Below are 144,179 nucleotides of genomic sequence, written 5' to 3'. Positions count from 1 at the left end.
CTGGGGGGGTGCTTATGCGGCTAGCTTGGTATGTAAGCGCTTGTTTCCTTCATATTCACTGGTCACTGTGGCTTCACTCCTGGTAGAAAAACAAATAAAAGGATAAGTCACAGCTCAGCTAACGAATGACTCTTCCAAATGTCTGCTCCTTTGGGGGCGAGCGCTGTAACAAGTCTTTCATTCAGGCCAAAAGGTCAAACATGAAGCTGTGGGAGCCCAGCTTCACGTGGAATGTTGAAGGTAAAATACGTTCCCACCAACAGGGGGCGACATTGAAATTGTCCGTTGATTTCAACTGGAAAATGATGGAATGGAAGAGAGTGTATTTTCTTCACTACACGAGTTGGCTGGAGGAGTACTTTCTTAAAGGGACAGGACTGTGGGGGTCATGATGTCATGATTCTTTTACGTTTTCTCTCTCTTGCTCTGGTAAAATGAATCTAGCAAAAAAATGATGTAGCTTTCATATTTCGTGAGGGGGTAAACTTAGAAAATCAGCAGGGAATCCAAGTGTTATTTTCTGCACTGCAGGTTTGTAATAAATGATTCCAAACAAAGGAATAGTTCCTCTAATGAATAATAACTGGCAGCGTGCATCATTGGAAATAAGATAACTCAAAATGATGAGCAGCGTCACGAGAAAGCACAATAATCACGTGAAGAAATGATGGCAGCACCTTCTTCTCTTTTTATTGTCACTACGTATACGCTGGGCGTGTCACGTGACCAGAAGATGCACACGAACAGGACGAGACAAGATTTGAACATCACTTTTAAGAAAAGTACAATGAAAAAATATATGACAACTGTATTGCAATTTAGTAATTACGTTACACTCTTCTGCACTCTGTGTGCATGCCAGCGGCCCCGCCTCCACCCACAGAGACAAAGAGACTCTATGACCGACAAAAGGGCTCACTCCATTCGTGCCGTTGTTCTATGGAACAAACGAAAGCAATGCACAGAGTGAACTCTCCTTCTTCCTGCACATGGCAATATATTGATTATCCACTTCTTCATTCCTTGATTTATTATCGTCCATGGGACATTTTCTGTCTGAAGGAGAAATCTTGTCACTTTTTATCTTGTGAGATCTTGTGACACCCCTAGTATACGCACGTCCTGTGTAGAGACGGTATGGGGGTTTGGAAAGACACTGGTCACGTTTGAATTGGCTTTGTGGTGACGACCGCGGGGGCGCAGCAAAGAGCAGTTCAATGACTAAAAGCGAGTGCTAAATAGGAGCATAACTAACATTAGAACAAAAAAGCAAAGCCGGGAAACACAGATCGGAAGAGAAACGGAAGTAATACCAAAATAAGGGTGTGAAACAGGAACCAAGACATAAAAAGAGAAAACTGTCACTAACTAACTGACGGAGCGTGACAACGTCAACCGTATACCGTAGTTACCTTGTTGGTGAGCCTCTACTTCAGGGCAACAAGCAGTTAGCTCCCAATGGTGTGTGTGTGCGTGCGTGCGTGTGTGATGAAGTGATGACTGAGATTGCCACCCAGAATGACTTTTTGTAAGCTGCAGGAGGGAGAGGGTGATGAAGACAGTGAGGAAGACTGTGTTTACATGTTTAGATATCCCAGAGGCTCTCCAAAGGTCGGCAGGTTAGCAAACCACCCGGAAAGCTAACTTACATTCCTCATTCTGTGTGTGTGTGTGTGTGTGTGTGTGTGTGTGTGTGTGTGTGTGTGTGTGTGTGTGTGTGTGTGTGCAGGTCAACTAGAGGCCAGCATGCACTGCAGCATGTGAATGCATGAGGCCTGCATGGCTGCCATTGAAATGCAAGGGTTGTGGTTTGGGCCACCAACAGGAAGCATCCATTTCCCTTCTTCATCGTCTTTTTGTGACACTCGATGATGTTCTCCTGTCTACTGAGGATGTGACCAGCAGCATGGATGATGTTCTCCTGTCTACTGAGGATGTGACCAGCAGCATGGATGATGTTCTCCTGTCTACTCAGGATGTGACCAGCAGCATGGATGATGTTCTCCTGTCTACTGAGGATGTGACCAGCAGCATGGATGATGTTCTCCTGTCTACTGAGGATGTGATCAGCATGGACATTCCTGCTTTTATTACTTATGTGATCTTGGATGGAGTACAGTATATACACACGCAATGATTAGGGGGTTTTCTTGCTGTCCTGAAACTATATTATACAATATACACTACTGTACTGTATATTATACATATATAGAAAGTACTGTACTGTATATTTTTATATATATATATATATATACTGTATATAGTACTTGACTGGAGTTACCAAATGTGCTTCTTTGCCCAATAAAAGGCCAACTTTCTCAAAGCCAAACATTGAAAACATTGGGATTGACAGCTCAGTCTTTATTTGAGGTAGCCAGAAGGGAAAAGATGGTGGAGGTACGGTACAGTACAATACGGTACAGCACAGTACGATACGGTGCAGTACAGTACAGTACGATGCGGTACGGTATGGTACGGTATGTCTCCAATCCAAGCCAGCAAAACTGATAAAACTCAGTCAGCGAGCTCATCTTTAAATCTACAGACATCATCATAAATGTACAAAATACACTTCACAGGTGTCGGCATCAATGTTGGCTCTTGGAATGCCTGCTGTTGATGTTTTGCACAAAACAGGATTAGGGATTGGGGATTACTAACCTCTTATACCGAGACACGCTTTGCTAGAAAAAGACTTCACCAAAATAAATATTTTTCTCTGCAAGGGTGATGCTGAAACTAAACTTCCCAGCAAGGAAGTACAAACTTCCTCACAAGCAACAATTGATCAACATCCACACTCACACACACACACACACACACACTTGAAATCCCTGAGTAGAAGGAAGACGGTAAACACGTCGTGTCAATCCATCACAACAAATCATGTAACGTGACGGATAACCCAAAGGATGCCACCATTTTCATATGTTGTCAAATATGCTAAATCGTTATACGGGACAGTAGATTCCCGCTTTTCACAGGGGTTACGACCCAGGACCAACAGCCAACAGCAAAAATGTATTTCCGATACACGGCTCGCTCCTCCCCCTCTAAAACCTCCTACTAGCGTGACGTTGGCATTTCAGATCAACATTTGCAATAAAAGCGAGTGTTGTAGTTATTAGATTAGATTCAGCCCCAGAATCCTCCCCCTTTCTCCTCAATTGCCATTGTTCATTCAGCACACACCCATCCATCTTCTGGGGTTTAAAGAAGCCTCACACCCTGACTCAGCATCTTTACAGTATGAATGGACACGCACCCACCACTGACCAGTCATCTTGGAAGATGATCCATCAGCACATGGAATCAAACGTTTGACAGAAGTTTCACTTTTCACTCTTGCTTGAGGAAAAAACGTGTGTAGCCCAGGTGGTATATATGGTATATACAGTGTACACACATGCTGTACATTGCACCTGGACTAGCATGGGGTGATCCCTTAGTACAGACTGACGGTGAATCGCATGTGATTGATGAGGAAAAACAACAACCTGCCACTGCGGCGCTGTGAATGCTGAATCACAAATGTCAACAATCAAAAACAAACAATCAAAGTGGATTTCAACCTTTTCTACTTTACCTTACTCTACCTCTTTTTACTCAGTTTTACTCATTTTTATTTGGGGGTTTTTGGAATTGCATTTTTCAAATGTGCCACAGGTCAATAAAAAATTAGCTGGTTGTTTGTCTATATGTGCCCTGCCATTGGCCACCAGTCCAGGGTGTACCCCGCCTGTCACCCGAAGTCAGCTGGGATAGGCTCCAGCATGCCCCCGCGACCCTAATGAGGAGAATGGATGGATGGGTGGATGGATGGATGGATGGGTGGATGGATGGATGGATGGATGGATGGGTGGATGGATGGATGGATGGATGGATGGATGGATGGATGGGTGGATGGATGGATGGATGGATGGATGGATGGATGGGTGGATGGATGGATGGATGGATGGATGGGTGGATGGATGGATGGATGGGTGGATGGATGGGTGGATGGATGGATGGATGGATGGATGGGTGGATGGATGGGTGGATGGATGGGTGGATGGATGGATGGGTGGATGGATGGATGGATGGGTGGATGGATGGATGGGTGGATGGATGGATGGATGGATGGATGGGTGGATGGATGGATGGATGGATGGATGGATGGATGGATGGGTGGATGGATGGATGGGTGGATGGATGGATGGATGGATGGGTGGATGGATGGGTGGATGGATGGGTGGATGGATGGATGGATGGTGGATGGGTGGATGGATGGATGGATAGATGGATGGGTGGATGGATGAATGGGTGGATGGATGGATGGATGGATGGATGGATGGATGGATGGATGGATGGGTGGATGGATGGATGGATGGGTGGATGGATGGATGGGTGGATGGATGGATGGGTGGATGGATGGATGGATGGATGGGTGGATGGGTGGATGGATGGGTGTACTTGGCGTAGTGGTTATTACTATGACTTTGGCAAACAATTACAATAACAAATCCACATCAAATCAATTCAGCATCACATACAAAGTTCATTCTATCATTAGACTGGAACATACTGCATCATGTTGTACTTGTACACTAAGTGTGAGTACTGCCAACATACTGCATTACTAAGTGTAAGTAGTACGTCATCCTGAGAGCAGAGATGAGGTGTGGGTCGGTGGTGACGTGACTGCTGGCATCCAATCAAGGCATCGTTGTGTGTCAAAGTGTGTGTTTATTGTGTGTTTGTGACGGTCTACGAGTCTGGAGACGCTTGCGGTGATGCGGACGAAGAGGATTGGTCCGTGTCGTCCTGCTCCTTGTTGGCGGCCCTGCCGTTGCGGTACACACCGGAAGAAGAGGAAGAAGAGGTGCGCGTGGAGGCGGACGTGCCTTCCTTGTCGCGCTTCTTCTGCTTCATGCGTCGGTTCTGGAACCAGATCTTCACCTGCGTCTCGTTCAGCTCCAGCGTGGCGGCGATCTCCACGCGCCGAGCCCGCGTCAAGTACTTGCTGAAGTGGAACTCCTTCTCCAACTCGGTCAGCTGCCGCGTGGTGAAGTTGGTGCGCATCACGTTCACGTTGTTACCCGCCACGCTCAAGTCCGACACTTTCACTGCACACAAACACACAGCATATACTCTATACTGGTACTGCATACCACATAGAAATACATACAACATATGTACTGTATATATACTGGATATAATATACTGTATGGATAAATACAACATATATACTGTATATACTCAATAATGTATATAATACATGGATATATACTGTATATATATTGTATATAATATATGGATATATACTGTGTATATACTGCATATAATACATGGATATATACTGTGTATATATTGTATATAATACATGGATATATACTGTATATATATTGTATATAATACATGGATATATACTGTATATATATTGTATATAATATATGGATATATACTGTATATATATTGTATAATGTATATAATACATGGATATATAATGTATAATGTACATAATATATGGATATATACTGTATACATATTGTATATAATACATGGATATATAATGTCGATATATTGTATATAATACACGGATAAATACTGTATAATGTATATAATACATGGATATATACTGTATATATATATATACAGTATATTGTATATAATACATGGATATATACTGTATATATTGTATATAATACATGGATATACAGTATACTGTATATATATATATATACATATATGGGATATATATATATATATATATATATATATACGTATATATATATATATAGTAATACTAATAATATAATACATATATACCACATATCCTCTTGCAAGCTCTTCGTGTTGTTTGCTCTTTGGATAAGTCGGAAATGACCTCCAATCCTCCCAATGTCGCCACTTCTATAAAAACTATAAACTGCACATCTAAAGTGACTTGAATGTGTTCACAACCTTTCTGATCGTGTTAGCTTTGCTAACATTCTGCTAAGCCTGCTAACTTCCTTGTTATCTGGGTAACTTCCTTCCAACCTGGCTAACTACCTGCTAACTTGGCTAACTTCTGCTTGGTTTCTATGAACTTGCAGCATTTCTGCTCATGCATGTGTTTTGGGGCTTTGTGGGTTTTTCAAATTGGCAGCATTTTTCTTTTGCATTTGTTTCTGATCCTGCAGCGTTTCCTTGATTGCAGCATTTTTAATTTGCAGCATGTTCCCAAGATATGTGTTTGTGTTTGTGGTGTTCTGTGCTTTATGGCCCATTTTTGGAACTTTTCTGTGTTTGGAGCGTTTGGATGTTGCTGACATGATTTTCGGTTGTCTTCTATGTTCATTTTCACCTAAAGGTTGTTTTTGTGTGCTGCACATCGCTGCGTTGCTATATTTATACAAAGTTTATAAAGTGAGGGAATATGAAGGATTGGAATTTGAAGCCTTTTTATTTCATTGACTTTATTTTGGTCAAACCAAAGCAAATACCTCCTTGTCCTCCGGTGTTTTATTCTGATTCTAATCACGATGAGGAATCTAAGGGCATGATGTTGAATGACGAGTGACGTAAGGACCGCATTGGAACTACAAAGTCTTCATGTGATCAACAGAGACGGCGTTTGTTTGTTGTCAGAGAACATTGTGCTCTCTGCATTGAAAAGCCTTACAAGCTTTCTTATCCCTTCGGATCGATAAGCACCAGCGTGTTATTCTGTTCATCCGCAGTGTGAGGCTAGCATTGCAGATCAATGTAATAACATAGAAATGCTAACTCATTCAAGTGCCCATTTATCTACTAAATGAATTCTATTTTATTATTATCATTATATTCTATTATTTAAAAAATATTGAAGTGAAATCCTAATGAATCAAACATATTAAAGGTAATACATTGAATCAATTCAAGAGGACAAGGTGTGTATTTCCATGGTATTCTTTATTTACATCATTTATAAAAGGATGACTTTTAGAATTGTATCATATTTTGCCTGTGATGAGGGACTTGGGGGGGGGGATCCCTTACATTTCTGCTTTGTGTTATCAATCTGTGACAAAACTGTTAGTTACTAATGATCTTAGTGTGATATCATTCACCTTATTTCATTTGATGTTTAGGATGATATTATTAGTGTGATATCATTCACCTTATTTCATTTGATGTTTAGGATGATATTATTAGTGTGATATCATTCACCTTATTTCATTTGATGTTTAGGATGAGGCTGCTGGACAATAAAAACAAGCTGCAGGCCGCAGAAGGCCCACGGGCTGCACTTTGGACACCCCAGATGTACACCGTCTGCCTCCACAAAGGCCCTTGGCTTCCACGGGCAATGATTCCATTTTACTGATCATTTTAAAATATTAGAAAAACAAAAGAGTAGAAATAAAAGACTGGACGTCTGAAATTAATCTGAGGTGGAAATCTTGCATTTCACAGAAAATGTGTTAGTTTATGAGTTATTAGTTAGTTAGTTAGTTATTACTAACTATCTCCTTTCCAGGGCAAATAAATGACAATAAATGATGTTATGCAATACAATACTACTATAATACTTATACTAGTGCAATAAGTTCTTCATTTTCTGGCCCCCATCAGCCCACTGAAAGTATCACCGATTAAAATAAAGCTGCAATCTGAGCCTTTTTATCATAAATCATCGTCATAATAAAAGTCATAATAATCAATAATAATAATAATAATAATAATAATAATAATAATAATACACTACCCATCCCTCACCTGTTTTAGGAGGGTTCCTCTTCACCTTCATCCAGTCAAACGTTTGTCCCTGTCCGGCTTGCAGGCTCTCCTCGTCCCCCCTCTCCCGCTCCTGGGGGACAGGCACCTCTCCGTATCCTCCCGCGGGAGGGACCCCCAGGTAGCCCACCGCATCCAGGCCCGCGCCAGCATGAGGCGGGTAATGGGCGCCCTGAGTCCCGCAGTAGGTCCCCGCCAAGGTCCCGTAGCTTGGCCCGACGGCGGGGGCCGAGGCGGGGAAGGCTGATTGATGATAGTAAGTGGAGGAGGCCTGCATCGACTCCTCCATGAAATACTGAGCATGGATGGCGTTGGGGGGGCCTGCGGTTGTCATGTACTCAGTGTTCGAGGTGCAGGCCTGCTCCGCGTACGCCCCCCCGGTGTTAGCAGTGGTTCCGTTCTGATAGGACGTGAATAATCCACCTTGCAGGCCGTCGTGAAGATGATGCTGGTAGCCATGATGCGCCTGCTGCTGCTGCTGATGATGATGATGATGCGCTGCCCCCGCCGACTCATTCGAGCCCTCGGCGTCACCGCCGCCGTACAAGTCCACGTTGTAGCCCAGCGGCCCGGTGCACAGTGAAGCCCTGGACACGTTAATGTGTGCTTGGGGGGCAGCGTGGAAGCCCTGGTGCTGATCCAGCAGGGCTTGGTGGTGGTACCCGCCTTTAGGAGAGGAGTAGGCGCGATTGCAAACAGAATATTGCACGAATGAGTTCATGTTAGATGAGTCCATGCGGGTTGGGATTCCGACGGAAAAAAGATCGTGTTAACCAAAAGAGTGCTGAGAAAAAGAAAGTGGATGAGACATGAATAATGCTCTCTGCGTGCGTGCGTGCGTGCGTGTTTGTGTAAACGAATGTCGGGTGTCAGTAAATCAATCAGTGCTGTTGGTGGAATCAAAGCTGATGATGCTGGAAGACAAAAAGCGTGGAGTCACCTCTTCACGCACGCGGCTGACCATCCGTCTTCTTCTTCTTAGCTTCTTTTTCTCTCTCACCTCTTTTCTTACCTCTGCCAGGGTCACGTGACTCGCGTCGTCACGTCGCCCTGGGTGACCGAGGGGCCACAGGTTTGCTGGCCGGTGGCCGAGGGATCCTGCGTGTGCGTGCGTGCGTGTGTGTGTGTGTGGAAGTAAGAACAGGGGAAATGGGGAGGAGGACTTTCGCGCGCGCGATTGTACTTGCGCACGCGCCTCATCCATCACTCACTGTGACACGAGCACGACAAAGAGACTTCAATCAAAGCAGCCCATCAATCTGATATCAGCACGAAGGTGTCACAGCAAGAGAAGAAAAGAACAGCCGGGAAAGCCTGCTGCCCCCACCCTGAAAAAATACTCTCTAATACGACACGCACACACACACACACATATCTCTCTCTCTCTCTCTCTCTCTCTCTATATATATACAGTATATATACTATATATATACTTCTTCATGCGCTACTGTATGTCAGAAATATCCATAGATAGATAGATAGCTAGATAGATACATAGATACATAGATAGATAGATAGATAGATAGATAGATAGATAGATAGATAGATAGATACATAGATAGCTAGATAGATAGATAGATAGATACATAGATACATAGATAGATAGATAGATAGATAGATAGATAGATAGATAGATAGATAGATAGATAGATAGATAGATAGATAGATGGATGGATGGATGGATGGATGGATGGATGGATGGATGGATGGATGGATGGATGGATGGATGATGGCTAGATGGATGGGTATGGGGTATAGGATATGGGTTATGGGGTATGAGTTATGGGATATGGGAAATCGGGGTATGTAATATGGGGTATGGGGTATGTAATACGGGATATGAGGTATGTAATATGGGATATGGGGTATGTAATATGGAATATGGGGTATGTAATATGGGATATGGGGTATGTAATATGGAATATGGGGTATGTAATATGGGATATGGGTATGTAATATGGGATATGGGGTATGTAATATGGGATATGGGGTACGTAATACGGGATATGGGGTATGTAATATGGGATATGGGTATGTAATATGGGATATGGGGTACGTAATACGGGATATGGGGTATGTAATATGGGATATGGGGTATGTAATATGGGATATGGGTTATGTAATATGGGATATGGGGTATGTAATATGGGATATGGGTTATGTAATATGGGATATGGGGTATGTAATATGGGGTATGGGGTATGTAATATGGGATATGGGGTATGTAATATGGGATATGGGGTATGTAATATGGGATATGGGATATGGGGTATGTAATATGGGATATGGGTTATGTAATATGGGATATGGGTTATGTAATACGGGATATGGGGTATGTAATATGGGATATGGGTTATGTAATATGGGATATGGGGTATGTAATATGGGATATGGGGTATGTAATATGGGATATGGGTTATGTAATATGGGGTATAAGGTATGTAATATGGGATATGGGTTATGTAATATGGGGTATGGGGTATGTAATATGGGATATGGGTTATGTAATACGGGATATGGGGTATGTAATATGGGATATGGGGTATGTAATATGGGATATGGGGTATGTAATATGGGGTATGGGGTATGTAATATGGGATATGGGTTATGTAATACGGGATATGGGTTATGTAATATGGGATATGGGGTATGTAATATGGGGTATGGGGTATGTAATATGGGGTATGGGGTATGTAATACGGGATATGGGGTATGTAATATGGGATATGGGGTATGTAATATGGGGTATGGGGTATGTAATATGGGATATAGGTATGTAATATGGGATATGGGTTATGTAATATGGGATATGGGGTATGTAATATGGGATATGGGGTATGTAATATGGGATATGGGTTATGTAATATGGGATATGGGGTATGTAATATGGGATATGGGGTATGTAATATGGGATATGGGGTATGTAATACGGGATATGGGGTATGTAATATGGAATATGGGGTATGTAATATGGGATATGGGTTATGTAATATGGGATATGGGGTATGTAATATGGGATATGGGGTATGTAATATGGGATATGGGGTATGTAATATGGGCTATGGGTATGTAATATGGGCTATAGGTTATGTAATGCCGCACTGTGGTCTAGTAGTTAGCACGTTGGCCAACACAGTAACAGCCTGGAGATCGGGAAGACCTGGGTTCTGTGTGCATTTCGGTGTGGAGTTTGCATGTTCTCCCCGTGTGCGCGTGGGTTTTCTCCGGGTACTCCGGCTTCCTCCCACATTCCCAAAAAACATGCAGATGAGGTTAATTGGCGACTCTAAATTGTCCATCGGTATGAATGTGATTGTGAATGGTTGTTTGTCTATATGTGCCCTGTGATTGGCTGGCGATCAGTCCAGGGCGTACCCCGCCTGTCGCCCGAAGTCAGCTGGGATAGGCTCCAGCATGCCCCCGCGACCCTAATGAGGATGAAGCGGTATAGAAAATGGATGGATGGATGGATGGATGGTTATGTAATATGGGATATGGGTATGTAATATGGGGTATGGGTTATGTAATATGGGGTATGGGGTATGTAATATGGGGTATGGGGTATGTAATATGGGATATGGGGTACGTAATACGGGATATGGGGTATGTAATATGGGGTATGGGGTATGTAATATGGGATATAGGTATGTAATATGGGATATGGGGTATGTAATATGGGATATGGGTTATGTAATATGGGATATGGGGTATGTAATATGGGATATGGGGTATGTAATATGGGATATGGGTTATGTAATATGGGATATGGGGTATGTAATATGGGATATGGGTTATGTAATATGGGATATGGGATATGTAATATGGGGTATGGGGTATGTAATATGGGGTATGGGTTATGTAATATGGGGTATGGGGTATGTAATATGGGGTATGGGGTATGTAATATGGGATATGGGGTACGTAATACGGGATATGGGGTATGTAATATGGGATATGGATTATGTAATATGGGATATGGGGTATGTAATATGGGATATGGGTATGTAATATGGGATATGGGGTATGTAATATGGGATATGGGGTATGTAATATGGGATATGAGTATGTAATATGGGATATGGGGTATGTAATATGGGGTATGGGGTATGTAATATGGGATATGGGGTACGTAATACGGGATATGGGGTATGTAATATGGGGTATGGGGTATGTAATATGGGATATAGGTATGTAATATGGGATATGGGGTATGTAATATGGGATATGGGTTATGTAATATGGGATATGGGGTATGTAATATGGGATATGGGGTATGTAATATGGGATATGGGTTATGTAATATGGGATATGGGGTATGTAATATGGGATATGGGTTATGTAATATGGGATATGGGATATGTAATATGGGGTATGGGGTATGTAATATGGGGTATGGGTTATGTAATATGGGGTATGGGGTATGTAATATGGGGTATGGGGTATGTAATATGGGATATGGGGTACGTAATACGGGATATGGGGTATGTAATATGGGATATGGATTATGTAATATGGGATATGGGGTATGTAATATGGGATATGGGTATGTAATATGGGATATGGGGTATGTAATATGGGATATGGGGTATGTAATATGGGATATGAGTATGTAATATGGGATATGGGGTATGTAATATGGGATATGGGTTATGTAATATGGGATATGGGGTATGTAATATGGGCTATGGGTATGTAATATGGGATATGGGGTATGTAATATGGGATATGGGGTATGTAATATGGGATATGGGGTATGTAATATGGGGTATGGGGTATGTAATATGGGATATGGGGTATGTAATATGGGATATGGGGTATGTAATATGGGGTATGGGGTATGTAATATGGGATATGGGGTATGTAATATGGGATATGGGGTATGTAATATGGGATATGGGGTATGTAATATGGGATATGGGGTGTGTAATATGGGATATGGGTATGTAATATGGGGTATGGGTTATGTAATATAGGGTATGGGGTATGTAATATGGGGTATGGGGTATGTAATATGGGATATGGGGTACGTAATACGGGATATGGGGTATGTAATATGGGATATGGATTATGTAATATGGGATATGGGGTATGTAATATGGGATATGGGGTATGTAATATGGGGTATGGGGTATGTAATATGGGATATGGGTTATGTAATATGGGATATGGATTATGTAATATGGGATATGGGGTATGTAATATGGGATATGGGTTATGTAATATGGGATATGGGGTATGTAATATGGGGTATGGGGTATGTAATATGGGGTATGGGGTATGTAATATGGGATATGGGGTATGTAATATGGGGTATGGGGTATGTAATATGGGATATGGGTATGTAATATGGGATATGGGTTATGTAATATGGGATATGGGGTATGTAATATGGGATATGGGGTATGTAATATGGGATATGGGTTATGTAATATGGGATATGGGGTATGTAATATGGGATATGGGGTATGTAATATGGGATATGGGTTAAAAGGTTACTGTAGGAAGCAATGCCAACACCATCACAAAGCTATTAGTTTACTTTTTAATAATTGGAAAAGGGGGATGGGAAGTTTGGGGAGGGGGCATGGATTTCCAATGAAAGGTGAACGTGCACGTGAGAGTCCATGTGTTTTCTAATTGAATAACTAAAGTAATCTATTACAGAAAGCAGATTAAAGCAGACAGGAGGCCTTCTGGCTCTTCTAGTGCAGCAACATTCCATTCTACATCGTGTGTTTCTATCACTTTAGTCTTTAGTTTCTTACATTACTGTGGGCAGCACGTTGCCAAGTGGAAGAGCACGACGTGTGTGGGGGGGGGCTGACAGCCAACATGTCGACGGCAGTGTGAAGTCATGGCGAGCGGCGTGGGAGTATAACGAGCACGGAGGTTAATGATCACACCGGGCCTGAAAGGACGCACTGAAAAAGTAAGTGGGCAGGAAGACTGCAGGAACAGACTGAGACAAGATGAGGAGTAAATGACGCCCACGCGACTCTGGAAGCAGAGGTTAAAAGTCACGGGTGGCCAAACGCTTTCCACTTTGTCTTGCATTTGCTACGCGAAAGATGCTAAAAGTCCTCTGATCAAAACATGCGTTACATTTACAGGATGAAGGATTAAGCCTTCCCCAAACTTCTTTTGTCATTTATTATGCTTAGGAATTGATGTGAACGTGAGGATGTGTTATTATGCTTAGGAATTGGTTTGTCATTTGTCATCCAAGTCATGTGATCAAGTTTCTTCAACTTAATACATGCATTTAAATGATGAACTTCATGCATTATTAAGTGAATACAACTCAGAATAAACATGTGTCAACATAGTGGTTTCATTTCAATCAATGTATGACAATTTGTATTTTATGTAAGGATGTATGTACCAGATACTGATTTATAGATAAACTTCCTTAGTTTTTACAGCGCAGTATATGGTGTCGGGACGTGTTCAGGTCAGAATAAGGTTGGAAAGGAGTGGTAGATTCCGCGCTAAGAAGTGATATATAAGTGTATATATTTCAAGAAAAAAGCCTCTGATTCATATCAACTTCATTCTTTGCTCTTTTCCCCCCATTTTTGCTGCTGTTTTTTCTAAATATTTTCAACCCTCTTCTTAAATCATCTTTGTAAATTGTTTTTGTAATATTATGACTTTAATATTGTAACTTTTTCCCAACCTAATTCCAGTTGAAGAGCTTGCCAGCTGTCACAGCTGCTGCCAATCATGGAACATCATCCTGTTCTAGAAGATGGGTGGCTGGGCGGGTTCCTCTTGTTTGTAGCAAGTTTGTTTGTCTCATGGCACATCCTAGTCGTTCTCATTTTTCATAGCTTTCCTTTTGCCTGCTGCATTTGATACCTTTGCTTTACTGGACTGACACCTTGTGTGCTGACCCCCGCCCTCGTATTAAACACAAACATTACCTCGAGAACTGCCTACCAACACTGCCTTTGAGTTCTACTTGCATTGACAGCAACTTTATTTTCTTTTGTTTGTTTCTCATAATATTATGACTTCAAGAAATAACATTTTTTCTTTCTAATATTTCATTTTTCTGCTACTAAACTGGCCCTGCCATTGGCTGGCGACCAGTCCATGGTGTACCCCGCCTCTCGCCCAAAGTCAGCCGGGATAGGCTCCAGCATACCTGCGACCCCAGTGAGGATAATCAGCATAGAAGATGGATGGATGGATGGATGGATGGATGGATGGATGACTGACATTATTTTTCCTCTCCATATTATTATAGAGTTTATTCTTGTAGATTTGTGAGCTATTTTTCTCGATAGAATCCAACTTTTTTCTCTGAATATTTTGACTTTTTCTTTTAATATTATAACTTTTTCTGCAACCTAATTTTTTTGTTTTGTTTGTTTCTAATATTATGACTTAAAAAAACTGTAATATTTCAACTTTCTGCAATTAAAATGACATTTTTCTTCAGTGTTATAATATTAGACTCATAAAATGATGACTTTTTCTCATTTATCATTTTCTCATTAGTTTTATCTGAATATTTTCACATTATTGCTGTATTTTTGCTGGGTTTATTCCTTGTTAAATTATATTTTTAGAATGTGCTTCTAGCTGCAAATGGCCCCCAGGCCGCACTTTGAACACCCGATCTCATTAGAAAGAACAAGCTGAACAAATGTATTGATGGATAGACCCTTGAGATGAACCACCTTGTTTTCGAGGGGGTCCAACATAAAACATACGAAACAATACAACAGCAGAGTCACAAACACTTTACCACCCCACCCCCACACCATTCCCACAAGCCCACAGTGCCCACACAAAGCACATAGCATAGTGTGGTAGCAGCCCTAGCAATAGCATCAACAAGAATATCAGTATTAACGGAGGTGCTAGAGTAAGTAGTAACCGTTACGTTACTTACTACACGTCCACAGAACAGCAAAGCACGAACGTATGCACTAATATGCCACAACAAATAACATCACAACCATTAAAAGCAATTACATCATGTTTTAAGGAAACAAAATATGGAATTCTTCAAACGATGAAGTGAACTGATTATGTGGAAATTGCGTAAATGTCCCCTGGGCCATACTTTTGACCCCCCAGGTCTGAAAGCATCGTGCCTTTATTGACTGAAGGTTTGTGCAGTGTGTTGCTTTATGGAGCGGGTATCTGCAGTCTGTGTGCTGTAAGGATCCAACTGTATACCTGAAGAATCAATGTGCATTTGTGTGTGGCCACGTGGAGACGCAATCATCTGCAATTTTGTGTCACACACCTTAGCTCTACATTGATTTGTTTCTTGGAGGAGAAGAATTGATTATGTCGTTTTTATTCAAAGTATGAGCACATGGTGATTGTGCTCTTGAGCAAATAAACCATGGGCAACACTATCAACACTGCATCATCGTTGTGGTGTTTTACATAAAAGCCAAACGAGTCAAATACTACATGGAGGTCACACGTTTCTTTAGGTTGCACACATCTCAGGAGAGAAACGTCCCCAAAGCAGAATGTTTCCACCTTCGTGTTTGACACCAGGGTTGCTGTAGCGGGGGGGGGGAGGCTTGCTGGCACTGCAGGATCTCAATCCATGATCGCAAAGTGTCTTACTAATGCTTTTTTTGCTCCCAACTCCCTTGGCATCATCAAGCAGCTCCCCTTTTGTCACCTTTCTCCCCATCATCCTTGACCCACCCGGTGACTGATTTATCTTGGATTTCTTCCATTGATCAATGATCGCACCAGTAGTACTCTCTTTCTCACCAAGCTGCTTCTTCTGGCTCCTCCAGTCTTGTGCAGGTCTACAGCTCTTTGGTCTTGCCCACGGTGGTGGAGAGTGTGAACGGTTATGAATTCATAACCTTTATTTCATGTTTCCAACAGTCACATTTCTGGACTGTTCCTATCAGTTTCCCTTCAAAGACCCCTTGGTTGACTGATAGATGGCTGATTGTTCTCTCCAGTGCTGGCATTACAAATGCTTATAGATAGATAAGAAAATGGCTGATAATAATAATAATAATAATAATAATAATAGATAGATAATTAGGTCAAAAGTCGAGTCCTGTGTGTGTTTTTATGGCTCCCCCTCTGTTGTGTTGAAATGTGGTATGTCATGGGGGGGGGAATGATCTGCTCAGTCTTTTAGTTGAGCAGGAAAGTGATAGTAATCTGCCACTGAAACTGCTCTTCTGTTGGGAGATGATGCTGTTGATGATTCACTCTAAATAGATTCAATTGTTAAACGTGCTATTTGACTCAGATAATCATTTCACAGTTTAGAATTAAATTAAAGAGCCTGGGTGGTCCCTGCCCTGGTAAAAGTGCTGGACCGAACAATTCCCAGGCTGGAATCTGTCTATAGTGTCCCACATCTAAAAGCACCACCATCCACTCCGCAGAGACTGGGTCAGCAAGTTGAGGATGCTCTGTTTGGGCAATGGTATTTTTGAAAAGCGGGTCATGCAAAAACAGAGGTTCCACTGTATATGCATTTCTGCCCATGTGTCCAAACTTAGGGGACACCATACAAAAGCATTTAGGGCGTCCCAGGAGAATAAAGCAGTAAAAAATAAGGTCGATGTTAAGAAAGGTGCTGGTTTCTGAGACAGAGTGGTGCTTTTAGAAGCCAGCTACAGACCAGCATTAATCCAGCTAATCAAGATTGCTCTTCAGCCCCACTAACGTTGATTGGCGTGTTTAATCATGTGATACTGTGGAAATGGGCGCATGCAAGGGCCGTCTGTGTCAGAGAGTCAAAAGTTTCCTCTTGACACCAGCGATGATAAAAATCCATAGCTGACTTATTTTGCCCGTGCCGTTAAGTGGGTGATCTGTCAGACCTGACTTATGCATTATCACACACCCAGGCAGGAATCATAAGACTGACGCTGATACGCCAGATAAAGGACGACTACGCCGGTGACATCCAGGAGAGAGACATTATTGGAACAGCCTGTCCCTCCTTCACGCGCTCGCGTTGGCTTTTGGAAGGAGAAATGAGTATCCTAGCATGGAGGTGTCCGCCTTCGGAATGGCTTTGTCTACAACATGGGTGTCCGGGGGCCATTTGCAGCCCGCAGCTCATTTTTTATTAGCCGTGGCATATTCCACAAATACAAATAAACCCGCATTTTAACCTTGAATTGGCCAAATCTCCTAAAATGATGTCTTACGGTATAGGTCTTTGATCATCTCACCATCACCATCAGTTTCCTTGTTGGAAGGAAAAAACACAAGAATGTACTGGAGAGGAAGGCGGCCGACTTAATGAAGTGGTGCTCTACCAAAAAAAGACATTTCAATGGCTTAGTTGTGTGCTTAAACCCCAGTGTGAAGAGGATTTTTTCATGTGCATTTTGTCCAAACTCATTGAAACATCTACCGAATGTCCATTTTTATCTACTTAGCCACAAAACATACTTCTAACGTCGCACAAAAATTTGACGCCCACATGCGAGACCGTTCCGTAAGTCACTAGTGCTCACTTTATCAGTCATCAAAGGATTAACGGCTTTTTCTTTTGCTTTTTTCATCCTACTTCTGCAACACTTAGTGTAAAGGAGGACCAACTTCAAGAAGTTCAATTTGACTTTTGTTTGTTGCGGTGGATGTTTTTTGCCAGGGTTCCACAACAACAACAATAATAATAACAACAATAATAATGCTACAGTGGTGCCTGGTTAACATCCACCTCGGTTAGTGCGTTTTTTGGTTAAGATCCAAAATTTTCTCTAAAATGACACCCCCTTGTTTAGCTTCCAAAATACCTTCCGGTTTGTTTACACCGCCATCTTGGATCATGCACCCACAGCGAAATCTCACTATACTTGCATGTGATCGCGCAGTGCATTGTGGACCGTGGGCACTGTAGAGAGGTACACCACGTAACAAACACATGCACCGTACCGAGACAAGGGTGCAAAACCTCCCAATTTTACAGTTTAAAGAGAAGAGCGTGGTCATTTCAGAGGTCAGTGAGGCGGGAGTGGCTCCGTCATGGCCCGTCATCCATGCATACGCATCTACTCTGGTTCCCGTGTAACAGTCTATCAACATGGCGCCGCATGGAGGGTGACACTCTGTGTTTCTGCACGTCTCATTTGACATCCACAACACTCATTTCTGCTTCCAACAACAAAACATAAGCAGCCAATCTTAGCTCAGCTTGGCATGTTCACACCATCCACAGTCAAACGTAGCACACGTCACCACACACCTTATAAGGCATCCTCTCCGGCGCACTTCCACCACGTCACTGCCGCCAGTGCTGGGTATTTAATTTCATTTTCTATATTAAACAGCAAGATACATGGTTACTGGTTACAGAACAGTGATCTATTCTTGTCAATTGTGGTTGCAGCAGAATAAGGTGTTTATTTTGTTCATTGATGGTTTTGTGGGGTTTTTTTCCAACAAAACTCAAGTGATGTTAAATGTTCACTTATCCATTCTTTTGTCGTTACTTTTACATCATTTTCTGCATGTAAAACTATCATTCTTGTCTATAAAATGTGTTTTGTGTTAACATTTTTGGGTGTCTGGAACGGATGAATTGGATTTACACTATTTTCTATGGGATAAGTCGCTTTGGTTAGAGTCCGTTTTGGTTTGAGTCTGATCTTCTGGAACAGATTCATGATGTTAACCAAGGCACCACTCTAGTAAAAAAAAATAAGAAGAATGGAACAATTTTGAGAGGATCCCTTTGTCACCTATAGAACAATAAGCTAGGCAATGTTTTTAAATGACTTCCAACCCATAATTATCAGGCCCATATGAGGGGAATTATGATGCAGGGAGTTAAAAAAAACGCTCCAATGAGGCGAGATTCCAGTCTTTCCAGACAAACTACACTTAAATCTAAATCTAAAAAGTAGATATAAAAAAACGTATCCGTATCACATCAGTCTTTAGAAGCAGAATGTTTTTGGTATCGGTTGTTATCGGCATCTCTACTGTACACTGGTCCCTTGTTTATCGTGAGGTTAGGTTGTAAAAATAACCCTCAATCGGCGAAATGCGCCAAGTAGCCAACTTTATTGTTTCCAATGGTTCTATAGGTCAGGGGTCACCAACGTCTTTTCTTGCTACTTTTAGAAAATGAAAATGGCCACGAGCTACTCATTTTTGTAGAAATGATTTTCATTGCTTATTTCAACCCAAACAGATCAAATATGCTTGTTTTACCAAAACATTCACAAAATGCTGGTATCCACAACTCACATTTTATGTTTCACAATACTTTTCTTTCTAGTGTTCCCACATTATTAACTGAACACCTGAATGAAAAGCAGGCTTGCGGGCGCCTCATGTGGTCGTGGGGGCTACCTGGTGCCCGTGGGCACCACGTTGGTGACCCCTGATCTACAGCTTTTAAGGCTGTAAACCCCCTCAGCAGAAACTTGATACACTTTTCTCACACAGACATGAACATTTTTATTACACAATAAAACCAAAGATCAAAACCTGTTTTCAGGCCCAAACATTAGTTGAGAAATAAAAATAGAAAGGTTTCCTTTAAAGAACATTGAGAGCTTTTAGAAATAACACAATGAATGTGAATGATCCACCTCGGAGGTTGGACACGTAAGAAATGATGAATAGTGCCTCAAGCGTGTTTTACACTTCCTTTGACCGTGCCTCTTCGTCCTGCAGTGTTCTTGCTTCCTTGTTAAAAGGTATCGCTGCTGTGGTCCTTGTGCTATTTCCCTCCTCCTTTATGTGACCGAGCCAAGACTCATTCATTCCGTCACGGCGCCATACAGCCGCCGAACGTCTACCTTCCTTCTTGTTGTGCGATGGTTAGCATCTTCCGCTGCCCTTTGGGTGCAGTTTTGTCGGGGAGAAAACTTTTGCAAGCATGCAGACTTCGGTCCCACTGCTAGCCGTTTGCTAGCCACCAAACACAACAGGAGACACGACAGGGAGGAGATTGATTGATTGACAATGGTCTACAGTCCCTTAGCCAATCAGGACACAGAACACAATGCACAGTCATACACTGAAAAAAATCTGGACTAACATTTACTTAAAAACAGCTCAGTAATTTTTGCACGCTGAAAATGTAAGTAAATATTGCAAGGGTCATTCTCATGTCAACTATACATCATTCTCAAGTCAGCTCCACTTGCTTTTTAAGAATGATTAAAAACATCTTAAGTAACATTTATTAGCATATTGCTTTACCGCATAACATTTCACTTAAAAATGCGTAGCTATTTTTACTCAGACTGTCCTTGCAAACGATTTACGTTCTTTCAAGTAATCCCTACTTGCTTATCAAAAACATCCCACGGAAATGTCTTCGTGAATATAAGCTGCGACATCCAGCGTATTTTTTTTAACCCTCAGCCTCGCGGTGCAGCTAATCTATGACCTAATCTCATGACGTGTCCATGCTTCAGAACTACGATAGATACGGGCGCTCACAAGTCGGTAGCTGCTTCGTTAGCAGGAGCCAATCAGGAGTTATAAGGGAGCTCTCCAGAGGCTTGCCAAAACAACGACAAACGCAGGTCTTTAGTCCATACGACAGTCTGACTCACGGTGTCATCTTACAAAGAACGCTAAAATCATCACGCAGCAAATGAACACGCTAATAATAATAATATAGGCAAGTACCAAATAGAAGTTTAAAATAACAAACGGCTAGTTTAGCTTTTTCCCACAATGCATTTCATCCCAGCAGAGCGGGTCATTGGCCAACGGCAGCCACGCCTGGCGGGCCTCCGAGTGCCTCTGACGTCACCATATGAACTTTGTAGTAGATTTTACTTGGTGTTCTCAAAATATGATCTACTGATCCTACTTAATGTGACTATAGTATCATTATTCAAAACAATGTACCACATTTACCACCTACTACTTTCATATGACTGCGGTTTGTCACATGGTTTACGTGTACGACTAAAGTAACATTTACTGTGACAAGAAATCATGTTTTTTTAGTGTAGGATGTAAAAAAAAAAGCATACAAAATTGCACTAAAAAATCTGCAAGGCTGCGAAAGGTGAAGCGTGATGGAGCACCGCACATGAATATTTGATGTGTTGCATTCGTGTGTTTGCAACTTTGTTACCAACTTAGGGAGAATGAGATGTGCTGTGGCCCCTTCCCACCGGAAAAACATCTGAAATTCTTCAAATCAAAGAAAGTTTGTGTTTGTAAAATGTGGAATTGCACTAAAAGTGGGAACTGTTGGAATATGTAAAGTTGCTTTTTCAGTGTTTTCTTGTGTTGGAGTGCTTAGAACGGGTTGAGAGACGCAGAACGTGTCAAAGTTCCTGTAAAAATGTGGAATTATGGACTTTTTGGAATTCTTTAACTTGAAAGAGAAATGCCCAAGATAAGAAATAGAATCATTTCGGTGCAGAATGACATCTTATCCAGCGTTTACAAGCGCTTGTTCTGATGAGTAGTGTTATTTATGACGTCCATGTTTCTCCTCAGCTGTCTGTGAGCACACAGCTTGTCCTGTAATGGCTGCCATCGCTCATTGTTTGCATCCTGCTTTGTCTGCAGCGCCATTTTGCCTCCGGAGGAGGAGGGGCAGCAGGCAGCAAGTTAGCATAACATTTGGACTCTCAAAGGCTCGCAGCTGACCGCGCTGACGCATTCAAGCTACGAGTTCGTCTGGAGAATAGAAACAAGCAGCACAGGCCGAACTATTGCGTCATGTGACTTTGTCTTGCTATCTGCGCGCAAACAGGCACGCATGAAGCACGGCACGCATCACCACTTGAAACGTAACTCTGTTTCGTGGCCCCTGACTCAAACTGCATTTGCTGCAATTCATCCTGAGGTGTCCCTGAAGTCTTTCTTCATTTCACTTATTCATGTTCATATGGTTTATTTCTATTGTCATTTGATATTTCTTACATTATTTTATTTTTGAAATAGAGTATTGACTTAAATGAACCTTGTTTGTATAATATGTGTATAATAAATGTTTATATAATGTATAATAAAGTTTGGTGTCCTGTTGTCTTTAGTGACACGTATCAGTTGTAATGTGTTGTTATTAGATGATTTATTATTATTATTATTATTATTATTATTATGTAACGTATTTGTATGAATTCGTGTACCAATTGTTAATTCCATCAAACTTATCAAATATACATCACATGAAAGTCTAAACTATGCCTAAATAAAATGTGTTGTACAGGGAAAATGTTCAGCACGCGATAAGCAAAATATTGTCCAAAATGATGATTGAGTGTAAAATGTAAATGTAGTATTTAGTATAAAAATAGTATTATTGGTAATGAATGTAGTCTGAAATGTTATTCAATGCAAATGTCCAAATGATTGTCAATATAAATGGAATACTGTGTTTTGCACGTGTGTGACGTTTGGAAAACGGATGAATAAAAGACAAGAATAGATGACAGCTCATTGTTCTTGGAAAAAATAAGACCACCAGAACACTATTTGTATTTTTATTATCATATTAGTATTCCACTATGAAAATATGTATACAATAAATAATTTAGATTTCACTATTAAAGAATCGCAATAAATAAACTAGTGTTTACAATTCCAATCATCAGTAGGACCCCCCCCCGTTTCGATTAAGCAGTCCTGCGGTACCACGCAGTTCCTGAGAAGTGTGGAGCAAATAATAATAATAATAATAATAATAATAAATACATCTACATTTACAAAAAACGATCTAGTATCTAATAATTGTTCAGTGTCTTTGACGTAGAAAAAAAAGAATAAATACCTGGAATGAGAGCACAAAAAAAATCCACGTGTTTATGGTCAAATAAAATGAAAATCCATGTGATATTTTGAAAAAGACTCCTAACCTTAAGGTCACCTCCTGTGTCAAACATAACGATGGAAGTCTTTTTTTCGCTCGTCGTCCAAGTGTCAGAAGTTGAGGTGCTGGAGGTCGATGGTGCACAGTGTGCTGGTGAACAAGTCGAAGTCCTCCTCGGAGAAATTCACCGGGCTGTCCAGGGAGTTCTGCAGGCCGGGCGACAAGCAGGCGTCCTCGGCGAAGAAGGTCAGGTCTGAGATCTTGCCGGAGGCCGCGATGGAGGCATCGGACGTCTGCTCGCTATCGCCGCAGCTTCGGGCGGCGAAGGCCTGCTCGGCAGCGGAGTCCGAGCAGCCAGATGCCGAGGATAGCGGTGTCAGGTCGGGGCGGCTCGATAAGCCTCCCCCCTCCAGCGTGGGATGCGCATTGTCCGCGCTGTCACGAGAGTGGGCGGAAGATGGATTGCCGGTACCCGCCTCGCCGTCCGATGCGTCCCCTGTGCCGGATGCTTCCAGCGGCTGGCTGGAGTACGGCGACGAAGCATCGGCGCCTTCCAGCGGCTCAAAGCAGCTCGACTCGCCGGATTCGTGGCCTCCTCCGTCCCGGTGGTGGACGGTCTGCCGCTTGTGCTTCATCCGTCGGTTCTGGAACCAAACCTTCACCTGCCGCTCCGTCAGATCCAAAAGGGCTGCGATCTCCACTCGTCTCGGCCGGCATAGATATTTGTTGAAGTGGAACTCCTTCTCCAGCTCCAGCAGCTGCGTGTTGGTGTAGGCGGTGCGCAGACGACGCGACCCGGCCCCCCCGACCTCCAAACCGGCCTGGTTGACATCTGAACGGGAGCACACGCCGCAGAAGAAGCAGTCAGGAATGATTAGTGTTATTTTTACATCTCACTACGCCTTTGGTGAAAATATCATGACGTGCACGTGCACTGCCTGCTAAATAAACTCAAGAATGCATCATGAAATGCTTCCTCTCGATATATGAGCAATATATACAGTATATGAGCAATATATACAATATAGGAGCAATATATATAATATAGGAGCAATATATACAATATAGGAGCAATATATACAATATAGGAGCAATATATATAATATATGAGCAATATATATAATATAGGAGCAATATATATAATATAGGAGCAATATATACAATATAGGAGCAATATATACAATATAGGAGCAATATATATAATATATGAGCAATATATACAATATAGGAGCAATATATATAATATATGAGCAATATATATAATATAGGAGCAATATATATAATATATGAGCAATATATACAATATAGGAGCAATATGGACACACACACACACACACACACACACATATATATATGTATATATATAGGCAAAAATGCATTATAAACAATCATATTTGAAAATTTGAATCTGATTAAATATGTATGCAAAATCACTATCCATATTTAAAAAAATATTTGATCTAATATAAATAAATATTTTCAATAATTAAATGTTGTATTTGGCTTATTACTTCCAATATGTATATTATCACGTGGTCTCTAATAGGCTATATATGTGTGTATTGTTGGCAATCGTTGTTTTGATGGATTTATTTTTAATTATTTAATGATTATTTATTTATCATGTTTTATTAATTGAAATACACTCTTTTGGGTATAATGTATGTATAGTATATGTGTCATATATATACAGTATGTGTGTGTGTGTGTGTGTGTGTTATATAGGCTATATGCATATGATATAAATAGGTGTGTGTGTGTGTGTGTGTTATATAGGCTATATGCATATGATATAAATAGGTGTGTGTGTGTGTGTGTGTGTGTTATTTAGCTATGAGGATTTATATACCGTACATACTGTATGTTGTGGGGTTTAATTAGGGAGAAAACGGATAAAGGATATGAGGGTGTCCACTTTGCATAGCATACTTACCCCCCCCCTCGCGTCGCCATGATATGTCCGATATGAGCATCCAATATGGCCACCATGCATCAGCACTGCCTCGTGAGCGTACAATATGGTATCTTATCATCTGCTGCTCTCACATGAGGCCATCCTGTGCTTGACCAGCAATAATCACGTGCGGGGGGGGGGTAATTTACAAAGAAATGCCATGCATTCATAGATGATAATTGAGTCAATGATAAAAATGTGCACGTTTGATGCTCAATGAATGGGTGGGAAAATGTCCACACAATAAAAAGCACATGCATGATGTGCGCCCCCCCCCCGCACTATGAACACACACACACACGCACACGCGCATAGCAAAGAGGGGCTACCGACCTGTGGGGGACTCGATACCCGCCGAAGCGTACCCGGAGGCGGTGGGTGAAGGCGAAGATGATGCGGACGGGACGGCGGGTCCAGCACCGCCGGGGCCGCTCACAGCTTTAGCACATTTTTTGGATGACTTCTTCTCCTTCATCCAGGGGAACTCATGCCCCAGCGGACCCGCCGCGGCAGGGGCCTGCTCTGGCGGGCAGGGCTGCTGGCCGAGTCGATGATGCGTCCGGAGGCCATCGGCGGCGGAGGTTCTCCGGTCGTGCTGGCTCCGTGAAGCTGGTCTCGGCTGGCTGGCCGTGCAGGGACTGAGGCTGGGGATGGTGTGCTCGAAGGGAGGCGGAATTACTGTCGACTCCTTGATTGATGAAGTTTGAAATGACTCCAGGACGGCAGGGAAGGACGTCAGGCACTCTGCGAGGGACGGCTGGCTGTTGATAAAACCGATCTCCCTTTCGAATTCAAAATTCATAGCTCCCTCAGACCTCTCCGCGGCGAGACTGTCGAACAACCCCGTCCCCAAAACAAACACCAACGCACGCACGCACGCACCTGCACCGCCTCGAATCACACGAGCAAAGGTGGACGTGCACGCGCAGTATAGCAGTAATAATTGTGTATATTGGTGATATTACTCGCGTGTGGGGACCAGGGTGGGATAAAACTGAAGAACCGTGGGGCGAAAATGCAGCCAATTCCTGGTCACGTGACCCGAAAGAGCCAATGGGAAGCGCCGGGCCTGGCGGCGGCTTGGACGGTGGGAAGCTGCCTGATTATTTGTCTAAGAAAATGTGGCGAACGGGGGCTATATGGCAAAAATGCCGCCATTGTTTGGTCACGCCGGGAGGTGAATCCGGAGCCGAGAAGAAGCTTAATGGCTGCCGGTTGCCATGTGGACCGAGTGGGCGACCTGTCATCTGCGCACCGAACAATGGAGCATCCCTCAGTCTTTGGACCTTCACCACCACCAGCAGCAGCATTTAGCAGCGTCGCACGTTTCCATTCACACGAGGCAACATGGCCGAAAAGGAGCAGGAAGAAGCAGAGCTTGCTGCTTGCAACCATCTACTGTACCCCTTTTACACCCCAATGGTCATTCGTTCAACACTTAACAGCCTCCTTCGGTACACTTTTTCACTCCTAAGTGTCACCAAGTGTGGACGTGCAGCATGACACGTGACATAATGCCATTCATAGTTCATGAATAAATACAAAATATGTCATGATTTTTTTATCACTTCAATGAAATAGAATATTTGACGTGTCTTGTGTTTTAAATTCTATTAATAATAAAAAATGCATGAATTTAAATTGATTTATTATTGAATTGAATTTACATGTATTATTTTATTATATTTGCATTATTTTGATTTTTCTAATTGTAAATACCTGCAAAGGAAAAACAAAGGAGAAAAGTCTTAACTCGTTTTTTGGTAAATAGATAAAAAATACATAATACCACATAAACGATATATTATAGAAATTATATCAAATCAAATAAATAGATAAATAGTTGTCTGTGTAGAAAATAAGCCTTAAATTGTCTTCCATTTTGCGCGAGTGAAGCATGTTGAGAAGTGTTTTGTTGACAGAGTGAGAGGTCACCGCGAGGTCGAGCTGCAACTCGTCTCTGTCCTCCCCAACCAAACACACAAACTCAATGTCAGCACAAAGCCCCAGTCACACCATGCCAACGTGCAATCAGGAAATTAGGACGCAACATCAAATGTTTTTTTGGGGGGGGTGAATGGAAGTCCAAAACTTGCAAAAGGTTATTTTGAGAGCGCCCGGGGAAGCCTGCATGGCTGGTAATCAATCTTCAGCCTGACAGCCCCTCTCTTCCCCGAAATAAAATGCATCTTTTCTCGTCTGCTAAGCGTTCTCTCTCTTATGCAACTTCACTGCATGTACAAAATCATAGAAATAAAGAATGATCTCAAAGAGTATCTCCATTTTGTTTGCATAGAAGCTGCCTTGGCCTCTTTATCTGTGGGGGGAAACAAGAGAAAAGGCAGAAATGTGTGTGGGAGTTCAGGCCTATTGAGCCTGTAGAGTAGGCTACACACACACACACACACACACACACGCACACGCACACACACACGTGCACACAGATAGAAAGCAGATATTTTCTTTAGAGGCTGGAATGCATCAGTTCTAACAATATTTCATAAAATAAAGTGCTTTTGCATTGCTTTATTGGTGGTGGTAAGGTGGATCATACGCGTTCATCTTTATTTTACTGCTTTAATGCTGTTTTTAAAAGTATGCACCAGATAGGTTTGGTCAGGGGGCCATTTTGGGCTTGCAGCTGTTGTTTTATATGGTAAAAGTACAACAAAGTCATTAAAAATGACATCTGTTATTGTTACTTACAACACAAAGCTAAGACGGGGATGTTTGGTGCAGATAGCTTAGCATTTTAGCTTAGCTTAGCTTAGAAGAATATCCTTGGACTTGTTTGTATGTGGCCCTCAGTGGAAAAAGATGATTCGTATTGGAGTTCTTATAAAGTGTCCAGATTGATGAATTTCTCATTAGGGGTGTCACGAGACACCGGGTTCATGAGACGAGGGTCTGTGAGAACGAGACGAGACGAGATTTGAACATTACTTTTAAGAAGAGTGCCATGAAAAAACAGGAATATTGCAATCTACTAATATCATTTCTACAACATTACACACTCCTGCACTCTGTGTGCATGCTAGCGGCCCCGCCTCCACCCGCACACATAAAGAAACTGTATGACTGACAAAAGGGCTCTCTTCATTCATGCCGTTGTTCTATGGAACTGGACGCAATGCACAGAGTGAACCCTCTTCCTGCCTGTTTGGAGGAACACAGACGCTCATGCACATGACAACATATTGATTATCTACTTCCTTTTCATTTATTGTGTGATTCATTAATCATTTGATGACACTTTTTTTTTCTAAAGAGAAATCTTGTCACGTTTTAATCTTGTGACACCCCTACTCATTATTATTATTATATTATTATTATCATCATTATTATTATTATTGTTATCATTATCATTATTATTATTATTATGAACGTGTTTACAAATGTTGTACAATTCTTAAACATATTTTTGCTAGCTTGTGCCAGCTCAGTACTACTTCTTTTTTTGCTCAGCATTGACCCCCCACCCGCCCGTCTTTATGAGGCAATAAATTAGATCCAATCTCTGCTTATTGGTGTTTTTATTGTCTGTTAGTCCAAGTCAAATGTAAAGGGAAGTACGCTGGTTATTTATGGGACGCTGATTTATGTCTCGTGTGCTGGGCTGCGTTCCTCGGAGGAGAGGAAGCCAAACTGGAAGCTCCAAAACACCAAGTGCCAAGGCGCCAACCTGGGGGGGTATCAACTATCAACTATCAGCACAAACGGAGTTCTACGGTATGACGACACAAAGTCCATTCTTTGTTTAGCCACTAAGAAGCATGTGTTCAGATGTGTCCCATCCCATCTACGGTGCTGGACTTGGCTCATTAAGACCCGAGTGCCGTACCGGTGGTCTCGCTCCAGTAATCCATCCGTACTTTTTCTATTCCACTTGTCCTCACGGCGGTTGTGGGTGTTGTCTAAACCCTTGGTACCCCGGGGGGTGCAAGACCACACTTCTTCTGACTTTTAATTTATCGTTGATGACGCCAGCCATGACGAGCTAGCTCTCACTGTTCAGCCTCAATTCCGCAAGTGATGTTATCAGAGTACTATCACACAGGTAAACAAACATGGCGGAGGATGTTTGCAGTGATTATAGCCAAGATTTGAGCCATGTGTCAATAGTTTTGGAGGAGGAAGAAACATTTGGAGTTGAAATGGAAAACCTGCTGCTTTACAACCTTGTCGCTATCATGGAATAGTGTTTAGAAGACATGACTTACTCTGTTCTGTGCCAACTTTGACGTCATTCTTCTTGTCTTGTTTTTTTCTTGTGTACCTTTTTCAAAATGTGTTTTTATCGAATTTTAAACCAAATGCTTCCTGTAAGGCGTTCCTTCATCGCAGTCATCAGTGAAATGATCACTGCAAAGAACAGAACTTGAGGTGGGTGTCGTTCTTAAGCCTAAAGCTATGAACATCCAGCAGCAGCACAACATTTTGGCAAGACTACTATTTGGATGAAAAATATACTGAACCAAGTTGACCAGCGACCTCCAGAAGCGTTTGTTTGCTCTGCTTTAGCTGAGCGTGAGAGCGAGCTCGTCATGGCGGCGCCATCGAGTATAAATGTCACTTTTGCAAATTTACTGTTGGCTTTCAGAAATGGAACAATGCAGAAGATAATTACAAACAACACATAACATATTTAAGCAAGTTCAGGGATCCTTTAAATCGCAATTGCAATTCAAGCACAGCATGTATTTGTATTACCTTTTAGCATTCACTTCCTTCCTAGGGGCTGCCTTGCATGTCAGTAAACAACCTCCAATCCTTCCTGGCATGCAGGGTCGTGGACATGTGGGATGCATTTGACATCAAGGTCAAGGTCATCTTCTCTACAGACTTTTCAGACAAGGTTGTGAATTTGGGAATGTTGATATTTTATTCATTGCTTATTCAAACCCTGTACCTTTAAACAGTCCCAATAAAGTAACATTTTATTCAGGAATCGCTGGACAGACAACTCGAAACAACAAATTAAAAGTTGCTAAAGGGCAAATAAAAACGCCATTTGTTCTTTTTTTTTTCTTTTCCAGGTATTACTTTGCCAAAATCCTCCGTACGCATGGACGGGTGCCAAGCCCCGCCCTGCATGTCCCCCGTACATGTCAAGACATTTCTGTACAAGGGTCACTGTAGGAACTTAAAAACTACCTTTTTCCTATCAAAGTACAAGAACTCAAACGTAACTTCAGTACAATCGACAAGAAGAAACACAATGCTGTTTTTTTTCTTTCATAACAGTAAATGCTAGAAAATTACAGTCTTTTTCTCAATATAAATACATGAAGGATAAATAATGATAATACAAAACTGGCTATAACAAATAAATATTTGATGCTCACTTGTACGCACATTTGCGAAAGACTCTTTGATTGGAGGGCCTTCCGTCCTCAAAATGACGTTTGATTTTTTTCCTTTTTTTTCTGTTAGCCATCAAAATGTAAACTCTAAGTGCAAGAACGATGCACAGACGTGAAGAGCCTTCGTGGTAAGTCTGCACCTTTCAAAATAATCACACCAGTATATTCCCAGAACATCAAGGAGCGCCAAGTGGGCCAAACACGCGTGGGACATCCACATCCTTCCTTTCACTCAGCGTGGATTGTCCCAAACTCCTCCCACAGACGCTCCAAGCAAATAAACCTCGGTGCTTTTCAAAAATGTGCCGCACACCTCAGCTCAGATTCCTGTGACATGCATTTGTCTTCAAACACGATATACCCTGTATCCATTGGAAGAGTCAAGATATGACCCAAAAAAACAAGAACCGGTGCCCGTCGATGGACGCAAAGCCTTCTAGAAGTGAAAGAGAGGGAGAAAAAGGGCACCCCGACGTAAATAAATAGTATTCTCCGCTCTCGTGTACCCTGTATCCGTGATGTGCCAAAAGAAGGAACAAAGTAAGCCGCTGCACGCGTCAACAACAGCAAACTAGCTTAGCCTCGCTGTGTGTCAAAGGCTGATGCGTCGTCCAGGGAAGCCGGGCTAGCCTTGCAGCTGGACGTATCGTCAGCGCATGAGAACCTTGCCCTCTTCAGGGGGCGTGTGCTATTCTGAGATATAGGACACCATTTGTCAAGGCCATGTCCACACCAACACCAACGTTTGCTAAAATGCACATTTTCAGCTCCACTGCTCCAAACATCTCACGTTCATTTTGGCCAAACAGAAGCCTGGAAAAGGAACCACAGCTGACTTGGTTGCGCATTTGAACACATCTTTTCATCAGTGTAGTGACATCTTACCCGAGGATTCAGTGTGTTCATCGAAGGAATGTTTTTTTCCATATTTTCGAACATACCTGTTAACATTTGCATTTGGAAATAAGAGAATTTTTCTGCAAATAAGAAAGACTGAGGGAAAATAAGGGACATTTTGATCAAACCCGACTGCCTATTGTGGCGTGACTGTGTTATTCTGCTGCTGCGCTTTTATTTTGAAGGCCGAGCAGACCGACCGGACCTACTCTGGCAGTAACGGAGAGAATCATTGTCGTTCTCATGTTGGTCATTTCAAAAAAATGTTATGTATATTTGTTTTTATTATTTTATTAGTGTGACTTTTATTGTATGTTTTATTTATATTTTTATATTATTGTTGTTATCATGATTATTATCATGATTACCGTATTATTATTTTGACTTATTTTTGGTGTTGTATTTGTGTGTCTTTTCTTTTCTTCAATTGTTTTGTGTGGATTTTTATTGCATCTTTTGGGGTTTTGTGGAGCTGGACTGGGGAGGAGTGGGGGTTGTTTCGTCTTCCTTTTTCTTTCCTTTGCTAATTAAATACATTGAAAATTAAAAAAAAAAGTTACAACACGAGGAAATTGCAGGAAATACGGGAAAGAAGAGCAAAATACGGAGTTTCCCGGGGAAACGGGAAGGTTGCCCGGTATGGTGATAAGGGAAATAATAACGATTGTTCGGTTGTACGATTGTAATAAAAGAAAAAATCCAATCATGAATTAGACTTCAATAACGTTCTGGATGAACCCTAACCCTCAGTTTTTAAGCACAAACCCAGGTGGGACCACGCAAGGACAAAACAAACAGAGCAAAATATGTCTCTTTCAAAAAGATGCGTGCTGGCATGGACATAGCCTTGGTACAGACATTTAGGGCGGGGGGTGAAAAGAGAGGAGGAACACGAGTCAGTGGTTTGGGGGCAGCTCAGCAGCTGAGCCAGCTCGCCGTGATAAATCAGTCACCGCCTTCAACACGCGTGTTCCATTTGGAAGACCTGCTGGACCTTTTACTCCAAGCATCTTTGGCGCTTTTGTTTCGATGAAAGCCAAATAGCAACTTGAGCAACCAAGGGGGTTTGCTTATCGATGATGAAGTAACGAGGTATCAAAGCTCCCCTCCTAATATTTCTTTCCTGCATGTCTCTTCCACATAGTGATATCAAACCACTTGGCTGTCTATGGGACATGACAAAGCTGCATGGATTTACTACCTTACTGTTCCCAAAATGACCCACGACCTTAAAACTAGGGATGCTCTGATCGATCGGCCACTGATCAGTATCTGCTGATTTCCATGGAAAAGCATGCGATGCCGATAAATGCCCTTCAGCGCCGATCACAAAAGCCGATCACTTGTGGCTGGCACGTCATCACGATGCTGCAGTGTCTCGCTCTAACGTTCCCGCCCACTTTCCTCCACACTACGCAGGCGTGCCAGAGCCAAAACAAACATGTCCGCCGTGCAACACTTGCCTGCCAATTGTGAGAGTGATATCAAAGAGTGTTATCAAAAAGCTTTCATTTAATGTGGCATTTGAAGAACAAACACTTGACGGAGTATGGTGAGTTGTGGAGGCCCACGGTGTGATCATCAGTCAGACGGCAGCTAACGCAGCCAAGACGCTGGACGACGGTCGCCTGTACGCGCGTGACAGTCAGAAGGCGAAGCTAATGAGCCCAAAAATGCCTGAATTCATCACGCGAGATGGGCGGCCTTTGTCAGCGGTGGAAGGCGGCGGCTTCCTCGACTGTTCGAGCCACCTACCGTACGTGCTACCTGGAAGTGGTGCCAGAGCTCCACTGATGCACTCTCACACACAAAGTCTCCTTAAAGACGCCGTCTCCTCCTCTGGGAGCTTCACCAGTGACGTATGTTCTCTTAAAAATAGGTTTTTGTCTAAATGAAGGTGATTCTATGCTTCCTTTTTCCGTATCATGCAGCCAATAGCAGGGGTGCAGCTAGGATGAAGAACAAATCCCGTTGGGCCCCCCTGCCTTTTATTTTTTTATAATGACCTATTTTTTGGGGACCTTGGAACTGTCCAAACTTTTCCCTCTTACATGGCACCCCTCGCCAATATCACTCATTATCAGTACATTGAAACATTTACACTTCATCCATGTGATCGGTATCCGTATCGGAATCAGCAGCATAAGCCCTGATCGGAGCATCCCTGCTTAAAATCAAAGTACGTACCAAACCATGACGACGGGGTGCGGTTACGCCCCCAATACGTCCTCTACTGCCTCGTGTCAGCGAGCGGTGGCGGGTGTGGTTTATTCTTGGTCACCGATGAAACAGGATAAGCGCTGGAAAACGGTGGAGAACAAACCACTGAATCGCTCCACTCTGTCTTTTCTCTTTCCCTACAGGTGACCCCCCCACGTGTTAGTTAAGTCTGTTAACGAGTCACATTACTTGTTCTGTGTGGTCTGCCCTGGCGTTGGTCCGAGTCCACTACAGGTGAGTGAGCTTGGGTGCTTCTTGGATTCTGCCCTGAGTCGAGGTATGGTGCGCTGACAGCTCTTCGTATGTCGGATGCGTGGGCGGCTCACAGGGACCCGGGGGGACCCCTCCACTCACATGATGCTGGTTCGCGGCCGACATGGACCCCACACCATTGTAGTCCACGGTTTGGTGATGGGGTGGCGTGGGGCCGAGGTGGTTCAAGCCGTACATAGAAGGCCCGGAGCCGGTCATAGGTTCCACATAGCTGCCACCCCCCACGTAGACTGGACTGGCCTGCATGTTAGTGGCAGTCCCAAAGCTGGCATTGTTGGCCTGCACCAGGCCATGGTGAGGATGGGGGTTGCTGTAGTCTGGTTCTTGGTGACTGTACTTCTGTTGGGGAGGGCAGCCCTTCATTGGGAGATTGGAGTAGGCAGTGGACATGGAGTAAGACACTCCTGGGTGAGCTTTACCAAAGGATGGAGGAGACGGAGCATCGAAGCCCGACCCTCCGCCCCCACCGCCGCCTACCATGGGGTGCATCGAGTTGAGGAAGCTGGCAGAGGATTGCATGGGCAGAGGGGGTGATCCGGTTGGTGAAGGCCCTCCTGAGCTGGAACTTAATCCCTTGGATTTCTGGTCCTTTTTGTACTTCATGCGTCTGTTTTGGAACCAGATCTTGATCTGGCGCTCAGACAGGTTGAGCAGATTGGCCATCTCCACCCGCCGGGGTCGGCAAAGGTATCGGTTGAAATGGAACTCCTTCTCCAGCTCCACGAGTTGGCCGCTGGTGTATGCCGTGCGTGCTCGCTTGGACGCCGCCGCCGACCCGCTGGTGGGACTCTTCTCCCCGCCGCTGCCGCTCTCACCTCCACCTGATGCTGCCGAGACAGGAAGGAAGAAGTTAACAGAGGAAGTGTCCGAGCGGGACTGAAACAGAAAGAGAGATGAATAAATGGTAACCCCGCGTTCCGCAAACAATCCAAACGTTGAAGTAGTTGGGCAGGCAGAGCATATTATCCCTGGTATTAGTTGTCAACACTCCATAGCAGTGGCACTTATGAAGAGATAAAGGGCCTGGCGCTGCTCATGGCAAGCTAAATTACATCTGGGCTGTAAAGACAAATGGCCTGCAGCAACAACAGCTGCAGCCGAGGAACCACGAGCAGAAACTACTCAGAGGTGGCCTTCAATTCACGTTGGGTTCATTTTCATACCACGTTGCTGCGATGCACGTCTTTTACAAACATGCTGATAGGCTTGAAAAGGAGGGGGCGACGTGCGTGTATTTGTGTTGCCTTGGTAACCACTACACCACTCTTGCATCAACGTGCACATGAGCATACACAAGAACATCAGCTTTAAAAACGGTGTTCCGTGTTACGTTTTGTGGTTACCAACGAGCTCCCATAAACGAACGATAAAACGTAATTGTGGTTCCTAAACACGCGACACGGTCGAGAACTCGTTCTAGTACGCAAGGGCGGGAGAATACACGCCACGCGCAGCACAAGATGCAGTGTTGCACTTCATTGGTCGGTCTCCCAAGCGGCAGTGAGCGAATGAAAAGGAAAGCCATCACCATGGAAGTGCAAAGATGACTGAATGCTTGGGGGGGGGGGTTGGATTCTGTGCACTGCTACAAGATGTGGGAGGAGAAGAAGTTTCAAGTCAGTTGGACTGATGGGTTTTTAATTACAGCGCCACCATGTGGTGCATGCGTCAGATAAATAATCACACAGGCAACACGATAGTCAAGTTGACTGGATGAGATACTTCCAGATTGAAATGATATACAAGCCAATTTTATTCTAAGGCTAGCCTGACGACTGGGCTAAAGACAACTGGAATGTTAGGAAAATGTGTTGTATTTGCACTTCTACAAAGATTCCTTGTGGGGAATGCAAGGTGCTTTGCTGTAGGTGTCCTGTCATACCAAGTCTTTAGTCTCCCTCATGCGCTAACATGCTCTATGACGTTCTAACACAGTCCTTTGTGTTGAAGTCCTCCACATGCTTATCACCCAATTCAAATAACCTTGGGTGTCTGGGCATGTGAGTCTGCCCATTACTGTCTCTGCCCCCCCCCTCCATATGTGGTTTCCTGTATTAGCTAACATTTTAAGTCAGACATTTTCTCTAGAAGCCATGGGTTCGGCTTGTACAGGTTTGTCTCAGGTACAGGTACTCAACTGTACCCCTCCTTATTCTCTAAGAACTTGTCTCGTCTCTGGTCTATCTCGGAACCAACAGCAGAGTTTCCCTTGACATGGATCATCTCACATGATCATCCATGACTTTTACGTTTTAGACTTGAAATGTGTTAAGTGTTTGGGGCTTCAGATTGTGTGGTGAGGGAACAATGGCGACTGACGAGAGAAGGGGAGGGTTCTGGAGCTGAATCTAATCCAATACTTCCAACTAGGGGTGCATGATAATAATACTGATAAATCCATTAAAATCAGCTCCAATAATTGATCATTTTTAAAAAAGGTTCCAATGAGGTGAGATGACCTGTACTGTGCGGTTGAGCAAATCAAGCGCTCCTTTTTTCTCCTGCCTGTGACATTAACAGCCTGTCATACCTTGAAAACAAACGTTCACTCTAAGAAGAAGACATTTAATGTGCTCGTTGTTCCAAGTGCGCTGATGACGGAGAAAAAACCCATCGAGCACACAAAAAACCTCATCGGCCACCTGAAACGCCACACCGCTACCATGCCTGCATGTTGCACCGCGCTGTTTGAAACGCGCAAAAGGTTTGCCGGAGACCTCCCTGACGCCACACCGGCTGCTCGGAGCGTGTGCCTGAATACAGTGCACCCTGCTGGGCCACAGCAGGTGGCTCCCTACGCTCCCTTCGTGCACAAACTACACTTGAATCTAAATGCTTCAAAAAGTGGATATCAGAAAGTTGATCTGTATCATATTGGTCTGGAGAAGCAGGAAGTTTTTGGTATTGTTTTGAAAAAAAAGAAGATATCGTGCAACTGTGATTCCAACATTCCCTTCTATTGCGTCAAGGTCAAGCTAGCAGGGGGGTTTGGAGGGGGCAGAGCGAGCTGTGGGTCAAAAATCAACATTTTTATGGCGGCAGCAATCAGTTGTGGTTTTTCACTGTTTGCTGGTGGTGGTGGAAGGTAAGGCGGACGACAGCTTAAACGTGTCCTAAGCAACAGTTGGGAGGATGTGAAGCCAATGATGTCTTATTTTACCACGTAGTACTAATATAGTACCACTATAGTACCACTATAATAGCACTATAGTACCACTATAGTACCACTATAGTACCACTATAGTACCACTATAATAGCACTATAGTACCACTATAGTACCACTATAGTACCACTATAGTACCACTATAGTACTGCGATAGTACCAGTATAGTACTACTATAGTACCACTATAGTACCGCTATAGTACTGCGATAGTACCAGTATAGTACTACTATAGTACCACTATAGTACCACTATAATAGCACTATAGTACCACTATAGTACCACTATAGTACTGCTATAGTACCACTATAGTACTACTATTGTACCACTATAGTACCGCTATAGTACCACTATAGTACCGCTATAGTACCACTGGGCATATGTGCATTGAAAAGGGATGTTGGATTGGGGGGGGATAAAAAAGGGAACCAAGAAATAATAAATGATACAGAAAGTGGTACAACACACCGTTGCAGGAGGTGTTGCTGGGTGAGCAGTTCTTCTGCTTGGTTGCTTGGCGAGATTCTTTCATCCAGGGAAAGATCTGCTTGGCCAAAGTTGGGTTGGAGGGCAGCGAGGAGGAGGAGGAGGAAGTTGAGGATGAGGCAGAGGAGGAGGAGGACTTATTGGGGCCTGCTTTGGGGACCAAAGGGGCTCCGGCACTGCCACCCGGCTGCTGAGCGGCGGTACTACCATCGCTGGAATTGGGGGCCAGCGTGGGGGACGCTTGAGAGCCGGTGTGGTGCTCAGGCGGCAGGGAGGGCCTCATGCAGCTGCCATTCAGCTCCTTGCTTTTGGCGAGTTGCTGGTGCCCGCCGCCACCACCCAGCGACTGCAAAGAGCATGCCGAGCGGTGGAAGGAGTCCACATCCAGATGGGTTGCGGACTGGAAGGCCGGCTGATGATGAGACTCTTGGACTTCATAACCCCCAAAGCCATTGGCCGCTGCCGTCGCCCCCTGCACCTGATAGGACGAATAGCCAGCAAAAAGCGTGGAGGAGTTGTCGTAGTAGGTGGTCTTCTGCATGTCTGGGGGATGTGGCCACGTCTTCTTGTGCTCCGGTCCTTGCTGAGAGCCACGGCCTGAAGACCATTTGGCATCGGGGGTCACGTGACGGTGGCTCTCCGACGCTCGCCTGCGATCTGACCTGAAAGGTTAGCAAAAGCAGAAACAAGAAATGAGAGAGATAAATCCATCTTCTGCCAATGAAAGGCGCCATGACATGAATAGAAACCAGCGCTTTTATTCCCTTACCCGCCCCCCCTCCCCTCTCAGACACAGCACAGCCTGCAGATGCTCTTGTGGAGGGGGCATGAGGAGGGCAAACCTCTTTCTTTACACACACACTCACACACACCTCAAAGAAAGACAGCAAATACTGGATGTGTTGGCTACATGCTAATACACACTAGTCCCCAAAATACCTTTATTCATTTGATTTTATTCATATTCATTATTCATTATTTCACTTTATTCATTTTAGAACAGCTCCTTCTAAACCACATGCACCTCGTTCACATCACTCTGGTATCATCTATCCATCTTTCCCTGGGACGGGATGTGTGGAGAACATTTGCAGTACAAGTCTTATGTACACGTGAAGCTAACTCATCATATTCTTCAATTCCAGTTCAAAAAAGACAAATATGGTTTGTATTAATGACGGCGTGCATATTTCTGGTGCTTGAGACTCTGATTTTGCAACGTTTATGAACGGTTCCTGGTTGTGACTAACGTGGCCCCTTTCTGTCAACCTCTGCCGTGTTAATTGCTTGCTACCCACTTGGTAGTGTTCAGTGTTAGCAAACCACCACTATTACCGTTAAAGCAGATGGTTTGCAAGAAAAATAACAGTCAACTATTTCAATGAATGCACTGAACCAAGTAAATAATCAAATCGAAATGCACAAACAATCCAAATAAATGAAATAAAATAGTTTTTGTGGCTGTTTAAATGTTAAAAGTGTGTTTTTTCCTTATCTGAGATGACACAGTCCAGTCCCTCTCTCTCCTCTCTCAGCACATCACACATGTCAGCCATTTATCTTCTGCCAGACAAGCTGGAATCCTAATGATTTACTCTGAGGAATAGTCCCAAGCACGAGGGAGGAGGAGGACTATGTTATTAAATCATAAAGCTGTTTCACCATTACTAGAGGCCACGTAATGTCTCGCAGCCACCCCCCACCCCCCCTCGCTTAATAAAATCACCAAGTTTACTCTGAAAATGCTCTCGTGCTGGCACCAAACACAGCAAGCAAGGCGCGGGGCGGCCTTGGTGTCCTGTGACGGTTTTATCCTGGATATAAAATTACAAATGGCGCCTGCACCGATGTACCGCGCAAGAACGACGAGAAATAATTGCTTGAAAAAAACAAACAAAAAATACCAAACACCCTACGCGCGCATCAACTGTGTGCGTGCCACCGCGCTGCAAATTCTCATTTGAATTCGAATAAAGTCTTTAGAGCATCGGTGTCGTTGTTTACGGGCCAATAAAAACATAATAATAATGTGATTATTATATATATTATGAATCATAAAAACAGGCACATATGGAATGATATCCAACACAAAAGATGGATGTTATGTTGACATTTCCTGACCTACATTGGATGACTTTTAGCATCTTTCATTTTGGGTGGAAAAGGCGTGGACCCCCCTGCTGTATTATTTACAAATCTAAAAATATGATCTATTAATAAGTGTCATGCACGAGCTTGTTAAAAAAGAGCAAATGAGAAGGTGTGTGTGGAATAAGCCGAATAAAAGGGGGGCGGGTGTGTGTGTGTGTGTGTGGGGGGGGGGGTAATATTAGGTAAGAGGATATAAGGAGGGTATCTGAACTCTTCTTGAACCGGCGTTCAAGTCAAACGGGCCATAAATCACCGAGCAACAACCACATGATATTTCTGCTTTGTTGCGTCGGCGCGCGGCCTGCAAGCCCGCCGGGTTGATCGTTCCTACCTTCTTCCCTCTCAGCACCGGCGGTCCCGGTCCAATCCCGACAGGACCGAGCGAGGCCGCATCACAGACGAGTCCTCGTGGAGATGTTTGATTCGTGAAAAAAAGAGGAAATAAATCCTGGCCTTTCCGGATCCTCGTCGTCTATTTGCTGCACGAGCTGGATCTCCTCCACAACAACACCTCTTCCTCCTCCTCCTCCTCCTCCTCCTCCTCCTGGCGCCAGCGGCCGCGGAGGGCGGCAAGCCGGACGCCGTGTGGCATGAACGGATGAGAGAGGCCGGCAGATCCGAGACTCCGGTGATGGAGGGGGTATTCGCGGACAGGCTACCGGCAGGCTACAGCTAGCGAAGCTTACCGGGAGCCCCCTCGAATGCCTGCTCTCGAAACACCCCCCCCACCACCACCACCTCCCTCCTCCGCCCCAGCTCCCCTCCGCCCCAGTACCGCGCCGCCTGCACCAACAACAATGGCCTGGAATTTCCTCGGGTTTAAATTTCTTGCAGCACAGCCACACAGAACCAGAGGATGCGAGCAAACATCATCTCACAGCATCTCTGAGGGCTCCGCCGTCATGGATGCTCCTTTCTCCGGATGCCATGAACGTCCCACCGCATGTCTCCTGCGCTGCTTCCCCCAAAACACGCACGGAACATTCCTGATCCACCCCAACGAGCTTAATCACACGCACATCAACTCGTCATCGTCTTCACGCGCACATGTTCCTTCTGCAATACCATCGATGCACGAAGCATTCGGTCCCTATGGAGACCACGTGACCACACCACGTGGGCCCTCCAAAAACCTGACAAACTTATTCCACAATACGGACAGCAAGACATATCAATGACTGATGTTATTGATTATCTGCTCAACGGACGTGCGATCTTCTTCTTCTTCTTCTGCTTGGAAAGGAGAACATAATTCCAGCCTCTTGGTGCCATTTCTATTCTTCTACCTCATGAGCGCATGTATGACGTCATGTCATATTCAACCATACATGGGTGTCCAAAGTGCGGGCCGGGTGCCTTTGCCACCCGTGGCTGTTTTTAATTGGCCTGCACCACATTCTAAAAATGATCAATAACAAGAAAAAAACAACTGCAAAAATGGAAAAATCAGCAGTGAGAATAAAGCGACTAAACGAGATGAAACGAGAATAATGTTGTCATTTTACCGGAACAACGTCACAATAATGTGAGGAAAAATAATGTCATTTTATTAGCATAAAGTGGAAATACTAAAGAAAAAACATGTTTGTCTTTTTTTGAAGGCATAAGATTATGAAAAACAAACAAAATCATGAATAAAGCTGTAATATTGAATGAAGAAGCTGTACTAAAGAAGACACGTTCTAGAAAGTTATACTGTCATGGGAATAAAGTCAAAATATTATAATAATATAATATCCACTATGCTGCTTATCCTCACTAGGGTCGCAGGTATGCTGGAACCTATCCCAGCTGACTTGGGGCGAGAGGCGGGTTCCACCCTGGACTGGTCGCCAGCCAATCGCAGGTCGTGAGAAGAAAGTAGAGAAAAAAAGGCGCAATTTTATGACAATAAACTTGTAATATGGCGGAAAAGAATGTCATATTTAAGTCAAAATATCTTGATAAATAAATTTTTTGAGGATTAGGTTGAGGAAAAAGATCAAATATTATAAACAAAGTGAAGTTGATGTTAATAAGATGCTGTTTCAGCCCCAAGACAAAGACCAAATAAATGTAACTTGTTAGCACATGCTGCTCACGTGGTGCTTTTCACAATATCAAAGGGCCAAGTTGCATCCTTCTATGTGGCCCCCAGTGGAAACCTTTGGACACCCCCGACTTAAAAGCTGTGTGTGGTAACTTGGCAAAAACATCAACAACAAACCTTCACTCATGTTTGATGACCTTCACAGCCCATGCAAGAACTCCTCTTGTTCCAGGAAGTCTTACTTGTTCCTATCTTTGTCGTGTCTGAGTGCCTCCTGCAAGCACAAACGTCAGCTTCTCAGGAAGAAGATTCACGTTTCCCTGCAACCTGTCCTGGGGGGCCATTGGCATACTGCAGCGTATTACACTGATTAAAAACAAAGCTGCATTCTGACATGAACTGGCCCAAATCTCCCAAAAAGCGTCTTAGAGTAGAAGAACTTTGATGTTTTTTTGTGCTGACTGTCCTTTGGGATGGAAAGAAATCCAAGAATGGGTTTGAGTGGAAGGCTGGTACGCCTCGCGCTCACCAAGTGCTGCTCTGACAGAAAGTTTCAGTGTTTGAGTTGCGCCTTAACTTGGCAATGCTGACATAACACCTGCAATCACGGCCGTGTTATTTTCCATTTTGCATCAGCCAATGAAAACATGTACACACGTGTCCATTTCTGCCTCCATAACCGCAACGTCCGCTCCTCAGGTTGCAGCAACTCACGTGCAAGACCTCACTGGAACTCACGAGTGCTGCGTCCAACACACATTCAATGGCTTTTCTGCAAGTTAAGTTTGGTTTTTGTTACGTTTGCGGCGAACCGTGGCTGCATTGGGAGCCACGTAGTACTCGGGCCACAACGACAACTACTACTACTACTAGTATTGCTACTACGACCACTAGGGGCGTCACGAAATGAGACAAGATTTGAATTGTACTTGAAAGAAAAGTCCAATGAAAAACTACAGGCCAAAATATTGCAATCTACTCGTTTCATTTCTACTACGTTACACTCTTCTACACTCTGTGTGTATGCGAGCGGCCCCGCCTCCACCCACCGACAAAAAGAGACTGTATGCCTGACAAGAGGGATCACTTTGCTCATGGAATAAATGCAGCAAGGTGCTGAAAGCCATGCACAGAGTGATCCCTCTTCCTGCCAGACACGCATGCACACGGTAATATATCGATTAGCCATTATTGTCAACGACATATCGTTTTACTCTCGCAAGATGTTGAGACACCCTAACTACTACTACTAGTACTACTAATCCTAACAAGACAAAGGAATACACATTGTGAGAGGGTGTCTTTGTACAATGAAGAAGACTAAAACTGCTGTCACATTTGCGGCTCCAGGCTGTTTTTCTTCAGCACAAGAGGAGGCAAAATGCCTCTTTTGATAGTAAAGGTCGCCAACCCCTACTGTAGACCATACATGGTTCATACATGGGTGTCCAAAGTGCGGGTCGGGGCCATTGACCACTCGTGGCTGTTTTTTATTGGCCTGCGGCACATTCTAAAAATATATTTTTACTTGAACAAGAAGACTTCAACTTAAAAAACACCATCAAAAATGGGAATGCAAAATATGATATTATTAACAAATATCATCATTTTATTAGCATGGAGTTGAAATATGAAAGAAAAAATATGTTTTTTGAAAGTCATAATGTTATGGAAAACAAACAAAACAACAGATTGTATATTTTAGGAAATTCAGTGGTACCGTCATGACAATGAAGTCCAAATGTTAAGAACAAAAGTCCCAATTTTATCAGAATAAACTCGAGAGAAAATAATCTCATTTTAGCGCAGCATAGAGTTGAAATATTAAAATATCAAACAAAATAAGGTTGTGTTTTTTGGTAAATTAGGTTGTGGAAAAAGTTGTAATATGATGTGAATAAAGTCACAACATTAGGAAAAGAAAATCTTCAAAGATTGTTTCAGAAAACAGATGGAATATTTGGAACATGAAAACACAATAAAACAACAGCAAAAATGTGGAAAAACGAGTGAAGTTGATACGAATAATATCTTCTTCCACGTGCGACAACAACCTTAGGAGGACAAATAACCACCGTCATCTTAGCAGCATCAAGTAGAAATATTCTAGAAAAGGATGAGTCATGAAAAACAAACAAAACAACAAATAAAGTTGTCATTTTCAGGAAATTCGACTGCACAAAAAGAGAATAAAGTCCAAATATTAAAAGAAAAAAGTTGCAATGTTGGGAGAATAAAGTGGTAATATGATGAGGGAAAACAACATCATCAAGTATTGAAGGAGACTTCATTTGTTCAAAGTTGTAATATGACGAGAATATTCAGAATACATCATCAATAAGATGAGCTATTTCTTTACAGTAAGTCAGCCATTTTTCTCTTTTCTAGGATGATTAATGAATTAAAATGGGACGAATATCAGAGTGCCCCCCCAAGACACCTATCAGCGTTTCTTTACGTTGTCCCCCCCTCGCCGTCCCGCGTGCTCTGTCTGCATTAGCATCTTTGCCTGTTTTTTTTTTTTCACGCCGTGACTCCTGTCGTTTATGCTTAGTAAAGATTTACGAGCTCTCCCGCACCCGCGAGCGCGTGTGTCTGCGTTCCTGTGTGTGTGCGCGCGCGCGTGTCGGGCTTTGCTGCGGGCTGCGCTGAGAGGATGCGTCGGCGTAGGTGGAAAACGTGCTCGTCTGCAACTTTTCATTCAAAGAAGCTTTTTTGTGTGCGGATGATGACGTCTTCACTCGGCAAGCAAACGTTCACAGCTTCTTTTGGGTGCAAGTCCCACCATGACACACGGGAGGCGATTTACGCATGCGCTGGCTCGCTGAGCCACGCCAGTGCACGTGAAGAATGGTGTTTTTTTGGAGTGCATGGACAGTTGGACGCAGTCGTGGATATTAAGTGTCAAATGTGTGTGTTTTTTTCTCCCGGACACAAAGTGTTCAGCACGTGACTTTCTGTAAAAGAAAATGTTCTCATTTGAACTCTGAATGATTGTATTTTTTTTTTTGGGGGGGGGGGGGTCGCATACTGAAAATTTCAAATGTGGATATTTTCTATGTTGTCCAAATGCCTTTATGAAGCATTTACTTGGTTAAATGGCTTTTATTATCAATTGATCGATTGATTGATTGATTTAGGTGACAACACCTGCTCTTAATGCTATTTCTATCAACCTTTCAACTTTATGAAATCAATTCAAACTTTGAACGCCCTCTCTGTAGTCAGAAGTGTTTGTAAAGGCATTTCAATGAGGACAAGGTCAAGAACAGAAGGTCAAACCCAGACAGATATATATGATCACCTGTAATATCATCAGAAAGTACCTTTGCAATGACACTTGAAATACATGAAACCAAATCCTACAAAGCATGCAAGTAAAAGTTGGATTATTTGTACATGAATGATCGATTCTTCCATCCTCATATCGCACGAGGGCCAATAAGAAGAGAAGTAAAAGAGAAAACTCACCCAGAGACTTCCGTCTACGTCCTGGTGCTGGGATGGGAAAGGGCAGCCTCCGCAAGCCTCCTAAGGACTGCACCATACGTGGGAGTCGGGTGGGGGTGGGGGTGGGGGTGGGGGCGTCCAAGAGAAAAAAGTTCCAAATTCAATAAAGAACACAAATGTTGTTTCACTTTCAGCATCCCGGAACTAAGAAACACGAGACACGAGAGCGAAGCGAAGCAGATCTTATTGATCGCCTTCTTATTCCACATCGGATTCGTCACACATCCTTGCACGTTCACATCGGCTCAAAAATGTACGACTAACAGCACGTGGAACTAGAACAATCACAGATAAGTCAGCCTATCCCTGATTAGTATTTCTATTTATTCACAACAACATGAAGCATATTTAGATATATATTTATATCATATCAGTCAAAGTGCACCTTTTCATCCAGTTTACTTGCTTTGTGGCGGCCTCAACTTAATAACAACAATAATAATAATAACAAATAATAATAATAATAATAATAATAATAATAATAATAAAGTAGCAGTGGTCCCCTTAAACACGCACATACGCGAGAATGTATGAATTAGAAAAACATGCATTGAATATATCAAATAAAAAAGTATAACTGGTTAATTGTATGATGTGGAGGAAGGATGATGTCGTGCTTGCATCTGCAGAGCTTTGCTTGTTAACTTCTGACATAAAAGCTAGAAAAGTCCTGCAATCAGATCGCTTGGAGTTCGTCTCCTGACGTCCTTCCCCAAAAAAGTCCTAAATCAACAAGCGAGCACCCCCATCGACTTATTTGTCCTTTACCGTCACGCGCACTCACGCACACCTCGGAAAGCATCAGGGTCCCTTCCCGCCTTTCCCCGCCGAAAAAGAGGAGGCACGGAGCCGCCATGAGTGCACGCGAGTAGTCCGAAGCCGCACAGAGAATGAGCCAAATAGCTTAGCTTAGCTTAGCCTAGCAGGCTAGCCTGCAGGCCACACAAAGGAAGGAGGATCACGATGAGCCAGCAAGTTTGCCAAAAGCAAGACAATTCAATAAAACTCTTTTTTCTCCTCAAACAAATGTTGAATGTGTTCATTCTATGGCAACTTTAGCTTACAGACACCAACGAGCCAGAAAAGAAAGCATCCCGATGCCGCATAAAACGAAATAGAAACATTCAGGGACCATTTGCAACTTTTCATTTCATTTGTAAGAAGAGGCTGAAAGCAACCAAAAGTTCTTATTCACTCATTAAAAGAAGCAACACCCTGCACGTGTCAGCCTGGAGTTAAAGTGTTTCATGATTAGTCACAATTCTTCTAGCAACCTTTTAATGTTTATTTTTTTATTTAGGCCAAACCTAACCCGGGGTGTCCAAAGTGTGGCATTCAAGGCTGCATTAGTGGCCCTTGACACGTTCTAAAAATACAATTAAACAATAAACATGAACATTTATTAGGAAGACAAAACAGCAAAGATGGAAAAAAGGCCAGGAAGTTTACAAGAATAAAGATGAAATATTAAGATAGAAAAGTCAAAACAAGATGAAATATTCAAGAGAAAAAAGTAAAGTAATATGAGAAACAAACAAAATGAAGGATGAAATTAGGAATAAAGTTATAATATTTCAATAAAACTGTTATGAGAATGAAGTCATAACATTATGGGAAAAATGTACAAGAAAAAAGTAGCATAAAGTTGAAATATTAAAGAAAAAAAGTTGGAAAATGAAAAACAAAATGAAGACTAAAGTTGCATTTTTTAAAAAAGAGGAAAAGTACAACAATAAAGTCCAAATATGATGAGAAGAAACTCATAATATTATGAGAAGAAATGTACAAGTAGAAATATGAATAAAAAATAAAAAAGCAGCAAAATAGAGTACCTGTAATGCAAAGTTGCTATTAATAATATTAATAATACTCTGTCACCTGCAGCAAGCTGACTCTTGTTTTCTTTCCATATAAAAAAGCATCTCAGCATATCCACACCAGTTGGTTTAAAAAAGATGTTAACGTGCCCCCCCCCCATCCTTTGATTTTCAGTATGTGGACACCCCTGCCCCAACCCTCATAGCTGTACTGTACACACCCCCCCAGACAGCATGCAATAAAGCATCTTACTGGCTTTAATGAATTATTATATGCATTAATGCTCCCATGATGAGGCGTTCAAGTGCACTGCGTAACTCTCAGTGTTAGCGCTTTCAGACACCAGTGTATTCTATATGACATGCATACATGTGCCCCCCCTTTGGGAGTCTATAGGATCTACTCGCCACGTTTGGACCATCTCTAAGCAAAGCTGCAACGTAGCTGGTGTTTTCTCCAAAGCTGCAACATCTCAGCACATCCATTAGAGCGTTCTGTTCAAGGCTAATGAGGGTGAACCGTCCTTAGCGTCACCACCGCCACCAAGACCACCGACGCTGAAGCACTAAATGGGAAGCGACGACAGCCTCACGCCGTGCGTGACACCCGTTATCTTCCTCTGGCTGGAAGACACGCACGTCACCAGCGCTTCACAAAGACCACGTGCAGCCGCAACCTCCTGCATGTGCGTCACGTGTGGAAGCACCTCAGCCAGGCTTGCTGATCCCTGCTGAATCCTACAAACATGTTTGGTGTCGCAGCTAGTTTGGTATTTGCTCTACAGTATATTCCACAAGCTTCAATACATGCCAGCACATTCCCGTTTCAAGGAACATTCGATTTCTTTATTTTAAAACACATTTTCTTCTTGAATCTCTGCACAGGAATCACTCAAAATATCACGTTGACTATTGCTCCCTCGCTATATCGCGCTTTTTTCAATCACTGGCTGAATATTATTAGTAAAAAAAAAAAGCATATTTAAGCAAACTGTACTTATTCTTGCCCGATATGAAGCATTTTCAACATAAAAATGATCAAACTAAATGAAGCAAAATGCAAACACAAGGCAGAAGAAGCACTGGAATTGTGAATGTAGTATTCTACATTGGCCACAAGGTGTCGGTGTTTGGTGAAACAGGCACTAGACTTCTCACGAAGGTTCCCTAGGGAACACATTTACTGTGACACTGCTCCAGCAGGGGTTTTATTTACTCTTATTCAGTCTACTTTATTAGCTAATACGAGTGGAAAGCCATTTAAAGCCACAAGGAAGTACGCTGGCTAGAAAAAAACAAAACAAGGAACTGCTAATGTGTGAGGCTGTGGTCTTATTTATGTCTAATATGTCTTATTTTCTTTTATTATGTCTACTATATTGCGTAATAGGAGTGTAAAGGCGACTATAGAGGTGTTATTTCATGTCTAGAGGGCTCTAATCATGTTAAAATGTGTATTTAGGAGGCTGTAACCAGGTTTTCTATGTCTTATACTGTAGGTTTTATTTTCTCTTACTATGTCTACTATATAGGACAATACACATGTACAGGTGGCTATGGGGATGTTATTTCATATATAGAGGGCTCTAATTATGTTCAAAAAGTGTATCTAGAAGATTGTAAACAGGTTTTCTATGTCTTCTATGTCTTATTTTCTGTCATTATGTCTACTATATTGGATAATAGGAGTGTAAAGGTGACTATAGGGGTGTTATTTCATGTCTAGAGGCCTCTAATCATGTTAAAAGCGTAAAAAACTGCTATGACAGTAAAGGCTTAGATGTTTATTGTAGATACTTGTACACTTGGAGGGTGCGGTGTTGGCTTTGCCAGCTGTGTTGTTTTATGAAATGAGTCCTATCAATTCTTGACTTGTACCCTTTGACCTGACCGGAGGTTGTTGCATTTCGCTGCATGGCTGAGTTTTACATTACGCTTTATCTTCCACACAATCATTTTTTTTAACCAACTCTTTTGCTGCTGGCAGGGTCACGCACCGCCCCAAAGTGCTCACCAACAATCTTGGGGGGGGGGGGGGCACAAAGTCATGCGATCAGCACCTTCCATTCACAGAGAGTTAATGGTTATCAGAGATGCTAATCTTTAACCTCCAACTCAAAGAAAGGCCTGACATCAGGAGAGCAGGCGTGGGGGGGGTTGAAGAAGTACACATGCTGTGGGGGCCAAGCATGCTATTTATATTTATACAGTACTTCAAAGCATCCAACTCAACAATCCTGTCACATGCGACAGTAATAATGACTAATTATTATTACATGTACAAGTCTTGTATACATGTAGTGGTAATAATAATAATAATAATAATAATAATAATAATAATAATAATAATAATAATAATAATAATAAATGATTGCATGTGCAACGTCTGCAAGGACAACCTGAAGGTTTTGGTTGTGATGCTCTTATCATGAACACCTATTTTATGATTATTTTATATTATTCTGCTGTGACATTCTCCTGTTTTATGTATTAATACTTTCATTCCGCCTCATGTTTTCACATCACCCCCCCCCAATTCAACTCATTCAGGACATCCGGGCCACTTATTGACACATTCCAAAAATTCCCGCATGTGGAAAGCAACGGGGCAATACTGACAATATTTAAGTTCTACATTTGTCAACGGATTCAGACCGTCCCGACATGGACACCTTCAGCTCCTCGAGGCTCACGTTCAGGTTTCTACTTTCCACATCCCAGCTTTTCCTGCAATTCCACATTTTTCAAACACAAATGCTCTTTCCTGTTAACAGTTCTTACTACTTGCACCTCCTCAACGCATTCCCATCATTCAAACACCACAACACTCACTGTCTAGTTCTGGTTCAACACATCACAAAAAAAACAGGTTTGACCAGAATTCCACATTCTCAAACCCAAAAATTCATTAAGAACTCTTTGTCAACCCATTCAAACCATCCCAGCGACAAAACATTCAGAATAACAGTTTCCCACGTCTGCTATTGCACAATGCACACGGCATCGTGGGTCAAATAAGAAAAGAAAGGCGGCCTGTGGGCTGTGCTTTGGACGCCAAATAAACCTAAAACATCACTGAAAAGATGTGTTGGCCTGCATCATATCCAGATCGTATTTGGATCCTCAAGAAATGCACTTATTCATATTTCTTTAAATAAATTAAGACAAATACTTGCTATGTAGTGAAATACATTTGACTGACTGGCTTATAGAAGAGAACACAAGTTTATTGGGACTGCACACATCGTATTGGACATCCTGTCAAGATGGCACAAATGTCCATCTTGGCAGCATCGAGCACAAGGAGGTAACTTGAGGACGGACAGAAGGAAGGAGGAAAGGAAAGACAAAAGGAAGAGCAGAGTGGGGGTGCCTGTTGAGAGTAAACAATCTTTTCACGCCGCCATAAATCACACAGCAGCTAAGATGGATCTTCTTTCTTTCCACCTGGCTGTCAGGTCCCTCTTTACTACTACTACCGCGCACACGCACACGCACACACACACGACAAAGAGTGCGAGACTGGCGTCTTGCGTGTTACCTATCCCGAGGCGTCTGTCTGCAACGGAGAGAGACAAGCAAGTTTGTCGCGTGCACGGAAGACGGCTGCGCTTAATGGATGAGCGCGTGCACCGGGGGAAAACGCATCAGGCGGACACGACTTACCTGCACTCGCGCTGATATTCTACATGTCCTTGCAGCGATGTGATATTCCACCAGGATGGATTCAATGTGTGCTGAAGGCAAGAGGAAGAGGAGCGTGGATGGATGTTTGTGTGCGCTCCAATGCGTAATTACGCACCGACGGTCCGCTCTGCCGTCATTGCCGGTCCTTCCCGGTAACACAAGAAACGCGTGGCCTGTTTTCATGCTAGTTAGAAACGCGCAGGCGCTCTTTCTGTGGGTTTTTCCTGCACTGCGCTGAATGCAGACATTTTTATTCCCAGAGCAGGTTTTTTTTGCAGCAGCAGCTATCCGATTTCCAGCTTCAACATGTTCCTTAATGCTTCTCTTCTTTTATCCTTTCCTCCTTACCTCATTTACTCCTTCCTATGTCAGTCTTCCATTTTTCGTTTTGTACAAACTCTTAGAAGAAAGATGCTAAATATATTTAAAGACAAAGCTGTGTTGCATTACGCATTTTTCCATTTTGCTGTTGATTTGATTTCTACAAGGTGTGCCGCTAGACAACCAAAACGGATCCCCCGACCCCCCACCCCCCGTATGCAACTTCCACTGACCTGCGCTCCCCCTGCCCCCTCCCATGTGTTCTCTTCTTGTGCTGGTTTGGACCTGGTGGTTCCGGCTCACACGGGACGTGCAGAGGACAGAGTCAACGCTTCCTAAAGCAAGCAGGGTCTAAAGCAGGGAGAAGGAGGGGGTTCTGGTTCTTGTCCCAGGGATTGGGGGGGGTTGGTTGACAGCGAGGTTCGTCTGGACTTGCCTGCCTGCCCCAAGCAGCCGAGATGTTTATTATTAATATGATTGTTATTGTTCTGAATGGTATTGCTATATCCGAACCATCCGTCCCAGCACCTCTGCCTTGGAAACATCACAGCTTTGTGTCGGTGACTACATGATTATTATTACATTTGGTTTGCATCATAATTCATTTTTAATGCCTTTTGCCCTTGGATTTGTCCGTGTGTGCGCGCGTATACGTGTGTGTGTTATCTTCCCACGCGTGTCGCCTCCGAAACACCCGCCAAGACAAAGGCAACCAAAGGAGTCATGCATGTGCGCGTCGTGGGGGGAGTTTAAGAACATTTTTGTAGAGGTAATGTCGGTGATATTATAATAATGATAATAATAATAATAATAATAATAATAATAATAATCATAATAATAATAATACAAGTGAATGCCTTTAAATGAATTGCTGGTTAAGTGGTATAAGCAGCACATTTATGGTGTCTGATTTTTGTTTGCTTTTATTTATGTTTGCCTTCTCCTTTGACACTTGAAGTTTTCTATTAATGATGCTAACTTTGCTAGAAAGTTTTACACCCCACAAGTTTTCTCTACAACACAATCGGTATGAATCTATTCCTTATTATTCAATGTTTGTCACTTCTTTCTAACCTGTAATACACTCTGTATTCATGTCTTTATTGTTCAATATATATCATTTTTATTGAAAACATAGTATGTATATCTTTAGCATTTTAATGTTTATTATACAATGTATATCAGTTTCATCTATAATATACTCCGTATTCATATGTTTAGTACGCAATATACTGTATATGATTTTGGTCTTTAATATAATGTGTATTAAGATGCAATGTTTGTCATTTCTTCTCCTGTAATTCTGTATTCTTTTAATTGTTTATGATTTATGCTGCACTTCATGATGAATGCACAATGCTTCTCATGCCAACTTTCACTCGTGTGTGTGTTTATTTCTTCTTTATTGACTAAGTTATCTAGAAACGACCTATAGGTTTATGACACCACGTGTGCATCCTTTTATTCCCTTCATTGTTTCCAGGAAGTGATTCATGGAAGTTGCTTCTTCCTGCTTCTTTTTGGACTTTATAAACATGAATAAACATAGCCAACTATGGTTTAAATATTGTAAACATTACTTGGATGTACCTTTGTCGAGCATGTGCCCAAATAAAGTGAGGTCATTTGCAGTCATATTAGAATAAAGCTTCATTTCCGGCCCGAATGTTAAGAAACGATGTATTTGAATGCTATAATGTATGTTACAGTGCAACATATACAGTATTTCACGTGTAATATAGAAATAGTCATATTGTGCTATGAAGTTAGCAGATGGAGGTTTATACGATGGACTTTGGTTTTGTGCTGTGTTTATGCTCCAAATATGAATGTATGATGATAGAATATTTTTGTGAACGCGTGCGTGATGGCGACCTGCCATGAAGAAACTCACAGAAAGAAAGACAAGTTTGTTGGTGATCTGTGGCTGCACGTGCAGGCTAGCGATAGGAGATAAGCTTGCAAGAGCTGACATCCTTCTTCCTCCTCCTCCTCCTCCTCCTCCCTGGCGCGCACGTAATGGATGGCAGACAAGACGCCATGTCGTTTCTCAACAGCCTCCCAAATATTTCAAGTATCTGACCGGCGGGTTTGATGTGGGCCATCACTAGCATCCCAGCAGCAACACCGATAGCAAAGATAAACACATGCTGACTCGTCACTTCTACTGAATACCGGAATACGCTGCATATACACGCTTTATCACGCCAACCCCCCCTCAAGCAACAATCACACACGCGTAGATAAATACACATACTACGTACCATCAAATGTACTATTTTCTAGCAGCAATACTACATCACGTGTATGTTGTTTATCTCTGATATACAGGTACTCCCTACCAGTATGTTGATGATGCAATGCTTGTGTCGGTTTTACTTTGATTTGGTCGAATTTGACTCCTTTTTATTGAAGGAAAAAGCACCAAACGTAGTATTTTCTTGCAGTAACACTACATTTTCAAAAGTAGTGATTATTTCAATGGAAGTCATGTTGTTAAGATGGTGTGACTTGCAGTTATTTTTATTGTGCATATTGTTGAGGAGGGTGGATTGATACAAATATCGATGGAATTGCTACAAGGGGTAGTATCAGTATCAGAAGTGATATTTGTCAGTTTTCTTCGATGTTTCTTTTCACAAATCTGTGCTGTGTTCTTCATATTGTTGTTCTATTTGTCTTATTTCTTTTGATCAGAATGGACTAGTTTGCAGACGTCATTGTATGTCGCAAGTATTGTATTTGGCGTATATAAGCAGCATATTGGTGTTTGCTGGCATGTGTTTTTATTCTGATCAGCAAATGAAGCAGCCACTAAAAAGTATCGGCAAAACCGGGTCTTGTATTGGCCCGCTCCGTATCGGCGGCCCGGTTTTAAAGCTGCTCGCACGTGCAGCAAAAATGACTCGATGCTTCGCGCAAAATGTCTGCTTGTCATGATGTCAAACACGCGCACGTTGCACAGCAGGATGCGCGTGCATAAAGAAGCAAGGTGTGTGTGTGAGGGGGAGATCAACAACCAATGAAATACAATACACATTTGAAATAGTTTGTAATAGTTCTATGAAATCATTTTCAATTCTCGTTCATGTTTTCCCCTCCAGCGTGTGTGTGATTGATTTTGAATAATATTCCATAATCATAAAATAAAGACTTAACGTTTCATCTTTGCTTTGATCATAAAACACACGAGACGAGACGAGATTCCCACTAAAACAACAGGACGATCTTAGCCTCCATGCACGTGCATTTCTATCATGGTTTCACGTTTGCTATTTCTGACTTTTCTGTGTGTTGCGGGCATCTGGATGGAGTCCTACCCCCCTGCTGGTTGCTGTTAGACAGTCCACGTGCGTCAAATGTCTACTAATTTCCCTTTAATTGCTGGCGGCGAACACTCTCTCACCCGCAGATCAGCAGCAGCTTGACACTTTCTCTCTCTTATACGCCACAAGAATTCACCCACAGTCCAAACAACAGAGACGAAAAACTGGCACGGGGGGAGGATATGAATGATATGGAAAAGGAAAACCGAGAGAGGATCCCCTCGTTTCTCTATGGCAACCCCCCCCCCCCCCCCCCAACCATCAACAACAACAACACACACACTAGACACACACACACACACACACTAGACACACACACACACTAGACACACACACACAAGACACACACACACTAGACACACACACACAAGACACACACACACTAGACACACACACACGACACACACACACTAGACACACACACACACTAGACACACACACACTAGACACACACACACTAGACACACACACACTAGACACACACACACAAGACACACACACACTAGACACACACACACTAGACACACACACACTAGACACACACACACACTAGACACACACACACTAGACACACACACACACTAGACACACACACACTAGACACACTGACTACCTGCTCACTATCAGCAACACAAGTAGCATGGATGGATGATGGATGGATGGATGATGGATGGATGGATGATGGATGGATGGATGATGGATGGACGTATGGATGAGGGGAGTGTGTGAGGGAGGGTGTAGGCGCAGACAGGAAGTGAAGTGATGTGCTAAAGATGAAGAAGAAGATGAAAGTGTTTGTTCAGCTGTAAAGACACATGATGATGATGATGAGGAGGAAGAAGAGGAGGAGCAGGAGGAAATAAAGGTGTGGTGTGATTTGGGGGTGGGGGGTATATTTACCAGGCTAGAATGATTCAGTGAGATGGATGCGGCGTCGAAGGAGCGTGTTTCCCCCCACGCATGCAGGTCCTCCTTCTTCTTCCTCACTACTCACGTTGTGTCCACGCGCGCTCACATTTGTTTTATTCCACCTTCTCTCTCTCTCTCTCTCTCTCTCTCTCCTCTTCCCCCCTCTCTCTCCTCCCTGCTGGGGGGCGGGTAATTATTTACCCTCCTTTTTGTCACAATGCTGAAGTCCCTCAAGAATAAATGTGGTGTGATGGTGGAATTCCATCATTGCGTTCTTGTTGCAAAGCATCCGTTGTTCTGCCAGGAGATGATTCCGTGCGTACTTCCTGCATGTTCCTCAACCACTCCAAGATATGAAAATGTCTTCCTACATTCCAAAAAATTCCAAGCTTTTGAAGGAATGACGTCTCCTCCACACCAACATTCCCAGTGAAATGATTGGATCATTTGGACGTGTTCCGCCTTTTGTGACCCGTTCCAGGCTTCCCGACATGAAAACATTCAACTCATTCCAAACGGTCAACATTCTCAAAATTCCCACTTTTCCCTGTATACAACATTTTCCAGCTCAAAACTCCCAACGGCTCCCAATCTGCTAGTCGCACGTTTGTCAAGCCGATCAAAGCACGAAAGCTCTCAACTCAGCCGAAATACCGAAGTGTTATCATCAACCGATCACAAACGATCACACAAAGTCACGTTGCATCCCACCTCTTCCTCGTGTACCTGCTACCTCCGCATTTCACGTCTCTTCCATTCCATCTCCTTTGTGGACCAAATCACCACTAACTCATCTCAGGGCACAAAACCCTTCAAAGTCTTTTTATGGGTTGCACATTTCTTACAGCTTTTTACTCTCAGCTTCCACACAATTCTTCACTGCGGGAAATCCTGCTCAGTTTCCCAAATCACCAGTATTTACTAACATCACCACGACCATCAGCAGTATTCCACTCTACGTGTTTTTATGCTATCATAGTCACACACTGGTTGCAAAGCATCCATACAACCACTGCTAATAATAATAATAATAATAATAATAATAATAATAATATCCTAATAAATATCACTCTCCTCCAGTTCCGTTCCCACAGTAAACGCCACAGGACTTGATTCATTCCACACACCATCCAGCTCTACAAAACCTCACCTGCCGGTAAAAGATGATTCACCACATGAGTGCACTGGGGGGGCACTGTCTGCCCTCCCTTGTATAAAGTGCAAGTGTACATGTGCTTGTATTTACAATATTTCTACATACTACTTGTAAAAATGCAAATGATATTCTTTTTATTCTATTTTATTTATATTGCATTGCATTTGATTTAAGTGTTTGTCTTTTTCTTCTGCAACTGAGCGAGTGCAAGCAAGCAACATCCCTGGAAGTCTAATATCATATAACAGAGGTCAAAGTCAAGATCACAATGGCTAAAATAAAAAATACAAATAAAAATAGGTAGTAGCCAGAAAAACATGCAAGAGTGTCCCTTTGCACCCCCCACCCCCACCCACCTTGGTCCCAGAGCTGAAACACGACAACAATGAGGCTAACCTTGTCTGCTTCAACAAACATTTCAAGGTCAAATATCCTCCAGCTGCTGTACGCGCTTGATACTCATATGGACATAAACAGTAAGACGGTACACACATGTAGTACTCAAGTCTCCAGTCATGATTCATAACCATGAAGAAATACTGTAAATCAAACATTACATTATTTCCTCATAATTACATAGTAAGTATATTGTATTATTCTATTCTATATTATTATTCTATATTCTATTCTATGCACATAATAACATCAAGAAAATGCGTATTGCAACACATGAAAAGAGTGGAGTATTTCGTGTGTTATATATTCTATCTATATTAAGATAACAAAAAGGTTTGCTATCTAATGAAATATGATATAACATATACTGTATTCATATGGAAAGATTTCAGATACTGTGCATGTTTTAGGGGAGGGGCTATGTATACAAATGTGATCTAAAACAGGCATTATGCGACTCAAAAGCAAATATTGCGTGGGGAGGCGACGTTTCGCATGAATGGTTGAACGAAGCGTGCACGAGGAGCAGACGGCACGTTGGTAAAAGAGTGAAGTCAAACATTTGCAGCATCCACGTAATGACGCTCATCAATTAAAGCAACAGCAAAGATAAGCCAGCAGGACGCAAACGCCACCAAACGCCTCACACAGGATTTCTTTCTTTCTTTCTTTCTTTCTTTTTGAAACTGATACTTTTGCTTTCCTCCAACAAAAATGTTGCTCGGCTTCAAGAATGAGAAATGAAAAAGTAGTAGAATATGATCTCACTCATGTTAATGAAGCATCTTAAATACCCAGGCTGATGAGCGTATGTTTGGATGTTGGCTCTGCTTGCTGGGTGTTTGCTTCCACATGCAAGCGATGCTGAAAGGCGATGCTGATGGATCGGAACCTTCTCCTTTCCTGTCAAACATGAACTTGTCTTTCAATGCAAAGAAAGGATGCCGACGTTTATCTTTGCTATCATCAATAATGCCTTCACATTCATGATTCTTTTACCGTTTCAGTTGCAGTGTAGCAGAATTCATCTCATACCGATTTATTTATTCATTCTAATTCATGACTACGATTCTGATGATGATGATGATGATTATTATTACTGCATCAATGCTGCAGATTTTTAATGTTCATCTTATTTTTATTTCACCAAATTTCTTCTCTTTTTATTGTTATTTCACCCCATTTTTTTTACACTCAACTATGCTTCAACATTTCTCCACCCTTTCCAACATGAAGATGTTCATCTCGCTGGAGCCATACTAGAGCCATACTGAATCCATACTGAATCCATGCTGGAGTCATACTGGAGCCATACTGAATCCATACTGGAGCCATACTGGAGCCATACTGAATCCATACTGAATCCATACTGGAGTCATACTGAATCCATACTGAATCCATACTGGAGCCATACTGGAGCCATACTGAATCCATACTGAATCCATACTGGAGTCATACTGAATCCATACTGAATCCATACTGGAGCCATACTGGAGCCATACTGAATCCATACTGGAGTCATACTGGAGCCATACTGAATCCATACTGAATCCATTTACAATTTTACATTTTACAATACGTTACATTATACATTATACATTTTACAATTTTTCCAAGAATTCCACGTTTCTCAGCACACTGAAATGATTCCAACATGAATGCTAGCTATTTTGAACACCTCCTAAATCCTCAGTTTCCCCACACAAATGAAATCTTCCACGTCTGCCACATTTTGCAACCCAACCCAATCAGCGTGTAAATCATGAAATATCATCTTAGTGGTCCAGCCTCTACACAACAAAGCACAACATGATATGATGACTATTCTTCTTCTTGTCAGCTACTGCATGTGTGGTGGCCTCCACGTTCCCGTGAGTCTGCTTCAAGTAGCAGTATCACGTATATACACTGTGTTGCTTGGCTGGGAGTTTCTAAAGGAAACCGGACATACTGCAGGTGTCCATGCGGGCTCATTTGGCAATCAGTCCAAATAAGATAGAAAACAAAGTGCACATCCACTGCAGCGTGGTGATTTGTGGAAAACACTTTGCGAGGCAAATGTGCGTCATTTGAAGGCATATTGTTTTGAGAAGCAAAACGCTTTTCTTAAGTGAGCCCACCAACTAGCCGGAATGACTTTTTTCTACACCAAACTGGGCAGAACTGGGCTGACAGGATGAAGTTTGATCCTCATCATACGACTTCATGTCAAACATTCCCAACATCCCTTTCAGTGCTCGGCCTTTCTATTTGCATAAAGTTGTTTTTGCTGATGTCGGCTGTGTTACGTACAGCAGATAGACGTACACGATGGTGTTGTCTTGTTGTCTTGTTGTCTTGGTGTCTTGTTGTCTTGGTGTCTTGGTGTCTTATCAGGAATAAACCGCACATCATCTAAACTCTCACTGGACGTATATACTGTATAGAAGCATATGTACAGTACCATGGGGCTCTCCTCCTGCAGCACCACGGGCGTGGCCTCCTTGCTTGTGCTGTTCCACACAAGCATCCATGTTTTTTGGCCAGCACTGTTGCAAGAAGCGTGCAAGCAATTAGTCTAGCAATGAGCAAGCATGATGGCCAGACTCCCTGCTGGGCCGTGCTGCTGACTGCTACTGCATACTTACATACAGTGCATACTTACATGCATACAGTATGTACTGCATACTTACATACAGTGCATACTTACATACATACAGTATGTACTGCATACTTACATACAGTGCATACTTACATACATACAGTATGTACTGTATACTTACATACTTACACGTACTGGCATACACATACTTACATAAGTACTTGCACATTTACACAATGCTGTCTATGTTCCACTAATAAAAGAAGGTATGATCGTGTGTAAGGTTTCTTTGCAGCCCCGCCCCCATCTCCACTGACCAATGCTTTCCTCTTCTCCACTTGTCTTTGTTCACATATTTCAGCAGGAAGGCCAAGTGTTCCCAAACAGGAGATTTTAACCACAAAAGAGGTTTTTCAAGCTCGGGCTTCTCCTTGGCACCATCGCTAGCCAAAGGCTGGACTGCACTGGGCTTGTTTAGCGAGTCGTGGAGTCAATGTGAAGCCGTCATGAACTATTTGGAGTGCAGGCGTGGCTTTGGGCTCTTTTGAAAGCTAACAAGGAAGGATGTTTTTTTTCAGTTTGGTCAATCTTTCTTTCAGAAGCACGAACCTTCAAAAGAAGGAGTTTGTAGGTGTGGACTGGAAAACACGATGGCGTCATTGTTTGACTTCCTACCTCAACTTATTTCAAATGTGGCAATGAAAACTAGAAAAATATTATAGACTATTTACACCTTCTTCCAAAGTCAGGATCTGGCGTTCCAAAGGTGTTCTGGTTGGAGAGCCTTGGTCTACTGGGTAAAGGGGCGTGTCTACTGGGCAAAGGTCATAATTGGGTAAAGGTGGTCGGTGTGTGTTTATAGATGGAAGGCATTTACTGGGCTGTTGCCAAAGTAACCAAACCTTTTTTGTTGGAATTCTGCGAGGCTTCCAAGGTGACTTTGACTAACGTTTCCGTTGGACTGGTCCAACATTCGTGTTTAGCCAGGCTGCAGGTACGATTGGATGCTGGAATGGAGAGTATCAGTCCAGTCTCGCCCAAGTAAACTTTCCAGTGACGTAAAACACGCCTAGACACGCAAACCGGTGTGTGTGTGTGTGTGTGTGTGTGGGGGGGGGGGGGGGGGGGGGTCTGTAAAGCAGCGAGGAGTTAACTGTGGCCTGACTGTGACCCCTCCAAAGCTGATTGGCTCGATGGCAGCTCATCTGTGACGTGCCCACAGGTTCCAGTGCCTTGAAGGAGGCATGCTTGGACTAAGGAGCCGGGGGGGCCTGTTGAGGTCTGGGAATGTCAGGAAGTGAGCAGAGGATGCAGAACCCTTGTGAGGTCAACACAGGGAGGGGGTTACCACAGGTCAGAGTCACTAGACCTCATCGGTTAGAAAACTCTGTCCCATGTTTGAACCCCCGTAAGACCACCGAGCCCCCGCTCACTGAGATTTTTCCATCGTTTGTTTCTCTGGCGTCGGAGCTGTGGTCACACCCCCTTTAGACCAACCAGAACGTCGCCTTTCCTTTGGAATCCTGCTCACACTGATTTCTGCAGCCAGCAGAGGCCAGCGTTTGCACTTCATAACAAAACAGTATCATCACAGCACACAAAGAAATGTGTGGTTTTCACCCCCCCAGCCCCCCAAGCTACCTTTCATACTCAAGCCCTGCCATGCACAACATGCATGCAATGCAAGCACATGAGCATTGCACCCCCACCCTGGTCTTTCTGGCACACTAAACACCAGCTCGACGGATGATATTGAATGTCGTTGCTGAACAAATGTGGAATTATGGGAAAATGGGAATTGTTGGGATGTGGGAAGATGCATCCGATATGTTTTCATGCTACAGTGGGTAGAAAGATGTGGGAATTTCATTTCCATGAGAATTTCGGGGCAGGAAAAGGCGGAATTCTGGGAAAACCGTGAACCCCCACAACTCGGGGTTCATGCGAGACGGAGGGCATACGCATCCTATGACCTGTCGCCACTGGGTGGCGCTGAAACGATTTCAGGAAGTGACCTCTGCATAGCGCCAAGGTGTCATCTTCATCATACGTGCCAATTATGATGAAGACCTGACCTCGTGGAGCTGAGTTATGAGACTTTAGTGGCAAATTGTCTGATTGGCTATCAAAGTTTGTTGCCATGCCCCGCCCACATTTTCTTGAACAGCCTAAAATGCTTCCCAATATAACACGGCCTGTCTTTCAACTGTCTGGGACTTTGATTTGGGCTCATTTGGTCAAAGCGACTGACATCGCCACCAACATTTGTGAGGTTCTGTGAAACTGATGGGAGGGGTTAACTGAGTGAATTTTGTGGGCTTCGCGTTCGGGACCGCTCAAATAGCCTCTATTTTTTTTAAACTTGCACATTTTGGTGAGTTTCCATTCATGTTGAGGCCCGCAAAAATGTGAAGAAAGTTGCGGAATAAAAATAATAAAGATAGCAGTTTCAAGAGGGCCTCCACGCCGCCATCACTCGGTCCTTTGCTGCATATGTGCTACATAATAATAATAATAATCATAATCATCATAATAATAACAACATACAGTATGTGTGAAGCATCATCCTAGCAAGAAATTCTCCAGAGAGTTCCAAAGACAAAACAAATATTTCACCAATACAAGCATAACGTGGCGCCCTGTTGTTAGCACGAGGAAACGTGCTAGCAGATGTAAACACGAAGCCTTTGAGGCGGGGGCCGGGGAGGAAACACAACACGTAGCAACACACGCACACACACACTTCAACACAAACACACTTCTCCAAAAGTTCATGCTAGCAAAAAAAAATCAAAAATCAAAGATGCCCTCTGACCCCAGCAATAACACCCCTCAGGGCAATAAAAGCATGAAAAAACATCATCAGTGCGTCAGCCAAGAATCCAAAAAAGACTTTTACCTTGGAAGTCATCTTCTTCTCTCGTCTTCTTCCTTCCACTCAGCTCAAACGCTTTCTTTCTTCCACGTGAAGACCACAAACTAGTCTGTGGGAAAAAGCTTCTTTCTGAAGTGCTAAGTGTGTTTGGGAGGGGGCGAGGGGGGTCTTCCAAGACGTTTTCTTTCTCTGGCGTCCTTCTGTTCCTCCTGGCAGAAGGGGCCTTGTGTGAGGGCCTGCGGGACCACAATAGAAGAAGAGAGGTGTTGAAGAAGAACCCGTGATTAATGATTATTTCTTGTATAATTCTCACATTTCTCTTCCTCTGCGGCCCCCGACACCCCCCCAGTGATGCCGCTGAACTTTTCACGGGGTGAGGAGGGCATCCCCGCTAGAAAATATTCCCCAAAGGAAAAAAAGCACCAGAAGGTCCAGCTGATAAAGAAAGGAGTTTGCATGGAAGCATGAGAAACATCATCTATCACCTTTAGCATGGCTTCAACAAGCATGGAACGCACCGGCTAGCGACTAATCCATGCAAGCCACTTTAGCACATTTCTTTTCCCATACTGGGTCAAATACAGGCTGGCATGGGTGATGGTCTCATGCCAATGCTTGTACATTTTACAAAGTAGTGTATTTCACATCATAGCAGAAAGAACACAAGACATTTTCATTAAATCGATTATTCGTTTCATTTCATTAAATGAAATAAATGAATCGTTTTAATCAAGTAATACTTGAACAATGAATGATTTCTTTCTTTTAAACCCTGAAGTATGTTGACGGTAGCGGCTGAGCAACAGAAATGCAATCTACAATTTAAAAAAAGAAGTAAAATCATCAAAACATTCAAAGGAATGGTGAATAATTAGTAGAAGAACTGTAAGAATGATAGTAGTAGTAGTAGTAGTAGTAGTAGTACTAGTAGTAATACTGTATATGACTTTATTCGCATTTCACACCCTCGCTCGTCTTCAGCAGACAAACACGACTGCAGCATCCAAATGATCAATGTTGTGATTGAGAATGGATTTTAGAGCATGAAGAGCTGCGATGGGAAGTATTTTGGTACCCATCCAACGTGTTCTGCTTGCAAGCTGACAGCCATGCTGAGAACTTCTACATTCTTCTACAAGTCATTCCTTTGGCTAGAATGACTCTTGCTCATGTTTATCCTTTTCTTCTTCGTAGCGTTGAGGTCAAGACATGATGACTAATCTCTGAGATCTAATCGCTGCATGCAGTCGAAACAAGCTGGGCTTCTCCCTGCTCCTTCTCAGACATGGTGAACACCTGATGTTTGTTACGGACGTTCCTAATAAGCACCGATACGCAACGTCCCACCATAAGACAGAGCAAATGAAAATGAATTGCATCATTTTGCCGGCCTCCGTGCTTACATTGCCGAGCGCACGCGTGTCTGTTTTCCTGCTGTCTCGCCTGCAGGCGTCTCGAGCAGGGGTGTCCAAACTATTTCCACTAAGGCCCGCATACCCAAAAGATGCGGGGGCCGCTTTTACATTTTTTTTTAAACCCACCCAAACAAAATATTGAATATAATGTATATATACATTTACACATATAAAACAGATGTAGTCATTTTAGCAGTGACAAAGCGTATTATTATTATTATTATTATTATTATTATTATTATGGACTGTTCCTCCTTCCATTACTTTTTGGCTGTTTTTTTTGTTTTTGCAAATATTAATGTTTTACTTGTACATTTTTTTCCTCATACTGATATGATTTCTTCCCATAGTATTTTGTCTTTATGATCATAACATCATAACATCATAGCATTTACCCAAACTCATTTTCCTAAAATTTCAACTTAATTCTTTGTTTGGTTTGTTTCTTTTTGTTCATATAATGACTTTACTCCCTTCATATTTTGTCTTTATTCTTGTAAAATTACAGTTTTTTTTCATTTTTCCTGTTGTTTTTTTAATTTTATTGTTTAGTTGCATATTTTGAATCTGCCTAGAAAAAAAAAAGCAGCCGCGGGCTGGAAATGGCCCCCGGGCTGCATTTTGGACACCCCTGATCTAGAGCATTCATAGAACAACAGCGCTGAGTGAAACAACAGAGTGAGACCTTTTGTCAGTCGTACAGTCCCTTTGAGGGACGAGCAATGCAAGGTCACGTAAGACAAATGTCACAGCCCCCCCATGAACTTATCGTAAAGGTGACGTAACGTTCTAATGATCAATGTTCCATTATCGTAAATGAATTCAATGATTACGTGAGCAAAGTCAGCCCATCATCGCCAATATGCCAAATTTGTTGGAATTAACCTTAAAATCTCTTAAAGTCTCGTCTGGTTCCAGTGGACCCAATCTCACCATAGTCTCTTCTGGTTCACCCCGTTATTTATTGATTAGAAGACTTGAGCTGCACGTGCTATTGATATGCATTGGCTATATATATTTATAGATTTTAAATGCTTTTCTTCTTTCCAGTCAATTTCAGCGTCCAGTTAGATTTTCCTACACGCTGCGGTGGTCTTTGCTAAGCAGGCAGACAGTAGATAAATGTGCAGGGGGGGTTTCTTTGGCAAGGGGCCCGGGAGAAATCAAGCAACATGTAATAGGGAATCTTCTCCAGGCCGAGGAATACGAGTGGACCAATTTGGGGGGCACATTTTTAGTTGAAAGTTCATGGAGAGGAATGCTATTTTCTGCACCCCCACCCGCCTTCGCCCCTCCGTAGTTTTCGATAGCTGCTAAGAAGAAAATGAAAATTAATACGCGAGCCGAGCCTTACAAAAGAAGTCATTCGTCTTGTTGATTATCTATTTGCTTGTCAGGGTTTGAGCTATGGCGCCGGCTCCGGCTCCCTTTTTACGACAAAAAAAGAAAGAAATCAAGCACACATGCGCACACGCCGATGCTGTGCAAACAGGATCAGAAAACACGTGACATCAGAAATGACTTTCATTAAAAAGGCAACGCACCTTCTTTTTTTTACACCGAAGACTGAAATACATCAGGACGGTGTTCGTGAAGGATGCTTTGTGATTTGAAAAGCAGATTACAGGACGTAACTGCCAACGACACCCAAAATCCATCATGGCCAGCGCGTGAAATTACAATCATACCTTCCACGTCACATGACACACCAGACCCGCCAAGCGCAACGCCACCTTTAGTCCATTCTTTACAATAACAGCTCATGAATAAAGGAGGACAATGCACGTTCACGCATTTATTTACATTGCTATGGATTATTTACATATTTGATTTGCACAGAAAAACATCAACTTATTCGTGGGGTGACACCTTTCACCATGATTATTATTATTATTATTAGTAGTAGTAGTAGTAGTAGTAGTAGTATCATTATCATTACTAACAATAGAAAACGGGCTTTGGAATGTAAATGAAATAATAACATAACGGGTGACGTAATAGAATGTCTGCATGCATTTTATTAAACTTAAAAAAAAACACTTTTATTTTTTACTACGTTTGTGATAAAGCAAGCGTGAATTATTACGCTTTTTTTAAAGGAATGAATAATTAACAATTCATTGCAAACTAAAAAGCAGCTGAACAACGCGTACAGTACAAGTGAGGTCATAGTGTGTATTATGATAGTGTGTATTATGATAGTGTGTATTATGATAGTGTGTATTATGATAGTGTGTATTATTATAGTGTGTATTATGATAGTGTGTATTATGATAGTGTGTATTATTATAGTGTGTATTATTATAGTGTGTATTATGATAGTGTGTATTATGATAGTGTGTATTATGATAGTGTGTATTATTATAGTGTGTATTATTATAGTGTGTATTATGATAGTGTGTATTATGATAGTGTGTATTATTATAGTGTGAATTATGATAGTGTGTATTATGATAGCGTGTATTATTATAGTGTGTATTATGATAGCGTGTATTATTATAGTGTGTATTATGATAGTGTGTATTATGATAGTGTGTATTATTATAGCGTGTATTATTATAGTGTGTATTATGATAGTGTGTATTATGATAGTGTGTATTATTATAGTGTGTATTATTATAGTGTGTATTATGATAGTGTGTATTATTATAGTGTGTATTATGATAGTGTGTATTATGATAGTGTGTATTATTATAGTGTGTATTATTATAGTGTGTATTATGATAGTGTGTATTATTATAGTGTGTATTATTATAGTGTGTATTATGATAGTGTGTATTATGATAGTGTGTATTATGATAGTGTGTATTATTATAGTGTGTATTATGATAGTGTGTATTATTATAGTGTGTATTATGATAGTGTGTATTATGATAGTGTGTATTATTATAGTGTGTATTATTATAGTGTGTATTATGATAGTGTGTATTATGATAGTGTGTATTATTATAGTGTGTATTATTATAGTGTGTATTATGATAGTGTGTATTATTATAGTGTGTATTATGATAGTGTGTATTATGATAGTGTGTATTATTATAGTGTGTATTATGATAGTGTGTATTATGATAGTGTGTATTATTATAGTGTGTATTATAATATTGTGTATTATTATAGTGTGTATTATGATAGTGTGTATTATTATAGTGTGTATTATTATAGTGTGTATTATTATAGTGAGTATTATAATATTGTGTATTATTATAGTGTGTATTATGATAGTGTGTATTATTATAGTGTGTATTATTATAGTGTGTATTATGATAGTGTGTATTATGATAGTGTGTATTATTATAGTGTGTATTATGATAGTGTGTATTATGATAGTGTGTATTATGATAATGTGTATTATTATAGTGTGTATTATGATAGTGTGTATTATTATAGCGTGTATTATTATAGTGTGTATTATGATAGTGTGTATTATGATAGTGTGTATTATGATAGTGTGTATTATTATAGTGTGTATTATGATAGTGTGTATTATGATAGTGTGTATTATTATAGTGTGTATTATGATAGTGTGTATTATGGTGGTGTGTATTATGGTGGTGTGTATTATGATAGTGTGTATTATGATAGTGTGTATTATGATAGTGTGTATTATGGTAGTGTGTATTATGATAGTGTGTATTATTATAGTGTGTATTATGATAGTGTGTATTATGATAGTGTGTATTATGATAATGTGTATTATTATAGTGTGTATTATGATAGTGTGTATTATAGCGTGTATTATTATAGTGTGTATTATGATAGTGTGTATTATTATAGTGTATATTATAATAGTGTGTATTATGATAGTGTGTATTATTATAGTGTGTATTATGATAGTGTGTATTATGATAGTGTGTATTATTATAGTGTGTATTATTATAGTGTGTATTATTATAGTGAGTATTATAATATTGTGTATTATTATAGTGTGTATTATGATAGTGTGTATTATGATAGTGTGTATTATTATAGTGTGTATTATTATAGTGTGGATTATGATAGTGTGTATTATTATAGTGTGTATTATGATACTGTGTATTATGATAGTGTGTATTATTATAGTGTGTATTATGATAGTGTGTATTATGATAGTGTGTATTATTATAGTGTGTATTATAATATTGTGTATTATTATAGTGTGTATTATGATAGTGTGTATTATTATAGTGTGTATTATTATAGTGTGTATTATTATAGTGAGTATTATAATATTGTGTATTATTATAGTGTGTATTATGATAGTGTGTATTATTATAGTGTGTATTATTATAGTGTGTATTATGATAGTGTGTATTATGATAGTGTGTATTATTATAGTGTGTATTATGATAGTGTGTATTATGATAGTGTGTATTATGATAATGTGTATTATTATAGTGTGTATTATGATAGTGTGTATTATTATAGCGTGTATTATTATAGTGTGTATTATGATAGTGTGTATTGTGATAGTGTATATTATGATAGTGTGTATTATGATAGTGTGTATTATTATAGTGTGTATTATGATAGTGTGTATTATTATAGTGTGTATTATTATAGTGTGTATTATGATAGTGTGTATTATTATAGTGTGTATTATGATAGTGTGTATTATGGTGGTGTGTATTATGGTGGTGTGTATTATGATAGTGTGTATTATGATAGTGTGTATTATGATAGTGTGTATTATGGTAGTGTGTATTATGATAGTGTGTATTATTATAGTGTGTATTATGATAGTGTGTATTATGATAGTGTGTATTATGATAATGTGTATTATTATAGTGTGTATTATGATAGTGTGTATTATTATAGCGTGTATTATTATAGTGTGTATTATGATAGTGTGTATTATTATAGTGTATATTATGATAGTGTGTATTATGATAGTGTGTATTATTATAGTGTGTATTATTATAGTGTGTATTATGATAGTGTGTATTATGATAATGTGTATTATTATAGTGTGTATTATGATAGTGTGTATTATTATAGCGTGTATTATTATAGTGTGTATTATGATAGTGTGTATTATGATAGTGTGTATTATTATAGCGTGTATTATTATAGTGTGTATTATGATAGTGTGTATTATGGTAGTGTGTATTATGATAGTGTGTATTATGATAGTGTGTATTATTATAGTGTGTATTATGGTGGTGTGTATTATGATAGTGTGTATTATGGTGGTGTGTATTATGATAGTGTGTATTATGGTGGTGTGTATTATGATAGTGTGTATTATGATAGTGTGTATTATTATAGTGTGTATTATTATAGTGTGTATTATGATAGTGTGTATTATAATAATGTGTATTATGATAGTGTGTATTATGATAGTGTGTATTATAATAGTGTGTATTATGATAGTGTGTATTATGATAGTGTGTATTATGATAGTGTGTATTATTATAGTGTGTATTATTATAGTGTGTATTATGATAGTGTGTATTATGATAGTGTGTATTATGGTAGTGTGTATTATTATAGTGTGTATTATGGTGGTGTGTATTATGATAGTGTGTATTATGGTGGTGTGTATTATGATAGTGTGTATTATGATAGTGTGTATTATTATAGTGTGTATTATGATAGTGTGTATTATTATAGTGTGTATTATTATAGTGGGTATTATTATAGTGGGTATTATAATATTGTGTATTATTATAGTGTGTATTATGATAGTGTGTATTATTATAGTGTGTATTATGGTGGTGTGTATTATGATAGTGTGTATTATGGTGGTGTGTATTATGATAGTGTGTATTATGGTGGTGTGTATTATGATAGTGTGTATTATATGCATAGTACATATTAATATTGATCTGCAAACACTGCATTATTGCAATAGTTAATTGACTTTGTGAAACTGTGCTGAAACCGAATAAAGATGAAATAAGGATGAAAACATGAAGTGTTATTTGGCAGGAAGTGTTCATGGACGTGATTCATGAAGCTTTTGTCATCTGCTGCAATTAATGAACAACAACGCGTCACTCAATAAAAATAAGGTGTTTGCCTCATTAAAGGAATGAAATGTACACTGCGACTGAGGGCATATTGTGTACTGTATATACTGCATGTAGTACTCCTACTGCCTACTTGATGTATTACATTTATATCAAATATATATATATATATACATGTGTGTGTGTTTTATCCTATAAACATCAGCAGCTCTTATCACTGAATGCTGTCAATAGCCACCAATAATAATAATAATAATAATAATAATAATAATAATAATAATAATAAGCCGTCCTTGCTCTTCGGAAGATCGGGAAGACCTGGGTTGGATTCTCCCTTGGGTATTTCTGTGTGGAGTTTGCATGTTCTCCCCGTGTGTGTGGGGGTTTTCTCCGGGTACTCCAGCTTCCTCCCACATTCCAAAAACATGCAGGTGAGGTTAATTGGAGACTCTAAATTGTCCATAGGTATGAATGTGATTGGTTGTCTATATGTGCCCTGCCATTGGCTGGACACCACTCCAGGGTCAGCTGGGATAGGCTCCAGCATGCCCCCGTGACCCTAATGAGGATGAAGCGGTATAGAAAATGGACGGATGGATGCTCAACAATGTTGTGTTTCACCAAGGAGGAGGAATTAGAAACATCACATGACCTGGTATGGATTTGAAAGGAAAGGTAAATAATAAAATCAATAAAAATGATTTTGGTTGTTTTTCTATTTTCCTTCTTTGTTGAAGTTTTTCCATCACTTGGGTATTTTTGCTGCCGGATGTTCCCGCTAGAACAGCAAACGTCCAAAGGCGATTGTTCCCGTGCCACACCACCAGCATGTTTGGGACGGGAGCAAAACTGGGGGTGTGGGTTGGGGGGAGGTGTCAAGGATGCAACAAAGAGCTGAAGGTTTGCGTCTGATGTGGTCTACGAGCCTGCAGTTAAAGCTGGGATGGCGGTGGCGGGGTTCCCGGATTGGACCTTGGTGTTGGGCAACTTGTGATCCTTTTTCCATTTCATTCGTCGGTTCTGGAACCAAATTTTGATCTGGTGCTCTGACAGGCAGAGCGTGTGCGCGATCTCCACCCTGCGCCTGCGCGTCAGGTACCGATTGTAGTGGAACTCCTTCTCCAGCTCCAGAACCTGCTGGCGCGTGTAAGCGGTCCGCAAGCGCTTGGGCTCGCCTCCCCCCGCGTAGTTGGAACTCACTGTCGGGGAGGGGCAAGAAACAGAACCTGTCACTAGATGTACTACTACTACTACTACTACTACAATCATCACATAACACTTAACACAATACTACAATAATAATAATATCTTTCTATTTTGCATGCATGTACTGTACATGCAGTATATGTACATGCAGTATGTGTACATGCAGTACGTGTAAGGTACATGCAGTATGTGTACATGTAGTATGTGTACATACAGTATGTGTACACACAGTACGTGTAAGGTACATGCAGTATGTGTACATGCAGTATGTGTACAGGCAGTATGTGTACAGGCAGTATGTGTACATACAGTACGTGTACATACAGTATGTGTACATACAGTATGTGTACATGCAGTACGTGTACATACAGTACGTGTACATACAGTATGTCTACATGCAGTATGTGTACATACAGTATGTGTACACACAGTATGTGTAAGGTACATGCAGTATGTGTACATGCAGTATGTGTACACGCAGTATGTTCACATACAGTACGTGTACACACAGTATGTGTACATACAGTACGTGTACACGCAGTATGTGTACATACAGTATGTGTACACGCAGTATGTGTACATACAGTACGTGTACACGCAGTATGTGTATCTGTACAGTCACGTGCTGCCTTGTGTATTCATTCCTCGCTGTCCCTACCATGTACTGTACATGTACATGTACACATACTGTACATACCATATACATGCATTACTCACAAACTGTTGATTTTAGTTCCTAATAACTAAATCTATTCATGAAATAGTACACCATATTAATAACATCTAAAAAGATATCCAGGGTGTATATAATTATTATCAATGCATTCCATTGAAAGCAGTACTTCTAGTGCAATATTCATGATGACGTCATTGTTGATGATGAATGCTGTGATTGGATAAAAGTGATGCGGCCTAAAAGGGCAACCTGCACGAGACCCCTTAAAAAGAGGGGGGGGGGTCCTTCAGAGAGGCTTGATACATTGTCTGTCCCATCCAAAGACAGAATGGTGGGGGTGGGATGGGTGTAAACATGACGCAGGTGTGAAAGTGGCTTCAGCCCCAAGATGGGGAATGTTTGCCTTTACTGCTTTACTGCCACGTCGTAAAGAGGAATATTTCACCTGCCATAAAGCTAAAAGTTTATACAAGCCCGCCACTTCAAATCCAATTAGCCGCGCATAAAAGCTAACTTATGAGTCGTCATAGAAGGTGAACCTCCAGCCCCCAGCCCCCAGCCTCCCTGTCACCGGACGTCTAAAAGGTCATAAACATTTATGGGGGGTGTAATGATGTTGGCCTTGCTCGCCTCGTAAATCTCCCGGCACACTTACCCGTGTTCACGTGCGCTTTCCTCATCCACGGGTACACCACCGGGTCCGGTGGAGTGCCGCCACGGCGGGCGGGCGGGATCGGTGTCACCGGGGAGAAGACCTCCGAGGCGGGCCGACAAAGCGCGTACAGCGGATCCGGCCGGTGGACGCTGGGGTCCGAATGTTGGCGCCTGCGGGAGCCGTAGTAGTCCGGGGAGCGTGGGGGCGGGTAATACTCCTCGCACGGCGGGAACTTTGGGTCCACATAGTTGGACTCCATCAGGTAGGAGCTCATGACCATTCACGTGCCAAACATTTCCATCGCTCCTCTTCTCTTTTACCCGCCGCTGCTTCCCTTCAACCCGCCTACTTTCCTGGCAACTCAGTTAGCACACCACGTGACCACACGCAGCCAATGGCGAGGCACCGTCCGAGGAAACAGAAGACGGCAAAATGAAGCGTGTGCATCCCGTATGATGTACACTATACCGTATACAGTATTTATATATATTCCTACTTTTCTTTATGCTGACTATACGTGCTAAAACCTCCCCATGGTAGGTTCATCATAATTGGTGATAATAATAAGAATAATTGATGAAGATGCATACATTTATTAGATGCTGATTATTATTATATACTTACACAATATCTGTTCAATGTTGATGTTAGTTTGATCTTTGTGCTTTTATCTGCTCTTTCTACAATGTTGATGTCACTTTTATTATTTATTCTTCATTCTTTTTCATGACTTTACTCGTTGGTCATCATTTATTACCACACAGTCTTTACTTGAGTCATTTACTCTTTATTATTATATTATCTTTCATGAGTGAAATAACATTTATTAAAATAACTATTATTAATTAACTAATTATTATTATATAGAATATAAACTATATTAACTTTATTATTAAACCTTTTAGCATGCCAATAATACATAAGAGTTTAATAGTTTATTATTATTATGTATTACATGAAATATTGATATTATTATTGTGTACTTTTACTCCTTTATTTTTCTTGTTTCAATTTCTTACAAACTCTATTGACTTTACTATTACACGTTTTTGTTACAACAATAACACCTGTAATAATAATACATTCTTACTTTTTAATACATGATGTATTATATATATATACCTGCAGAATATTACGTTTATTATTCAACACGTTTATGCTTTTCTTTTATATAAAATAATGACTTTGAAAGACAGGACGTGCTTCGGTGTAAAATTTACACACGTGCAAAATAAATGATCACTTTCAGTTCATATTGTTACACGCGAATCAATCCAAGCAGTTGTATGGGGGGGTGATGGGGGTCTTGTTAGGATCAATATCAAAAATTGGTGAAAGAACGCTAATAATAAGAAGAAGAAGAAGAAGAAGAAGAAGAAGAACGTACACCAACTCCCCAGATGAACGGTACATCATTTCTCATCCAGACAAATCACCAATAAGGTGAGTCAGGTTCCCCAAGGGGGCGTTTTGTCCATCGATGCCGTCGTCTATCAATCCACTATATACCCCCCCTAGAAGCGAATTTGTGATGGCTTTTAGGACTTGGACACAAATCCGGATCTACAGGGTAGATATAGAAGACACAGAAAAGTCTGTCAGATCCCCTCTCGTGCATGCGTGTGCCGCTTCTGCATGTTCTACACCTTTTACCGTAATACACTATGAAAACGAGGACAGAATGGAACGATATGAAAATATTGGAGACCTAGCGAGGTTTGTCCAAGTGTGTAGTGGGCACTCTGCCTGGCATGATGATCAATACATCAGTCAATCACACAATAAGTGGATCATCAATATGTTGCCATGTGCCTGCGTGACATCTGGCAGGAAGAAGCTTCACTCTGTGCATCGCTTGGCACGTTTGTTCCACAGAACAACGGCATGAACGGAGTGAGCCCTTATGTCAGTCATACAGTCTTTTTGCCTCGGTGGGTGGAGGCGGGGCCGCTAGCATACACACAGACTGCAGAAGAGGGCAACGCAGTAGAAAAGAAATGAGTAGATTGCAATGTTGTATTTTGTCATTGTACTTTTCTTCAAAGTAAACTTGCAATGGTCGCGTCACCCGATGGCTGAAAAATAATCATTCTTTGCTTTGTCACTGCCCTTTTGTCATACTGACAGGGGTGGGCGTGTTCACCTTGACCCCCCCACCCTGCCCTTTTTCCAGGTATCCATCAACAAGGTGTGTCGAAGGTGAACCCCCCCCCCCCTCCCCCCCGGGTTCATGTGGAGTTTGTCATGGCATCTTTTGTTTGCTGTTGCACTGCTCAGGTTGCACTGGCAGTTCACATGCGGGTCAAAGTGTTTAACCCCCCAGTACCAGCCAGTCGTTCATGCACAGCACAGCGCCCTCATGCCAACGCGTGGGAAGGCTCAAGGCAGCAACGCCAAGTCAAACTGTGGAGGAAAATGTGGATTTAGTGCACGTGGAACGGAGGAAGCTGCTGGTCCAGAATGTCCTGATTGATCTGCTGAATGTTTCCATCTTAGTTTGCTTTGCTTTCAGTCGCTTGGCAAATGTGACAAAAACGGAAACTTTCTCCAAAATTCTCTCATTTTCCGTGCAGAGATTTATGGAAAATGTGCGGATGTTTTGGAATGTGCACGTTCACCTCCGTCGTGTCCCGAACCAGTGCGACATTTTCATGTTGGGATATTTTGGATGGGTCGTGGAAGGAGTTGAGCACTAAAAAATGTAAAATCATAAACATAACAACTGTGGTTTCAAAATAGCATGTGCTGAATCATCATAATAATAATAGTCATGACGTATGTAATATAATATATAATAATAACAATATGAACATATGTACTACTACTACTACTAATATTAATAATATTATTATTAATAATAATAATAATAATAATAATAATAATAATAATAATAATAATAATAATAATAATAGCATCATGCATGTGTTAATAATAACATAACTTCATATGAAAATATGTACTACCACTACTACTAATATTACTATTATCATAATGCATGCGTTATTTATTGTTGAGGTTAGGAAGATGTTGCCTGGAAGCCTGGAAATACATTTGTATCATCACCAGTGTGTTTTAGATGGAAATCCAGCAAAAGAGCCAAGAGAGAAGCCGCGTGGACGTGTCAGTCTTGTGAAATATGACGCAGAGGACAAAGCAAAGGAAGAGAAATGTATTTTTCCTCTTTTGTGTGCTTTGAAAAATAAAGGCCGCTTGCTTCGTTCCCTCGTCTGTTGTCATGGAGAGAAGCACCCGGGATTCACACTGCACGAGTTGTTCAACAGCCACCAAAACAAGCACGCGCTCTGCACAATGATGTGAAACACACAAAACAGCAGCATGGACGAACATAAAAAGCTGCGGAAATATCATTTGACATATTCATGATCATCTCACGTATATGTGGCATAAGAAATGAGTTACAAACATAAACATGTCATATATAGACATGTACATGCTGTATGCTCAAGATCATACAGCAGCTTATTTATTATTTCCTAACACCTTATTAGTATGATATTACTAACAAATGTTACTATTATCTTATTATTATTATTATTATTATTATATTACTAACACGTGTTAGCATTATCTTATTATTATTATGATGATATTACTAACAAATGTTACTATTATCTTATTATTATTATTATTATGATATTACTAACAAATGTTGCTATTATCTTATTATTATTATTATTATGATATTACTAACAAATGTTGCTATTATCTTATTATTATTATTATTATGATATTACTAACAAATGTTACTATTATCTTATTATAATGATGATGATATTAGTAACAAATGTTACTATTATCTTATTATTATTATTATTATGATATTACTAACACGTGTTAGCATTATTTTATTATTATGATGATGATATTACTAACAAATGTTACTATTATCTTCTTCTTCTTCTTCTTCTTCTTATTATTATTTACTAACACGTGTTACTATTATCTTATTATTATGATGATGATATTACTAACAAATATTACTATTATCTTATTATTATTATTATTATTATTATTATTTACTAACACGTGTTAGCATTATCTTATTATTATGACGATGATATTACTAACAAATGTTGCTATTATCTTCTTCTTATTATTATTATGATATTACTAACAAATGTTGCTATTGTCTTATTATGATGATGATATTACTAACAAATGTTACTATTATCTTATTATTATTATTATTATTATTATGATATTACTAACAAATGTTGCTATTATCTTATTATAATGATGATGATATTAGTAACAAATGTTACTATTATCTTATTATTATTATTATTATGATATTACTAACACGTGTTAGCATTATCTTATTATTATGATGATGATATTACTAACAAATGTTACTATCATCTTATTATTATTATATTACTAAATAATGTTGCTATTATCTTATTATTATGATGATGATATTACTAACAAATGTTACTATTATCTTATTATTATTATTATTATTATTATTATTTACTAACACGTGTTAGCATTATCTTATTATTATGATGATGATATTACTAACAAATGTTACTATCATCTTATTATTATTATTATTATTATTATTATTATTTACTAACACGTGTTAGCATTATCTTATTATTATGACGATGATATTACTAACAAATGTTGCTATTATCTTATTATGATGATGATATTACTAACAAATGTTACTATTATCTTATTATTATTATTATTATTATTATGATATTACTAACAAATGTTGCTATTATCTTATTATAATGATGATGATATTAGTAACAAATGTTACTATTATCTTATTATTATTATTATTATGATATTACTAACACGTGTTAGCATTATCTTATTATTATGATGATGATATTACTAACAAATGTTACTATCATCTTATTATTATTATATTACTAAATAATGTTGCTATTATCTTATTATTATGATGATGATATTACTAACAAATGTTACTATTATCTTATTATTATTATTATTATTATTATTATTATTTACTAACACGTGTTAGCATTATCTTATTATTATGATGATGATATTACTAACAAATGTTACTATCATCTTATTATTATTATTATTATTATTATTATTATTTACTAACACGTGTTAGCATTATCTTATTATTATGATGATGATATTACTAACAAATGTTGCTATTATCTTATTTTTATTATTATGATATCACTAACAAATGTTACTATCATCTTATTATTATTATTATTATTATTATTATTTACTAACACGTGTTAGCATTATCTTATTATAATGATGATGATATTAGTAACAAATGTTACTATTGTCTTATTATTATTATTATTATTATGATATTACTAACACGTGTTAGCATTATCTTATTATTATGATGATGATATTACTAACAAATGTTACTATTATCTTCTTCTTCTTATTATTATTATTATTATTTACTAACACGTGTTAGCATTATCTTATTATTATGATGATGATATTACTAACAAATATTACTATTATCTTATTATTATTATTATTATTATTATTTACTAACACGTGTTAGCATTATCTTATTATTATGATGATAATATTACTAACAAATGTTACTATTATCTTCTTCTTATTATTATTATTATTATTATTTACTAACACGTGTTAGCATTATCTTATTATTATGATGATGATATTACTAACAAATGTTACTATTATCTTATTATTATTATTATTATTATTATTTACTAACACGTGTTAGCATTATCTTATTATTATGATGATGATATTACTAACAAATGTTGCTATTATCTTATTATTATTATTATGATATTACTAACAAATGTTACTATTATCTTATTATAATGATGATGATATTAGTAACAAATGTTACTATTATCTTATTATTATTATTATTATGATATTACTAACACGTGTTAGCATTATCTTATTATTATGATGATGATATTACTAACAAATGTTACTATCATCTTATTATTATTATATTACTAAATAATGTTGCTATTATCTTATTATTATGATGATGATATTACTAACACGTGTTACTATTATTGTACTTTTCAAGCCAATCAGTCAATCAATCAATCAATCAGTCAATCAATCAATCAATTAATCAATCAATCAGCACGTTGATGTTATTGAGGACATGGTGGGTATTTATTGGCAAATATTCCACATTTGCCACCATTGCACATTTTGCGCAACAAAATGGACCATTTTTGTACAAGTTGCTCATTTCTCATCTGATTCAAGCATAAAAATATTCATTTCCCACATTCCAGCTTTTGCACACCCCCCCTGCATGATTATGGATATTACACAGCAGGTGGTCTCCCCATCCTTTCTTACACCACCTGCACCAAATCATGTCCACGCACGCGCCAGACACGACACGAGGGGATATCTCCTCCCACCCCACCCCATTATACAGCTTTTCTCTGCGTGTACTCACTCTTTCATTTCAGCCATTTCTTTTGCTGGTTAGATTTCCTATTCGCCCTGAACGCATCCTTGTTCGTCTTCCGGCATTCCAGGGTCTTTTAGCATCCTTCATCCTTCTTCCTTCCTCGGTTCTCCACGAGCTTCCAACCCGGCAGGAAGAAAGAAGAAGAGATGTGTCATGGCGGGAAGCAGAGACGATCATCCAGCAAGGAGCACGTGGCGTCCTTGCTAGCAAAGCACAAAGTCTGCGCCAGCGATGCTGGCAGGATGCGCGTGTGCGCGTGTGTGTGTGAGCGTGAGCGTGCGTCGACTGAAGTTTTCCAATGAATGAGTTAGTTTTGTTTATGTGGCTGATGACCCCCCCGTTCACCCCGACACCCCCCCCCCCCCCCCGCCCCACACACACGGTTTATTTCAGCTCTCTTTCTTCCCGCGTTCTGTCGTCTTCTCTGCGGCCTTCCGTCGTCCAAACAAATTGAGTTGGGATTAATTAATTAATTAATTAATTAATTCATTCATTCATTCATTGCTAGAAAAATGACCAGTGGCTCTGGAAAGGCAGGCGTGTGTGTGTGTGTGTGTGTGTGTGTGTGTGTGTTTGGGGGGGGGGGGGGGGTCGTGTCTCTGTCTCTTTATATTATTCTCTAAAAACAAGGTCATTTATCCTTTTCTTTTACCATAAATATAAATATAAATATAAATATATGTATATACAGTATGTATGCTATAGCATATACATGTACAATACATGTCCACATGTACTGTATATGCATATGTTACATGTATATGCTACATAAGTTCATATGTTTTGCCATCTAGTAATGTATAGTGTGCTTTCATTTTCTTATTTACTGTTCTATATTGTATATATATGATATACTACTAATAATAATTAAGGGATAATTGTGTTATTTTGTGTCTTATGTTTACTTTTTTGTGTACAATGTCTGTGTTTTATTCAGATTATAATGTATATGAATATAATAATTATAATGTATATACCGTATACATTTGTGGAATATGAATGGATGCCATATGATCAGATACTAAAATGATCAGTATGCACCCCCCAGGCATGACGGGGGCGTGCAGGCGCATTGTGATATCTGCTCTCGTGTGCTGCTCCAGCACGTGCACTGTACTGTACTGCACGTGTGCTGTTCTGCATAGCCAGACAATCGGCTTAGTATCAACGTTTCAACTTATTCTTTTTACTCTTTGCTGCGTTCTTGTTGAATTGTTTTTTTGGAAAGTAAAAAAGAGGTGCAAGTTGAAAACGAGGCTGCACTTGGGACACCCCCTTGCCCCTAATTGTCTTGCCATGGATTTTGTTTTCTAAATCAAAAATGGTTGCATGTTTGATCCCATCTTGTGTGCTGATGATGTATTGATCATATAGGGCAATAATCCACACAGTATATTGATTGATGGCAGCATAAAGCTAATCGATGACGAACCCAAAGCAGAGAAGCTTCTTCTTTCACGGAATGATTTGCTTCCGCTTCTGAGCAAAGAAGCCAAACAAGAATTCATGAAACAATAAAGTCTGATCATGACAATAACATATGGCAAGACACTCACGTGGACAACTTGTGGTGATGGTAATAATAATGATCATAGTAATTATAATAATCATCTCTGACATGATCACTCGCTTTGTACATAGCAGATACCATAGTGTATGATTGCTATATACAAAAGTCATATATAATACACGCACACACACAGAAGCACACAGTAATCACGGGCATATATTAAGCATAAACATCTCTTTGATCAGAAAACAAACCAGCTCATATTTGCACATGTGATCAGTGATGATCGATACTAATCCTGATTAGTGAGGAATATGAAAGTGACAAAGAAGGTTGTTGACATTGATTTGCTATCAGCTTGTCATAATCACACGAATGCTGCCATTTATGGAATACGTTATTGGTTACTTCGAACTTATTGTCTATAGTTCACACGTCACGTCATCAAATCGTCTTTCATCACACGCCCCGCCCCTTTCTGCTTTCTGCGAGGGGCGGAACTCGCGCGCCACGGTGAACTTTCGACCTTTGAACTCGTCGAACCTTCCTGCAGGCTGCAGATAGAAGACACTCATCGATCCAAATATCCATGGTATCGATACCGGGGGATAGTATCACTATCGGGTCAATACTGTAGCGTGATGAGATCGATAACTTTTTCAGCTCATTGCTTTCAAAGAGATATCATGATGGACCTGCTTCCCGTGCGTTTTTATTCGTCATTGATCCGTATCGTCTTTAGAAATAAGATGGAATCATCCAACTTCTTATCTCCTCCTGGCGTCACACGTGCACACCTCCCCTTTTGCTCTGCTAACTCATCATGCGGGAGGTGTCGGTGGGAAAGGAGCACTAAGCACGATGATGGCCATGATGCACGCGCGCACGGACCAGCTTCTGGTCTCAAGCGGTCCCTGGTGGCAGCGGGGGAGAGCTGCATTCTCTGCAAAGCAAAAGAACCCCCCAATACTTGTTAGGAATGTTACTGGCCCGATAACATAATGATGAGAAGCTGAGGTAAAATGGACCACGTGTTGCATAAGACATATTGGAGCCATTTTCCTATTTCACTTTTTCAACGTTTCATGTTATTTTCATCCCCAAACTGCCAGTCCTGGTTTTCATTTTGGCTCTTTTTTATTTTCCAACTATTTCACCTTTCTTCTTGTACGGTTTCTTCTGTGACATTGTGACTTTATTGCCATCATGCAGTAAAACCAGGGAGGTTTTTCTCCTAATACGTCCACTGGATTCTGCTGCTTTTTCATTTCTGCTGCTTTTTCCAACTATTTCAACTTCCTTCTTCTACGTGTTCTTCTTGTAAGATTATGACTTTATCCCCATAATATTAAAAGTATCATATTAATCATATTAATAACTATTTCCCAACATAATTTTTCAAAATAAACGTCTTTTTCTTTAGTATTTCAAATCTAGGCGGGGTACACCCTGGACTGGTCGCCAGCCAATCACAGGCCACATATAGAAAAAAAAGGTTTCTTTAATATTTCAACTCTACGCTGCTAAAATGAGACCATTTTTTCTTAATATTACAAGTTTATTATCGTAAATCTTTTTCTCTTCATATTTTATATTTGTAAAATGACAGCTATGTTTTTCATTCTGTTGTGTTTTTTGTATTTCAACTTTCTTCTTGTAATATTTTGACTTTATTGTTCATAATAATTCGAACATTCCCCAACCTAAACTTCCCCCAAATTGCAAGGTGGGTTGTTTGCTTCGTTTGTTTGATAATATTCAGCTGTAAAAAAGAAGCTCTATTTCTTGAATAGTCCACTTTATGCGAGTCAGATGGTGTTATTATTACTGCAATGCTCCTCTCCTAACTTCCTCTCTTGAAATTACCACTTTTTTCTTCTAATATTTTGATTTTATTCTTGTAAACAGTGCTGGTTTTTCCAGGTTACAACCCCCCCCCAGAATAAATGTCCCCCTTACCGCACCTTGAACACCCTGCAGTAAGGGGGGGGGGGGGGGGGGGGGGGGTGTTTGTGTGAAGTAAACTTCCTTCTTTGTGAGCAACATCGATGCACAAATAAGAAGCGCACGCACGTGATGCTAATTGACTTCCTCACAAACAAACAAACACACGCGCCGCGCAGGATGGGGGGGGGGGGATGAAGAGTTTGTCGTCCCCGGCCCAGCACATGCGCAGTGAGGGTCTGCTGACCTCGCCGTGACCCCTGCTCCTCTTCCAGTACTCATTCCCACGCAAAGAATCCTTTCATAATAAAGTAGCATATGACAGCAGACAGTAGCTCAGCTTTTTACTCCACTTGTTCCCAATGCACTGCTATTTAGGACTATATCTATACACTATATATCTATGCGGGACGTATGTTATTATGTGAAAGATGAGAGAAAGGCACAATGGGGATTTATTCAACCAAATGAAAGTAAAATTATCCTGCAAATCGATCTGAAACCAAAGACGGGATCAGCCTTGGTATCGATATGTTGAGGATCTGGAGTCATGCATGAAATATCATTTTGTAATCATTCCCACATATTCATTTAAAATTGAAGATGAAGTTCGTGACCCCCCCCCCCCCCCATGGCCACCGTCATTCATCTGCGTGCAAACACGACTAAACACTCCCTGAACGCCACAAAAGCCTCCAACTCCCAGGCAAACACACACCTTGTCACGTGTCTTACTCACACACTCATCAGCGGCAACACGCACACACGTACACACACGCACACGTACACGGTCTTGCCTGTGACCTGTGACCGTGTGGATGGGTTCAAAGGGCATGTCCATAGTGCATAGAATGCGTACAATAGATATCACGTAGCATACAATGCATAGAATTCTGGACAAGCAGCTCTGCAGGGAGGGGCTGCCTGTGTACATACATGGGAAACACACGCACGCGCGCACACACACAGCAGAAACAAAGCAGCATAGAAGAGGAGAGGTGCTGCTGCGCCCTCGCATGTCAGTTATCCTGACAAAAACACACCACAGGCCTCCTCTTCACGACGTGTGTGTGTGTGTGTGGGGGGGGGGGGGGGGGGGTGTCATCATTAACAGGAGGAAGTTGGCAAAAAACGAAATGGGGACTTTTTGCCTTCCTGTTTACTGAAACAAGATTTCCTGACAGAAACACGTCACACCATTCCTGACGCACGCACACACGCACACACGCACACACGCACACATTTGTACTTTTATGGCTGATCACTTTTTTCACTTTTGCACTTGCTCCCTTTTTCACTTTTCTACTTTTGCACCTTTACTTTTCACTTTTGCACTTCTATGTTGCGTATGACTTAGGGAATGTGCTGTTGCACGACGTGTGAAGGGGACGTGCATGTTTTAAAAAACATATTTGGCTATTTTTAATTCAATGTGTTCGTCTGAATGCATTTGTATTTTCTGAAATGTTTGAAGTCATTTCATGATAAATGTTTTTAAAGAATGTCTGATTTCTTTTGTGTGAAAGCCTTCTTCATGAAATGATTGTTTTGAAATATCATATGCGTCCAATCAAAAACAAGCTGCGGGCCACAAATGGCCCTCAGGCTGCACTTTGGACAACCCTGCTTAAACGTCTGATGATGAGTTGTGCTATTATTGTAATGTTACGGCGTCCCAAGTGAAGACGTGTATGTCTGTATGAATATGATGTTCATACTGTAGCAGGTATCCATATTGCTCTAAAGCAAGTGCGGTAAGAAGGATACAGTATGTGGAGCTGAGACAGCAGGATGATATTTGTACTCGCTGAAAGAATTCATCAACCACAAACATTAAGAGCAAATCCATTTTGAAAGCATCTTTATCTTCCTGTTCCTGCTCGTTCACTACAAAGTGTCATATTTGAGAAGATGTGATTTGTTTCTACAAGAAATGAAATGATTGTCCTGACAATCAATACCGTATCTGCTGACATGTACAAAATACTGAACTATACATCGGAGTTGATCACTTCATATGAATATATATATTTGATTCAATAGAGACCGTTTTAAAAAGCAAAAAAAAAAAACAAATGGTGTCCAAAGTGTGGGCCGAGGGGTTGTTGGCCCTTGGCTTGTTGTAAATAATCAATCATAATACACAAATAATAAATACATATCAAATCATATGAAGTAAAAGAAAGTCAATGATTCGATGTGTAGTTATCTATATATATATATTTAGGTTATCCACACATGTATATATTTGTGACTGAGATGAAGTTATCCATACATGTATTATCTGAAGTATCTCTTACACATAGAAGGGTGAGGGCCGTGCAGCCTGCAGCACGTGCCATAAAGACGTATTGCAGACATACAGTAAAGGCCTGGAGGTCAACTATTTGAGTCTGCAATGAAACAAAAAAGCCTCTCCTTTTGTTAAATAAAGTTCGATTCGACGGCGTCCGTCACGCACGTGCACGTACACGCCACACGACGCCAATACGTGTCACAGCCGATGCACGTTGACACGCAGTCGCATCTATGAAGGCATGAATATGACTTACTTTGCGCCCTGACTCCTCGATCCCTCCCTCCTTGCGCGGCCACAGCACCCTATACCACCGCCGAACCGGACCGAGAGCGGAGCCTCCCGCACGGCCGGAGCTCTCCGTCCACAGTCCCTCCCTCCCTCCGCTTCACTGGCCCCTCTTGGATCCGCCGCCAAGCCGTTAAAGCCTCACTTGCTTTCTCGCAACGTGAAATATTTCGGAACGCGTCCACTCCCCCAAAACCATAAAAGTCACTTTATGGACCTCACGTGACCCGCCGAGAGCCAGTGAGTGAACTTTACAGCAACTCTCATCTTTCGTTTTGAAGTCCGTGGAAAACACCTCAGCTTGCATGCAGGGGGTCGTACGGACGAGCTCCGAAACACAACCCGGCTTTTCTTCACTGGCAGCCACAAACTAGAGAAACACTTATCCTGCCACATCATTTTCGAAGTGTGGGTTTCATTCAGCTTGTGTGTGACGTACGGGCTTTGGGGCTCAATATACTTGTATTTGTATTGATTAAAATACAAGTTGTACATATGTCTTTATGCTAATAAAGAAATATGAAATAGTGAAACACAAACATTTCGAAGTCATTCATTCATTTCAGTATATTTTTATTGATGAAATACAAGTTGTACATATTTATTTATTAGCATAAAGAAATATGAAATAGTGAAACACAAACAGGCCGCACGGTGGTCTAGTGGTTAGCGTGTTGGCCACACAGTCAGGAGATGGGAAGACCTGGGTTCCATTCTAGATTCTCCCTTGGGCATTTCTGTGTGGAGTTTGCATGTTCTCCCCGTGTGTGTGTGGGGGTTTTCTGGGTACTCCGGCTTCCTCCCACATTCCAAAAACATGCATGTTAGCTTCATTGGAGACTCTAAATTGTCCATAGGTATGAATGTGAGTGTGAATGCTTGTTTGTCTATATGTGCCCTGCCATTGGCTGGCCACCAGTCCAGGGTGTACCCCGCCTGTTGCCCGAAGTCAGCTGGGATAGGCTCTAGCATGCCCCCGCCACCGTAATGAGGAGAAGCGGTATAGAAAATGGACGGATGGATGGAAACACAAACATGTTGATGTCATTCATTCATTTCAGTATATTATATCTTCAGTATCTATAGTGTTATGTATGTACTGTATATCCTATATTTTTATTGATGCATATTTTAAAATACATGATTTCATTGGAATAATTAAAAGAAATATTTTTTAATAATGTGTTCACCATGAATGAAATGAAAGTTATTTGCTATAAAGTATATGATATGTATTTGTACTTTATTAATCCCACAGCAGGGAAATTGACTTGCAGCAGCAAGCAAGACACGCAAGTAAAGAATACATAGTGACTACAACATGGTTCAGGTGGTGCAGGTGTTGTTATGACCACGTGCACAATTTCATGAGCTCAACATATAAGAAGCATATTGGTGCTCTGAAGTTGGCTTTTTATTGTTTATGGTTGGGGGTGTGGCTTACAGTACCCCACCCATCACATCCAATGGCTCATGTTGGTAACCAATAAATGATGATATCATCTTAGCATGATCATCATCTTAAACACCCAAGAACGATGCATACAGTAAATACTGAATACACTTCTCATCATGCTAATATTAGCAGATGCTGACAGCAGCCGTCCCACGGTCACATGACAACAATACAAAACTTGACATATTCATGGAAGGTTGTTTATAGAGATGCATGATTTCTTCTTTCTCAGAGTGATACCGATAACTTTCTGCTTGTCAAAACCGATATGGTACCCGTAACTGATAACTTTTTGGTATTTAGTGGAAGTGTGGTTTGTGTGCATGTGGAGGTAAGAAGGACTGGAACAAATTAGGATTTAATTGTTTGTCCTAATGAAATATGATGACATCACTACTACCAGGAGAACCAGAGTATAGAGGGGGAGGAGCCACCTGCTGTGGCCCAGCAAGCTGCGCTGTATTCGGGCACACGCTCCGAGCAGCTGGTGTGACGGCACGGAGGTCTCTGGCAAACCTTTTGCACTTTTGAAATGTTTCAGGTGGCTGATAAGGTTTTTTGTGTGCTTGTTGTTTTTTTTTACCCTCATCATGGAGCATTTGACGCGCAAAATGTCTTCCTCAGAAAGTGAGTATTTGTTTACAAGTGAGCTCAGGGGAAGTTGTGACAGGCTGCTGACATCACAGGCAGGAGAAAAAGAGAGCGCTTGATTTGCTCGATGTGCTCACCTGCACGGGTAATCAGCGTTTCTTTTAAATGCTGGCTATTTCTCATCATAATGATATCACGATTCCCTCATATGATTATACGATCGCTAATGGATGAGTAAAGTACCCCAGGTGGAGATGTAGCAGGTAGGGTGGTGAAACAGAAGAAGCGTGGTGTTGCCCCACCTACTGTAGGTAAGTAGGGTTTAGACATGACCCAGTGGTGCCCCCTCCTTATTTATTTCTAGGATGTATTGATTTGAAGAAAGAGTAAAGAATAGCCAGAAAGACTGGTCCTGATAGATTTGCATGTGGCGTATTTAGGGGAAATGGGACAGTACGGGCATGTAGCATGTTTGTGTGATTTCTAAGTGTATGCTATGTTTAGACAAGGACGACATAGAGAAGAAGAGTTTGTGGGGGTCCCACATGAACGTCTGGGCGTCCAGCTTGCAGAAGAAATGAAAAGTGCTGCGTTGCTCATCAAGTCTTTGGGGTTTCATGCCTCTGGTCTTTTCTCGTCTCCAGTGTTTCTTTGGTTGTGTTAAGGTTGGCTTCTCAGCTTGTTGTCCTTCTTCCATTTCATCCTGCGGTTCTGGAACCAGATCTTAATCTGCCGCTCGGTGAGGCAAAGTGTGCAGGCGATCTCCATCCTGCGCCTGCGCGTCAGGTAGCGGTTGAAGTGGAACTCCTTCTCCAGCTCCAGGGTCTGGTGGCGCGTGTACGCCGTACGTGCACGTTTGCCGTCGGGGGCCGTCATATCTGGGGAGTGTGGAGCGCACAAACAGTTGGGGTGGGGGTGGGGCTGTTAGGGCATTGTAGTGACAATGCACAATCTATAGCTGCATGTACTATACGTACCATATGTACTATATGTACTATACGTACCATATGTACTATATGTACTATACGTACCATATGTACTATATGTACTATACGTACCATATGGACTATATGTACTATACGTACCATATGTACTATATGTACTATACGTACCATATGTACTATATGTACTATACGTACCATATGAAATATATGTACTATACGTACCATATGAACTATATGTACTATATGTACTATACATACTATATGTACTATATGTACTATATGTACTATACATACCATATGAACCATATATACTATACGTACCGTATGTACTATATGTACTATATGTACCACACGTACTATACATAACATACTGTACGTACTATACATACTACATGTCCCATACATATTATACGTGCAATATGTACCATGCATACTATAGGTACTGTATGTACTCTACATACAATATGTAGTATAGGTGTGGTATGTAGTATGTGTACTATACGTATTATATGTAAATGTACTAGATTACATTTGTTTTTCTCACTGTCCTTGAACACACCGCAGTTATTTCTCATCTTTGTTGTGATGCTGTGTGTAAAATCAATAATGAATATTAATGAAGAAGAAGAATAGTAATTATAAGCCCCCCCCCCCATCCCTCCTTCAACACCACTTCCATGGAGACGTCTTCCCTCTTCGGAGCTTTTCTGTTTTATTCCTCTTTTAAATTCTCCATCAACCCCTCTCCCTTCTCCTGCGTCCCTTTGGGGGTTTTTATGGACCCCCATCTTTGCCTCACCTCCATGATGGAGCAACAGCCCCCACCTCGTTTTTTTAAAAAAACAGCTTCTTCCTAAAATCCTCCAGTTGGACTTTTTGTCCTTGCTTGAGCTTTTCTTGCTGGATGTGCATGATGTTGGTCAGACTACGGTGGGAGCAGGGGGGTCCCTACAGGGTTGATTTTGGTTTACTAAATAAAATAGCATTTCTTCACGTGCCTTTTTGCTTTTGTGTCCACACCTTAGCACATCCTGTAGGTGGGGTGGGGGTTGGGGAGCAATACTGTTTGTAGGCGAATGAGACTCAACAACAACAATTCCAATCATTTCACTGCCTTCTTTACCACCGCACCTTCCTTCTGGAAATGCATCAAATCATCGTGGATAAAAGCTGCCTTTTATTAGTCATGATTTATAATATTAGTATGACATAATAAGTAGCCTGTACCGTGGCCGCTGTGCAGCTTTCTCATCCAGGGGAAGATCTGTGGAGCGTCGCTGCACGGGTTCGAGATGCCCACCGGACCCTCTCGCTTCTGGGCCGGCTGTGTGAGCTCCATCCTCTCCCGGGTGTCCAGCAGCATTTCGTCCGCTTCCGGCGCGTCGTCGTTCGGCTCCGCTAACCGCTCCGTCCCGGAGGCCGGCGAGGAGGGCAGGCTGAGGGCGTTAAGAAGCCCGCTTCCTGGTTGCTCGCAGCGGGGAGAGGAGCTGCGATTGCCCGGCAGGATGGATTCTGTCACGGCGGCGAGGGAGCAGCTCGTCCTACTTCCATTCAACCCACGAGAGTCGAAGTGTCCTTCGGTGTTTGAGGTGCCAGCGTCCCCCCCTTCCCGGTTGGTTAGGGTCAGGTCCATCCCGGTGCACCCGTAGCCGTAAGGGGCATGGAGCATGGCGGAAGAATCCCGGTGTGCCCCGCCGGGTCCATAAGTTAAGAGTTGATAGTCGGGGGGGGCATTTGGGAAGCGGCCTGAGAAGGAGTTGACGAAGTAGGAACTCATTTGGTTTTGCTTCCAAAGTAGAATATTGGAAGATCTCGTTGGACTCCTTGGAACACCGCGCGTACGTTCATGGATTTATGATGGATTCATCAATCATCTGCTTGCTTTTTAGCTATGGAACGTGGGGGTGGGGTGCTCAATGCGTGTGTGTGTTTGCGAGAGGAGGGGTGTGCGTGTGCGTGTGTGTGTGAGAGAAAGAAAGAGATGGGAGAAGTCACGTGGTTTTGTTGACCAGTCGTAAATTCTCGCCGGTGACTTTGCAGGTAATTCATGCTCTGGGCTTTCTAATGATGGCGGGGGGGGGGAGAGTTCTATAGCTGCTGAGCTCAGAGCGCCACCTACTGACACTATGATTTATTGCAGCGAGTAAAATGAAAAGAAAAGCAAGAAACTCCTCACATTGCTTACATTGTGCCTTTGAAGCACAAACCAAACCAAAGCCTTCATTTTCCTTCTGCCTTCATACTGAAAGACGGCAATTGATTCATGACACAAGATACAGCCCCCACTGATATCAGTCATGCCCAAGGATACGACTTCCATTCAAAACCAAATCACGCATTATTTCACAAAATAATACAGACACAGTATTTTACACTTTAACACCATCAATGAAAAACATGAATAGAAATATAGAAATATAAAGGAATAGATTACATTCAAAGCGACAAATATGGCTGACATTCAAATACATGTTCATTTTAACTTTATCATTCAGTACTTCTATGGATCATTTTTGAAGTACAATGCTTGTTAATATGTACTTGTATGATATGTACTTGTATGATATCTACTTGTACAATATGTACTTGTATTATATGTACTTATATGATATGTACTTGTATGATATATGATATGTACTTGTATGATATGTACTTGTACGATATGTACTTATATGATATGTGATATGTACTTGTATGATATGTACTTGTATGATATATGATATGTACTTGTACGATATGTACAGGTGGTCTAGACAGATGAAGTAGATTATATTACATGTTTGACATTGAACAAAAAAAGTTCTATTTAATGAGCACATTATTTATCAATAAATGACAAACAATCAATTAAATACTGTAATTGATTGTAAGTGAATTGAAGTCGTGATGAATGTAAAAATAAAGAAGAACTGATCAGTTGGATAATTGGATTCTTTAGAGAAGAATGACAATGAAGTCATTTGACTGGAAACACCATCAAAGCATGTTGTGGCCTACACAGTATGAAAGCAACTACTTTCAATGACAAGCATGTCTTCACATGCTTTTTGTGCTCTAGTAAATAAGAATATGTACTGTATGTTTGAAGTATTTAAATAAAGAATATGTACTGTATGTTTGAAGTATTTAAATAAAGAATATGTACTGTATGTTTGAAGTATTTAAATAAAGAATATGTACTGTATGTTTGAAGTATTTAAATAAAGAATATGTACTGTATGTTTGAAGTATTGCTATTTCTGCTCTAGTAAATAAGAATATGTACTGTATGTTTGAAGTATTTAAATAAAGAATATGTACTGTATGTTTGAAGTATTTAAATAAAGAATATGTACTGTATGTTTGAAGTATTTAAATAAAGAATATGTACTGTATGTTTGAAGTATTTAAATAAAGAATATGTACTGTATGTTTGAAGTATTTAAATAAAGAATATGTACTGTATGTTTGAAGTATTGCTATTTCTGCTCTAGTAAATAAGAATATGTACTGTATGTTTGAAGTATTTAAATAAAGAATATGTACTGTATGTTTGAAGTATTGCTATTTCTGCTCTAGTAAATAAGAATATGTACTGTATGTTTGAAGTATTTAAATAAAGAATATGTACTGTATGTTTGAAGTATTGCTATTTCTGCTCTAGTAAATAAAGAATATGTACTGTATGTCTGAAGTACTTTCTGTGCTTTAGGGACACACTGTAGCCTGTAGGTGTATGTGATGTTTCCATAAGTGATATTCAATTATTTTTAATTGTAACATTTCCTGCGCACGTGCAAGGGAGGGGGGAATGTTAAAGCATGCACGTTTGCTGATTTATCATTGGGAATAAACCATAAATGACTCTCTCGCTTCCAGTTAGTCCAGAACTCTGCAGCACAGCTTTTAACAGGAACCAAAAAGAGGGAGCATATTACCCCAATTTTAGCCTCCCTGCACTGGTTGCCTGTGCGTTTTAGGATTGATTTAAAGATTTTATTGTTTGTTTTTAAGGCTTTGAATGGACTGGCCCCTCAGTACATCTCAGACCTCATCCAAATTTACACTCCAGCGCGCACTTTGAGGTCCGAAGGCCAGCTCCAACTGGTGGTGCCTAAGACCAGACTTAAGACCAGGGGAGACCGGGCCTTTTCCGTAGTCGGTCCAAAGCTGTGGAACACTCTCCCCCCTCATGTAAAAACGGCCCCCACAATTGAAAGCTTTAAGTCTCGTCTTAAAACCCACTTTTATTCTCTGGCTTTTAACTCGGCGTGAGTCGTGTGGTCCTCTGTGTCTTTTACTTTTTTTAGTTTTAATTGTTTTAGTTATTTTAGTTTTTAATTCAATGTACTTATTTTTTTTTTTTACCTACTTCTTGGAATGTTTTGCTTTTTATTGTTTTTACTTCCTGTTTAAATATTTTACTGTTGTACGTTTCTTTGTTTTTATTTATTGGATTTTTTAGTTTTTACTGTAGTGATTTTTACTTTTTATTTACACTTACATTTACATTCCCTTATTTACTTATTATTTGTGGTTTTGCTAGTCTGTGCAGCACTTTGAAAACAGTGTTTATAAAATGTGTTATATAAATAAAGTGGATTGGATTGGATTGATTCCTAACTTGGGATGCATTTCAGTCACATTTCATTCCTCTATATGTGTGTGTGTGTGTGTGTGTGTGTGTGTGTGTGTGTGTGCGAGTTGGGAGGGGGTGGATGTCTTTTTGTACCCAAACAATGCAAACATTCATGTGCACACACACGCACACACACGCAGCAACACTCCATTGGGTGTCCAATCACTAAAGTAAAAATGCTGTGTTGATTTGTGGTTTTGCTTAGAAGAGGTTTTATAGTCTCAGGGCTCGGCTCACACATGCATTTAATTTCATTTATTTGTCATTTGAACGCTGCACAGTGCACGGTGCACGGTGCACGGTGCACCGTGCACCGTGCATGCTGCATGTCTTTGGTCCGTGTTGGGTTTCACTGCTGAGCACTCTTTAAAAGTATCTTTGAGAAGCTTTTTGTGAAACCTGAGCGGATAAAAACATGGAAGTAACCAACATGCATACAGCATACAGCAGGCAGCATTTTGCTTTGTAATGTTTGATTCGGGTGCAGTCAGGAAAGCTGCCCAATCAGTCCGACGGTTCTTTTATTTGTATTATTTTATTATCTTTTATTATCTTCTTTTTTATTTTTTAACTTTGTGGTCCAGAGCAGAAAAACACAAGCTTCACACAAGTTCCCACACATTTGAATTTTTAGATAAAATGTTGACGAGAGGACTACTGCAAGAGTAAAAACAACAACAATAATAATAATAATAACAACTAGTATGCTTAACATTGTTACTTTGGGAATTGAACCATCATCCATAACACCTACAAATCACTACCAATACACCGAATTAATGGAGTGGGGGTTTAGGGGGGGAGCATTGCCGCCCTAACACGTAATGACTCCAAATTAAATGAAAAAATAAAAAAATTATTTTATTTTATTTCATTTTATTTTATTTTATTTTATTTTATTTTATTTGTTATCATATGTTTGCTGCTGACGGTGCATTGGTGTGAAATATGTTTGAATATGAGGACACGTGATGCCGGTCAAGCAGCGGACACGGTGGGTTGAAAGGGTCATCGGGACATTGTCCACTTTGTCTGCTGAAGTGTGTGTTTATGGGTGACGCGTCTGGCTGCTCGGGGCAGGTCAACTTTCGCCCCATCGGCCTGCTCATCAATTAGCTGAGACGCCACCGTGCAGCAGCAAGAAGGAGCTGGTGTTATTCCCTGCCGTAATTCCCCTGCGGACAGCGGCTCCACGACCTTTCATGAACAATTAAGCCTTTCTTTTTGCGTCACCTTATGAGCACTTTAAAGCAGGGTGGTCCAAACTATTCACTCATTTTGCAAAAAAGGCTCAAAGCAATCCAATATGCTATTTATTTGCAAAGATGAAAAGATGTGTTATTAGCATTCAACATTTCAAGTTTTTCTCCTCACATGTTGCTTTTTTTGGTTTTTGCTGATTGTTGATTTCTCCTTTTCTTGTTTGGCGTCCTAACCCTAACCCTAACCCAAAACCTAACCCTAACCCTAACCCTAACCCTAACCCTAACCCAAAACCTAACCCTAACCCTAACCCAAAACCTAACCCAAAACCTAACACTAACCTGTTGCACTTTGGACACCACTGCTTCTTTTGTGATCTAAAAGCATTCTCCACACACTTTGCACTACATTACGTTGCACTTTATTGGACATATAGGTAGTATACTGTATATACATACATACATACATACATACATATGCTGTATATATATATATATATATATATATATATATAACGGGACATCAAAACATCAAATAAATCATCATGTACACACATCCTGCATGTTTTAGGTAGTTTAAGAAATAACAAGAGCATGTTAGCCACCCCTCCCCTCGTTGGAAAGTAGGACATCTTACTGGGAATCCTTACAAAATCATACTTGTTCATCACCCTGCTTATTATTTCAGCCTTAAAGGAAAAGTGCACTTTTTTGGATCCACAATCCTTTCGGAGTCCACAGTTAAAAAACAGGTAAAAAAAAAAAAAGAGGCAGCTAAGAATGCACGTAATGGGACACACCTATGAAAACACCTCCAACAAGGTGTAGTGGTTTTATATCCATGTTGTGAGCATGTAGTAACTGCTACATTCATCATAGCATGGAATACTTCCTTCCTGGGTGCATTGATGTCACATAGCAACATACTGTAGAAAGGAACGCTACACTAGCGTCTAAAACACACACACAGCAGCAGTGGGGGCAGCTCCAATATGTAGCGTTATGGCTAGTGTGTGGTGAAGCTAGTCGCTAGCCGGTGTGGTGTGGTGAGGCGTCACTACACTAGTAAGGTAGTTCTTTGGTGTAACAATGTTAATAACAATAATAACAATAATAACAATGTGCTTCATATGCAGCTCGCATTATGGAAATGGAAATGGTGCTTTTTGCTGCGTCCCATTACGTGCATGCCTCTTTTTTTATCTGTTTTTATAACTTTAGAACACACAGCAAAGAGAAAGACATGCGTGTTTGTCTCTCACACAAGCAAAATTCCCAAAAAAGTGCACTTTTCCTTTAAATATGAGTGCCAATAAGACATGAAATGGAAGCGTCATGGAAATGAATGCGTGTCCACACCAACACGGATGTTTCTTTTTCAATGCACATTTTGCCCGCTAAAAAACTCCCAGAGTGCTTAAAAAAAGAATCCACATAAAAACATGTTGGTTTTGGCCAATCGGAAGCCTGAAAAGGCCATCACGTGACTTGTATAGTGCTATGTTACACGTGTTTCCATGGAAACAGGGTGAAAGTTGTGTTGTTTTTTGTGAAAGGTTTAAAAACATCACACTTTTCAAAAAGCTCCGTTTGACCCACACGCAACTTTTACAGAAAATATGCTTCTTTTTTTAACTTTCAAATACCCCAACAGGTCAAAGTCACGTGACTCCTCTTCGGCCTCCATCTTGCCTGGTCGGCACTTCTTCTTCTTCGTCTTCTTCTTCTCAGCAGTCATTCAACGCATGGGCTACTTTCCCGTGCTTCGGAAGGAGGATGAGATGAGAAGCATCCACTTTGCTAAGAGTCTCTTTTCTTCCTCACACCTTCACCTTCACTCCGTCCGCTTGTCCTCCTCCTCCGCCCCCCCGATCACCGTGGACGAGGAGGAGGAGGAGGAGGAGGAGGAGGAGTTTATCAGCTTGTTCTCCTTCTTCCACTTCATCCTGCGGTTCTGGAACCAGATCTTGATCTGGCGCTCGGTGAGGCAGAGCGCGTGCGCGATCTCGATCCGCCGCCTGCGTGTGAGGTATCGGTTGAAGTGGAACTCCTTCTCCAGCTCCAGGGTCTGGTACCGGGTGTACGTCTGACGCCCACGTCTGCCGGGGCTGCCGAACGTCCCTGACGGAGACAAGCAGCAAGATTTCATTCATCTGAATAATAAGCATGATAATAATGGCATATTCATACCATCATCTTCATGGATGAATATCATACTCATCATCACTGATTACTATGATAACAATATCTTAGAATAATGTTAACAACATGCAACGAAATATTGGCTATGACGGCAGCATGAAATAATCCTCATGCATGGAAAGAATGTGGACTGCAAGGTGACAATATTCCTGCATCGTTAGCGTCAGCAGCAAGGGGGGAACATGGGGATGCTGAAAAGGCCGGCGGCGTCCCAAGTGCAGCTTGTTTTGATTTGTTTTGATTTGATTGTTTGTTAAATCAAATGAAGCAGCAAAAAGGCAAATGTAAAGAAATGAAGCTGATAAGTTGATAGTAATCATTGATAGTTGTGTCTTTATATTTATATATTTATATTTCTTTGTATTCTTTTTTTTTTTTACCCTTTTTCAAAATAAAAATACATCAAAAGGTCAAAGTGGACCCCTCCTTTGATTTTTAGTATGCGACCCATGAGGGACAAATTTAGGACACCCCCGCCACAAGAGAAGTTGATGAGGAAGATTTAATAATGTGATAGCATGTATTTATTATTGTTATTATTATTATTATCTTCCGAAACACGTGTTTGTTGATGTTGAAATGTATTTATACTCTTTACAAAAAAACATACCAGAAAAGTAGAATATTTGTCATGTTTTATTCCGACAAAACCACAAACTTCTTCACTATCTTCATCTACGGGTATCGATAAATACTTTTATCAGGGGGCAGTATCATTGACACCAAAACTCCAGCCGCCTTTGTGGTGCTTCAAAATGCACGTGATTATTTCCCCTTTAATGGGAGAGAAAAGCATCCCAGGCAGTCCAAACCCTGCACGTGTTGCTTATGACATACTCGATTTATATCTGCGCAGTAAATAACCACATTTCATAACGGTTGAGATTTTTCTTACGATGCTTTGGAGATGTTGAAGTGACAGTAAACAAGCAACACTCGTGTTTTTATGGGCTTTGTCATCCGTCCTCCTCGTGCCGCTGTTTGATGCTGACACAAGATGCTGGTAGTACTAGTAGTAGTACTAGTAGTAGTACTAGTAGTAGAACTAGTAGTAGAACTAGTAGTAGAACTAGTAGTAGTACTAGTAGTAGTACTAGTGCATGCTACATGTGTAGCATAAAATGGGCTTCTTGGTATATGAACTTTTCGTATCTGTATGTTGGTGATTTATCCTGTAAGTGATTATTATTATCTACTCTTTCATTCTTATTCTATTTGATGTGCAGCATGTTTAGTCTAGATTTAGTCTAGATTTAGTGAATTCTATATTGTATCTTTTGTGATATATTCTATATTATTTGTGATTCATTATTAGAGAATGTTTCACATTCGTTCGGAGTGAATAAGCTTTTCTTTCCCGATAGAAAGTCAAAGTAAAAGTGTAACGGTGCTATTTCATGCTAGGTGTTATGCTAGCTGGCTGTCAGGTGTAAGTGTGAGTGGGGGGGTGGAGGACATGCTCCTTGCGGTCTTGCCGGTAGTCCGCCTCTCCAAACAAAGCAGTTTTACGACGACAATAAAGCAGCGATCAGTGAGTGACGGCCAACAAACGGGATCATAAAACAAGTGCGAGGAGGAGGAGGAGGAAGGGAGAAACAAACGTCACTTTTATGGCGGGGATGATCAAATATGCGAGCAGGAAAAGGTCCCATCTCACCGTTGCACGCGTTCATCCGCTGCATCCACGGGTAAATGTGGGCCGGTCCGCTCTGCTTGTCGTCCCCGGCGTCCCCGAACATTCCCTTGCAGTCCGCCTTGCGATGCGCGCCGTCCTGCTGGCTCAGGGAGAGCGGATGCTCGTCCAGACCGCAAGCGTACTCCTTGTCCCGGTAGAAGCTCGCCGCCGCCGCCGCCGCCGCCGCCGACGCGGCGGCTGTGGCGTAGTCGCACGCGCCGGCTCCGGTGCCTGCGACGCCCGCCCGGTGCCCGCCATACGCCCCGCTCGTCGCCGGTTGGTAGTAGCTGGATGGCGGGTAGGTTTTCTCCTGCGCGCCGTACGCCGCCGGGTAATGTCTGAGCGGGTGGTCGGCGGCGAAGCCCGGGGAGTAGAGGGGGACCTGACCCAAGAAGGACTCCGCCGCCTGCCCGCCTCCAACCGGGAAAGAGGAGTTGACAAAGTAGGAACTCATGAGGACGGCGGCGAGGAGGAGGAAGGTGGACGACAACCGAGCAACAACACAACAATGACACAAACACACACACACACATCAGCACGAGCACCAGGACGAGGAGGAGGAGGAGGAAGACGAGGCTAACGGCTAACGCGTCTCCCGCCAGTCCTCCTTCATCTGCGTCCCCCCCCCAACCCCCAGACTGCACTTTATGATTTGTTGTGTTTTATAGCCCCCACTTCTTCTTCATCGCCTACTTGGCCGCACTCGGGGAGGAGGTGAGGATGAGGAGGGTGTGTGTGTGGGGGGGGGGGGGGGGGGGGGGTATCCGTGTGTGTGTGTGTGTGTGTGTGAGGCTTCTGTGTCTGCATTCGTTCACCAGCTTTCCTTGCCTGGGGGGTGGGGGGTGTTTTCCATTTTACCTCCTCCAATCTCCCTAATTCGCATCCAATCTGGTTTTACAATCCTCGTCTGCTTCCCGGTGACGTGACGCAATCACACTGGAGTCTTTGGCGCGTTAAATTGACTCTTCCTGTGTTGTCCGTCTGGCGGGATCGTAATAACCCGCGCCTTTTCTATACGCCGCATTACATGCCAGGCCTATGTGCGTGCGTGTGTGTGCGTGTGTGTGCGTGTGTATGGGTGGGGGGGGCACTTTATGGTGCTTCACTAAATGGAAATAATAAAACATATTCCTCTGCAAATAATAGCGCGCGCATTCTAACCATTTCACCAAGCTTATGTAGCACGCACGGCGGAGTGCGCATGCGTGTCGCACGGCGTGTTTGAACTTTGGTTTGATTTAACTTCTGCAAAAACATCAACATCATTTCAATGTAACATGTAGAAAATACATCTTTTATTTCTTCAATAGATGTATTCATCACATTTGCACTTTACTTTGAAATCACCACCAAAAGTAAGATTTGTGAAGAACGTACTTGTGTGTACAATGAGTGTATAATATGTCATACTTGGATAGCGTCAATGTTTATAGTGTAATGATGATGCACACGCGCTCACACTTCATTGGCACACTCAGTAAAAGTACAGTACATCATCCTGCTCTACTGCAAATATGTAGTATTTGTGTAGAATATACTCCATAGAGCATGACAGGAATAAAAGCATGAAGTCATATTTGCTGAAGAAAGTGCATGTATTCTCCAGGACCACAATAAAATAATAAAATGCATGCATGGCGTCTTTGCGCCCCCCCCCCCCCACCCCCCAAAAAGAGTGAAAATGTGCTGAAATAAATGCACTCATAAATAAGTCTAACTCTTTTTTGTCCCCTCCGGGCCCCCATTTGTCTGAATGTGGCAGACAGTACTGACAAATAGAGACAAAGACTCGATTTTGACTTTACTGTGCCCCCCTCCCCCCCCCAATCCATGTGTGTCCCTGCCAACTCCGAGTGTGCCGTAATTGCAGATATAATAATACTTGGAAACTTGTCTTTCTGTCAGATAGCCAGATGGAGCTGCAACACTTAACTTTCTTTTCTTCCCCTCCCACTCTGTCGCTGCTCTGCGGCGAGCTCGTCCCCCCCTCCCTGCCAGGTCCCACGTTCCGTTTCCTGTGCCCTTTGTGCAGCAAGGGGAAGCTGCGGTATTGTGTTGGAGCTGAACGCCTGCATGGACCCTCCTATACACGGTAATATTCATACGACACGCAGCCTCTTATTACATGTTACATACGACATACGACATATTACATATTACACGTGCTGCAACATCATGTGACATACATTTAGTCAGCACGTGTGTGTGCTAACGTTGCTAAAAGACTGCAAATACACGGTACGTTACCAAGCATGTAATATGCTGTATTTAGGAGCGCACACTTGAAAAATGTTAACAAGTGACGCAAAAAGGGAAAAACACCAAGTCAATCCACGGCCATCTTGCAATAGTATAAATAAAAAGTCAAAGAAGTCATCAAATAAGGACACGATTGTAAAAATATGGCTTTTTTTCTTTTTTTGTTCTAATGATACACTTTCAAGTATGTCGTACCTCAAGTGGACATTGTCAAAAGTTGACTCCCATATCTTAAAGGCATATATCTCACGTGACAGCCCTGAAATAAATCCTCCCGCATAGCCAGCGCATGCAGGACGATCACACGTGCTTTTCAACCAACAGTCAAACCAAGGAAAGCACCCGATGTTCATATTCTAGAATATGACATCAGCAGGAACAAGTTAGCCATTCACAGGAAAAAGACGAATCATGAAGTAGAAGGAATAAAGCTGAACATGACATTGATTATTAGTCATTATTGGAAATGTTTCAAAGACATGAGCGTGAAGTAGTGAATGCGTGTCGTGAAGCGTTTCACTCCAAACAAATGATGTTAGGATTGAAATGTTGCCGTTTATTGTTTTTACAGTCCCCATCCATCAAAGAAGTCCTTTCTCTCCACAACTGAACAACAATTCCACCTTCAAGAAGAAAGCCGATGTTGTGCACGCGGTTCCTAATGGTGAGATTTAAGAATGAAAACAACAGAAGCCACGAGGAAGTGTGAAAATATGAACGCGTTTTGTGGAAAGAATGAGACTTTTTAAAGAATAAAAGATGACTGAGGAATCACGACAACAGCATTCCGGAGCAGCCAAACTTTTGAACCAACTTTATGGCTTTATTGCTCCTTTTCACCTCGTCGCTAGTGTGTGCGTGTGTGTGTGCGTGTGTTGTCCTTTGTGCTGCACTACACATTTGTTGGTCTGCTAGGCCTGTTTTTTAGCTCCTCGCCATTCCTTGGATTCTACACGGAGCCAATAAGAGTCATAAAGCAATAAAATCACAGCACACACACACGCACACACACGCACACACACGCACACACACACACACAGACAGAGGTCCTTTTCCGTGGATAGCAGCTCGGAGCAATTTCCACGCCGCCGTTTGCTCTAAAAAAGCAATTATTGTGAAATAACTTTTGTATAATTTATACTGTATGTGTGAAATGTATGGAATGTTGAACTGGTGATTTTTAATACCGCCATAATAATGTGGTCACATGACTTGCATCCACTTCCAGCCTGAAATATCCTGCAATATTTGTATGCTATTCTATTTATGACCTTCTTTACTTATGCTTTCTTATTTTATTTCCTACTTTATAAAATGCTTTAAATGTTTTTTTACTTTATTATTATTTATACTATATACTCTATTTTTGTATTCACCAGCGAGTGTGTGTGTGTGTGTGTGTGTGTGTGTGTGTGCGCGTGTTGACCGACGCCTCCAGCAGGAGTTAATAACAAACTGATTGGAGGTTTATGTGCTGCAAATTTAGTGACTTTTTGTATCCTTCACGGCACCGTGAGCGCGTGCTTGGCGCCACCGCGGGGCGCGTTAACGATTAACGGAAGAAAGGAATGCTGCAGCACGAAGGTGGACGCTGCATAACACACACACACGCACACACACACACACACACACACACACGGTGTCCCTAAAGGTCGACCCACTTGACGTAATTCGTAGATAAATACAGATATACGTTGGATAGAATGATATCAAAATCATCAAATACGTCTTTACCATCTCTACCATCATTGCATGATGATATCTGATTTTAAAACAATTGTATGATGATGTGTGATTTTAAAATCATTGAATGATGATGTATAATTTTAAAATCATTGCCTGATGATGTATAATTTTAAAATCATCGCCTGATGGCGTATGATTTAAAATCATTGCCTGATGATGTATAATTTTAAAATCATCGCCTGATGGCGTATGATTTAAAATCATTGCCTGATGATGTATAATTTTAAAATCATTGAATGATGATGTATAATTTTAAAATCATTGAATGATGATGTATAATTTTAAAATCATTGAATGATGATGTATAATTTTTTAAATCATTGAATGATGATGTATAATTTTTCAAATCATTGCCTGATGATGTATAATTTTTCAAATCATTGAATGATGACGTATGATGTAAAATCCCCGCCTGATGACGTATAACGTGCATTTGAACTGCTACAGTATATTGTGTTCATGCTGTTGCACGTGAAGAAGTTGCTAAGCCAACATCCATTAGCTTTGCTGAGCTGCTTTATTAAAAGCTTGCTGGTGATGAATGGACCCTTGTAATCTAATTACAAAGTAAATCTACTCGCCGCCTCCTATTGGCTGCTGACCACAAAATAAATAAAGGAGAGAGAGAAGAGGATTTTTTTTCATCCTCTGACGATGCGGGAGTCATAAATTAGACCTGCGCACGCAGGAGTGTTGTTTATGGAAATGGACACCTGGACCAACCAGCAGAAACTTTTCCAGCCTGAGCTGGCTCCTCATTGGGCGGGCTGGAGCCCACTAGAGTGTTCTTCTTGCGCTTCACGCCTCATTCAGCACAACAGCAGCTATGCGCTAATCTGTCTCCTGCTGCCTCCACCGCCAACAAAGAAGCAAGCAGCTTGCACACAAAGCACAGAGCAGCATGTCCACACTTCTACACACTTTCATCCTTTTATACGTGCAGGCAATCCAAGCCATACGTACGCAGCCTGGTCTGCTAAATGTTTGTGCAAAGCAGGCACTCCCACTAACAAGCAGCATCCGTCAAATAGGAAGAGTCAGGCTCAGGCTGAGGGATCGAGCTGATTTAGGGTTCGGGTCTAACCTCGGGCCTTATGGTCTGATCTGCTCAGAGCCCAAACAATGAGTGCTGCCACTTTGCACCTGCCTTCCAAACGTGCTAAATACAGAAATAAAAACATAGAGCGCCAACACGTTTGGGGTTTGATCAGTCAAATCTGCTCCTCCCAGTATTTTGTGTGTTGTCGTAATCTGCATATATTCTGCATTTTCCTGACTGCCACTGCTATTTTGCTCATTTAGCACCTTGTTCATGGACGATCTATGAACACGCCATCAACACGTGCAGTGCTTTTTTATCTTTGCTTGGTGATCTACAGTAGCTGACAAAGCAAGTTAGAGTAATATCCACTCATGTGGTTTTTACAATATGCCAAGAGCCAATAGAAAAGGAGACCATTTAGCAAGGTGACTAAAAACTTCAAGACAAACTTATTCCAGCAAATAAAGGCAAACTGTGAGAGGCTGGGGCTGGCTGGGGCTGGCTGGGGTGTTCATATGCTAATCTTCAGCTTTACTTTATTGTCTACTAAAAACAAACAAACAAACCAAAACACAGCAATGCACACGTGCCAAATATTGAAGCATAAACAATCTGCATCTCAGCCTTGTAAAGAGCAAAAGATACAATATTTATTATTCTGGTATGATGCTGGATTATACAAGGCACCGAAGCCATAGCAAGCCACGTGACCTGGAAGCCACGCGTGGCGTCATGTGACCGGACACCAAACTGTTGGCGTCGCCGTGAGCAGGACGCTAGATGGCGCCAGAGCCTTTTGCAGGACGCTACTCCGCTTCACTCCACGGTACCGTCTAGCGTGATGTGATCGTCATGTCGATAACACCACAACTACACCACTAACAAGTCATTCAACCAATACACTATGACATATGACGTACACATGATAATAGCAATATACTGTACATACTCTATAGTGTATATGACTTTGGATCACGAATTGAAAAGTACTTACTGAGTTCTGCGTGTTGATTGGTGTCAATAGAAAACATGGACCCGGTAAGCACGTTCATATCATATATTATATAGCATTGATAACAAAATCAATCATTCACTCTCTACAAATGTATTAGAAATATTTTACGCAATAAATATATTTTTATTATAAAACATTATTATATTACATTTTTAAACAGTTAACTAGAAAATGTAATGCTTAAAATATTACAGTATATATATAACAATATTCAAAAATAGATGTAAATACATTACATTAAATACATACGTAAAAATAAGAAAGTACATATGAAATATGGATGAAATATAATTTATGCATGAACTTATTGAGAATATTTGCCCCTACCTGACGTGGAAGGAATGCCAGCAACCCAATCAAGAAAGATTATTATGATTATTATGATTCTAAATATTTGCAATGCAAGAGAGAAAGAAAGGAATCCAAAGAATCAACTGTTGTTGGATTTAGTTCACAACCACTAATATTCATGTCATCACCTGCACACATTCAAATGATAAATCTTGTTGTGTTTATGATTATTATTATTATAAGAGTCTTCTTTTTTCATGTGAAATACTTGACTGCATGCACGTGCTTTACTCTTCTCGTATTATATTATACATGATATGATGTGATCATATTACATCTGCCAATATGCTCCACTACTCATCTGATAGCTTCTTACTTTACAAAAATACAGTCTGATGTTTTCAAATGGGTTCAGTAAAAACGTAAATAATGCTACAATAACCTACCGGCTACTGTATGTATATGAGTAGTACTACTATTAGTTCTACTGAAGTAGTTGTGTAACAGCACTGCAGTCACGTGTCTCACGTCTGATCTGCTCAAAGTACTCCTGCTTTTTGCCCCAAAATGGCTGGTCCAAACCAAAATGGCCGACTTCCTGTTTGTTCCTGAGCATGGCTTCTTCAGACTCATGTTTATGAAATTGTATAAATCCTAACCATCTGTCACACCGTGCCACGCACCAACGTCCTTCTACATGTGCAGGGGGCGCTCCTGGGGGGACATTTTTCACTTTGGTGAGTTTTCATGCACGTGAACACCCCCACAATAATAATACTCATACTACCAACCATAAAACTATGACCATATAACCACTCCCACTACTACTGCAATAATAACAATAAGCAGAATAATATAAAAATACTACTACTACTGAAAAAAATAATACTTATACTCATACCTCCAATCATAACAACATGACCACGACTACAACTACTGCTGCAATAATAGTACTAACAATAATATAGAAATACTAAAAAATAAAACCAAATAGTAATAATAATAATACTCATCCTCATACCGAACGATAACAATATGACCGCTGCAACCTGCAACTATGATGAGAATAGTATAGAAATACTAGTATTACTACTGAAAACACAATACAATAAAACTACCACCACTACTTGTACATACCACAACTACTACGAATATACACATTATAATAATAGAGGATTGATTTGATTTGATTTGGTGGTATCGCTTGGTGTTTGGTCCTAAAGAGAAAGAACGAGGAGGTTTGCTAAATATTGTAAAATGGGCATTTTACTACACGATAAGACGCGGACGACGTGCAACTGGGACGAAGTACACTCTCACCTACATACAGTCTACACACTACGCAATATATACTCTATTTATGTTTATATACAGTATATATATATAGAGAGAGAGAGAGAGAGTAGATACCCGTATGTATATACTGGAGCTTTCATGTTTCAGACAGCAGCAAATTAGTTCTGTTGTTTACTTGTGTGTGCGTGTTATTTTTTTGGGGGGGGGGATACCAGCCCACCTGCTGTGAGGAAATGAGAAGGGAAACAGTCAAACAAACAAAGAGCCTGCTGCAGCTCGAATAAGATAAAGAAAACAAATAGCTCCACTTCAAATTACAATTTAAAAATCTCAATGTCATATCAAACACGTGCACGTGCATCCAACAGCAACACGAGCCCTTTGCCTGTTGTACAGATCACCCCGCCACACACGAACACGTACCCACACGCACACGCACGCACACATTGGTGTAATTGGTCTCAAAAGAGGAAAAAGCGTCAAGTCGTAATTGCATGTTTTGAAGCAGGACGACGATGGCAGCAAAAGGAGGTCTTTACCTTACCTTTGGTTCTGGTCCGGCACCATGCACGTGCAGCAAGCCCGTTAGTCCGGTACCGAGGACGAGGACCAGGCTGGTGAAGAGGATGCCTGCCACTTGTCGACAAAATCTTCATCATCCGACCAAAAACGACTCGAATCTCGCAGGAGGACTGCCTAGGACTGATATGCGTGTGTCCGCCTCCCTCGTAGCCGAACCGGCCCGGTGTCGATGCGGCCGCTCGGAGCAGCGCGGCAGCAAAGCATGAAGATCCGGAAGAGCGAGTAGAAGCAGGGAAGGGGTGCTGGTGGGGGGCTCGCGTGGGTGTCCACATCCCCGACATTCCGGCCCAAACGACGCTCGGTACCGTGCGAACCGGGCGGGCTGAGCAGAGCTGCTCGGGCCGGAGAGCAGTGCCGCAGCAGCAATAAAGCCGCTTGGGAAATCATCCAAAAAGTTCATGTTGGCGTTCAGCGCGTCCACATGACCACAGCGGCGGCCAATCCCCGCGCGCGGACACTCATAAACTTGGAAAGTTGTAAATTTTCATAAAACAACAAGAATTTATTGCAATTCACCCCCCCCCCCCCCCACCAGACGCCATTTTGCTGACATTGTGCCCTCACGATACACACTTGATTCACACACAGTAATACAGTATATTCATATACTGTAGTATAGTCCACATTCATACAGTATTTACACGCAGTACTGTATGCATATAGTATAGTCCACATTCATACAGTATTTATACGCAGTACTGTATGCATATAGTATAGTCCACATTCATACAGTATTTATACGCAGTACTGTATGCATATAGTATAGTCCACTTTCATACAGTATTTATACGCAGTACTGTATGCATATAGTATAGTCCACATTCATACAGTATTTATACGCAGTACTGTATGCATATAGTATAGTCCACATTCATACAGTATTTATACGCAGTACTGTATGCATATAGTATAGTCCACATTCATACAGTATTTATACGCAGTACTGTATGCATATAGTATAGTCCACTTTCATACAGTATTTATACGCAGTACTGTATGCATATAGTATAGTCCACATTCATACAGTATTTATACGCAGTACTGTATGCATATAGTATAGTCCACTTTCATACAGTATTTATACGCAGTACTGTATGCATATAGTATAGTCCACATTCATACAGTATTTATACGCAGTACTGTATGCATATAGTATAGTCCACATTCATACAGTATTTATACGCAGTACTGTATGCATATAGTATAGTCCACTTTCATACAGTATTTATACGCAGTACTGTATGCATATAGTATAGTCCACATTCATACAGTATTTATACGCAGTACTGTATGCATATAGTATAGTCCACATTCATACAGTATTTATACGCAGTACTGTATGCATATAGTATAGTCCACTTTCATACAGTATTTATACGCAGTACTGTATGCATATAGTATAGTCCACTTTCATACAGTATTTATACGCAGTACTGTATGCATATAGTATAGTCCACATTCATACAGTATTTACTCCGTTTACAGTATTTACACACTTTCACCTTTTCATGACATTTGCTGTACGTGCACTTTTATTAGTTTGAAAAAGATGATGATGATGAAATGACAAAGTTTACACAAACACACAACACTAGGGACCTGGAGACTACATGAATAACAGTAAAAAGTCGGCATGGAATATGATCTTTTATCAAGCCAATAAAAGCCAAACGACCTGTGAGACGACTGAGTTTCACATTGCAGCTGCATTGCGTCACGGCGTTTAACGACCCGCGGGCCGGCGCTGCCCCTGGTCTCTTCACTAAGTGTACCGGCTACCTGTGTACTTATACTTCCCCATAGTCGTGTGCATTCTGACAGCGTTATCTCCTGCTCATCTCTTTTTTCACGCTGGATTGCAACTGCTTATCGCCAACATTTGGAACGCCCCATAATATCCGTGAGTTTCTCCACCATGCAGTCACTCAAATGAATTATTTGCATTTTTTACATCTGATTTCCATTTAGTCCCTCCTAGGGGTGCACCCTCATTTGTGGGCTGATATGAGGGAAGTATGACATCATACGGATAACTCCACAAACATTAAAAATAGCTCAGATAACTAATAATTTCAAAAATACTCCAATGAGGTGAGACTGCAAATCACGTGCTGCTTTTTTCCTCCCGCCTGAGATGTTAACGGCTTGTCAACAAACATTCACTTTAAGAGGAAGGACGTTGTACCAAATGTTCCACAATGACCCACCCAGCCCACAAAAAGCTTATCAGCCACCTGAAACGCCAGCGCCGCAGCCTTTGAACAAAGCAAAAGGTTTGCCAGAGACTTCCGTGGCGTCACACCAGCCGCTCGGAGCGTGTGCCCGAATACAGTGCACCTTGCTGGGGCACAGCAGGTGGCTCCTCCCCCTCTATACTCGGGTTCTCCTGGTAGTAGTCATGTGATATTTCATGAGGACAAATCAACAAATCCTAATTTGTTCCAGTCCTTCTTACCTCCCTGCGTGCACAAACTACACTTGCATCTAAACAAGTAAAGTAGACAAGAAAGGAAAAACACATCACTTTCAGGTGACATCCACACCAGAAGCCACAGCACGCCCCCCACTGACTGCCTGTCTGGGCTCATACTGCATGTGCAGCATACCTCGTCCTTGCCGTGTGTGATGCTGGGCCACTTGGCACCTGCCTTCCAACGTGCTAAGATAGACGTGAAAAGACCAACCCCAAACAGGTTTCAGTTTTGAGAAATGATGACATTTGCAGCATGTTGGGGCTTCTGATCATCTGCCAGCATTCTGCATATTCATGGCAGCAAAGACGGAACACGGAGAACGATTTAGCTGCTGGTTGCATCCTGTTAGTAGATCACGCGTTCTTCCACACGCAGGTGACCCACTGTTCACACCCAAATCACATTTGGCAAACGTGAGCGCGCTGATATGCACCCTACATGCACGCGCACACTCACATCCACGCGCACAGCGTAGTATATAGCCGAGTCCGAATAACTCACGCGATTGCTCCTCCCAAGTTGTTCATGATAGTGAGACACCGTTCATCATAGAAATCTAATAATCCAAAAGTCACATTTAATGTATGCGATTGCTCCTCTTCGAGTAAGATCATTCAATGGAATGAATATCTATAATCATATCTTTATTCTATTATGTATATCATATGAATACGTATAATCATATCTTTATTCTATTATGTATATCATATGAATATGTATAATCATATCTTTATTCTATTATGTATATCATATGAATACGTATAATCATATCTTTATTCTATTATGTATATTATATGAATACGTATAATCATATCTTTATTCTATTATGTATATTATATGAATACCTATAATCATATCTTTATTCTATTATGTATATCATATGAATATGTATAATCATATCTTTATTCTATTATGTATATTATATGAATACCTATAATCATATCTTTATTCTATTATGTATATCATATGAATACGTATAATCATATCTTTATTCTATTATGTATATTATATGAATATGTATAATCATATCTTTATTCTATTATGTATATTATATGAATACCTATAATCATATCTTTATTCTATTATGTATATCATATGAATACCTATAATCATATCTTTATTCTATTATGTATATCATATGAATACCTATAATCATATCTTTATTCTATTATGTATATCATATGAATACCTATAATCATATCTTTATTCTATTATGTATATTATATGAATATGTATAATCATATCTTTATTCTATTATGTATATTATATGAATACCTATAATCATATCTTTATTCTATTATGTATATCATATGAATACCTATAATCATATCTTTATTCTATTATGTATATCATATGAATACGTATAATCATATCTTTATTTTATTATGTATATCATATGAATACCTATAATCATATCTTTATTCTATTATGTATATCATATGAATATGTATAATCATATCTTTATTCTATTATGTATATCATATGAATATGTATAATCATATCTTTATTCTATTTTGTATATCATATAAAAAAAATCAATGAAAGAGTTGGGTGAATTTGCTAGTGACCTTAACACAAATGTTTTACTTTTCACTGAACATACCGTTGTTAAACCTTGCCCCCCCCCCCCCCCCCACCCCCCCGGCCCCACTTACTGTAAAAGAAAATGTCCCTGCGATGACTGTTTTTTACCTATTGTGCTTTAACTGGACCCGGCAGCACACGTCCGTGTGATCCCTTCGTGATGCGCGACGTCTGACTGCAACATGACGGCCGAACTTTCCGTGCTGCGTTTTGGTGAAGAAGAACGGAAAACAGTCTTCCTCCTCCCGAGTTAAAAATTAAACCGGTGGAAGCACAAACACACACAAACACACACAAGGCGCAAACATCCTTTTGTTGCTTTGCTTTCTTTCAGGCTTTGGGCTTTTTATGACCGGGTTTCCGGCCCATTGGCGTCTGCAGTAAAGCCACCAGGACTCGTTGGAACTCCCACGCTCCTTCGCAGGCTTGAACCCCCCACCAGCATTCACCAGTAGAAGACGCGGAAAACTTCATTTCTTATTTTTTAGCGGAATAAAAGTGACGCCGCCGTTCTGATTATTTCTTTCATTTCTTTTCATGTGGAAGTGAATAGAAATCTGCCACCAATTGCACAGCTTCTCTTCTCGTCTGCTTCCAGATACAAAGATAGAAATATATTCATATTCCAGCAGCTAATACGACGGTAGGATGGTGCCTTCACGGCTGCTTTCATTTCGTGACATTTTCGTTTCATGTCTTATATTCGAACCGACAAATGGAACATCGTGAAACATTTGATTCCATCAAACACGTGCTGTTGTAATCATATCAAACAAAAGTAATAGATGCTTGAAGATGAAGAAACAAAAACAATCAAAAAGATGGATTCGTTTATTCATCTGCTTCACGTGAATATTTCTCAAGTTAAGCTTCCAAAAATCCTGTCATCTCTTTTTATTGTTAAATATGAATATTTAATCACATTCGTACTTTTTTATTTTCCTAGCACTCGGTTCCCCTAAAGTGGGCACATATAAAACACACGTGCTGTATAAAATACACACATTATTCAGAAGGAAAGATTCATCACGCAATAAATAAATACTAATGCAGGCTTCATTAGTACTCACATTTTCAATTCCAAAAGACAAATACAAACAAATGAATCATCGAATTTGAAAGGCTAAAATGTGAATTCTTGTTTGATTTGGCAGCCCTTTAAGATTCCGCGCGTCTAACATCATCTCTGTGTGTCTTCTGTCATTTCTTCGTGCTAGTTGTCATCGATCTTGCTCGGTAATGCCAACCTATGTGCACGTGCAGGTGGTCTGGAAGCTGGAGTGATTCCCATCTCGGCCCACGGGAGCCTTTGAGCAAACGATCGGGAAGAACATGACATTGATATTGTTTATCACACGCAGAATTCATCTTTTTACTCTCACATTCTTTTTATTGTGGAATGAAATGAATGCGTGATTCATGCGATGCTTTTACACTAATTAGCTTGCCAGCTAACACAATGTTTTGTTCATAGAGTTGAGCATTTATTGACCTTCATTGGATTACGTTTAGCATCTTTATGTACAAAATGTATTCAAGCCGCATCCTTTCATTTTTACGACCCCCCTGCTTTAGGCTGCTTATTGCATTCGGTGCTTGTGCTGACGGGCTGATACTGTAGCGATACTGTAGCGATACTGTGATCTGCACCCCCGCAAACATCACAAATGCAAAGCAGAAATACTTGACTTGTTCACATCTTACCAAAAAGCAGAAGATGGCCAATACGAGACACCTACAGTATGAGACAGGCATTCAAGAAGAAAAGATCTATTCCACATGTTTCTATATCAGATATCTTTTCAACCTCATTTATTAACCATACAGGATTAGAAATAGAATAATATCATAATACAATGAAAAAGGAAGACGAAAGTACAAATGAAATGTGGGCCAGCATTATACATGGTCGATATACACACGTATACTTTTCATTGTTATTGTTTTGTTTTGTTAAAGACTTCTTATTTTGTCTTTTCATTTTTTATTTTTGTGTTTCGGTGTTGTTGTTTGTGCAAGATGTCTTTTTTTGGATGGGAAAAAGGAGCAACGTTAAAGGAGCCGATATCCATGTAAATTCACTGCGATAAAGTCATGAGAAAACAGATATTACCTGTATATGATAGCTGTTATTGTTAATATAATACATATTTATTTGATGATGGAAGACCAGATACAATGTATGATAGATTATTTCTATTGTATACAGCATATATTCAATTCAAATAACGGATGTGTTTTTGTCAAAGAGTCCAGACTGCGGGGGGACCCTGTCCAGTGTGTTTTGAGGGGTTGAATATGAGTAATAAGCAGTAGTGCTCACTTTCAGACGGTTGGGTGAAGTTCCAGGCAGCCGAGTGCTCCCCTGCTCCATTCTTAAACACAATACAAACTAATGAATATTCACTAAGTCCTAAATTGTGCTTTTATGGAGGTCGCACGGCCATAAAAGATTTCCAGGGAGAGCAGAGGAGAGAGAGCACGAGAAGGAGAGGTTGTATAAAAAAGTGACAAGAGAAAAAAAGCCGGTCTGGCATATTTGAGCTAGCGGCAGTAACCGCTACGCAACGAAGGGGACGGCTTTAAGCAGCGGTTAATGCAATTATTTGCTGGAACTCCGTGATAAAATCCTTGTAGCGCAAACACAGCCACCGTATTGTCCCCCACTAGAGCATCAATGCGTTGGACCGCCCCCTCCCAACTGCCTTCCAACTGACCTGGAGGCCTCCGTCAGTCCTAACTTGACCACGCCCTCAGGGGACATTTTAATGGACGTCTAGCTTTGGTTCCACGTTGGCGTTATTCACATGGAAATCAAATCCTTGCGTTCTTCTGCCATCGTAGGACGTAACAGCACGCCATCATCGCCTTAAACTCACGAAAATCCTGCTTATCCCAAAATCCCACATTTTCTGTAACGCAATTCCTCTTTCATGTTAAGGCTTTTTCTCAACCATTCAGCCTGGAAACATTGAGGGTAACCACTGGTAGAGATCAGGACATGTCCACGGATGGCTCAGCTTGATATCAAAAGGACGACAACCTCAGGTTGCCTTTTGATCAACTCTTGATCAACGAGCTCCAGTCCCACGCGAATAGGAGCTACGTGGTCCGGGTCTATCGAGTCTCCCACTGCTAACGGGTCCGAGGTGGCGGGCAAGACAAAGAGTGATTGCGAAGACCCGATGGCAAACATCCAGAGGAGAGACCACACTTCCCCTGGACTTGGGACACTGTGGCCCGATCGGTCACTGGACGTGTGTGCTAACCACAGCTTGTCCGGAACAAAGACCGTGTTGGGACGTACGGATGCACCTGGCACCAGGACACCCTAGATCACAGGTCTAGGATTGACTTTCAGTCCTACCATCAGACTTACATTCACATGTTTTGGACACTCAAGTGACAAGATGATTACCCGTTGGATTAGATGCTGCATGGGAAGGTTGGCGGACAGACCTGGCAGACCCAAACGCTTTCAACTCCCACCTCTGGGACAGCAGTGATCCCAGAAGCAGTTGGTGGACATCGGCAAACTGAAGACTTTTTGGCCCTTTTTGGCTCCTGGTGGATCTCATCCACCAGGATGACACCCTCAAGGTTCTGCATCCTGTGGGGGTCTATTCAGGGGTTCTAGAGAGGAAGGCCCGCCAGATACCACCCCACCCCCACAAAGCCCATTCATTTACACCGTGTCCCTTCAAGGAAAAGTGCACGTTTTGGGGAATGTTACCCATCATCCACAATCCTTATGTGAGACATGATCTTTTCTGTGTATTCTAAAGATATAAAAACAGGTAAAAAGAGGCAGGTAATGAATGCACATAATGAGACACACCTATGAAAACACCTCCAAAAAGCTCCAACAAGGTGTAGTGGTTTTGTATCCATGCTGTGAGCGTGTAGTAACTGCTACATTCATCATAGCATGGAATACTTCCTTCCTGGGTGCACTGATGTCACATAGCAACATACTGTAGAAAGGAACGCTACACTAGCTTCAAAAACACAAACACAGCAGCAGTGGCGGCAGCTCCATTATGTAGCGTTACCTTTGGTTAATGTGTGGTGAAGCTAGTTGCTAGCTGGCTAGCAGCTAGCCGCTGTGGTGTGGCGAGGTGTCACTACGCCAATAAGGTAGTTCTTGGGCGTAGCAATGTTAATAACAATAATAATAACAATGTGCTTCATATGCAGCTCACATGATGCAAATGGAGCCTTGTTGGCACTTTTTGGAGGCGCAATAGGTGTGTTCCACGACGTGCATTCTTAGCTGCCTCTTGTTAGCTGTTTTTATATGTTTAGAAGGCACAGAGAAGAGAAAGTGAGGATTGTGGATGGGCTGAATTCCAAAAAAGGTCATGTTTCCTTTAAGCCTGGACATATAGGAAAACCCGTATGTATTTGTCATTCAGTGTTAATTGGACTCATTTGGAAAGTTGATGATTTATTCTCGTAATGAAGCGTGTCTTGTGTAGCATGCGGAATGTTTCACACGAGTCTGTTATTGGTGAAGATCAATGAAGTCAGCAAAGGTGAGACTCATTTTCAAATCATATTTATTCATAAGGATTTTCTTTTTATTATCGGCACTGTGCGCATGCTTTTAATCCCAAAAAGAGGAAAGGAGGACAGCAGAAACAAACACCATCAAAAAAACAACTAAAAGCATAAAGGACAATTAGAGTGTTTTAGAAAAGAGACCCGACCTACTCAAACGGCATAAATAGGCAGTTTCATGTTGTTGGAATTCTCATTAATTGCTACGTGGTCATCTTCATCGTTAATATTCATCGCCATGACAACAACAACAACATAGAGGTGAGAAGTACAGTAAAAAGTGCACCATCATCATTTTAACTTAAAAACTATACAGCTGCCAAAGATCAAATTGTTAATGAGAAACTCGGAACAATATAGAAATGTTTCCACCACAAAGAAAGGAAGCTATCGTTCTTGTTTTTTTCTTCACTAACGTCCACTAGCTGTGTCTCAACTGGTACACTTGCGTACTTGCACTTACTGCACTTGGCTTTCACACTGGGAAGTAGCACAAAATGCAGTACGCTCTCAGCACCCGGGCGTTGAACTCCAGCAGCGGAAGGGGAGGGACTAACTGCAGTGGTTGCAATTCCCCATTAAAAAGGAGAGAAGGAGAGGAAGCGGGTCAATGTCGTGATGGTGGTTTCGGGTAAGTGCGCAACGGCAGTACTAGGTTTATTTCCACACTTAACATTTTGAGTGCATAAGTGCCTTGGCATGAGAAGTACAGCAAAGTGCAGTACACTGGGAGTACCTGGGTGTTGCACTCAAAACCACTCAACACTTCCCACCCTTACTAGTCATCATCTTGGCTACGTAGTGGAAGGGGAGGGGCTGGCTGGAGTGGTTGCAATTCCCCATTAAAAAGGAGAGAAGAAGAGGAAGAGGGTCAGTGTCGCCATGGTGGTTTCGGCTAAGTGCGCAACGACAGCACTGGGCTTGCTTGCACACTTGACAGTTTGAGTGCATAAGTGCCTTGAGGTACAGCAAAGTGCAGTAGCGGGTGTTCAACCCAAACAGCGAGCGTGCTGTGATGGACACTTGCTAGTAGCCATCTTGGCTACGTAGCGGAAGGGGAGGGACCAACTGGAGTGGTTGCAATTCTCCATTAAAAAGGAGAGAAATATTGCAATGATCAAGGAGAGTAGTGGAATTGGAGCAGCGCGGTCAAAGCAACTAAGGATGCAGTGTACATAGTGTACTGATTGAAGTGCACTGACGGAAGTATTCCATTTGAGACACAGCCTAAATGTGGGATTGATGAATCCCGCCCTCATTGGATGACTTTTTTTTTCATTTCCATCTTTTGATTTCCTTCAAGTCAGCAGGAAACAGCCCAAACAGCCTCCGGAGTCCTTTCAGATGGCCGGCCGCCGTTTTGGAGACAGACGTTGCGTCCCGTGGCTTGAAAGGTGGAGACAGCAGAACCTCAGCCAGAAGCGTCCCATCTTGTCCACGGCGTCCCACCTGCAGCGCTCCAGCATCCTCCTAAATCTGCTTGTGAGTTTTGTCGCAGCAGTCGTCGCTGAGGTTGGCCTGTGAAGCAGCTGTTCCCGCCACCGGACCCAGACCTCCTCCTCCGCCTCCTGCCTCACCTCCTCCTCCTCCTCCTCCCCCGCCTCCTCCTCCACCGGCCCCACCCTCCCGGAGCTCCTTCTCCCTTCTCTCCCGCTCCACCGCCTCCTGTTCGCTCTTGCTGCTGGGGAACTTGTCCTTGTTGTTCTCCTTCTTCCACTTCATCCTGCGGTTCTGGAACCAGATCTTCACCTGCCGCTCCGTCAGCGCCAGCGCGTGCGACACCTCGATGCGGCGCTTCCGGGTCAGGTAGGGGTTGAACAGGAACTCCTTCTCCAGCTCCAAAGTCTGGTAGCGGCTGTACGTTTGCCGGCCTCGCCTCCTGCCGGCAGCTACTAGGGGAGGTGCGGGGTGGGGTGGGAGGAGGAACATTACAAAGATTATTAGTGACAAATCCTATTCAAGGAATACAATGCACGTTTGGACCAGTTCCAGCCATATAGAACCATGACTTTGCATGGAATATTTATTCCTAATAAATGAGGCTAATAAACGCTAAATGCTCTTTGGCTTTTGCACCTCCAAGGCACTCCAAGCGCGCTGACGCTGTTAGCACATTCACCTACTGATGGCACAGCCTCAGCAGCACCTGGGGGGGGTCGCTATCTTGCCTGAAAACGCTTTGACGCGGGAGGACGGAGGATGGAACCTGCGAGCTTCAGGCTTTGGGAGACCACCAGTCTCCCACCTGAGCCATGCCGCCCCCAAATAGACAAACATAACATCAAATAAAAATGCTATTTTATAATACACACGCTACCTTTTTTGTTTATCTGAGATGAAACTGTGATCAAATGAATTGATTTTATTTTTCAAATCTATAATTGAGTGTGGACTACTCTTACGTTTTATACTATTTGATTTTATTTTCATATTTTAATGCAAAACATATCTAAATAATATCATATCAATATTTGTATTATTACTACATAGTTGCATTTATTAAATGTTACAAATCATTCATTTTGGAATCATTGTTGTATTATTATACTGTTTCTCTATTTTTCATCTACTCATTCAGTTGAACAGATATATTATATATATTTATATCATGAATTGATCTTATTTTTAAAGTCTATCCCTGAGTCTGGACTCTTGGGCAAAAATGCATGTTCGATACTATCTTATTTGGTATGGTGTTTGTGCATATTTTAATGTCAAATATACCTAAATCATTTCATATCAATATTTCATTCATTGTAATAGTTCCTTTTTATGAAGTATTTATGAAATGTTTAAAAGAAAATCCTTCATTGTGGAATCATGACTGTATTGTTACATATGTGTTTTTATGAATTCCATTGAACAAGTACACTTGTGTCATGCATGCAGTACATACTGCAGATATTTCCAGACTTCAGTGACATGAGACGTATTTTCTGCATAGGATATCAAATATTTTCCAAATCTGAACGTGTGATTTTTTCCACTGAATGATAGGAAGAATGAAATGGTCATCAATGCGACTAAAGTTCAAGTGTTGCTGTAAGACGTACAGTATAATATAATAATATATAATATGATATCATGTGATAAAATAGTTGTCCACCTGCGCTGTCCAAAGCCGATGAAGGAAATGACACATCTCCGAGGGCTTATTAAAAGCAGGAATATTAACACATTTAACAGTGAACGCTTGGCGTCCGACTCCCGACAGATTAAACACACGGGACGTTTATGTGAGTGATTATATTTCCATAAAAGTGTTTGTCCTCCTCTTTGATGGCCTGCCATAAAACGGGATGGATGCGCCGCATGGACAAAATATGCCACTGATCATAAATATTTGACATAAGAACCCAGCGGCTTGTAAATCTCTGCCGGATGCTTCCGTTTTACGCTTTTCACGGACTTTCTGACATGAAATCAAGAGAAAGCATCGCACGTGTCATCCATAGAGTGTGTGTGTATCTTGTATAGTTCACGTATTTGATTTCAATCCGCTTCATTCATTGTTTTTTCGAAATAAGGATTTCACTCTTTTGATCGACTCGCTGACATATTCATTATATTTTGATGTTTATTCATCGCTACACATCCTTTCTGTCCTCAGCTCAGACTTGTTTAAAGACAAGAACGATCAGCGGAAGGACGAAATCAACTCTGCCTCTACCGACTCCTTTTCACTCATGTTGGCTCATCTTCAAGACATAAAAACGTGACATATGCGTCTTTTTCAAAGCTAATTGACTGTCAAGGGGAAACTCTTACAGTCTATAGATTCCCACACACACAGAGGGAAATGTATAATGTATAATAAGAATAGAAGAGAATGTCATCATTTTGGTGATTACGCTTTACAGCTAACCAAATAATGATACACTTCATTTGCGGTGCACTGCAAAGAAACAAGAGAAGTAGCTGGTAGGATGTGTCAGTGTCACATAAACATGCTGGATTCTGTTATGTTGTTTATGTGTGGTGTTTACTGCAGGAATATTGTTATTGTACCAAGCTGCACGTGACATGTTCACTGAGCTGACATAAACGTGAGAGTGAAGAAGTGCAGAAGTGCAGAAGAAGATAATAAAACCAAGTCAGTGCAATAAAGTAACATTTTAGCTGAACTGGTTCCACATGTCATTGAAGACCCTCAGCCTGCAACATGCTTTTTTTTAAAAACAACATTTTTAAACTGATGTTCCCCACACGGCATTCATGTGATAGAAAAGCTTTGCAAACACACCATGACCTTCTAGGAAATGTCTTCCTCCTGCCTTCTCGGGTTAATCCGGTCATCGGCACCGGAGTGTGAAAAGTGTTGGGACAAATACTGCCTTCGACCACAACACACACACACACACACACACACACACGCAAGCCTGCAATACACACTGCTGCGAGGCACTTTACACCGGCTAGTAAAACAGCAGCAAAGTACTTCCTATATACTTTTTACCAGCAACAGACTCACATATTGTTTTTATTTGTACTTTTATGACCACCGCCAGCTACTATGCTGCAAAATATACACTGGGAAAAAATGTACATCTATTAACTTAGTATATAATATAATGTAATATAATATAATATAATGTAATGTAATGTAATGTAATATAATATAATATAATATAATATAATATAATATAATATAATATAATATAACATAATATAATATAATATAATATAATATAATATAATATAATATAATATAATGTAATGTAATGTAATGTAATGTAATATAATATAATATAATATAATATAATATAATATAATATAATATAATATAATATAATGTAATGTAATGTAATGTAATGTAATATAATATAATATAATATAATATAATATAATATAATATAATGTAATGTAATGTAATGTAATGTAATATAATGTACTATAATATAATATAATATAATAAAATATAATATAATGTAATGTAATATAATCTAATATAACATTTGTGAATGCGTTGCTCTTCCAAATGAAGTTGCAAAGATGTATTAAAGGTTATTATGTGTATATATGCTTGATATTTCCCTCCACCTTGGAGGAATGTAGGGTACCGCGGTGCTGTACTGTACTCACGTGTATGCGCGTGCAGCATGTGCTGCGTGTATGCTGTACATACTGGACGTCGTTTTGACATATTTGCAGTTTGCAAAAGGAGGAAAAACGTGTGCATAAGAAAGCGATTTAATTCTCTCTCACACACACACGCACGCACGTAGAAAGTGGTCTCAAAGTGACATAAAAGAGTGTTTTCCGCGGTGCCCCCCTCCCCGACCCACCGTGCAGCTGAATAAGTGAGAAGCAGACAAGTAAGTCATAAAAGAAGCAAAAGGCAGTAAAAGTTGAACCGGGGTCAGATGTGCGCGTCTAAAGCAGGTCTTTGTTTCTGCTGCAGATATTTACCATCTGCTTTCTCACCACACGCACACACACGCACACACACCCACACACACACGCTGCAGGATGTTTGGGGCAATCGATAAGTTTTGGTGCGGCAATAAAAGCATAAAGCTGGAATTGCGGTAATTGTGGGTTTTGCAACTCCACGCCGGTCCGGACCCGCCGGGTCCATTCCGCCCCGTCCTGGAGGGGAGCAGGTCGCGTGTGTGCGCAGCGCGGCGAGGACGGGCGCTCGGGGGAGAAAAAGGAGGAAGGGAAGAAAGTTCTCACCTTGCGGCCTCATCCAGGGGAAGAGTTGCGTGGGCGAAGGACTCTGCTCGGTTCCCTCCGCGTCTTCGCTGCCGAGCCCCGGCGCGCCTCCCAGCTTGCAGTCGCTGTACTGGACCAAATCCGCGTCCTGGGCGCCGAAGAGCGTCTGCCTCTGCAGGGCGTCGTATCCGTAGAAGTTCCCGGGCTCGCCGTGGCACGTCACCGCGCAGGGGCTCTGCTGGTACGGATTGCTGGGCAGCGTCGAGGCGCCGTGGTGGTAGAAGTCCTGGATCTGCGGGGCGTGTTGGAAGGTGGCGCCCGAGCCCGGCCCGTACACCACCGTGGGCCGGCTGCCGGCGAGGTCCTGCGCGAAGCCGCACTCGTAGTAGTTGGGGCGTAGCGAGTCCCCGCTTTTGTACTTGGAGAAAAGAGAGTTGACGAAATAGGAACTCATCGTTCGCGCTTCGGTCGGAGTCCGAGTTGGGAAAAGCTCAGCGCGCGTCGCGTCTCGCAGAGGAAGGAGGAGGAAGAGGAGGAAGAGGAGGAGGAGGTCCGGGCGCAGACAGACAGACGGAGGGGAGTCTTGTGCTCTTCCCCCCTCACCGCCGCGACCGGCGAGCCGAGCACGGTGACCACCAGCGCGGTGCGACGGCTCTCACAGCCGATCCCATAAAGCATCCAGCGAGGAGGAAGAAGAGGAGGGGGAAGAGGAGCCGATGCGCATCACAGTTCCGGTGTGATCGTTGAAAGCTGGAAAGCTGGAGCTTCACGCGCCCGAACGCCTTTCTGTCATTTACTCTCCTGCAAATCACTTCTTTCATATTCTCTCTCTCTCCCTCTATCTCTACCTCTGTGTGCGTGCGTGCGCGCGCGTGTGTGTTTCAGGATCATTTGCATCTATTATCAGCTCCTCGTCCCATTGGCTTCGCATCCACTCGCTCTCGGCCTCTAATGCAAAGGGAGGGCTGTGCGTGAGTGCGTGTGCGCGCGTGTGTTAATGAAAGTTTTCCCCCATTGCACACGTGCACGGCGTGAAAGAGCAAGATACATGACGTCACAGGACTGGAACAAAGATAACATTGAAGACATTTTCATATTTTTGCCATCTTTCTCTAAAATAGGGGAGGGCGATACTGAACTTTTTGGTATCGATCCCCGAAGTGCCGATATCGACATTGACAGCCGTTCTCCAGATCGCTGAATCAGTTTTTTCTTGAATTTGTGGATTATATCGTCATCAGAATCACAGTAGATATCACTACATCTTGTATCATATCAGAATCACACACACTTATAGTAGATATCACTACATCCTGTATTATAATATCAGAATTACACACACTTACAGTGGATATCAGTGCATCCTGTGTAATATCACATGTCCATGTCCAGGGTAACGATATCAAGACAAGAATGCAGGTATGATCTTAGATTACATTGGAGGGAAATCATGAAAGTAGTTTTCCTCTCGTGCGAATCCCTCAACAACAGCTGAACAATATTTCAGGATAACAAATCATAAAACACACACGAGAAGATCCTTGATGATATCAATGTTTGTACTCGTTTAGTGTGCACGCGCGACATGCTATAAATAGCATACATCATATCTTTGCCACCGGATAAACAAAGTATGCTTTTATATTGAAAACCACATTCTCTCGTGATGTTACAGCAGCCAAGGAGTGTTGACAACATAACAGCATAAATAAAGAGTACGGCTATGTAAATATACAGTAAACGTATGACGTCATAGAAATGTAAACGTGATGATTGAATATGATTCATGCCAACCACGTGCTGTAAATATCTTCATGATTCATTTACATACAAAGCATCACACACGTCGTAGCGACAAAGCTTATTATTATTATTATTATTGTTATTATTATTATTATTATGATTATTATTTGATTGCACTTTTTCTTCTTCTATTGCTCTTTTTCCAGCTAATGTTTTCTTGTATTTTCAAAATAAAAGCCGACCTGCGTGACGTCCATAAAGGTGAGCAGCTGAGGTAGAATAGGCTTGTAAACACTTGAACGTACTATAAAGCTGACGCCCGGCCAAGGCAGAGTGGGGGTTTAGCGAGGCCGTAAATGTTCTTAACCGAGCGACAATCGCACGGCTTTTAATCCTCCTCTCGGCACGCAGATGTCCAGCCTCCTGTCGAGCCGTGCGCGGCGGAAGCTTCCTGACGATGTACTAGGATGCTTCCTCAAGAGGGTGTAGGATGCTTGCCCTTTTTGACATCATGTGACCTGATGACCAACGTGCACTAAAGACAAATACAACTGGCAGAAAAGATGCTACACTATACAGAGTAAATATATACTATACATAGTAAATATATACACACTATATATGTATACTAAATATATACACAGTATACAGTACATAGTAAATATACACTATACAGAGTAAATATATACTATACATAGTAAATATATACACACTATATATGTATACTAAATATATACACAGTATACAGTACATAGTAAATATACACTATACAGAGTAAATATATACTATACATAGTAAATATATACACACTATATATGTATACTAAATATATACACAGTATACAGTACATAGTAAATATACACTATACAGAGTAAATATATACTATACATAGTAAATATATACACAATATATATGTATACTAAATATATACACAGTATACAGTACATAGTAAATATACACTACTGTATACAGAGTAAATATATACTATACATAGTAAATATATACACACTATATATGTATACTAAATATATACACAGTATACAGTACATAGTAAATATACACTATACAGAGTAAATATATACTATACATAGTAAATATATACACACTATATATGTATACTAAATATATACACAGTATACAGTACATAGTAAATATACACTATACAGAGTAAATATATACTATACATAGTAAATATATACACAATATATATGTATACTAAATATATACACAGTATACAGTACATAGTAAATATACACTACTGTATACAGAGTAAATATATACTATACATAGTAAATATATACACACTATATATGTATACTAAATATATACACAGTATACAGTACATAGTAAATATACACTATACAGAGTAAATATATACTATACATAGTAAATATATACACACTATATATGTATACTAAATATATACACAGTATACAGTACATAGTAAATATACACTATACAGAGTAAATATATACTATACATAGTAAATATATACACAATATATATGTATACTAAATATATACACAGTATACAGTACATAGTAAATATACACTACTGTATACAGAGTAAATATATACTATACATAGTAAATATATACACACTATATATGTATACTAAATATATACACAGTATACAGTACATAGTAAATATACACTACACATAGTAAATATATACTACACATAGTAAATATATACACACTAAATATATACTAAATATATACACAGTCTACAGTACATAGTAAATATACACTATACATAGTAAATATATACTATACATAGTAAATATATACACACTATATATATATATATATATACTAAATATATACACAGTATACAGTACATAGTAAATACACACTATACATAGTAAATATATACTACACATAGTAAATATACACTATACATAGTAAATATATACTACACATAGTAAATATATACACACTATATATATACTAAATATATACACAGTATACAGTATATAGTAAATATACAGTATATATAGTAAATATATACACAGTATATATAGTAAATATATACACAGTATATATAGTAAATATATACACAGTATATATAGTAAATACACAGTACGTATGGTACATGTAGAGTATCTATGGTAAATATACAGTATACCGTAGAAATGGTGTAGAATGATTTCAGCCATACCAACCATCTTGAATTCCTACTTTTAGTAAGAGTTATTTCTTCTGAGTGTTTCTCTCCTGCTATTTCTGCTGAGAGCTGTGGCGTGGCAGCCAACATTCATGTATTTATCGGATAGAAATGTCATTTACTCCAGTGAAAGGTCAAATGCTTTCTATTTGCCTTTGAAGTTTGTAGGAAATATTCAGCGGGTACGCGAGCATCATCCACGCGAGGAACTTGCTTGCGCGTGTGCTGTTGTTTTACGGGTGGAGCAAGAGCGCCACCAAGCGTCCGTTGGCCGTCAGCTTTGCTGCTTCAGTTTGCAAGAAGGCTTGAAATCCCAACGTTTGATCAGCGATGGAACATGAACACACTTACCAACATGCGTACTTTATTAGGATTCTTTTAAGGTGATGAAATCAAAAGATGCTCTTTTTCTACTCTTATCACTTCTAAAATAACAATGACTCACAATTATGATGCACTATTACACTAAACAATTACAATGCTAATAATGGCGTTCAAGTGGTGTATTATGTGAATTGCTTGCAAATGCTCGCTAATAGTTCGTTCAACCAGCAACTGTGTTGCTATTTGATTTGCTATATTGCTGTTATATACTGCATGTTATACTGCATTATTAGCGTGATCTAGTACTATTAGTGTATATGATAGCATCCATTGCTGTTATATGGAATATTTGATATGTTGTTTGAAGAAGATGGTGGCATGAAAAAGGACCATAAGATGAGTTCAACCAATAAATAAATACATCAAATAGATGACGACTTGGGATTTGGTTCCAGAGTGCAGAACCACAATTTGCACTGTCGACCCCCCCCCCCCCGGTTTGAACCTCAGCCTGGCCCCCATCCTGCTCTCTGGGCCGGAAGAACACACACGCACACACACACACACACACACACAGACATATATCAGCGTGTTTCAGGCCCTGCTATCTTGCGTGTGTGTGTGTGTGGTGTGTGTGTGTGTGTGGGGGGGGGGGGGGGGGGGGTATTTTATGACCAGCGCTGTAAGGATGCAAGTGTGAGGAAAACAATGGATATTCACACACACGCACGCACGCACGCACGCACACACACATCAACAACACGTACACACAAGTGGCCTGCAAAGACACAAAGAAACAAAGCATAAAACACACACATAGCTGGGGGGGGGGGGGCTTCCTTTCCTATACGCTGCTGCAACGTCTCAACATTCAAACATGAAATATTCAACTCACTTCACTTCGCATTTTACTAATTTTTTCATCAACATATTTATTGCACTATAGCATTATAAAGCCTGCATGCTGCATGCGGTACACACTGTACATACTGTACATACATACTATACATACATATTGTACATACATATTGTACATACATACTGTACATACATACTATACATACATATTGTACATACATATTGTACATACATACTGTACATACATACTGTACATACATATTGTACATACATACTGTACATACATACTATACATACATATTGTACATACATATTGTACATACATACTGTACATACATACTGTACATGCATACTGTACATACTGTACATACATATTGTACATACATACTGTACATACATACTATACATACATATTGTACATACATATTGTACATACATACTGTACATACATACTGTACATGCATACTGTACATACTGTACATACATATTGTACATACATACTGTACATACTGTACATGCATACTGTACATACTGTACATACATACTGGATATACAGTATGTTCTCTTGATTTGTCTTCTTTAGCTGCCAATGTTTGTCTGCTCAGCGATCATTATCTTGACACATTTCATCCTTTCATCCTTTTCTTTCCCGTTTAAGCACGTGCTTGCTAGCATTTAATGCTGCATTTAGCTACAACACAGGAAGTCAATAAATGATCAACAATAATTGAAGTGCTGTGGAAAGAAACTATTTCTTAATACATTTCTCAGGAAAAAAAGATTTCTTAAGAAATAATTGCTGTGAAAGACGCCAGTTAGCATCGACGCTCTTTGGCAAAAGAAAGTCCGCCATTGTCTTCTCGTAACAAATCATTATTTACCCAACAAAGAGGCAATAAGCTCTGCTTCTTCCTCATTCTTTCCATGGAATTGTGCCGCCTACTTTGGTGTGTGTGCGTGTGTAGAGTAGGACGTGTAATAGAAATATGTTTTTGTATTTAATGGTCAAATGTAATTTATAAAAGTGACATCCTAAAAAGACAATTACATCAAAACTCAAGAAAACAATGAAGATAAAGAATCATATCAGGAAAACACTTCAAATGTTAACGCAAACATAATAATACCACACTTATAATAATACTAGGAATACTACTTCTATTTATACCACTTCTATAAACACAACTTCTATTTATACATCTTCTGGAAACATAGAAGTTGTATGAATAGAACTCGTATGGGTAGAAGTTGCATGAATAGAACTCGTATGGGTAGAATTTGCATGAATAGAACTCGTGTGTAGCCGGGTTGGTGTTAATTACTTTAATGAAAAAAAGTCAAATATGAAAAGCAATGCTGTGTTTTTCGGTGTGTGTGTGTGTGTGTGTGTGCGCGCGCGCGCGTGCGTGTGTGATTTGTGGCCCCCGACAATGGCATGATTGAGAAATGGATGAAGAAGTGTTAAGCGTTGCCTGGAAGACTTTGTGCGTGTTTGTTTTACAGCCGTTTAGTTCTTAACCTTCACAAATTTATACGCTATAAACTTTTATTGCCGTCATATCCTTTTATTGCATCTCTCTGCTCCCTTTGCTCTTTCTTCCTCTGCCGTCTTCCTGCTTTTACGACAGTCGGCGGCGGCCTCTTGCAAGCATTCACCGCTTCATCCCTCATCATCTTCCCCCTTTTTTTTCCCTCCTGCATGCAACCCCCCCTCCCCCCTTCCTCCACCCCGCGCATCCTGCTCCTCTTCCCGCCTTTCAGCAAAGGAAGCAAAACAAGTCACGAAAAGAGACCACCGATACCGATACTGGGCCACATTGTGGTGCACGAGTCATTCATTCATCACCTAAAACACTCACTTTTCTTCTTCATTTGTGGACTCATCATCATCATCATCTGCTTAACTAGAACTTCCATATACTTTTCTTTGTTAATAAGCGTGATAATAATAAGGATAATAAGCGTGATAATAATAAGCATAATAAGCGTGATAATAATAAGGATAATAAGCGTGATAATAATAAGCATAATAAGCGTGATATTAATAATAAGCATAATAAGCATGATAATAATAAGGATAATAAGCATGATAATAATAAGGATAATAAGCGTAATAATAATAAGCATAATAAGCGTGATATTAATAATAAGCATAATAAGCATGATAATAATAAGGACCAATAAAAAAAACAAAAAAACAAAAGTCCAGGCCCCCCAGGCTGGACTTTGGACACCCCTTTGAGAAACCGAATATGTATATATATATATATATATATATATATATATATATATATATATATATATATATATAATATATATATATATATATATATATATATATATATATATATATATATATATATATATATATTTAAGGTTTGCAATGAAAAAAGACCTTTATTTTATTGTAAGCGTGTTTTGTAACATTTATGCACATTGACATGATTTCTGCCTGACTAACTAATCATAAAGTATCATACAAATATAAAATATGTCATATACATACAGTATTACAGATGTCATATTCAATATAATAGAAATCTGAATATAAACTGTGAACTGCATTAGAAAGGCTAAGTATAATCATGATATTATAACAGCCAAATGCAGGCTGTCCCTCCAGTCTGGACGCATGAGCAAAAATGCACATATTAGCACATGTGTACTTACAAAAATACTATACTCTTTTACAATTTAAACACACAAATATATCATACAAATGTAAAATATTCTTTGAGTAATGCCATTGATTGTCTTTAATATAGTTTTAATTAGATGTTATATATGATTTAAATGGAATGATTTAGTTTTGTCATGTATTAGTCATTCTGTGTATATATATATATATATAAATATATATATATATATATATATATATATATATATATATATATATATATAATTTATTGTCATGTATTGAAATAATTCCTTATGACAAATGTAATGTAACATACTGTATGTGTTTATGACATGCCCAGACTTGAGGGGGGGTGCATGCTGCATAATGATAATAAAAACATTGTCTCACTAAATGTTTTGGGTTGACATTTGGAATGTGATGCTATTGAAGGAGTGACCTTTAGAATGATGAAAAAAAGCTGTTATGATGTAACATATGATATCATGTTGTAATCGTCCATGCAGAAGAAAACGTGTGAAAAAGCATAAATGTATTCTTCTTCTTCTTCTTCTTCTTCTTCTTCTTCTTCTTCTTCTTCTTCTTCTTCTTCTTCTTCTTATTATTATTATTATTATTACTATTATTACTAGTGCAGCTGGAATGAATGTAGGTGGAAGAGTTTTGTTCAAGGACAGAATGTTGTTGTTGTTTTTATGCAACGTGGGGGGGGGGCAAACATGCATTCATGTGTTTACTGTTTGTATTTGAACAAAGACTTCCTGTGTGTGTAAATGAGCGTGCAGGGCAGCCAGCAGTGATGGTGAAATATTCCTTGATGGAATATCATATAGCGTATCTCATTTGAACGATACAGGATGTATATATCATATATGATACATGTATATAGCTTGCACCCACAATCAGTCACCCCCCACCCGGAAATGACCCAACATGTAGCGAGTTGAAACAGAAGAGCCATTTGCAATGGTTATGTGTCAGCTCCATCAAGATTACAATGAGTTTGTGTGCAAAAGTATTGATTTGTATGAAATTCTATTCTCACGCGCGTGAAAATCACACTTGACTCACTCACGCTCGGATGCGACTTTGGATACAATATTTACAGGACGCTCCAAAGGCACATCACACAAACAAAAAGCTCCATTTCATTCATAATCCGTACAACAAATCAAATCACAGAAACCATTATTTGAAAATAATGAAAGTTTACAATGAAAAAGAATGATCAAAATAATAGAATAGTATGAATAAAACATTGCAATTGTCACATTCAATGAAGTGACTTTTATGTGATTGCTGCATATTTCGATGATAAACATCAAAGTTGAAACATTTGAATACATGCTTGTATAAAATATGCATTTCGGTGTGCGTGCTGAGACTTTAGGAAGACGACGTAGAGTAAGAGTACAGTAAGAGTCGTGCTGATGCTTCTTTGTTTCATAATTACCGAATACTCTTCTTCATATGGAAATAATGACTGCTTCTCCATGCGCCTTTCAAATGGATGTGTATTGTTGTCCAGGCTGCATTCTGCTAGATTTACTGTGCCATGTGTCACAGCAGAACCACCCCTCTCTCTCTCTCACACACACACACACACACACACACACACACACCAAGCAGCTTGCAGTCGCTGTTGTCAGGCTGGAGGGAGGCCTGCAGCTGCAACGTAAAGGCTGTCTGGATTTAATGAAACCCCCACCCTGCTAAACCTCAGTCAAGCATCACAATCACGAGCTGTCCCGTGCACGTTTGCTTTATGGGATACCTTTCTTTGTTCACACCAACGCCAAGCAGCACCTTCACAGCCGACATTCTTTCTGCTATTCTACAGTCACAGCAACACACTCCTTTTACTTTATACACACACACACACACACACACACACACATCATGTACACACACACACACATCATGTACACACACACATATCTACTATAAAAGTAAGAAAGAAATATATATACAATATTAAAAATCATAAATAAAAGCATTCTTCCCAGGCTTTCCTGGGCCACATAGAATGATATGGTGGGGCCCAGCCAGCCTGGGCCTTTAGGTTATCACTTTATTTTGGGGGGAATTTTGCCCATCATCCATAATCCTTATGTGAGACATGAACACACATCTCTCTCTTTTCTGTGCCTTCTAAACATATAAAAACAGCTAAAAAGAGGCAGCTAAGAATGCGCGTCATGGGACACACCTATTTCACTTCCAAAAGGCGCCATTTCCATAACGTCAGCTGCATATGAAGCGCCTTGTTATTGTTATTGTTATTAACATTGTTATGCCCAAGAACTACCTAACTGGCGTAGCGATGCCTTACCACACCACAGCCGCTAGCGACTAGCTTCACCACACACTAGCCAAAGGTAGCGCTACATATTGGAGCTGCCGCCACTGCTGCTGTGTTTGTGTTTTTGAAGCTAGAGTAGCGTTCCTTTCTATGTTGCTATGTGACATCAATGCACCCCCGAAGGAAGTATTCCATGCTAGGAATCTTCTCTAGTTCTTCCTCCAGCCTTTGCTATTTCTCCAGCTTTTGGTGTTCCTTCTTGTGGCTGTTGCTATCATTGGGGATTCTATCATCTGTACATCTATACATCTATCACCACCCTTGTCTTCTGACCACTTTGTCAGTCTGGATCTGCAAGTCCCACAGGATCCCAACCACCTTGATTCTAGGACCTCCATGCCATATTTGGTCCAGATGTTCCACTACACCCTGATGTCACGTGCTGCACTGTCTGTGGCACTTCTTTGGCCCTCAGCCTGCACCTGGGGTCCGGTCTGATGTGGTGCTGATGTTGTGTTGTGTTTCAGCTTATGGTGGTGGTACATGCCATGCAGCACATACTTAGCATTCACTTAGCAGCTCATCCCTGGGGGCCATCTTCTTCATGTATTCTTGGAGGCCTGTTTCCTCCTGGACGGTGCCTGTGACCCCCCCACCAATATACTTGCATTTCTATTCTTGTATTATGTGTTAAGAGCATCAGTTGTGCTTGAAATTTGCAAAATGACGATGCCTCCACTAAATGCATTCATCATCTGCGTGTGTGGTGGTGGTGTGTGTGTGTGTGGGGGGGGGGGGGGGGGGGGGGGGGTGTTATGGCTTTATGACAGTCTTTGGTGTTGCAGCCAAACAGACGCCCTCTCCTTGAAGCTCCAGCGTGCGACCAAAGACACATCTTTTAAACACATGCTGCCTCATCCTCTCCTCCCCCCACTCTGCCCCCCTCTCCTCATCCCACTTCCGCTCATTGAAGCTCAGCTTTTCCAATGTGCAGCAAACACTTTGTGTCCTTTTCATAGACATCCATCCTTCCATGCAAATAGCAACGATATCAATACCAAGGGGAGCAGCAGTATCGCATTGTTTGATATTTGGGTTTATTCTGACAAATATGTGTTTTTGTTACGGTGTTTTTCATATTTTTTATACAGGAGGTCCTCCGTCCACGTGCGAGTCAGGTTCCTGCAACTGTGATGTAAGACTAGTTTTAGTGTAGGTGGGACCTTCTACATGAACAACTACATCACTCATGCTGTAAACACAACACACATACCATGAAAAATCAACCTTACTTTTATTTCTGTGGTTGTCCTGCAAGGGAGTGAGAGACCCTAACCCTAACCCTTAGTTATCACTGTCAATTTCATAGGAGCAGATCCTTTCACATGTTCAAGGATGGCATCTTTGTCCTTCATGATGGTCCACGCGTTTGAGCGGCTCGGACCGATGTTGAAACCGATGTTGAATTTGAGGCTTTCTGAGCATTTTACTGTTTATTTGTCTAATTTCGCTTCACTTTTTACTTTCCTTTGTCCTTTACGCATTGTTATCAAAAGATCAGTACTGGTATTGGCAATCCTGGCCTAATCCTAATTGAATAATGAATATTGGAGTCATTTATTGATTTATTTTAAAGCCTGAAGTATATTGAAGTAGTGCTGAGCCGAGCTATGATTCAACAACAGAAAAACACAGAAGACAAAATCCTATCAAAAATGCCATTTTCATCCACGGATGGATGGATGAAAATGGCATTTTAAACAAAAAAAAAAAACCCGTAAATAATCAAATAAATGCTGAATTGTTTTTATACTGTAAGAATAAAAACCTTATTGCCAATTGTTTACCATTGGTCGTCCTTTCAACAGACAAACATGACCTCAAATGACGGAAGAATCCAATGGATGTGAGAGCATGAAGAGCTGGTATCGGGGGTGTGGATGCTTCAGTGTCATCATTAGGCCGTACTGCCAGCCCAGTAAATACATTTTCAAGTCATATTTCTTCATGTGCTGGCAAGGAAGTGGAAATGTTTGGATGACCTTTCACCTTTAATAGAAATCCAGCACTAGAGAAACCAGTGACAACTTGAAAACAGACCACAACATTCCCATTGGCAACCTGTCCTGGATGCCTGCGGCCTCGTCAGGAGTGCCAACATGAATAGGAATACCAATCCACTACATTGGGAGTAAAAAGTTCAAGTTTAACATTAGTGGCAGGAAGTGTCAACATGCCATCAAAGGAGCGACACCAACGGAAAGGAATTCATCCTTGAAATGAATCAATGAATATTTGACATGAATAAAGGCTTCTTTTGGGGCAGAGCAACTGACCCTTGCCAATCATTGCAGGAAAACATGCGATAACTTCATCGTGAAATGAGAACTCACAGGACAAATGCGCACAGGGAGGTATTATACACGCACGAGTACACACAAGAGCAATGTTTGCACTTTTCTACTTTAATATATACAATAATGTACATCATGACTCATCTTTTTTATTTCATTTGCAGTGCTTCTCAACGAAGCACTCACACACGCCGCACGCACACACGCACACACCCACACACGCACACACCCACACACTCAGGACACTGTTTATTTATTCATTCATTCATTCATTCATTGGTATTCCTGTCTCTTCTGTTGCTTAATTTATTGGTATTTATGTTTCTGATGTTCTAATTCTTTTCTTGTGTTCTTCTTTCTTTTTTGGGAGAATGAAGAGAACAAGAATTTCATTGCATAGCAGAACCACCTGTTTTACTGTGCATATGACAATAAAACTCTTCAGTCTTGAATCTTATTATATATGTTATCTCATTTTAATATTGATAATTATCATTTGTAAATATACAATTATTTATTTGTGATGTTTTATATATTATTTACTTTCAATAATGAGTTAATTATTAAATAATTGTTAATTGTTAATTAAATATTTGTGTATATATATATATATATATATATATATATATATATATATATAATACATCTACAACAGGTTTTACTTTTCTTTTAATATCATAAAATATAAATAATATAGACACATGGTTTACTTTTTAAATGTAATGAATACATTTTATTTGTGTATTTTACTACATATAAATGCAATTGTTTAACTTGATATATTAATTATGATTCATTTCCATTGAAATGTTGAAATAAAGGAAAGGTTTTGTGTATCATGTACAGTATGTATATTTTATGTCTAGTACACGCTGTATGTACACACATATTCTATATTGTATCATAAATGCTCCTTCAATCATTCTCCTGCAAGCATTGTTCTCTCCAAAGGATGCAAATGTAAACATTTTCAACCTGGAATAGAAATATGACTTGTATGCATGAAGTGTGTGTGTGTGTGTGTGTGTGTGTGTGTGTGTGTGTGTAGCTAGTTGTAGTTGTACTAGACACGAGGCAAGTCGTAAACGGTGGTGTCTAGTTTACGGTCCATCCATCAAAGATGGCCATTTAAATAGGATGACACTTGAAATATCATAAAACAAGATGACCTTCCAACGTGGCCTTTCTCATCAGATCTCAGATCAATAAAGCCAGTGTGTGTGCGTGCTTGTGTGTGTATGTGTGTGTAGCGCCGCGAGGAGTGACATTTTCATCAAGCATAACATTTGTACACAGAATGGGGAGATGTTTTGTCCAGTACAGTCGCTCCATTGTTATGTTATGCTCTGACGTTATTAGCTTATGCTTTCATTTTCCTAAACTTGCACAGCAGATGTCACATATCAGCTTACAGTATAAGTAGCACATATGAAAATAGAGCCCATTCTTTTGGAAAATACACCAAGCGAGTTAAATAAAGGTTATTTCATTGACTTCAGTGTGCAGTTATTCCATGTGAATATGCATTTTCACAGTAAAATGGCCTACAGTACAGGGTGTCCCTAAAGCAGGGATGGGCAAACTGCCACGAGCCTTAAACCGGCCCACCGGGCACTTCCAAATACCTTTTTTTAAACTTTTAACATTTAAACTGTAGCCGGCAACATGGCTTGCAGCGCTATTGCGGCACATTGAGTCGCCAGAAGGGTCAGATGCAATCTGTAGCTCGTACAGAAAAGCCATCCACAACACAACACAAAGTAGCCTAGCTGCTGCACCATGCGGGCATACAAGTAAATTTCTACTCACAATACCCATGCCAAAAAAACACCCTTATATTCCCACCGCAAGACATGCTGGGTAGCTCGCTGTACTCTTTCTCCCAACATGTTGCTGTGTTTGTCGCATTATTACTTGATTGCAACATATGTTGAGAAGTAAACAAGTTAACACAGTATGGATATCCAATGTTTTATTGTTCATATTTCATATTCCTGCAGCTGGACTACTCAGCATACCTTGCGGGCATTTGAAAATAACAGTTTTAAGCTACGTGTTATCTTAAGTGCTTAGTTTTTGTTTACCACGTGGTAGCTGATTTACATGATGCGTCGACTTGCCTTGGATGTGTTGTGTTTTGGTTTCGTTGCACCGTGAGCAAGAATGTCGTTCCGTTTGATGATCACGTACACATAGACGGCCCCTCAGCGCGCCCCTGCCCTAAAGTCTATGTATATAGGCAAACATTCATTGAAATGATACAATTTTACAAAAAGGTGATAGAAATAAATCATGTATTCATTTGAATATATCAAATTATTACTTTTGAAAAATAATTACTTTATTGAATTTCTTTATTCTATGAAGTAAATGACATTTTGTTGTGTACTATATGTATATTATGCAGCACGTGTGTATTATATACAGTACACGTGTATACTGTTGGGACACCCACCCTATGTGAGAATGAATATGAATGAATGAATATGAATATGAATGAGTGTAAGCTGAAGTGAAAATGAGATAAGAAAAAAAGAAAAGATGTTTTTCTTCCCAGGAGATCTTTCACAACTGAAGGAGTTTTTTGGAGAACAGAATGAAAGTGATCTCATTGGTGGAAATGAACGTCTGCCGGTGGCTTGTGGACTGAATGGAAAACATCTTTCTGATGCGCCCGTGTTGTCGAGTCCATTTTAAGACGCGTGTCCCGCTAAAGCGGAGCATTATTAAGACTAATCGGGAGAATGTGTGTTTTATCACCATGCACCACCTTGCTGATGCTAATGGAAATCCTGCAGAGAGATAGAGAAGACACTCGTGCAAGCGTTAGTAAGTGTCTGGCTTTTATTAACGACCGCCTGAAACCACCTTTCAGTACCACCGTGCGTCTCTATCGCCACAGTAAATACACATTAAAGACCGCTCCAACGCATCACAGCCCCCCTCCCTCTCTGAGCCCGATAGAAGGCATCACCATGAGAAGATGTGCATGAGGATGGTGGCGTGCCGACACTTTACATCCAATCACTTCCAATCTTGCTAACCCTTTAAAACCTGCACACCCCAGTGCCGGGGGCTGCCCGGTTGCTATGGTAACTGCCAGAGGTCGGTGTCTTAAATCAGTCTCAATTCTCTAATCTCAAATCACCAGTCAAATCTCAAATCTCTAATCCCAAATCTAAGATCAATTTCAAATCTTTCATCCCAAGTCATAAATTGCTGACTGTTAAGTGCTTCCCGAACATCATCGCTTACAAATGCAAATGAATAAACGATCCTCAGGAGAGTGTTGACACATCCCAGGGTGTTAAGTCACTGAAATGTAAGCCACACCCTCCTTGTTTGTTCTTAAACCCGATTGGACGTGAATAGATGCAACGAGGCGGATGCTGTGGGAAAATGTGGCGTCTTGCTGGAAATGACATAATAACGATCACGTTAGCTGAATAATTGGAATGGGGGCACGTTTCACTCAACACACTCACTGAAAATCTCCAGCATTTTGAAGTCATCAGACTAAAATCCGAGTCCAAGTCGAGTTGCAAGTCTTTGATGATATTTTCAAATCCAGTCCAAAGTTCTCAAAATTGTGGCTAGAATGTGACGCGAGTCCAAGTCGCGTGACTGCAGTGCACACCTGTGCTAGGTGCTACGTATGGATATATGTTATATCTTATATGTTATATCATATATCTTATATCTTATATGTTATATCATATATCTTATATCATATATCTTATATCTTATATCATATATCTTATATCTTATATCTTATATCTTATATCTTATAGCTTATATCATATATCTTATATCTTATATCATATATCATATATCATATATCATATATCTTATAGCTTATATCTTATATCTTATATATTATATCATATATCATATATCATATATCTTATATCATATATCATATATCATATATCATATATCATATATATTATATCTTATATCTTATATATTATATCATATATCATATATCTTATATCTTATAGCTTATATCATATATCATATATCATATATCACATATCATATATCTTATATCATATATCATACAGTATATCATATATCTTATATCATATATCATATATCTTATACCATATATCATATATCACATATCACATATCATATATCTTATATCATATATCATATATCATATATCATATATCTTATATCTTATATCTTATATCATATATCATATATCTTATATCTTATATCATATATCATATATCATATATCTTATAGCTTATATCTTATATCTTATATATTATATCATATATCATATATCATATATCTTATATCATATATCATATATCATATATCATATATCATATATATTATATCTTATATCTTATATATTATATCATATATCATATATCTTATATCTTATAGCTTATATCATATATCATATATCATATATCACATATCATATATCTTATATCATATATCATACAGTATATCATATATCTTATATCATATATCATATATCTTATACCATATATCATATATCACATATCACATATCATATATCTTATATCATATATCATATATCATATATCATATATCTTATATCTTATATCTTATATCATATATCATATATCTTATATCTTATATCATATATCATATATCATATATCTTATATCTTATATCATATATCATATATCATATATCATATATCATATATCTTATAGCTTATATCTTATATCTTATATATTATATCATATATCATATATATTATATCTTATATCATATATCATATATCTTATATCATATATCATATATATTATATCTTATATCTTATATCATATATCATATATCATATATCATATATCTTATATCTTATATCTTATATCATATATCATATATCATATATCTTATAGCTTATATCTTATATCTTATATATTATATCATATATCATATATCATATATATTATATCTTATATCTTATATCATATATCATATATCATATATCTTATATCATATATCATATATATTATATCTTATATCTTATATCATATATCATATATCTTATATCTTATATCATATATCTTATATCATATATCATATATCATATATCATATATATTATATCTTATATCTTATATCATATATCATATATCATATATCTTATATCATATATCATATATCATATATATTATATCTTATATCTTATATCATATATCATATATCATATATCTTATATCTTATATCTTATATCATATATCATATAGCATATATCTTATATCTTATATCTTATATCATATATCATATATCATATATCTTATATCATATATCATATATCATATATATTATATCTTATATCTTATATCATATATCATATATCTTATATCTTATATCATATATCTTATATCATATATCATATATCATATATCATATATATTATATCTTATATCTTATATCATATATCATATATCATATATCATATATCATATATATTATATCTTATATCTTATATCATATATCTTATATCATATATCATATATCATATATCATATATATTATATCTTATATCTTATATCATATATCATATATCATATATCTTATATCATATATCATATATCATATATATTATATCTTATATCTTATATCATATATCATATATCATATATCATATATCTTATATCTTATATCTTATATCATATATCATATAGCATATATCTTATATCTTATATCTTATATCTTATATCATATATCATATATCTTATATCATATATCATATATCTTATATCTTATATCTGTCTTCCGTGTTTCTTTGCACCAATATGTGTTTTGATATCGTGATATCGTTTTCAAGGGTAGGGAATACGAGGACTTTGAAGGGTTGGAATTCCAGCCAATCAGACGTTTTGCTTTTCTTTGTACTACTGACTAGGGATGGGTACCGAATTCGGTAATTTTCTAGGTACTGACCCAATTCTGTCGGCACTACCGAGTATGGGTTCACGTAAAATGAAAGGGTACCACGTTTGGGAACCTAAATGCATCTTTGTGACGGTGAGAGTGTGGAAGAGCAGGAGATAGCCGGTTGCGGTCGGCACCGGATCAAGCACTTGAAAGGCTGGAGTTAGTGAGCACCAACAGCCAGAATGTACACGGAAGTCCATTTAATGAGTGCAGTGGGAGGAAAGAACACGCCTGGTGAATGCTAGTCATGTCCACGCTGCCATGTTACAACACAAACACTTGGATGTCCTTCTGCTCAATTCATGTTGACATCGGATTGTGACATTTATTAGCACATAACACAAACAAAACTACCCCAAATTGGAACTGTTTAGTACTGATACTGATTGTGAGGTATCGTATTGGTTGAAATGGGAAAGGTGCCCCCCATCCCCATGGCTGACCTCATTTTGCTCACACAAGAAAAGAGAATCATGTATGAGTTTGTTGATACTGTATTGATATCATGTTCAATTGTTCACCAATAATAAATAAGAACAAAGGTTTTGTGTGTTTTACTCAGACTGTAATCAGAATCTACAAAATCACAAAATCATTCAAAGACTGTGAAACCTTTCAAGTAAAAAGTATCGTTATTGGGATCGGAAACACCTGCCCAGCATTGACATACCAAATGGGCGGTATCGCCTACCCCTCCCAAGCAGATGTGGTTTATTTGGAGCAAAGTGTTCATCTTTCGGGTTGAAGAAGTTTTAATGAAGTCACCGAGATGAAGCATGCTTCAGCTGTTGTGTTGTTGTGTTGCTGTCTTGTTGTGCTGTGGTGTTGTTGTGTTGTTGTCTTGTTGTGTTGCTGTCTTGTTGTGTTGCTGTCTTGTTGTGCTGTGGTGTTGTTGTGTTGTTGTCTTGTTGTGTTGCTGTCTTGTTGTGTTGCTGTCTTGTTGTGCTGTTGTGTTGCTGTGTTGCTGTGTTGTTGTGATGCTGTGTTGTTGTGTTGCTGTGTTGTTGTGTTGTTGTGCTGTTGTGTTGCTGTGTTGCTGTGTTGTTGTGATGCTGTGTTGTTGTGTTGCTGTGTTGTTGTGTTGCTGTGCTGTTGTGTTGCTGTGTTGTTGTGCTGTTGTGTTGCTGTCTTCCTGTGTTGCTGTGTTGTTGTCTTGTTGTCTTGATGTCTTGTTGTGCTGTTGTGTTGCTGTGTTGCTGTGTTGTTGTGTTGTGTTGTGTTGTTGTGTTGCTGTGTTGTTGTGTTGTGTTGTGTTGTGTTGCTGTGTTGCTGTGCTGTTGTGTTGCTGTGTTGTCACGGGACAATGCACTGGTCCAGTTGGGTGCAAGTCAATCCTTGGTCTGGTCCTTGCTCTGTTTCTTCATCTTCATCCTGCGGTTCTGGAACCAGATCTTCACCTGTCTCTCGGTCAGGTTGAGCGCCCGGGCCACCTCGTGGCGCCGGTCGCGTGTCAGGTACATGTTGAACAAGAACTCCTTCTCCAGCTCCAGCGTCTGATATTTGCTGTACGGGCACCTTTTCTTCCTGGACGAGCGCGCATGCAGCCAGTTGGTGGACGGGTCGCCTGCGGGGTCAACAAAGGAGATTATTTCCTTCAGCATAATCATCTGAAGAATAATCCTGCATTTGTCATTTCCAACCAACACAGAGAAAGCCTATCAAGGTGTGAAAGCTTTGTGTAGAAGTTGCGTGTGAAAGCTGAAAGCTCAACTGAAGTTCTCGATGAAAAATATGCAATCACGGAAAAAGTGTGGCAAACTGTTATCCTGAATGTTTCGATGCTGGAAGGCTCTGGAAGGCTTTAGAAACGTACAACAGTGACATTCAATCAAAGGGTGGAGGATTGGTGGGGATGAGATCCCGCTGGATGGACGTTGGATGTTGGAATGGTTGAACTTGCAAGTGAAGCGCTGGTCCAGCGTTGCAACAGCAGACCCACAAGCACATTGCACCTCCTTTGGCCCAGGCTGGAGTCATGGCGCATGTGCCCGCTTGTGCCATCAGTCAGGAGTTAGTCTCCATCACCGTAAACACGTGCTCAGTGCCCCCCTCAATCAATTCCCTCCAACGCGGCCCAAGCAAGGAATGGATTTCTTGTGCGGGAAAACGAGAGTGAGATGATGGATGGCGAGGGGGGGTACTTGTGTGACACGCTAAAGTGGCTACTTTGCATTCCGTGCGTGTATAATCACTTCTGCAACGATCCATGACTGCGCACGCCGTGCCGACCGTTACGGCACAAGAAGGATGATGGAGCCCTCAAGGTGCTCACCCGCTTGTCTTTTTTTATGGAACATCAGGTTTTTTCTATATGTGCTAAATATAACGACGCTAGATTGATGATGTCATGTCATGTGACCTGGCTGATACAAAAGTGCTTTATTAATATCGTATCGACATAGCTTTCATAATACAAACAATCATCACGGATCCTTGTGTGGAAAACTTCATTGCAGCGCCAAGTGTTACATAATGATGTGCGATACCACTGATACTGAGTCAAATTCAGACTGGTATGGGCCATATGATCTGATACCGCTACGTTGTGCAAATTCACCTAATGTGTCTGATGTGTCTTTAAAAGTTGTGTATTTCATAGCATATCATCAAGAATAATTCATTTGTAATGAATAATATTGGAATTATTTTACAGTTACAATTTACTTTATGAAAATGAGAAATGTATTATTCATTCATTTAGAATAATGAATGAATGTATTGATTCAAGTCATTGCTAATGTCATGATAGTTATTATTAAATTAATTATTAAATGATGGAATTGTATGTATTTCATTCTTACTTTTAAACCCTGAGGAGGTAGCGGGGTGATTGACAACGCAGCCAAGCTATTATACAAATGAAAAAAATCATAGAAAGCATGTGAAAACGCTCTTTTAAACATTAAACAGCAAAATAAGTAAAAGAATAAAACCTTTCAAATAAAGGATTCATTATTAAGAAGTACTATAAGAATGAAAGCTTTATTCACACATGGATTCGTTTCGGATGAGTTATCGTTTCAGACAAACATTACCTCAAATGACTGAAGCACGAAACGTATCGATATTTTCATTTGAGAATCAATTTTAGAGCTTGAACAGCTGGTATCGGGAGTGTCGATATTTCAGTATGGATCACTAGTAATACACACTTTTTGCTGTCCAAATATTTCCTTATCGTGCAAATGCTGATGTGCATTCAGGATGCCCATCGAGACATTGCAGAGAATTCCCAAATTGTCCATGACAAACATTCCCACGGATTGGAGTGGAAGTTGCGCATTTCTTCATCGATTCAAGCCATTCCACCATGGAAACCTTCAAAACATTCTGGCTGTTTATTTACTACATTCCAAAATTCCCGGGTTTCCCACAATTCCTCCTTTTCCTGGCCAAAAATTCCCATAGAAATGAATGTCATTTTCCACGTGAATGAAATCATTCAGGACCACCATTTTCTTCCACTTTTCCTGGAATTCCATATTTTCCAACCGGCATTTGAGTTGAGCGTCACTTCTACACCAAAGACTTTGTCCAGGTTTGAAAGTAAAACGAAGATCCAAATGAAAGTCACATAAAAGCGTTGTGTTGCTGTCAAATCAGCAGTAATCAAATGTTGCTGCTGTAAAGGCTAAAGTAGAACTGATGGTTTTCTTGTCAAATCTACATGCTATTTTTTACAGCGCCAGAAGATGATGAGCGCAGGAAGACGCCTGCTATCTCCGAGGTGCCGTAAAAGGCTGTGATGTGACACAGATGGAAGGTAGCCGTTGGCGGTGCAAGACTTCCATAGGTGAGCAATACGTCTCTTTTCCCGCGTGTCCGACATGATGCATGGAAACACGGAGCCAATCTGCTATTGGATTCATATCACATCCTCTCTTTCTACCTCTGCTTGCAATTTCCAGCTAATAGTTCCACAAATTGACCCCCCCATATATCCCAAAGGCAGGTTATTACATTTCTCAGCGTCGTATTTTATCTCCCGGCCCCCCCGAGCCCCCCCGGCCCTCGTTCGTATCGCCCAACTACCGGCACGCCAATTAATGGGCTTGTTCAGCCTGCGTTATAACTTCATAAACTTCCCAGGTCATAATTTTCCCGCTCTGCCCGGGAGCAGCAGCACAAAGACTGAAGAGTAATCTTGTATTTCTTCTGGATGGCGGCCCAGCACCGCAGCGTCAACATCAACACAACATCAACGCAATCTGTTGCAGGATGCTACATTTAATTGGTTTTTGTTGGAAACGCTTACGTACTTTTTACATTTTCTCTACAAAACCACCTCAGCACAAACTCGCATCTTCACTGAGGGGGTGTCCACACAGAAAGCTTTTCAGGTCAAAATGATAAAGTATTTAATGTGTTCAGGCTCCCATCCACGCAGAAAAGGCCTTCTGGGTGCCCTGAAACACTACTTTTGGAAAAGGGCTTCCAGAGCGGGAAATCTGAAAACGCTAACTTGTGGTTTCTGTGTCGACCAGCGATCCGCTTCTTTCTGGAAAGGATGATGTCGCCGTCACGTGACCAGAAGTGAGCTTTGAGGACACGCCAACGTAATATGTGAATATTTGGACTGGCATTATCCTGATATTTCCCTGTCTTATTCTCCAAAATGACTCACAGAAGTAATTCCACTTTGTCGTCAGGAAAGCAGAAGACGATGGACGCATGCGCACGCGTTCTGTCTTCTTCTATCGCTTGGGGTGTCACAAGGTTCCGTCTGTGTCTCTTTACAGCGCCACACGCTGGTCTGCCTGGTGTGTTACATCCTTTTCATCCCATCTGGACGCAACTATTTACTAATCCAGCACAGTATGGATGCCAATGTTTTTCAACCCGCCCAAAAAAAATCCCAGGAGCGTTTCCGTGTGACGGAACCCAGACGAAACCACGTGACACAACAAACGACAGAAGAAGAAAGAATGCAGCCGTCATCTTCTGCTCTCCAAGGCTCATCTAGACTTACCACAAAGTGGAATGACTTCTACCAGTCACTTGGGAGTTTGAGACAAGAAAGTATCAGGAAAATGCCAGTCCAAATATTCCCATATTACGTTGGCCTGTCCTCAAAGCTCACTTCTGGTCACGTGACGGCGACAGGGTGGCGACAGGGTGGCGTTTTTGAAAAGAATCACAACAAGCCGGCGTTTTCAGATTTTGTAACTCTGGAAGTCGCTTTCAAAAAATACCATTTCAGGTGTCCAGATGAAAGATGAAAGATGAAAGGCTGAAACAATTAAATACTTGACCTTCTTGACCTGAAAACATTTCCGTGCGGATAGCCCCTAAGAGTACTCATAGAGTATTCCCCTTGGATACATGCGCCTACAAGTTGTAGGAAGAGTCTTCTCACCAGCCGGTCTGATTAGCACAGCTGAGGCACATCACCAATCAAGCCTTTCATAAGCCATGCTGTCTAGCCACTTCCTTTGCCAGCGTCGTGCATGCTCTGTTTACTCATGGCACGCTTGCTAGTCATTCTCTGTGATCTTAATGCCTTGCTGCCAACTGTTGCTGAGCATTTTGTTTTTCTTATTTGCTACTTTGTCCTTTTGTTTGTACTTTGCTAGCTTCCGGGTGACTTTTTGTCACTGCCATCCTTTGTTGTACTTTTGTTTTTTCTCCTCTGTGAGCACCCTTTGTTGTTGTTAAAATACCTTTGTTGACAAC

At 40.6% G+C, this 144,179-nt stretch overlaps 8 protein-coding genes across 22 annotated transcripts in view; all 8 read right to left on the bottom strand.

Annotated features, from left to right (window-relative positions):
* Positions 1 to 4,746: 4,746 nt before the first annotated feature.
* On the bottom strand, positions 4,747 to 8,476 carry LOC129171401 (homeobox protein Hox-B1a-like). Its single transcript, XM_054760018.1, has 2 exons — positions 7,723 to 8,476; positions 4,747 to 5,105 (listed from the first exon to the last, which is right to left on the bottom strand). Exons 1-2 carry the CDS (start codon positions 8,474 to 8,476, stop codon positions 4,747 to 4,749), a joined length of 1,113 nt encoding a protein of 370 aa, XP_054615993.1.
* Positions 8,477 to 23,295: 14,819 nt separating this feature from the next.
* On the bottom strand, positions 23,296 to 26,264 carry hoxb2a (homeobox B2a). The gene is made up of 2 exons (XM_054759264.1): positions 25,782 to 26,264; positions 23,296 to 24,326 (listed from the first exon to the last, which is right to left on the bottom strand). Exons 1-2 carry the CDS (start codon positions 26,248 to 26,250, stop codon positions 23,605 to 23,607), a joined length of 1,191 nt encoding a protein of 396 aa, XP_054615239.1. The 5' UTR covers positions 26,251 to 26,264; the 3' UTR covers positions 23,296 to 23,604.
* Positions 26,265 to 30,136: 3,872 nt separating this feature from the next.
* Positions 30,137 to 106,034, bottom strand: hoxb3a (homeobox B3a). Of its 14 annotated transcripts, none has more exons than XM_054758844.1 (7): positions 84,969 to 85,014; positions 78,948 to 79,077; positions 62,633 to 62,844; positions 45,502 to 45,568; positions 37,833 to 38,512; positions 34,118 to 35,028; positions 30,137 to 34,008 (listed from the first exon to the last, which is right to left on the bottom strand). In XM_054758844.1, the coding sequence occupies exons 5-6, from the start codon at positions 38,389 to 38,391 to the stop codon at positions 34,157 to 34,159; spliced, it is 1,431 nt and encodes a 476-aa protein (XP_054614819.1). In that variant the 5' UTR covers positions 38,392 to 38,512; positions 45,502 to 45,568; positions 62,633 to 62,844; positions 78,948 to 79,077; positions 84,969 to 85,014; the 3' UTR covers positions 30,137 to 34,008; positions 34,118 to 34,156. The 14 variants fall into 14 exon arrangements, with proteins under 14 accessions (XP_054614819.1, XP_054614809.1, XP_054614806.1 ...); XM_054758834.1 differs by adding an exon at positions 62,922 to 63,043 and having other exon boundaries at positions 30,139 to 35,028; XM_054758831.1 differs by adding an exon at positions 59,596 to 59,680 and having other exon boundaries at positions 30,139 to 35,028.
* Positions 70,890 to 72,788, bottom strand: LOC129171400 (homeobox protein Hox-B4a-like). Its single transcript, XM_054760016.1, has 2 exons — positions 72,509 to 72,788; positions 70,890 to 71,170 (listed from the first exon to the last, which is right to left on the bottom strand). Exons 1-2 carry the CDS (start codon positions 72,786 to 72,788, stop codon positions 70,890 to 70,892), a joined length of 561 nt encoding a protein of 186 aa, XP_054615991.1.
* On the bottom strand, positions 87,119 to 89,816 carry hoxb5a (homeobox B5a). The gene is made up of 2 exons (XM_054758845.1): positions 89,219 to 89,816; positions 87,119 to 87,925 (listed from the first exon to the last, which is right to left on the bottom strand). The coding sequence occupies exons 1-2, from the start codon at positions 89,766 to 89,768 to the stop codon at positions 87,708 to 87,710; spliced, it is 768 nt and encodes a 255-aa protein (XP_054614820.1). The 5' UTR covers positions 89,769 to 89,816; the 3' UTR covers positions 87,119 to 87,707.
* Positions 94,336 to 98,176, bottom strand: LOC129170810 (homeobox protein Hox-B6a-like). Its single transcript, XM_054758846.1, has 2 exons — positions 97,671 to 98,176; positions 94,336 to 95,932 (listed from the first exon to the last, which is right to left on the bottom strand). Exons 1-2 carry the CDS (start codon positions 98,140 to 98,142, stop codon positions 95,646 to 95,648), a joined length of 759 nt encoding a protein of 252 aa, XP_054614821.1. The 5' UTR covers positions 98,143 to 98,176; the 3' UTR covers positions 94,336 to 95,645.
* A 9,485-nt stretch (positions 106,035 to 115,519) lies between the features above and the next one.
* Positions 115,520 to 120,731, bottom strand: hoxb8a (homeobox B8a). Of its 2 annotated transcripts, none has more exons than XM_054759256.1 (2): positions 120,214 to 120,731; positions 115,520 to 116,429 (listed from the first exon to the last, which is right to left on the bottom strand). In XM_054759256.1, exons 1-2 carry the CDS (start codon positions 120,644 to 120,646, stop codon positions 116,008 to 116,010), a joined length of 855 nt encoding a protein of 284 aa, XP_054615231.1. In that variant the 5' UTR covers positions 120,647 to 120,731; the 3' UTR covers positions 115,520 to 116,007. The 2 variants fall into 2 exon arrangements, with proteins under 2 accessions (XP_054615231.1, XP_054615232.1); XM_054759257.1 differs by having other exon boundaries at positions 115,520 to 116,426.
* Positions 120,732 to 139,020: 18,289 nt separating this feature from the next.
* Positions 139,021 to 144,179, bottom strand: part of LOC129171723 (homeobox protein Hox-B9a-like) — an 8,714-nt gene continuing 3,555 nt past the window's right edge. The window contains exon 2 of the mRNA XM_054760659.1: positions 139,021 to 140,070. Coding sequence (XP_054616634.1) covers positions 139,835 to 140,070 — 236 coding nt within the window. The 3' untranslated portion in view covers positions 139,021 to 139,834. The remainder of the gene's footprint in view (positions 140,071 to 144,179) is intronic.

The sequence above is a fragment of the Dunckerocampus dactyliophorus genome, chromosome 18, assembly GCF_027744805.1.
Source record: "Dunckerocampus dactyliophorus isolate RoL2022-P2 chromosome 18, RoL_Ddac_1.1, whole genome shotgun sequence".
NCBI lineage: Eukaryota > Metazoa > Chordata > Actinopteri > Syngnathiformes > Syngnathidae > Dunckerocampus > Dunckerocampus dactyliophorus.
The sequence above is the reverse complement of the archived record's forward strand: the minus strand, read 5'-3'. Positions and strand labels throughout refer to the sequence as shown.

Excerpts from the sequence above, each read along its gene's own strand:
- LOC129171401 (XM_054760018.1), bottom strand. The coding sequence starts at position 8,476 with ATGGACTCATCTAACATGAACTCATTCGTGCAATATTCTGTTTGCAAT. Across the intron at positions 5,106-7,722 it reads GAGGAACCCTCCTAAAACAG|TGAAAGTGTCGGACTTGAGC; the intron begins GTGAGGGATGGG and ends GTTTGTGTGCAG.
- hoxb2a (XM_054759264.1), bottom strand. The coding sequence starts at position 26,250 with ATGAATTTTGAATTCGAAAGGGAGATCGGTTTTATCAACAGCCAGCCG. Across the intron at positions 24,327-25,781 it reads GGGTATCGAGTCCCCCACAG|ATGTCAACCAGGCCGGTTTG; the intron begins GTCGGTAGCCCC and ends GCTCCCGTTCAG.
- hoxb3a (XM_054758832.1), bottom strand. The coding sequence starts at position 38,391 with ATGCAGAAGACCACCTACTACGACAACTCCTCCACGCTTTTTGCTGGC. Across the intron at positions 35,029-37,832 it reads CAGCAACACCTCCTGCAACG|CATCAGGTGGAGGTGAGAGC; the intron begins GTGTGTTGTACC and ends CTGTCTCGGCAG.
- LOC129171400 (XM_054760016.1), bottom strand. The coding sequence starts at position 72,788 with ATGGTCATGAGCTCCTACCTGATGGAGTCCAACTATGTGGACCCAAAG. Across the intron at positions 71,171-72,508 it reads GAAAGCGCACGTGAACACGG|TGAGTTCCAACTACGCGGGG; the intron begins GTAAGTGTGCCG and ends CCTCCCCGACAG.
- hoxb5a (XM_054758845.1), bottom strand. The coding sequence starts at position 89,768 with ATGAGTTCCTACTTCGTCAACTCCTTCTCAGGCCGCTTCCCAAATGCC. Across the intron at positions 87,926-89,218 it reads AAAGCTGCACAGCGGCCACG|ATATGACGGCCCCCGACGGC; the intron begins GTACAGGCTACT and ends CACACTCCCCAG.
- LOC129170810 (XM_054758846.1), bottom strand. The coding sequence starts at position 98,142 with ATGAGTTCCTACTTTGTCAACTCCTCTTTCCCGGTTGGAGGCGGGCAG. Across the intron at positions 95,933-97,670 it reads GCGGATGAACGCGTGCAACG|GGACGTTCGGCAGCCCCGGC; the intron begins GTGAGATGGGAC and ends TGTCTCCGTCAG.
- hoxb8a (XM_054759256.1), bottom strand. The coding sequence starts at position 120,646 with ATGAGTTCCTATTTCGTCAACTCTCTTTTCTCCAAGTACAAAAGCGGG. Across the intron at positions 116,430-120,213 it reads CCCCTGGATGAGGCCGCAAG|TAGCTGCCGGCAGGAGGCGA; the intron begins GTGAGAACTTTC and ends CACCTCCCCTAG.